The 139,601-nt window shown below is 38.8% G+C and overlaps 16 protein-coding genes and 1 long non-coding RNA gene across 32 annotated transcripts; 10 read left to right on the top strand and 7 right to left on the bottom strand.

Moving 5' to 3' along the window:
• Positions 1–18,431: 18,431 nt before the first annotated feature.
• LOC128875768 (microtubule-associated protein 4) lies at positions 18,432–30,489 on the top strand. Of its 2 annotated transcripts, XM_054121638.1 has the most exons (9): positions 18,432–19,038; positions 20,855–23,258; positions 23,525–23,571; positions 23,744–23,918; positions 24,084–24,292; positions 24,762–24,947; positions 26,195–26,239; positions 27,069–27,230; positions 28,879–30,489. In XM_054121638.1, exons 1-9 carry the CDS (start codon positions 18,976–18,978, stop codon positions 28,957–28,959), a joined length of 3,372 nt encoding a protein of 1,123 aa, XP_053977613.1. In that variant the 5' UTR covers positions 18,432–18,975; the 3' UTR covers positions 28,960–30,489. The 2 variants fall into 2 exon arrangements, with proteins under 2 accessions (XP_053977613.1, XP_053977614.1); XM_054121639.1 differs by lacking the exon at positions 26,195–26,239 and having other exon boundaries at positions 18,473–19,038.
• Positions 30,490–32,488: 1,999 nt separating this feature from the next.
• Positions 32,489–34,514, top strand: LOC128875771 (uncharacterized). Its single transcript, XM_054121643.1, has 2 exons — positions 32,489–33,235; positions 33,705–34,514. Exons 1-2 carry the CDS (start codon positions 33,152–33,154, stop codon positions 34,197–34,199), a joined length of 579 nt encoding a protein of 192 aa, XP_053977618.1. The 5' UTR covers positions 32,489–33,151; the 3' UTR covers positions 34,200–34,514.
• Positions 34,515–34,668: 154 nt separating this feature from the next.
• Positions 34,669–37,555, bottom strand: LOC128875770 (cyclin-dependent kinase 2-like). 2 transcript variants are annotated; one of them, XM_054121641.1, is made up of 5 exons: positions 37,207–37,555; positions 35,800–35,995; positions 35,452–35,724; positions 35,128–35,331; positions 34,669–35,053 (listed from the first exon to the last, which is right to left on the bottom strand). In XM_054121641.1, exons 1-5 carry the CDS (start codon positions 37,320–37,322, stop codon positions 34,943–34,945), a joined length of 900 nt encoding a protein of 299 aa, XP_053977616.1. In that variant the 5' UTR covers positions 37,323–37,555; the 3' UTR covers positions 34,669–34,942. The 2 variants fall into 2 exon arrangements, with proteins under 2 accessions (XP_053977616.1, XP_053977617.1); XM_054121642.1 differs by lacking the exon at positions 37,207–37,555 and adding an exon at positions 36,237–37,139.
• Positions 37,556–39,217: 1,662 nt separating this feature from the next.
• Positions 39,218–43,680, top strand: LOC128874995 (DNA-directed RNA polymerase II subunit RPB2). 2 transcript variants are annotated; one of them, XR_008456724.1, is made up of 6 exons: positions 39,218–39,385; positions 39,485–42,105; positions 42,185–42,527; positions 42,597–42,855; positions 42,923–43,292; positions 43,335–43,680. XR_008456724.1 is itself a non-coding variant. In XM_054120255.1 (5 exons), the coding sequence occupies exons 1-5, from the start codon at positions 39,367–39,369 to the stop codon at positions 43,206–43,208; spliced, it is 3,528 nt and encodes a 1,175-aa protein (XP_053976230.1). In that variant the 5' UTR covers positions 39,218–39,366; the 3' UTR covers positions 43,209–43,680. The 2 variants fall into 2 exon arrangements, 1 of the variants encoding a protein (XP_053976230.1); XM_054120255.1 differs by having other exon boundaries at positions 42,923–43,680.
• On the bottom strand, positions 43,220–45,737 carry LOC128874996 (E3 ubiquitin-protein ligase TM129). 3 transcript variants are annotated; one of them, XM_054120257.1, is made up of 7 exons: positions 45,383–45,737; positions 45,033–45,306; positions 44,766–44,955; positions 44,336–44,530; positions 44,110–44,258; positions 43,946–44,039; positions 43,220–43,802 (listed from the first exon to the last, which is right to left on the bottom strand). In XM_054120257.1, the coding sequence occupies exons 1-7, from the start codon at positions 45,582–45,584 to the stop codon at positions 43,785–43,787; spliced, it is 1,122 nt and encodes a 373-aa protein (XP_053976232.1). In that variant the 5' UTR covers positions 45,585–45,737; the 3' UTR covers positions 43,220–43,784. The 3 variants fall into 3 exon arrangements, with proteins under 3 accessions (XP_053976232.1, XP_053976231.1, XP_053976233.1); XM_054120256.1 differs by lacking the exon at positions 43,220–43,802 and having other exon boundaries at positions 43,874–44,039; XM_054120258.1 differs by lacking the exon at positions 43,220–43,802 and having other exon boundaries at positions 43,874–44,039; positions 44,766–44,871.
• A 1,285-nt stretch (positions 45,738–47,022) lies between these two features.
• LOC128874810 (adhesion G protein-coupled receptor A3) lies at positions 47,023–54,322 on the top strand. Of its 5 annotated transcripts, none has more exons than XM_054119888.1 (14): positions 47,023–47,206; positions 47,502–47,709; positions 47,817–47,960; positions 48,033–48,104; positions 48,178–48,249; positions 48,364–48,435; positions 48,511–48,594; positions 48,683–49,012; positions 49,096–49,232; positions 49,294–50,142; positions 50,221–50,467; positions 50,529–50,822; positions 50,908–52,297; positions 52,389–52,531. In XM_054119888.1, exons 2-14 carry the CDS (start codon positions 47,522–47,524, stop codon positions 52,392–52,394), a joined length of 3,885 nt encoding a protein of 1,294 aa, XP_053975863.1. In that variant the 5' UTR covers positions 47,023–47,206; positions 47,502–47,521; the 3' UTR covers positions 52,395–52,531. The 5 variants fall into 5 exon arrangements, with proteins under 5 accessions (XP_053975863.1, XP_053975864.1, XP_053975862.1 ...); XM_054119889.1 differs by lacking the exon at positions 52,389–52,531 and having other exon boundaries at positions 50,908–51,697; positions 51,777–51,905; XM_054119887.1 differs by having other exon boundaries at positions 47,027–47,206; positions 50,908–52,073; positions 52,182–54,322.
• On the bottom strand, positions 53,306–56,337 carry LOC128874814 (oxygen-dependent coproporphyrinogen-III oxidase). 3 transcript variants are annotated; one of them, XM_054119895.1, is made up of 3 exons: positions 56,198–56,337; positions 55,955–56,049; positions 53,306–55,745 (listed from the first exon to the last, which is right to left on the bottom strand). In XM_054119895.1, the coding sequence occupies exon 3, from the start codon at positions 55,737–55,739 to the stop codon at positions 54,579–54,581; it is 1,161 nt and encodes a 386-aa protein (XP_053975870.1). In that variant the 5' UTR covers positions 55,740–55,745; positions 55,955–56,049; positions 56,198–56,337; the 3' UTR covers positions 53,306–54,578. The 3 variants fall into 3 exon arrangements, with proteins under 3 accessions (XP_053975870.1, XP_053975868.1, XP_053975871.1); XM_054119893.1 differs by having other exon boundaries at positions 56,134–56,208; XM_054119896.1 differs by lacking the exon at positions 55,955–56,049 and having other exon boundaries at positions 56,198–56,332.
• Positions 56,338–56,349: 12 nt separating this feature from the next.
• On the top strand, positions 56,350–58,351 carry LOC128874813 (serine--tRNA ligase, mitochondrial). Of its 2 annotated transcripts, XM_054119892.1 has the most exons (5): positions 56,350–56,489; positions 56,593–57,323; positions 57,448–57,615; positions 57,703–58,025; positions 58,211–58,351. In XM_054119892.1, exons 1-4 carry the CDS (start codon positions 56,439–56,441, stop codon positions 58,022–58,024), a joined length of 1,272 nt encoding a protein of 423 aa, XP_053975867.1. In that variant the 5' UTR covers positions 56,350–56,438; the 3' UTR covers position 58,025; positions 58,211–58,351. The 2 variants fall into 2 exon arrangements, with proteins under 2 accessions (XP_053975867.1, XP_053975866.1); XM_054119891.1 differs by lacking the exon at positions 58,211–58,351 and having other exon boundaries at positions 57,703–58,192.
• Positions 58,238–61,194, bottom strand: LOC128874812 (protein krasavietz). Its single transcript, XM_054119890.1, has 8 exons — positions 61,037–61,194; positions 60,394–60,465; positions 60,030–60,310; positions 59,643–59,947; positions 59,303–59,546; positions 59,015–59,234; positions 58,746–58,923; positions 58,238–58,682 (listed from the first exon to the last, which is right to left on the bottom strand). The coding sequence occupies exons 2-8, from the start codon at positions 60,452–60,454 to the stop codon at positions 58,673–58,675; spliced, it is 1,299 nt and encodes a 432-aa protein (XP_053975865.1). The 5' UTR covers positions 60,455–60,465; positions 61,037–61,194; the 3' UTR covers positions 58,238–58,672.
• A 1,384-nt stretch (positions 61,195–62,578) lies between these two features.
• LOC128874622 (uncharacterized) lies at positions 62,579–67,641 on the top strand. Its single transcript, XM_054119525.1, has 8 exons — positions 62,579–62,688; positions 62,777–62,930; positions 63,184–63,238; positions 63,323–63,594; positions 63,738–63,923; positions 63,997–64,129; positions 64,208–64,374; positions 64,462–67,641. Exons 2-8 carry the CDS (start codon positions 62,893–62,895, stop codon positions 67,316–67,318), a joined length of 3,708 nt encoding a protein of 1,235 aa, XP_053975500.1. The 5' UTR covers positions 62,579–62,688; positions 62,777–62,892; the 3' UTR covers positions 67,319–67,641.
• LOC128874628 (uncharacterized) lies at positions 62,937–64,599 on the bottom strand. Its single transcript, XR_008456673.1, has 3 exons — positions 64,288–64,599; positions 63,820–64,082; positions 62,937–63,221 (listed from the first exon to the last, which is right to left on the bottom strand). It is a non-coding gene; the product is annotated as an uncharacterized LOC128874628 (long non-coding RNA).
• Positions 67,642–67,849: 208 nt separating the features above from the next.
• Positions 67,850–69,870, top strand: LOC128874627 (oxysterol-binding protein-related protein 11). The gene is made up of 2 exons (XM_054119533.1): positions 67,850–68,184; positions 68,478–69,870. The coding sequence occupies exons 1-2, from the start codon at positions 67,953–67,955 to the stop codon at positions 68,828–68,830; spliced, it is 585 nt and encodes a 194-aa protein (XP_053975508.1). The 5' UTR covers positions 67,850–67,952; the 3' UTR covers positions 68,831–69,870.
• Positions 69,871–69,974: 104 nt separating this feature from the next.
• On the top strand, positions 69,975–72,077 carry LOC128874624 (uncharacterized). Of its 2 annotated transcripts, XM_054119528.1 has the most exons (5): positions 69,975–70,241; positions 70,315–70,525; positions 70,646–71,500; positions 71,577–71,822; positions 71,908–72,077. In XM_054119528.1, the coding sequence occupies exons 1-4, from the start codon at positions 69,985–69,987 to the stop codon at positions 71,814–71,816; spliced, it is 1,563 nt and encodes a 520-aa protein (XP_053975503.1). In that variant the 5' UTR covers positions 69,975–69,984; the 3' UTR covers positions 71,817–71,822; positions 71,908–72,077. The 2 variants fall into 2 exon arrangements, with proteins under 2 accessions (XP_053975503.1, XP_053975502.1); XM_054119527.1 differs by having other exon boundaries at positions 71,577–72,077.
• On the bottom strand, positions 71,859–73,632 carry LOC128874625 (cellular tumor antigen p53). Of its 2 annotated transcripts, XM_054119531.1 has the most exons (4): positions 73,461–73,632; positions 73,006–73,249; positions 72,668–72,905; positions 72,402–72,558 (listed from the first exon to the last, which is right to left on the bottom strand). In XM_054119531.1, the coding sequence occupies exons 1-4, from the start codon at positions 73,541–73,543 to the stop codon at positions 72,542–72,544; spliced, it is 582 nt and encodes a 193-aa protein (XP_053975506.1). In that variant the 5' UTR covers positions 73,544–73,632; the 3' UTR covers positions 72,402–72,541. The 2 variants fall into 2 exon arrangements, with proteins under 2 accessions (XP_053975505.1, XP_053975506.1); XM_054119530.1 differs by having other exon boundaries at positions 71,859–72,905.
• Positions 73,633–73,992: 360 nt separating this feature from the next.
• LOC128874623 (negative elongation factor A) lies at positions 73,993–77,127 on the top strand. The gene is made up of 6 exons (XM_054119526.1): positions 73,993–74,222; positions 74,804–75,236; positions 75,322–75,735; positions 75,807–76,006; positions 76,099–76,198; positions 76,274–77,127. Exons 1-6 carry the CDS (start codon positions 74,013–74,015, stop codon positions 76,504–76,506), a joined length of 1,590 nt encoding a protein of 529 aa, XP_053975501.1. The 5' UTR covers positions 73,993–74,012; the 3' UTR covers positions 76,507–77,127.
• Positions 77,128–77,290: 163 nt separating this feature from the next.
• Positions 77,291–78,693, top strand: LOC128874626 (peroxiredoxin-like). Its single transcript, XM_054119532.1, has 3 exons — positions 77,291–77,629; positions 77,806–78,029; positions 78,103–78,693. The coding sequence occupies exons 1-3, from the start codon at positions 77,585–77,587 to the stop codon at positions 78,557–78,559; spliced, it is 726 nt and encodes a 241-aa protein (XP_053975507.1). The 5' UTR covers positions 77,291–77,584; the 3' UTR covers positions 78,560–78,693.
• A 22,261-nt stretch (positions 78,694–100,954) lies between these two features.
• LOC128875291 (homeobox protein Hmx-like) lies at positions 100,955–126,781 on the bottom strand. 2 transcript variants are annotated; one of them, XM_054120750.1, is made up of 4 exons: positions 125,018–126,781; positions 109,787–110,133; positions 103,043–104,003; positions 100,955–101,400 (listed from the first exon to the last, which is right to left on the bottom strand). In XM_054120750.1, exons 1-3 carry the CDS (start codon positions 125,599–125,601, stop codon positions 103,195–103,197), a joined length of 1,740 nt encoding a protein of 579 aa, XP_053976725.1. In that variant the 5' UTR covers positions 125,602–126,781; the 3' UTR covers positions 100,955–101,400; positions 103,043–103,194. The 2 variants fall into 2 exon arrangements, with proteins under 2 accessions (XP_053976725.1, XP_053976726.1); XM_054120751.1 differs by having other exon boundaries at positions 103,267–104,003.
• Between the last annotated feature and the right edge of the window lie 12,820 nt (positions 126,782–139,601).

Genomic DNA, 139,601 nt, shown 5'->3' with positions numbered 1-139,601 from the left:
ATTACTGACGTAAAGTTAAAGATTTGTTTGATTGCGAGCAGGATATAATTAACTTTTTATCCTATTCAGTGTTAGAGTCTCCCAGACGGCATTGAACCAACTTCATGTATGATAATCAGTGATGTCATCGCTTAGGAATGACCTCGAGTAATTAAGAACTACCCGACGATTGAACTTTTCATAGGGCAAGTTAATATAAGCATAAAGTTAGCATTTCGTATCAGCATTATTCATAAAAATACATGAATTTTGTTATAGTATCGTCGATGTCATTCCTCCTTTCAGACTCGAGTACACATTACTGAAATACAATCATGTCAACATACTTCATTATATAATTCTCAGATATAATAATGAGTAATTAGAAAAGAAAATAATTGCAACGTCACGATATCTCAAATTCTCCGCTTCATCGATTGTACCATCTTTATTTACGACCGTCATATTTATAGAGATTGCATAACTCTATTGCAACTGCAGCCGCTGCCTGATAATTAGGTGAACGGGTGTATGCGTAATTAGTGAAACTCACGACAGCGTACGTCGCGTGGGGATAATTACCATTTCCGGTGTAAACGGGAAATACACGCGAGACCGTTGTTTAATTCAGCGAATACGTTTGACGTGATGTAGTAGAACGTAATGGCGTTTAAGAATTAGGAAAGTCCTATAAGACCATCTTTCGAAAAGTGTTACAAGAGGTGGTGTAAAAGGGACTTGAGAACTGAATTTTTTAATAAAACGCAAATGATATGGATTGTATAAAACATTTTACACTAACAGAATCCTTAATACAAAAAAAAAACCGCCCCCTCTTCGGAAAAACAAAAGAAACGTTAGAGGAACCGGTTGTCGGATGTATTTTTTCACTCAGCAGAAACGTCACGTTGGTAGAAACGCACGCTTACGGTGTTTCGCGTAAACCAGGAAGGGCTGCACATATTCGCACAAAGGCCAAGCAAAGGGCGAGGGGATGAGGTGAAGAGGAGGGAGACATGCAGAAGAGAGGGTTTGCCACGAGCACCAGCCGAGAGAATCGATAATAAAACGACGCGTCGTCGCACAGCATCCATGCTCCACGAGGGTGTGAGCGGTTTTTTCTTAAACGCTTCCCGGAATTCCACGAAAGCAAACAGCCCATCAATTTATACGTCTCAACGTATACCTGTCCGGATCGTTGCAAATTCTCGTGTATGTTTACTAAAGTATCTAAAGAAAATTTAAATCAAGTGAAAATCTGAAACCCATCAAATTAAAATTAATTACACGTTAATTAAATATTTAATTATCTTCATTTTATTGTGCATTATTTTGACATTCACTGTTTTATAATATTGAAAAATGTTGAATGAAAAATTGATAAATATTTGTTTACGTTTTGGTATATCCTACGCCTTGCACTTTTACATTTGTAAAACCGCTGTGATATCATAAATCATATCTCAAGAAATTTTTCTTTTCAAACACCTACCCCTTAATTGATATTTTAGAAACACCAGTTGCGTATGATTAACCATGAGATATATAATAAATATTATTTAAGAACCTTGGGTATTGCGGAATATTAAATATTAATGTAATCTTATCAATCGAGATTAGTGTTTTCCAAGTTTTCATTCTTATCTCAGAAAAATTACGTTCCGTCACTAGCGATCATTGCTGATTATAAATATTATTGTCAACAATCTCCAACAGTAAATTCAATACTACTCCGATGATGTACGATTAAAATAAACGTATTACGAGTAAAGTGTAATGAACGAGCAGAACGTTGAGCTCCCGAAAGGAACAAAAACAGAGTAAAAGGCAATAATAAGCACCAGGTAACGAGTGGCGCAGCTGCTGATACGAACAATGGAGAGAATGCACCAATTTGCATATGGTTTCGAAGCCTAAAGGAGGCATAAACAAGCAATCGGTACAAAGCATAAGCGTCGAGAGTCTGAAAAATGGGAGTGCAAGAAATTACGTATAATGGGATTGAAAAAGAGTCAACGGAGCGTATTTAATTGCACATGAAATTGACGAATCGTTTCATGATTATTAATATCTACGCAAACATTTACATCGACAACCCACGGTAATGAATACTTTGACGAATTTCGATCGGACTAACTTTGATCAAACATTGTTTTCCATTCGAAGACTATAGGAGCTTGTTTTTCTAGCTATGTTTGTACTTCTTATAGGATTTTCTAGTTCATCCCATGCATGTTGAGTGGGATTTGGGTCGGCTAATTGTGCTGACTACGGTAAAACTCGTACATTTCTAGTACGTAACCAGTCTTTCGCCATTTCTGCGGTCTGTTTTGGGTCATTGTCATGTTGGAATATCCGATTAGACTCAATTATTCTTCTTGTTATGTGACAACATCGACTTTTTCGATATAGAGAAAAGTCTGCTTTCTTACTACAACTAATGACATTACAGTGTATCGTCAGAGTTAGAAAAATATATTATCTTAAAATGATACTTATCAACAATCTAAGATCAGTAATTGAAGAAGTACATACACTTCTATAACACACTGTACGATCAAGATTTTAGCACAATCTTTTCAAAAGGTTTCATAGCCAAGAAGTGAATTGAATTATTATACAAACCAATAACAAAACATTACGACATTCAGCATCTTGATATCGTAGCCCATCCTTTTCTCGTTGTCTCTTGCTGCACGGCACACCCTTGTCAACTGTCATTATTAGTTTGAATGTCGAGGCGTAACCGATTACCAGCGTAGGATCGTCAATGCGCCGTATCGTCTTGCTGGTAATTTTGTGGCACACGCCTAATGGATCAGATCTCCGTTTGAGACGTATAATTGTTTGTCGTTTGGCGACAAAAAGTGGTTACATCATTCGGAACGTCGAAAAAAGGAACGAATGACAGTCCTCGATCGACGAAATTAGATCTTTAATTGATTCCGCGTCGTTTTAGTTGAAGCTGTCAGCTTTTTCATCGTTTCGTCCAATTTAGTTTGCCAGTTGAAATTTATGAATGTTTGAGGCAATTTAGAAACGTAAATTTAAAACGTCACAACGATACAGTTTCTTTTACTTTTGTTTCCTTTTGCATTTGAAAGTACAAATTATGTATAATCAGTATTGGAATGCTAATGTGACGAATGTGTTAAGAGAACTAGGCAGTCGAGTTATTCCAGAATTAGATCGTTTTTGGAAATTAATTTCGAGGAAATGAATGCATATTCTGACTGTTACCCTTTACAGGATTCCTATATGTACCCTAAAGAGTAGAAAGTATTTTTTTTTTGTTACGTGTGTGTGTATGTTAAAGATGGCCCTGCAGGCAGTGCCATTTTTAAGAAGCCCTGTTAGACTCTAACGTGCCATTTTTACCTCGCATGCATACGTAACGAACAAAATATTTTCTTACCCTTAAGACACACATAAACATATTCTAAAAGGGTAAGTCAAAACATCCATTCGTTGTCTCTGAATTAATTTCCAAAGAAACCTACACGTATAAGATATCGAAGCAGTATGACTATCCAGTTCCTTTAACACAAAAATACTACTATGTGGAACAGTTAACGTTCGATCGTGTTGATATTCAGCTGGGAAACGGAATCCAGGAGACATCGAGTCTTTGGAATTTAGGTTACCTGCGTAATTAGCGAAGATAACTTTTAAGTGTCGCGTGAATCGACTAACGCGAGGCATCTAAATGTGGACAATCGGAGAGAGGAGGACGAAGCTTGACTAGAAGGAGGGAACGAGAAAGAAAACGCATAAGCGTCATGCGCATCCGCGTTTAGCGTGGGCGTATTTGCACGTAAGATCGTCAAATCCAACCACTTTGAACAAGTATCGGTCTACGGTCCACGCTCCAAAAATAGCGACGTGTCACCTTTACCTTTTCTTCCAATTCTCCTAGATACCACATACAATCCGCCACAAAATAGTAGGACATCCCTGACAATTTTTAAACTCGTGTGAAAGATTTTGTATATAGATGTGTAAACACTGACACGTGGTATAAGCTCCGAAAAGCAGTATGAACATTTCTTCATGTATTATTGAAAAAAGGATACAACACATAGGAAAATTTCAGGGGTATATCATCATCGTTATGAATCAATAATATTTTTCATAAAAAAAGTATATCAAATCTGGAAAGTAACGTAAACAGCGATCATTTCTTCGTCCATTGCTGAAGAAGAGATACTGTTTACTCGCATATGTACAAAATCATTCCATGCATCATTAAATACTAAAATTTCAGGGTTGTCCTATGATACTGTCGCGGAGTGTACATGCTGGTACCACGTTCTCTTTCACAGCCACGCTAATCGTCGTCGAAACAAGGTTGCCTTCGATTTACAGCGACAGGTTTGGACGTAAAATGGGAGCTCCGCACCGTTACGTGTGCGAATGTTGTCACGTAAATGAGATCGAATCTCTGTTAGCGTTCTATATTAGGAAAGCACGAAATCGGACGAATTGCGAATGGAGGGAATACATTGAACGAGTCCTCTTAAGTAGGCATGCGTGGACGAGGTCAGGGAGGAAAGTTGACGTAATCTTGATGCACCTAACGGCTTAAGGAGTAACGTTGAAGGCTTTCGCCTGTTTGCTATAGTCTCTGAGAATTTGCGAGAGGCCCAGGGCGTTTACTCTTTCACGGACTGCCGCTCAGCTCTGCCAGCTCCCAGAAAGAAATTCTCGTGACATGCCGTTTATTATGGCGATTCTTTATGCCAGTTTTTAATCATAATGACGAGCAGTACTGTTCTTGGTTGGACCCGAAGGAGAAAAAAACCAAGAGAAAATATTCCTAACACTACTGGAAATTTGGGGCTTCAAGTACTTGTCCTCGATGAATTGAACGACGATAAGAGAACTAAACATTACGATCATCGTGCATACATATCGGTCAAGTACTAAACTTACGAAAAAAGAAACGTATCCTTTTTATAAAAAATGGTCCTATACGAGTTTTGTAGCAAACCACTAATTTTCTGACATTGATTTCCATTCAGTTGACCCTCGTTCTGGCGTGCGTACTATTATTTAACGACATATTGTCTTCTTTGATGAGTCAATTGATCGCCTTTTTGGAAGGCGTTCGTCTGCGACGAATCGCGAATTCCTACGATTACATAAACTCTTTCGACACGTGCTCGTCAGCTCGTGCGCTCATTTGCGATACACGTGCAATTGTCTCACGCGTTGTCAAACGGATAGAACCAACGCCCATACTCGAATTGATGGAACAACGAGACGATTATAAAATTGCCGCGCGCTATAACGTTCAAAAATATCTCGGTCGACGAAATCGTCGCATCGAGATATTCTTGAACGCGTCTTTTCGTGTTTCATTGTGGTTTAAGGAAATATAGTACGACGAATAATGTATTTACGCATGATATTAACGCGTAACCTGTTCAGGATGCTTGGCACGTACGTGGACGTTTGCTTTTTAAGTCATATTCTATTTTTGAAGCGAAGAAACCACTAAAATGCCAGGGAAATATTCACGGTTAAAGTTTTTAGTGGTGTTACATAGTCGGAAGATTAATGGATGTCGTGGGTCAATATCTGTTTGAGTATTCGTTTGCTTTGTAAGTGCTAAGTTTCTTTTTTTGACCAGTTAACGAAACCTTGTAGTCTATAATTGTAACATTATCGATTGTTGCATGTATGGTGCCAGTGTCTTCGCAGTGGTAAAAGACTATAAATGAGTGAAAATATTATTAATCATAGAAACATGATTGAATATATCCCATTCGACGAAGATTAATAATTGTTTTACGGAAATAAGTTTCTAGGTAAGCGTTTCTTTTAAATTTTCTGAAATATCACAGACCTCACTGTGAGAAATTCTGAACTAGACTATCAATTCTCGGCGAATATCGATTCTAGAGCCTCCGGTTCACGGCTCGATTTCAAGGGGACTTTGCGAGGCTTCCATCATTGTGGATTAGTAATCTTCGACTAGACGCACGACTACCAGGGGCAGTATACTTTGTCAAAAGAAAAAAATTACTTTCCCTTTTTATTCGTCGCAGTCTAGCTCATTATTCCTCCCCTCCCGCTCATAGTTCTGGCATCATCCCAATAATTATTACTCTGAACATTTTTTTTAACATATTACGATGATCTCGAGAAACTCTCAGAACACTGAGCTTTCGAATAAGTGCAGAAGGATATTAACCTACGATCGGTACGTTGATAGTTTAACTCGGTCGGTATATCTCATCTCACTGAAGAGATACATTTGCCTGTATTTTTAAACAATCAAACAAATAACAGTAGCTTTTGCCAAAAAAGATGTTTTGCTGCAAAGCAGTTAGACACTTTATCACAAACGAGTTGAAGAGTGTCATAAACGTTTGTCTCACAAAAAGACTGGGAAAGTACTTACCTCGTGAAAAATCAATGGCTTTGTCGCGCACTCTACGTTTGCGAACGGTGACTTTAGGAATTGTATCCAGCTCAACAACCTAAGTCGGTAAAACCTAAAAGGTCGGTAACCTAAAAAAGTTCTTCCACAACTGCTTTATCGATTAAACAACCTAAAACCATCTAGCATGTAGATTCTTTTTAAATGCTGAATAAGAATTGAATATTGAATCATAAATTGTATCATTAACAATTCGTAAACCTGAAATTCTTAATCCTATTCAAATAATTATTTTTAAAGATAATTTGTAATTTCCTACCTAATAATGAATAATGAAATTTGAGAAGATCCACAAGTCTAAAAAAAAATCTTCAATCGATTGCTTCTGAAACAATGTGGTTTCTTAAGTTTAGTTTTAGTTTCTCACGCTGACAGTGTTGTAATCTTATTCCACTTTCAATCGATAAAGCATTCTACTGGAACATAACTTTCAGAGTAACAGCGTAGGAGTGAAATTTCGAAAATAAAGAATTAGTGTTATCGTCTCTGAAAACAGTGCCCACTGGTTGCGATTTGCGAACGCTAAAATTTTATTAGTTTAAGTAGATCGTGTTTGGCAAAAATTGTGTTCGTGGAAAATCCCAATGTGTCACTGGGTCAGCACATGTGTATATAGGGTGTCCTATGATTCTTTGGATAAACTGAGACGGTATACTGTCATAGAAATTTTTTTGTATTCATAAACGTATAAGTGGTTCATTAAAACTTTTACTTTATTTTTCTGTATCGGCAGCCTATTTTAAACATGTTTACAATTACAATTTTTTTTGCATTTCACACTTTCACGGTTTAGTTAGAAAATTCTGAGACACCCCGTACACCCTTTAACAACCGAATGACTAAGCTATTTCGTGGTATTTACGATGTTGCGCGAAATATACAATTTCTCGCCACATTTCGCCTTCCATCGATTTTTCTCACCAACATTAATATCAATTTAAATTTCATATAATACGTGACCACGAATTCAAAGTTTCCAGCACAGTTACAAGTTAAATTTTTCGCAAAATATTTTAGAGGAGTCAATCTAAACATTTATATACACGATAAAACAGTACATTTAATTTCTAAAAAAATTGGATTCGTTTTTTCCATAAAACTGAGCTCTTACTTGCGGCCTCTGTCTCTCGTTTAGTGCTCAATTTATAAAGAACAAACACGCATTTAATAATGACTATTTTTCTTTGATTTCAGGTATGGGGAGCAAACATTTCGTTGTCGAACCGAGGCAAACACCGTGCACAGTTGAAGCAAAATCTCCGACGGGCTAAACATTTCTGGTAAACAATGACTCGAACAAAGCTTCCGTGAGCAAACAATGTTAAAATTACATTTATTGATCCTCTTTTTGCCGTATGCTCCACGAGGAGATGCGGCGACTACGAGACGCGACTGAACACATTAATTTCTCTGTTGATAATATCGCCGTACCACAGGGGGGATGCCAACTAAAATGAATGGAACCACTGTTTTTGACGGACAAGAAATTCGGTAGAATCAGTATACCGCTAATGGCACGTGAACGACGATGATCCGCGAAAAAGTATAGTAACATGGGTGGCAATAGTGTTGGAAAAATAAGATTTAACGAAACATTATACTCTAGACATAATACACATGCACTTATCCTTCTATTTACGTAATACTTTACACGAGTTTGTCTTTATACAATTTTTAAAATAATAGATTTCCATTAATGGAAAATGTTAAAAATAAAAATTTATCTGGACTGTCATTAATGCTATGAATTTATCGACAGTGTTATTAAACCTAAAAATTTCGTGTAAATCGAGGGGTAGGTATATAGAGGGTGGCCTACATAAATTCTTGCAATTCGATGTTTTGGAGACTATTTCGTCGATTTTAATGATCGAGGTCTTGAATTTTATGGATCGGGGAGCCTTGAAACTGGAATGGAGGTTAGCCCTCCAAATTATGTTGCGCGGGTGGAACGAGGGTCAACTTAAGAATTTCGAATGGAAACCTTTGTGAAAAATGATATTTTTGAATTCTCTGGGAGAAAGGGTCTCATTTAAAAATAGGGCAATCATTTTCAAGATAAACCTACGAATCGATAGCGTCACACTTAGTTCGCACATATTCAAAACGAAGAAAATAAAAAACGACAATTGACTTTTCCAAACTGTTAGGCCAGACCGACCCCTTAATCAATAAACACATTACAGCAGTCGCGTTGGCAGTTATGTCCCGTAAAAATGTCCTGATGTTTATCAAGAAGCAGATAACTTTTTATTAAGTTACTACATAGTGTCACGTTAGAGATTCCAAGATAATATCCTACTACTTGATTCATTACGTTATTCAGAATTCGTTTCTTTGTGTCGCTTTCGCGAAACTATGAACTTTCTAACTTTTAATGAAAAGTGTAGGAATTACAAAACCGGTGTGTAACGTATTTCGAAGTTTAGTTAATTAAAATATCAACAAGACTGTTAAAAGAGAAGAATCAGTTTTATAAATACGTTTTAGTGAGACAACTAATTTTTAAAAAAATTTCCTCTTTCGTTTTTCTTCATTTACAACTTGTACGTCGGTCGATTTTCCAGTTGACAACGTAACCGAGGATCACAGGTTGTAAACAAGGAACATTTCCTCCGTGAAAACGCCCCTGTTCGTGCATTTAAAACGTTCATGTTGATACGCATTAAAGGCGAACGGGAAATTTTACACGCTGCCACGAATGAATTCCAAGTTTGTAGGGTATAGAGCTACGTGGAATGCCAGCCACATCACCTTAATAACAGAGGAATTGAAGTGGCTGGCCAGAAAAAGGTGCGCCACACTATCCGGTCTAGTAGGCATTCTATTGGAGCTTTTCGTGCTCGCAGTATGAATGTGTATTTGCTCGTAACGAGCGCGAAAAGGCACGGTAATTGGAATGAAGGGGACTGATACGTTTAACCACATTTTCTTCACCTCCTGGGGTCGTGAACTGATACTATTCACGACGAGAAAAAAAATACGTACAAGATCAAATTATCTTCACAATGAATATTAAGGATTTTTATTCTCTATTATTCAATTTTTCACCCGCCTTAAAGGGTTACGCCAGTACACATAAAAAGTACATGAAATTGAATTTTACTTTATTTTGCCTTCATTTTAATTTATTCATTTAACTCTTTGGTCTACAGCCACGAGTCTGACTCGTGGTACTTCGTTTGGACTTCCCACCTTTCTGTTTACTATGATCCGAGCAATCGGAAGATAACGTCCAGGTTGAGGGGTTAAATTAGGGAATTTAAGCAAAAACAAATCATTTCTATTAGAATCCTCCCCTCGCGGAAACATTTCTCCAACTCAAGCTTTCCACTTTCCTTCTCCCCCACATCTCATAATCGAACCACAACCGACACATTCCTGTCCTCCTTATGAAAGTGTTATATGATGCATTTCGTACACAGCAGCTCTTGAACGAGGCTGACGAACGATTCCCAGTGTGAACGACTCGTCGAATCCTGAGGCACGTTCAAAAGCATGCGCGCGACCCTTTCCACTGTCTCTCCATATGAAAACTGTATGAAAGAAAAGCTGTAGTCGCGTGCGAAAAAAAAGAGGGCTATCGGTACATTATTCATCGATAGATTGTTTCGTAAAGGGTGGAGAAAGTCGCATGTATGCGGCCTGGGTTATCGAATGAGTTGGGTTAGGTTGTCTCGTCGGGTGGTTGGGCGTGGAGGCGCAGGAGCAGAGCATGCCAGGACAAACGGACGGACGTACCTTACCGAGGAAGGACTTCTAGGTCTTTGTACAGGCTAGTTTCTCGCGGGACACTGATTGACGGACAACGTTCAGCTCGTGTACGAAAGTTGTCATCGAGGACTCGCAGGACTCGTTGTCAGGTAAGGGACACCGTCTTCCAAGCCAGCATCCGTGTTCGATCCTAGAATCCTGCAAGTCCACAGGACCATAGAAGTTCTCCTGGAACGTCGATACCGCGAGAAAAACGAAAACGCTCGCCGAAACGGTGCATCTCTGGGAATTGATTCGACGATCAATAAATAATCAACGGCGGAATAGAAGTTATTGTCGCTTGGTATTGCGCGACGTCAATTTCACCGGGGGGCTTCGTGTCGCGGAAGAGTCTAGATTCCCTGACCTGTATTTTCTGTCAGATAAGCGAGAAAGTTTCCATTTCTTTTCACGTTGTGTCTCGTTGCTCTTATACGCGAAATTTGACTTTTGAAGAGATCTTTCGAGAGCTTTCGCGTTTCGCTAAGTTTAATATATCCCATTTTTGGTTGGATGACGAGACGTTGTGTCATGCTGCGTAGAAAACTTTGGGAAAGTGTGAACGTCTTCGATGCAGAGATGATGTTAAATAGTAAAGGGTTCTTCAAAAGAAGCTTTAAAATTTTATTCTAAAATGTACCGCAAATGATCTGTCATACATCCAACGTTTATACCAATTTTAAGAAATGTAAAAGATAATGACGTTTAAGTCTCCACCAAGTTTGTTATTGAAAAATAAATTTCTAAAGCTTCTTTTGTAAAGAAAAACCTTTCTATTGTTACATTTAGACAGTAACGAGACCTTTTTGATCGGGAATTTTGGTAAATAGAAATTGAGAGAGGATTCGTGACAGAGAACATCGTGGTAACTATTGACCGAATAAACTATTGCATCGCCAAGTAGAACTGCTTATGCAAGTTGTAGTATAATCTCAAAATCAATTATTCGTTGTTAAATAGTTTCAATGTTCGATTTACCAGCACGGTCACTGGCCACAGTAATTAATATAGACTTTCCTGAATGTACAGTATAGTTGTGCAACGTAAGTTGCACACTTCAAAGTGCACTCTTCACCCTGCTTGTTTATCACGATAGTTGTTTTAACAATTGTTGTTTTAGTTTAATATATATATATTGAAAAAATGTATTGTTCTTCTAAAAAAGAACTTACCATTTATCAAAGTAAATCATTCACTTCAGACATCCAATTGTTACCTAATTTTCACCTTCTTTAGGTTCCAAATTATCATACAAGTAGAATAAAATATTTATGTACAGATGCACTCTTTATTGTCTTAAATAACGATTATCTTACATTTATCAGTGGAACGCGTAATAAGAAAATATAAAAGACAAAATATTGGTATAGTGTAATATTTTCGAAGCAACAGAGTCTACCATACAAAGTTGTGCATCCTTAAGGGTGGGAAAAAATCGTGCAAGCTTCTCTGATCCTCCACCGTTACGAATTCGTTCGATTGTGACACAATATCGCCAAATAATTTGTGAAGAGCCGTGTCTATGTTTAAGGGCAGAATTTGGAACGTCGATCAACATTGATTATTATCGACTGTGCCAACCATCCTAGTGGCACGGAAATCGCATTTAATTTAGCCCTCCTTACGTGACTTTCAAAATTCGCGTATAATTTCGTGGTGGACTCTCCAAATCATCCATCGATCAATAGTAACACACATTTTTCAAAGTCGAAATATTTGATCAAATAGTAAAAAAAGGATCATAAGTTTCATCCAGTATATACATTTAATTTCTACGTGTGCCAAATTTCGATTAAATTAATCCACTGGTGTCAGTTTTTCTTAAGGTTGTGGATCGTAGTTTGAAAGAAAAACGGCGTTGATGTGAAACACCGTGACACGCGACGGTTTTGTTCGTGCATGGAACTGTACACACTCTAGTAAAGATCGTCACTGTAATTGAGTGATTAGTTTAAACATGTCACACCCTTCGCTAAATGAGAACAGGAATAACAAAAAACAAACCGAGTCACCTTTCCGTGACAACTTTAAACAAGCCCCCTACAGCACATATCTATTTCTAGAACTTCCCTATTTTAAAGTTTAATCCAATAATTTAGAAACATTTCGAATGCGTTTTCTGACAAAGCTGCGATTCTCACACAAAATAATATTTTATATTACTCGTATCATTTTTTACAAGAAACGACATACATTTTTCCGAGTCTCGTGGCTTTTAAAACGTCGAATGAAACATTGAATTGCTTTCCAACCGAAATGATAGACATTGCTACCGGTATTACCGCTGCAAACGTATGAATTCTATCAAGAAGAAATCTCATTGGCGTAGCACTCACGATGGTGGTAAATAGGTTAATATCCAGGAAGCGTTGATGCGTTCCTGATATCTAAGCCCACGTGACAGTTGCACACCGTCACTGCAGGTGATTCGAAGATGCTGCTGGAAGATAAAGCGTTGCCTGTTCATACGCTGCCACCCCTGTCGTTATCAGCCGTTGCCCCCAATCTGTCTTTCCGTTTTGTCCGCAACAAAATCGTAAATATCCGAGTTGCACGTAAGGAAGTACTGGAAACTAGGCGATTCAAAATATCGTTGTCAGTGGTACCGCGATCACGAACCAGGGATAGATAGTAGGTTCGTATATCAGTTGCTTTATGGTCGATAACTAAAATCGTCTAAATAAAACGGAGGAATTTTATTGGGAATATTTAGATACGTTATTCGTAAGCTCTTACATGCCTGCAAGAAGATGAATCTTTTGTCACTCGCGTCACTCAGGATGACGCTACACGCTAAAAACGATTTTGGATAAGTTGTGTATTTTAAAAAACGGCAAATAAAAGAGTAGAACGAATGAAGCGACACGTTCTGTTGGTACATCAATAACGGCGCTGTCAGATATTCAAAGTGATATCAGGTAAAAAAATTGATGAACTCTCGCAAAAAAAGCTCGTACTCCTCGGTGAATTTCCATTCAAATCATTTCTATCTCACTATACGCTGATCTTAATGTGATTCTTGTCAATTAGAAAATTTTGTGTTAGTAAAATGTTACATTGAAAAATACACACAAAAAAATGTATATTACTCCATTTAAAGAAAATGAAGTATTCAGGATTCTATCAGAAAAGAAAATTGACAAACACAAATATAACACAAATATTAGAAGGATACATAATTTGTCTGAACAAGAGGTTCCTGCAGAGTGCATTGGCCCAGAGACCTCACTCTCTCTCGAACAACCAATACACGCGTATATCACTGTTATATTAATATTAATGGCAAACGTTCCTATTGTCATAGGTATCGATACTTTGTTGCTCCTCCAGTATGTTAGACGTACATTGCCAACTTAATTGAATATTTTATAGCATATTTGATGGATAGGTAGACTGATACAATAGACTGTATCTAGTATCCACTGAACAATAAAATAAGGAAAAAATTCTCTCGTCATCCTTAACACGTATAGATTGAGTATAGTATGTGAAAGAAGCAAGGTGACTTTCCGGAGACCCTCTCAGATTTTCCCTATTGTCCAGGTGTCTGTTGGTTGCCTTCATGCAAGGAAAAATCGTTTTTTAGAAGTTATTTGCCCTCGTAGGTAATATCGCTTTGTCTTTCTGGAATGTAATTTTTTTGCATAAGAAAGCTTCGTAGGTGTAGCTCTGAAATTATGATTTATGGCCGTATCGTCTTGACTCCCTACTGCGTTTACGAGCGTCAGTATGTTTGTTCCAGCGAGTATACGTCATCCGCAAATTGCCCTTCAACGACCGGAGGCGTCATTCGATTTCGTGTCACGAGCTTTCGCTCATTGTACTGAAATCGTATATTCCTTTCTTCCAATATAAGTCTCACTTATATTATTTTACGTTCGTCGATATTCGTGAGATTTACAGATTTGTTTAGGGAATTTAGGAATTGGTCCAGAATAAAGTCTCAAAAATATTAGGTGTACCAAAAAGTAATGTCATTTCCTTTACATTAAATTCAGACAAACACATTCTTAATAAATTTTTATTTTTAATCGATTATGTAATTATCTTTCCGGTTCACCTAACATATAAATACAAGCAAAAAAATTCTTAAATGCATATTCAATTTTATAGTGGTGACTTTGTATGCCTCCTTTAATATTATGCGCCGAACCATGACTAAACGCTTTATCGCGTTATTTTCATTCGTTGACCTGAATGCAATTCCTTAGAATTCTGTTTGTCACATGCAAACGTTCGCGTCGGTTGCATGCAGTTAAAAATGATCAAAAATACCGTGCACGCGCGTGAACCGTTGTAATCGTTACGTCGACTCGTTCTATCACCTGTGTCACGTGATCCAATTTTTTGTACGTTTCCTAGTCTTCGCGAAATGAATGACTCGTGTTTACAACAATAAAAGAAGGAGGGGTGAGCAACATAGAGGAATTATAACATAAATATAACCACTGAATTTGTAATCAAATTAGTTAAGAATCAATTTTTCGTGTCTGAAAATTTAGTCTGTTTCAAGCAAAATAATTCGTTCTTGAAAAGATTGAAGTTTGAAGTACTCTTCATAGAATTTCTACGACAGTTTCCCGCATTCTTAGAAGGAAAAAAGACTCTCCTTAGAAGCGTATTAGGTCAGACGTTATAGTCAGACGTCCACATTCTACTTACAAGTAGTGACATATACTTAATCCCAGACTACTCTTTCTTTTTTCCTGTAAGAGTCAGCTGCGCCAGAACGATGTACATAATTAGAGACACCGGGTGTACTCATTTAAACACTATAGTAATTAATTTAGAAAATTAAAATTTCGAGTTTAACTTCTTACATAATATGTGAAAATATGAAAAATGAAATAATATATGAAAGATCTTCAAGCGATTTGCATCTAACTGGGATTCAAATTTATGATTCAAGATTTACAGTTCTCATGAAACATGTATATACATGGAATATATCTAACAACTTTTATTACTACTCGGTCACGTTCAGCTGTGCTTCCGCTTACCTATTTGTGTGCATCAGTTGCGATCTCGTTTCCTCAAACCCAGATTAAATCTAAAATTCTGACTACGGTGTTCATTTCAGTTTAAAAGTGACTCATAACTAAAGTTATACGAAGTCCTACTGTATACAAAATATTCAACTCATATACAATACATTTACCTTTATTTGAAATATCGTAATAAACAAACTAACCATTGAAATCGTGAATAAATATTCACAATTGCATTTCCAGATTATATAAAACAGCAACAGTTTACGCTTTTCGAGGGTTACGATCCGTATCTAACTGTAATTAATTAAACGGTCTTCACGCAAAAGAATTCAAATCCACTAATGGTCCTCGTGACACTCGTCACGAAGGTGTCACAACCTTTTACGACACGTGTACTCATTGAAAAGTTAACTTAACCGTATTACACCATGTGAATCCACGTGCATATAAACGCCAGAGTCGAACACGCTCACCGGGTCGGATCAATAACTTCAGGAATGGGCACTTGCCGAGACGTACAGAACACGCTGTGTTCGCGACCTGTTTCTGACTCTCTCTGGAAAATGAGAACGGAAGTCTTTGACGTGCTTGTGGTTACCGCTTGAAAGTCTTCCCCGATCATCTTTCGGGAATAGAGCGACAATAATACAAAAGTACATATCTTTCTGCTCGATTTACACGATTGGATTCGTTGCAGTAATTTAAACTTTGTTGATTGGTTGGTTAGGAGCTTATCGTAAAGTTTTGGTCACGTAAACGACAGTTTCGATCACGATCCACAATTCTTTTTAGGTTACAAATAGAAACATACCGGTTAAATATAAAATATTTATTATAGAACTAAGAAAATAGGTTTGGTGGATCATTTCTGATGGATCGAACAAAAAGAATACAAACTAATTTATTTATCTCTAGCGTTCGAATAATTATGTTTATATTCTACATGTCTTTATTAATTATTGAACACATTACATAGAATAACGTAATATATTAACGCAATAAACCCAAAGAATACTCTCACCATAAGTGAATACATTGAACATTAAATTAATTACTGGCTGTTTTACTCTGCCTATCAACTGTATAACCTACCGTTCTTCTTACTTATCAGGTTTTTCTTGTTAATTATACCATCTGATAACTAGTTCGGATCTGTTAAAAGAGATAACACCACAGCGTAATAAATGCTTTCAAATATCACCGTAAGTAGAAACAGCGAGTAATGGACAGACACGCCAGACAAGTCGTACTGAATACCGCGCGTACCTTGAGTTTTCAAAAATACAAAAGTATGGTAGATGATTCTATAAAATCCTAAAGAATATTTATTCAAAATTGTAATGGTTGGATCTGTATTACACTACATAAGATTATTTAAAAACCAAATGTACATGTAAATATGTACCAGTGACTATTTCTAAAGGTGTTAACAATTCTTACATTTATAATTAAATCTCAAAACTCTATTACTCTAATAAAATAAAAATTGTCGAGGAAATACCCTGTTAGCTATTCAATCCTTTTTCTCATTTGTACACAAATGATAGGAAACTGCGATTGATAGGAATCTACTGCAAACGAGTGCACGAATGTTTCCTTGGTTGAAAGGGTGCAAAGGCAACAAAGTAATTGCAATCCGGTTAAACGAGTCGTTTTCGAAGCGAACAGTTATTTCTGACAATCAGATATCTTAATCACCGTGCATTGAACGCAGTTCACACGAAATTCTCGTATAACTATAGTTTCGCATCGTGATAGGTTCGTATTAGGCCAGAAGAGGGTTGGAAAGGGACTGCCGACAATACTTTGAATTAGTTTCATGAATGTGTTTAAGAAAGAATAACCGAGATACATGCTATAGATGGTAAAATGTCTGGAGGTCACCACAAGGTTATTTTGAATAATCGTGAATGATCTTATCGTTCGTTCAAGCCACAAGACATTGAGACGCGTGTCTTGCGTTTTTTTAGTTTTATTGCGTTAAATTTGTTTACAATCAGCCGATGTCGTGACTGGTCGATTAAAGATATCGCACAAACCCACTTATCAGTCGTGAAATTAACCGTACTTGTTGACAAAAATTATACCAAGTTTTTAATCACGGTTGATTCTGACGAAATACAAGCACGAAGAAGTATGGTCATTTATATAAATTCCACGTTTTTGTAAAAAAATTAATAACCCTAGAATTTGAAAAATATTGAAAAATTTGAAAAAGATGCTTCAGACTTTGAATGTACCTAGTTTCTAACGGGGTTGTTCGAATTTCAAAATTAAACTCTTGGTATTAAATACATACATATATACTTGCTTGTAAACGTATTACGTGCACTGAAGCAAAGTGTCCAAAGAAATTAAACGTTTCTGTGGGTGAAGTATCGCGGGAAAGCATTCGAATACCGTAATCGTTGTATCAAGGGTGCGTTACTTCTTTGCACCCTTATTAATCTCCTGCACGAAGCCGCCATGGTTTGCGTGATAACCACGCGAATATATTTACCAAGGTTAACCATCGCTACCGCTCTCCACAGAAATATGATCCCTTCAGAGTTCTACAATTTCGTTCGTTGCGTGCGTTCCTTCATGTAACTTCAACCCCTCCGACCGTACAACTTTTTTACTATCTTCGCCATTTTCTTTTCGCTGTTCCTGGGTAAACACTTTTCACACCTGAAACATTTAATTATGTTTTATGGTCAGACAGGGTACACTGGGTTATTTGTAACAATAAACGGAACTTGATCAGAGCTGGGTGGAATTTAAGGATAAAGTTTATTATTGTGAATAATGGATGCTATGCAGCTCGATTGAATATTTTGAGCAAAAAGTTTTGGCAAATAAATGATTTAAATATAAAATTTTAGGAAATAAAATATTTTTATTTTGATAACTGTTATTACTTGGAATCATAGGTGATCAGTCGGAAAAGTAGGTTCATTTGTATCGCGGCATGTTTGGATCAATCATAGTAGCTGAATCACGAGAGAATGTACACCGTAAATAAAGTGATGCTGATTCTAATGCTACAATCACGTTACCACATCCTGTATTCTCAAGTATAGAAGATTATTGTTGTTGCACGCACCGTAAGTACCTATCAGAACAGGTAGTAGAGTAAAAACCATCTACATATTATATTGTTCTAAGTAAATGACTTATCAACATTTTTATTTGAGAAAAAATAACATTTTATTCAGGTCACAACATTTTATTTGAGCTTCATTCAAATGAAACTTTATTTAAACACAGATAAAAGTTTGATGTTAATTTTGTTATTTATGACTCATGAGTAAAATCTAGATAAAAATTTATTTATTATTCACAAATGTATCCAACTCCGGCCACAATGATTACTGTTACAATTGTTACAAAAATAACATTTCATTGATTGTGGCGCTTATTTTTTAAACAAAGATAATAGAAACAACCGTGTAAAAGATAACTTTAACTAAAACAGTAGAAGAGGGAAATTATTAAAATAATTTACAAAATAGGTATAACCGTAATTATTGCCATCATTCAAGTAGTTTCACAATAATGACATCATTAAGTGTGCTTCTTCGAGCGTCTTTTGCATTCAAGTACGATGACTCACGCAATCAAGAGTAGTGTCTTTTCATTTGGTGCAGTTCATTGATCACAACGTAGACCCGTTGGTTATTCACTCGGCACTGGCGTAGAATTGTATGATCTCTCTCATAGAATGACCGTCGTTGATACATAACAGGTTTATGGAGAAATATTTAGTCAGGGGTGAGGAGATCCTCAAATCGACCTAAACGCTACTCGATCGCGAACAAACCCAAAATGGATTCGCAAAAAACTGCAAACGACGCGGCCGAATCTGGTTCGGACCGTGGAGGAAGTATGGTAAGCTGAAATTCCATTAAGTTGTTGCAAAATGAAACGACCGAATTCTAAATGAAACTCTCATTGATAATAACGAATGTTGTCTGACAGTATTTTTAGCCACCACGTTATAAAAAAACTTGATATATTTGTGAAATCGGCAACTTCATATGCAACAACCTTAATTGATATTAAATACCCTCAGATATCATGGAAGCTCTTTTCATGCTAACCAAAAAAAAAAAAACATATCCTACATTTATTTTTTCCTATTCCTTGTTATCCATTCTATTCACTTACATTTCTTAAACAATCTCATCTGACACTCTTCACCCTCTCATTTTTCACCCTCAAAAAATACATGACTCACGCCAGGAACTCATTCATCCCAACCCAGTCATGAACATTCAGAAAGAAAAATTACATCAATTTATCTACCTCGAAAACATCCTCAAAATACGTTGACACTAACTTACGAATACTAGTCTGATGACAAAGAAGAGTAAAGGTATATATTCTTGTTCAAGTACGTATACTTAGATCGAAAAACGTCGCGTCAGTGCTCTGGTAGGGTCAAGTAAGCCCCATTGTTTCTTCACTCCTCGATAGGTACGTTGCTCTAGCTCAGAGAACCCCGAAAGTGTATCGACAAGTACACAGTGAGTTACTTGTAAGGTATGCAAGAGCACGCGCGCTATTCTTTTACTAATTACAAAGCAATGTTCGTCGACTAGGGTCTGTCAGGCTATTCTACCCGCCAGACTACTCTAGGGTTAAATGTTTTTGCAGATAACTCTCACAAACGAAAAGTAATTATATTTTAACCTATTCACTGTCAGGCAAATTTAGAGCGTTTTGCCCTGATTGCCAAGATATACAATTAGTATGAAGGATTGTAGTTGATTTCATTCTAGAAATAAAAGGATTGAGAATATAAAACTTCGTAAACCTACCAAATTTGTGTAATGCAATGAATACATTTTGTTCTTGAGACTATCTCGAAACCCCAATTATTATGGTGTACCCGTGCAGACTATTTTAACAAACTCCTCGAACGTTTTCACTGATGGTTTCCGTGGAGGAACGAGCCGAAACAGTCGTGGGCCCTGAAGAGAAGCTACTGCTGCAGGTCACGCCAACCTAAAATGACGCGAAATCGCGTTGGATGTTGACGGTATGCTACAATATAATCATTCGTGGCATGATCCCATAACGAGTGAAAAGTCGATCGGTGGCAGGTACGGCAAATATGGATCCTCGACACATCGCCGTATTCTATTATCGAATGATCGATGGGCTCAGGGCCAATATCAATCACCCAAATTTCACATGCACAGTCAAACTTCGAAATCGTCTCGCCTTCGCTTTGTTCTGATCGATTCTTTAAACGCGGCACAACCAGTTACAAACCGATAAGCGACGTCGGGGAGGTCGTGGATGAAATTAACAAACTTTTGTGTTTATCTTTGTCCGAGGGAATTAGTCGAACAGGTGCGAAGCAAAGTCTTCGAGAATTAAGTCCATGAAGTTGAAAATTAGTCCTGACTTTTCTTTTTAGATAGTGGTTGTACGTGGCTGGAAGATTAAGAAATTATTTGTTTAGTTTTGTATGAATGGATATTAAAAATGGCCTAGGGCGTTTTTAAGAAGTCTCGTTGGTTTGGCGGTGATCTGATCTTTAAAAACGAAGATAGGTCTAATTTTGGCCTGAACTTGCGAAAAAAGAAATTCTTTTACAGAATGAGATATTAATATTTCCATATCAATTCCATTAATTCCAATATCGATTCATTCCGATTTGCGCGGAGGCGAGTTTTCACAAATTGTTATTCCATAGGTGAAATCGAGCGCAGCGTTACCATCTGGCTTTCGGGCGAGACCGCAAGGTCCACCTGGATCACCGAGACAGCCCCTAAATAATGGTCCTGTAGGGCAGTCGCAACCTGGTGGACAGACACAGCAAATTCGATTCGACGGTCGTCCTCCTTTCGGCCCACCTAATTCGGGACAATTCGCGCAGCACAGACCTTACGGGCCTCCGAGACCTCCGGTGAACTCCTTTCCCCAGAGACCGCCTCCACAAAATCAAAATCCCCCAATTATACTGAATCCACGTTTCGCTCCGTCGCCAACCAACAGGCCAGGCCCACAGCAACGTCTCAGACTGACGAATCCTGGAAGTTACCAAGCGCAACAGTCACAGAGAGGCTCGCAACCTCAACAAACCGCGCAACAACCTCAACAAACCCCGCAACAACCTCAACAAACCGCGCAACAACCTCAACAACCGGTATTCCATCCTCAGAACCCACAGCAGCAGGCAGGAAGGTCAGTTCTTGCTCAGCAGCAAGAAATCGCGCAACGACACCTACAACGACATGAATCGTTGTTGAACATACCTCAGCAAAGTCCGTCGGCTCAGAAGGAAGACAAAAAACCCACGCTTCCGCGCATAGTAATCGAAAGAATGGCAGATGTCGACGATGCCAAGAAGCTAAAACAATTGGAGAATTCAGCCGCCAAGGAGATGCGTGACAACACAGAAAACGACGACGACGACGACGTGGTGATGGACGGGAACCGATCACCCAGGGTCGACACTCCTAAACGAGACGAGTTGATCATGTCGAAATCCCCCAATATAGGTAACATGATCCAGTCCCCGAAGAGACCAGAATCCGCCACGATAAACGGAAAAATGGACCCTAAGTCGGATGAAATGGAGAAAGAAAAATTAAATGACAAGAACAACGCTGCAAATCACAAATTCGAAAAATCTGAAAGAGAGGTTCCAGAGTCTGTTAAAAATTCAGGCTCCGCGGGAGCAGACAGCAGGCTGTCCTCGGCGAAACAAGTGGAAAAGGCAGACGATAAATCAGAATCGGTGAAAACTGTTGACAAAGAGAAAAGCGTTTCACCAGTTCCTGCCAATATGCAAAACAAATTGAATAGATTGGACGCCTCCCACGAGTCTACTCTGCCCACGAAGACGTCCTCGAGTGAACAGACCCTGAAGACGCCGACGAAAACGCAGCCGGAAGAGGGTCAAAAGCTATCTCCGTTGTCTAGAAGTCCAGACAAGTCACGAGCGAGCACACCATCGGAAACGATTCAGAATCAAGTAGAACAGGAGCAGAAAACCCCATCGAAGTCTGTGGAGAGCTCGCGCGCGAGTACTCCAGCGAAGAAGAATGAAAATAACAGCGATCAGGAGCTGAAGACGCCATCGAAGACACCTGATAAATCTCGCGCGAGTACACCAGCGGATCCAAAGGATCGAGCAGACCCTAATCAAAGTAAAAGTGATCAGGAGTTAAAGGTGCCATCGAAATCTCCGGACAAATCGCGTTCGAGTACGCCTGTCGAGCCCAAGATCAGTCAAAGTGGAGAAGACCTGAAAGCGCAGGACTCATCTTCGGATAAGTCTCGCGTCAGCACACCGATGGAAATTAATCAGACCAAGGATGAACGGGAATCTAAAGAGGCTACCTTGGCGACTAGCCCGACTATGAATGTACCAGCAGAGGCAAGTGATAGTCGAAAGGAGCAAAAATCAGCGACGGATGTCAAGTCTAAAGTGGAACAGGAACCACAGACTAAAGAATCGCTTCAAGCTTCTGAAGAATTGTGCGAGAAAACGCCTACAAGAAAGGAGTCGAGCGATTCTTCCAAGTGTCCTTCTCCTGCAGTTGGCCGTCCTTCGACTGGAGAATCGACTAAACGGCTCGGGGATTCAGTCACAACAAAAGTACCTGAGAAAAATCTTTCAGAGAAGTTGCAGCAGGATACACTGGCTGAGGACTCTCCTGAAGCGAAGGTAGATAGACCTCCTACAAGTTCACCTAGGCCTGTAGAGACCGCGAATGATTCATCCAAGTCTTCAGTGCCTCAAGAGAAAGTATCGATGGCAGAGTCCATGTTGTCTCCTGCCCAATCCTCGGATGAAAGTGTGAAAGGGTTCGATAATGGCCAGAGGAGATCGTTATCGCCAAAATCACCAGCGCTGTCCAGCCCTCAAACGCCTGTTTCTCCGAAGTCACCTGCCAATAGCGAGAAACCAGTTAACAAGGAGGAGAAGAAGACCACTTTCGTCGAAGATCCGACTAATCAGACGAAAGACGATGGCAAAAAGACGCCTGATTTAAAAATTCCATCCAAACCGACTACGCCTAACGTTCACGGGCCACGTACACCTGCTGGGTTGGATAAGAAATCAGAGAAGAAGCTTACAGCAACTTCAGGTTCTTATTCATACTTATGAGAGATCTAGGGGGTGGTTGATGAATCAAAGAGTATTTAAAAGGAAAGGAAAGCACCAAAAGTTCGTATTTGAGTGTTTTGATATTGTTTGCTTCAACTTTGTGACTTGACGTTGTTGTATTTATGGAGGCAATATTTTGGGGAAGTTACAAAGATTTTGCTTGAAAAATGCACGGTGAAACGCCTCTTTGATATTTATTTTAATATGAAATTAATACTTGTACTACATTTAGTTTTATTTTCACAGGAATTCAAAATGGCAATGGAATGGACGAATCGGTGCAGTCCAATGTGGTAAATATCTTGTTTATCGTTATCTTTGAACCTTTATTCGAAACCTACTCGAAAATGTACAATGAGTACGGAACTCACCAAAGGTCTTGCAAGAAACATACCCTGAGTACAATTGGCACATTTTACGACATGGCTCTGACAACCTAATAACACAACGCAATAATTCTCACAGATATCAGCCACAAATGGAGTTGACGATTCGCCAACAAAAAAGTCATCCTCCAAATCAAAAGAACTAGATAAAAATTCAACAGCTGGATCACCAGTCAAGTCGCCGAGTAAATCAATCAAGTCTCTGCCACGAACACCGGAAACTCCTTCATCGACAGGTGTCCAAGATAAGAAAAGTAAGCGTCATGAAATTTACATTTAGCTTAATAATACTTCATAGGAAAGCATTTTGCTATTTTAACGAACAATTATACGCCTTATAATAATGTTAAGGAACAAATACTACAGAATGCCAGATTCTATTCAAGATATATACTTATAATTTTTATTAAACCATACAGAAGTACCAATGAACAAAGTTCAAGTGGGCGCAGCGCCCTCTCCAAATCTAAAAACGGTCCGATCGAAAATCGGCTCGCTGGATAATGCCAGTTACAAACCAGGCGGTGGAAAAGTGAAAATTGAAAATAGGAAGCTCGACTTCAGCAAGGCGCAGCCGAAGATCGCTGCGAAAAATGAGAAATACACGCCCAGCGGTGGCGATAAGAAGGTTAATTCTTTATTTTGTTCAATCGAATCGCTTTAAATTTTTTCATCTCTCAATTTCGGTTTCACTTTGTATGAGAAGAAAGAATCTGCAAACCAGTATCATTTTTTTAATACTCAAGTATTAGAATATAATTATTCTATAGTTTTACAACTGAAATGTGCAAACACATTAGTTCGTCTAACATAGAAATTTCGTATAGAAAGTTTGAAAAATAATTATGAACTCAAAGAACTTCGTTTATACTAAAATGATACGAATACCCAAATATGTACCTGACGTATTCAAAATAACAAGTAGTCTCAGCCCTACTGGTCAGCCGTGTGTCTGACTCTTTCTCCTCCATACTACTGACACTACTTCGCTTCGGAAATGCTGATTCTTTTTCTTCACAGCCATCAGTATTCTTAAACATAATAATTCTGGAATAATTGGAACACTAGCCTCACATTTTCCTGGAAATTTAACGCAGATCTCTCAAGTTAAGCTTCAATGGAACGCAAAACCAAAAGTTGGATCATTGGAGAACGCGACGTACAAGCCTGGTGGCGGTGACAAGAAAATAGAGACCATGAAGCTTGACTTTAAGGATAAAGCGAAACCAAAAGTCGGCTCCAAAGACAACGCCAAGCATACTCCTGGCGGCGGTAGCGTTAAAGTAAGGCTTTTATTTCTTATACCTCCGAAGATACGTTTTCTTAGAAGTACTAAATATTCTTAGAACTATAGGTAACCCAGAGTAACCCTTTATCTCCGTTTGGCATTTAGTTCGAAGATTTTACAAATTAAGTACCAATGCAGACAAAGCTTTCTTTTCGTAATTTACCATTTTCATAAAAATAGTTCAGTTTTTCTATTTAGAATTACTCCGTACATTTGTACACACAATTTATCAAACGACACGTCATCAACTCATTCGCACTATTTGGTTTCAATTACATTGAAAAGTTTCCTACGATCAACAAGTTAGATTAGAATAGACAAAAAATAATCAATTACAACTGCAGGATAAAAATGATCTCTTCGTTAAACATAGACTCGTTCCATAGACTCGTTTTAAAGAAGATATTTGAAATCAGATTTACTTGCGTTTGCGTTTCCGTCATCTTCATGGCTGGATATTGGAAAAAGCGATTACATCACAAAAATAAATAAAACAGCATACATAAGTGTACTTTACAGAATTTTGAATTATTCAATGTAAAGTAATCCACTATTTTTTTCGCTTGAAATTCCCTAAACTTGTCTGTTTGTCGTTTATGGTAACAAATCATTTTACTAATTAAATGCTTGTTTTTTTCGTTGTTAAACGTATATCATTGTAATAACATAGTGCTCGCTTCGTTCATACGCCACGAGAATGTTCGGAAGTTTGATAAAGTAGAAAGTGAATTATTCCAACATATATTGCGTTGTTGCATGTAGAATGTTAACATAGATTCTACGTCGTGAATTTTTATTAATTCAATGATCCGTATCGAAAAGTTTGCAGAAAATAAAAATTCCAGCATCAAGAGAAATGATTACTTCACTTTGCCGATTTTTTAAATCGAGACAAAATATTTCTTGTTGCGCATTCATTATTTAATTAATATTGTGATTCATGCTACTAATACATCTTAATAACGATATTATTTTATTTAATAAAACCCATTAAAGGTATACAAGCCAATTCTGCTTTCAAAGTTCACGATTTCATATCATTGCAGAGTGTTTGTTTCGCTTAAAACAATGACTCAATGTACTCAAAACGCTTCGTGTTTCTCGACGTTCATTTCTCTTAATGCGGGAGGACATTGTGTTTATAATTAAGCATCTCTTTCAAATGGATGAAAGGTTGACTTCCGTATGCATGTGTCGTGACCCATCATTATTAACAAGTCATTATTGTTTGTTGGTGTTCAGTCATCGGCAACGCCACCTAAGACGCCACAGGATACGAGCAATAACGTAAGTATGTCAAGCAATATCATGTAACATTGACGTAATTTTCCTCCTCCGAGATGTATTTGGTCACTCAACGTCACCTGGTACCGAATCTGACATAAATTATTCTATTACAAAGGGAGTAACTCGCAACTAAGGCTAAATGCTAATAATACTGTGCTAGTTTAAACTAACATCTGAACATTGAAAAAATTCGCCAAGTTTAAATGCTCCTCATTTCACGTTGATTTGCGCGAAAAATTTCTTTATTATCGTCACGAATACAAAATATAAAGGGTTTCGTGGTGGACACTGAAACATCATCTTTCACATTTAATTATAATCGTTAACGGTCACATTCAAAATAATAATTCGAATATATTTTACACTATTTGTGTTTTATTAAAACAAAATTCTAAAGCCCCTTTTCAGAAACCTTTTATATTTTCATTCTGACTGATTGCAAATAAACACCGCTTAAGTAAGTAAATTCAGTTAGGAGAAAGTACAGCATGCTTCTGCATGTTTCGAAATTAGTGTACATATTCTTTTCAAATAGTCAGTTCTTTATTTTGTATGCTAAAATCAAATTTAGTTTAGGAAGCACGTAAAAGTCGTTGGATGAGAATGGAAATTTTCGACAAAATTTGTACACATGCGTACGTTGACAGAAATACATTTATTATTGCGTTCAAGGTAAATTATTGATTTACTAAAATTGTTGTGTCGGTAAATTTTTTTTTTTATATATGTAGGCGATTGTAAATTTTAGTTACAAGTATTATTCTGTGCGCCCAATGAAGTTTACGCGATAAACGATAGAATTTAATGGATCTTTCGGTGATACTTTCAGATCCAGACGCAGAAGATCGATATCAAAGCTGAGAGCAAAATTGGATCCTTGGATAACGTGAAGCATAAGCCAGGCGGCGGTGATAAAAAGATTTTCAACGATAAGGATTACCTTCGACAGACTGGTTCAAATGTAGAAAGCCTCAGTGGCAGTGGATCACAGGTATGGTTTGCTGAAAATAATCTCGAGAATGAAATAAATATCTCACGTTAACGCAAAATATCGACATCTGTAAGTTCTTTAGTGTTTACATGGTATATCGAAAGGGCATCGAATTAATTAGTTAAATTGCACTCACTTTCTCGAGATTCTTTGTCATACTTAGATTTATATTTGTACTGTTTTCCACCGAATACGCTTAAAAACACGCATTGCATGCTTCTTTGCAATGTTGTAACCTTCTTCTTTAATGCAGAGAATAAACAATAAAATTGCGTCCACTCTTTTACTTGTCGAGTTTTATTTTACATTTTTAAGTGAGTATGAATCAAGAAAGTATGCAATAATAATAATAATTTCCACGTAACACTTGTGTTTCATAAAAGTTATTTCGAAGCAAAATTTCCAAACTACTTTTCAATGGAATCTCTACTCTACTTAAACCAGGTAGTACTTCGTTACGATCATTTTAAAAGAAAACAACAATAAAAGTGTATAATTAAACATGTAAGCTAACACGGTTTACAGATTTAGCTATTAAAACCAAATACCACAGTTGCTTAACCCTTTGAAGCACATTCTGAATTGCTTTTATACTTTCTTACACAATTTTTTTCGTAAGAATTAATTATGCTTGAAAGGCTTCCAATGTAAAAAGTATATTAAAAAAAGAGAATATAGCCGGACAAATTAATCTCTTTTAAGGAGGTCGGGATAATAGACGTTCGAGGGAATGTACATTATGTTTAATTTTGTACAAAAGAACGCTACTTATAATTCTAAGAAATTGAAGCACACACAGGTCGCTTATACGCTTTTACAGTTAGATGTAGTTTGAATAGTAAACTAAGTTAGTTGAACTCAACAGTGAAAATGTGGGAATTGTCAGAAAGAACATCTCCTGGATTTCAAAACATGTGAAATTCATAGTGTAGCTACGTCATGGAACCCTATAAAAATATATTTAGCAAGTGAAAATACTATCGTACGTTGTTCGTCAACGAAAATAGAGAGACAAAAATTTTACTTATAAATTTGTTTAATATATTCTCGTAACTCATTTCAGCATGAAAATGATTTAAAAAATTATGCAAGAAAAATGATCGATACTGTACAAGTACAGATGAAAACTGTTGTCTCATTCCCACTAGTTTGCGACCATTCCGTGAATATTCCTTTTCAGTACTATCGCCATTGCAGCGATATTGAGTACAGAGATGTGTAAATAAGTGTGTACGTAGCTCTGAACAAATACAGTGAATCGTGCTCAAGCGTCGCTCGGTCTGTACCAAGTTCCACGAAGTGGGGATGAGAACGCGACACTTAGGCCAAACGCACACGGATGCAACCGATTTGAAATTAGCGTTGAAAACCGTTTGCGCTCTTTGTTTTACCTACTCCACTATCTTTGTTTTACCTAGATCCACGGTCGCATGCATCTACATAGTTTCAGAGTGGTTTGAAACTGATAAGTTGCGGCCGTGTGCGATTGGCCTTACGCAGCAGACTCCCAGCAACGCTTACGCGCGACTTGCTGTACGTTGTGCTACACGAACGTCAAAAGCTTTCATGCTTCAAAGGGTTAACGTGACCCAGACTAGTAACGGCCTTGCGGGCCACCTTAATCCTGATACGTGTGTTATGCCCGCAGAGCCCTGTGCCCCCCGGCACGATGAACGCCGACAAGAACGATCTACCCACTTCGGACGAAAACCTCAATCAAGAATGCTAGATCACGAAAACTCGACCGCTAGACCCGCTTTTCGTGTCATTTGCGTCTAATTAATCACCCATATTTTTCTACCCCGATGGTTGGATCGAAGGGCACCGTTGACCCGTTTCAATCGGGTCGAAAACGATATGCGTACGAGGATGACCTAACGATTAAATGGAAATTCAACCGTAACGCTACCGGGAACGAACCTAAATCAATTGATTGCGCGCATATCGATCGGTTCAATTTGATATAGTTATATCGTTTTATAACAAAAACGCAACTGCAAGAATTTTTCCGTGCCATAAGAACGAGCCCTATCCGTGCAAAGTTGTGATTACCGATCGAAAAGGAAACACAGCGACAGGCAGAGGTGCCTTTCTTCCTCCTACGTGTGCGCCCTTCCGATCATTAACGTGCAACATCCACGTTACGCGTTTAGCGCGGTATGGCAACCATCCGCTATACGACGAAAGTTACTCTTTTCCGTTCGAATCTCACACGCATTTATCCGCAGAGTACTCGTTACGGCATCGTTGATACAAAAGTGTTTCGTTTCGAGCACGTGTCGTGCCGGTTGGTCGAAGAGGACGAACCAAACGTACGGAGGAAGACGTTGGAGCTGGCGGAACGTTTATTAAGAGAGTATTGTTGGAACGAAAGGGGACAGTTCGCGATACTTTTTCAGATTGAAGAAATGGTGACTTTACATACAAAGAAACGATATACTGATCATCCTCATTGTCTATCAATCGCGGAGAAACTATTACGCTCACGATAACAGTCCACCAACTATATACTACGATTTCGCAAGTTTTTATAAAGGTAACGTTTTGTGGATTACCCATTAGAGTAACGAGAGATGAATATTTATAGAAATACGACGAAACTTTCTTTAACTGGATTTTGAAATGGCCACTCAGACCGACGACAAACGCGATACTATCGGTATCCCACCGGCGCGCGTTTAACATTCGAATCTGTCCGATGGCATTTTTCCGATCTGAAAAGGAAACGCGATAACGTGATACGCTTAGGTTATAAAAAGTAAATTCTCGTTTCTCGTGATTACCCAGGAACAGAGTTGGGCGTTGTTCGACGTGAATTTGAAATATATCGAATACATTCTCTCTCGAGTAACGTTCGAGTACAAGTTACGAATAGAATGAAGTTATTCGAAAATAATGAATGAGCTTTCATTCGAATAAAGTGACGAATGGAAGTAGGGCGGATCGATACGCAACAGTCGGCTTTGCGAAAATACGTGATGTGCATTTATTCGAGGCCATTTCGAGTAACGAATAACGCTACAGATTCATTCGAGATCGACGAATAAAATCGTTATTTATCGAAATTTGCCCAGCTCTGCTTGATAACGGTGAAATCCCAGCAAGAAAGATATAAACACGTATGCAGCGTACAAATCGCATAGTAACGGATTCAATGTTCTAATCTGATTAGTGATGTGACTAATAGCCCGAGGGTAGGTGTATTTTTGTCAAACCTACGAGATGTAACGGAACTTTTAGGCTACTTCTGAAATACCAATAGATGCCAACAAAGCTTCGACGCGTTGTAATAAAAGAAAAAAAAAAAGAAGAACAATACGATGCCAATTAAAAAGTGTAATTTTAAAAGTAGCAGAAACTGATATACACCTACTTAACAAAATTGTCTCAAACTAAGCACGAGTCCGGCTTTTCTACTGTGCATTCATGAACGCGTTTGATGTACGCATAACATATAAATGTAACTACGATATTTATATTCCTGAACGAACGAAGGGCAAAAATAAACATAAAAAAAAAAATGCTGTAGCAGGACACGAGTTACGTATAGTATAATAATTATAACGATTCATTATCCGAATAAAGTATATGAGATACATGTAAAAAGTATATGATATAAATGACTGGTTAAAGCAAAATAAAAGACAATTTAAAAAAGTAATCGTAGATAAGTGGTGAATTATGGGGATCACGTTGTAACGGTAGAGAATCATGCAACATTTAAACACTGCGAATGGTATTCGATAGTCGATGGTAGAAGTTTACCTAAACTCGCCTACTTCCGGGTTAAAGCATTATATGTCATATTTATAGTAGTTAAAAAATAGACGTGACATGTAATATAGTGTTGCACAAATTTTTCAACTGTGCAGATTTCACTCTAATCAATTTAAACATTTTCTGACTTCTCGGTAACGCGAATGAGCGTGCAAATCACGGATGCAAATATGGATTAAGCATTTGAAACGAGGACGCCTTTATTCTAGCAGAAAATGATACATGAAGGAACAGAATTGTCAACGATAACGTAACGATAACAATTGTACATTCGAGATGATGTTTCTAATAAAATCATTTTTTTATCTCACAGCGCGTTTTTACAGTGAAAATGAAGTTTTTGTGTACACTCTGTACATGATACAATGTGCTTGAATAATTTTCACATTCCTCGTTGTTCATCGTGCCTGTTGTCGAGTCGCGTTCGAATCCATCAATGATATTTTCCCGGGTAAAATTGATACGTTGCATGTTAAAATGAGCTTAGAATCGACTAGACTGGTGTCACTCGAGTAAATAAACGAGAATGTTTTTAAAAATCAATCGTTATACGATGTCGAGCGTCGATTTATACCGAAAGCATCGAGTTGCGAGGGACTCGTCGTTGTCGAGTGAATTGATTTCGTCTACGTAGATCAGTAGAGATCCTATTTTAACTCGAAAGACAAGGGAGAAAGCTATTAGAATCGCAGCGTGCAATCATAAATCAACTCACCGAGCGAGGAAAGTAAATCGTGCGATTGCATTAAATACATTTCTGATTGTATTTAAATGATAGACTACGAGAAATTCGTAATCGTTATTGTAGATACGTCAACTATCTTCATTTGTTGCACACTTCGGAATGAACGGTGAGACATTATCAATGGTTTACGATAAGATGGGAAGTATGAGAAAGGAATGGATGGTGATAATTAAATAATTGAAATTATGTAAACGAATCGGTGAAATCACGGCTGTATCACTTCTAAAGAATTCATACACCTTAAACTAGGAAAGTATGTAACACGCGTTATAGTTTATTGCTTCCATATCGATTATTATACACTTCGATTCGATTAACTTTCTGGCATTCGATGAAAAATTAAATGATATCAAATCATCGCAATTGTCACGAGTAATCAGTTCGTACGAATGCTATTGTGTAACAAAAATCCTATGCACCTGTCGAGAACGACAGAGGAGCTATTATAATGTTCTTTCTTTCTCAATTTGCGCTTTGGTTATTTTTATTGAACTTAACCGTTCCCCCATTTGCGGTGCCCCCGTTGAGTTTTAGTTACTAAAGAATTTGGAAAAAATTAAATATACACAATGTTTACAAAAATGTGGAACATTTTTTCGTGAACAATCCCTCGCGTCGTTTAAACAAATTCAACGACCTACCATATTCATTGTAATATAAAGCCTCTCGGTAGATTCAATGCAACCCATCAGTCGATCTGCAATTACGGTTGCCACTTATCAGGGGCATCTTCATCATGCCCCATCAGACATTTGAACACTACACGTTAAAAGAAACACCCTGTATGTTTCATCCAGAATAATATTGTATTTGTTTAAAGAAATTCATGAATTTATCATATGAAGACATGTTTTAGAAGTATTACATTAGAATTTTTATTATCGGTAGATTCAATGCAACCTGCCAGTCGATCTGCAGCTACGGTTGCTACTCATCAGGGGCAACTTTGCCTGCCCCTGATAAATGGCAACCGGGCTTACAGTCTGACTGGCGGGTTGCATTAAATATATTGACGACATTAAATTCAAATTTAAAGCTATCTATTATAATAAATGGTCTCGTATGGCAGTTTTACAGAATGACAAGCAAAAACCTTTCAAAATCTTTGTACGACGATACAGAGTACATTACACGAGATGTATAAATATTGTTTAAAAACTGCTATTTCGATTATCACTACTCTATCGCACAATTTTGTTACAGTAATTTTCGTTTAATCAATAGTAAGTAGTATTTATGGCACACAAGGCGTAATTTGTGAGCACAAAACATTAACATTAGATTTAGTGCCAAAGCTATCGCTAAAATTTTGAAGAGAAACTCGATCGTTCTTAACTTTTTCTCTCCTGAAACATTAAACGTAAATTAATAAATTTAGCTCAGTTGCGTCGATTAATACATGCACAGAGTGTACGTCACCTTCGCATATCACGCGCGGTGGACACAGAAGCATCGCTATTACTCACCGCATCTGCAAATCAAGGTCAGTTTGCACAAACTTCGCAATCTTCGAAAAAAATTTGGCAACATCTAACTTAGAACCAGACATTATCAAGTTTATGTGATGAATACTAATATCTTACTTGTATTTGTAACAAAACACAAATCGTCTGTTTTTTGAAACACATATGAGACGTTTATTTTGAAAGTGAAATAAGTATACAAAATTACGTTAGTGGTAACTAAAATTCCTAAATATCTCGGTTTAAAAACAAAGTAACTATGCCACGATTCAAAATAAACGACTGATATATAAGGATCAACATTAAAAAAGTACAAAAAATATTCTATTATTTAAGAACTTATATCCCTCGATTAATTCGGATAATCGAGGTTCTACCGTACTTAATAAGTTTGAAACGATCGAGGTAAATAAACATAATATACGTGAACGTAACTAAGTGAAAGAAGTATTTGAAATGTTTCGCTCTAACCGAGTCGATATTTTTCAGGTCAATGACAGCGAAGAGGTGAAGCGTTTGTCTCCAGAGCAGACGAAAGAAGATCTGCCACAACCACCCCCAACCACGCCAACGAAAACGCAAAAGCTACCATCACCGTCCTCCGTGGTGACTCCTAAAGCGGTCAGAAATAGTTTCGCCAGATCTTCCGAAACTGTAAGATCCAGAAAGAACTCGTCGACCCACGAAACCGCGGAGGTAGAAAGCGAAATGAAAAAGAGTCCAAATTTGGAGCACAGTAAAAACATAACAAACAATAAGACCGGAAGACCACCTTCTGGCGCGCATCCTCCGAACAATTTGCGATTAAAGAGCCCAGATTCTCCTCGCATGTCTGGAAAGGCATCTCCGACAAAATTACGGCTTCCAAAACTAGCACCCTCCCCCACGCCGCAGGAAACTATCCCAAATCCCGACACCTCTCCAAAAGTCAGTTTGCCGAAATTGATAGAACCTTCTATGCAATCGACCCGCGTCGCGCATTAAAGGAATTTTTCGTGTTATCAAAAGCTACGTTCCTATCCAAATATAATTACAGTATAATTCCAATGATTTAAAGTTCGTCAATTTCCCCACTTAACAGTTCCGTGGAATTTATAAAATACTCTGTAAAAAGTCGGTTTCAAATAGAACACATTTAATTATTTTTTAAGTTATGCCTTATAACGCATAAAACAACAAACTATGTTTTCGTGTATCGATAGTACTTTTTGCACATAAATTCACAAAATAGAGAAGTTTCTAAAGTAATATACTTATAATAGAAATATATATAAATCACCTTTGATGTACATAGCAAAATATATCTTCATTTCATTATACATTTAAAATGTGTCAGAGTTAAAAATAGTTTTAATCCCTTGCCAGGAAACGACAGAAGCGGTGCTTACGCCGAGTAAAAGATTGTTCTGTAAAACCCATAAATTTTATTTTATTACAATAAAACTTCGTACACTTATAAAAGACAATATTTTTTATTTCTTATAATATTATGCTTTATAATCTTTGATATCGTGGTATTCAACGATTGTTCGTCGTGCAGAGTGAACAAAAAACTGACGTGCGAACAGGGTACAGCCCGACTAATAAACAGAACGGTAAAAAGTACTTTGCCAGGCATAAATAAAATACTAGGAAAATACTAAATTTAAAATTATATTATTGGCAGTTTTGTGCTGTTATGAAAGAGAATTATGAAATATAGTAAATTAGGAGACAGTATATCTAGATTAATTTTTCTTTGGCAGTGGTGGTGGAACTAATGTAACTCCATTGAAATAAGGATGACTTAATCCTTTCTTTGCTGTTATTCTCTGGTTGGGATCATAAGTCAACAGTTTCTATTGAAACAAACAAAAATTAAGATTATTATAAGTGATAATGAATTGAGTACATATTAAAACACGATCCTCACCAGAAGCAAATCTTTGGCATCAGAATTGAAGGAAGGCACAACTTCATCTAAGGATCGTGGTTCCCACCTGGGAAACATTGATGTATAATCTGTTAGCTGTGACACTCCTGGCCACGTGCTTTCATCAGGTGTACCCAATGTACGAAATATCCTGAAAAGCTGATCTATTTCCGAATCACCCGGAAATAACGCTCTCCTAGTTGCCTATGAAAATAATGTTTCTATATTTTAAAGTTAAAATTATACCAGGTAAACGAGTTTTCAATATTAACAATTCATGTTTTATACAAAAGAAATATTTCATTGATATTAGGGTTATGGTACCATCTCGGCAAATATACAACCAAGGCTCCAAACATCCACAGCATTGGAGTATAATTTGGTTCCTAATAGTATTTCAGGTGCTCTGTACCAAAGGGTTACTATTTCATGTGTGTACATCCGAACAGGAACACCAAATGTTCTAGCTAATCCAAAATCTGCCAATTTTATATGACCCTCCTGATCTATCAACAGATTCTGTGGTTTTAGATCTCTATGTAAAATACAATTAAGGTGGCAGAAGGAAATTGCTTTCAACAATTGATATAGGTAACTCTGTAAAAATAAGAGACTTGTCTTTGAACAATGTGTGTATCTACTTAAAATTTTGACTACTTTTAACAGCAATACCTTCACAAGAGCCTGATCTAATCCTCCTCTAACAGTATCTAATAATTTTTTCAAGTCTTGTTGTAAAAATTCAAAGACAAGATAGAGATGTTTGTCACCATCTACCACATCGAAAAGCTGAACAATATTTGGATGTGCAAGTTCCCTTAATAATGATATTTCCCGAATAGCAGTAGATGGAACTCCTTCGCTTTCCCTGATGCAAATTAATGTTATTTTATTACATACATGTATTGGTATGTGATGACAGAAGTATTTATAAAATAAATACATTATAATATATATATGTGATAATATAAACCGTATGATTCCATGCTTTATAAAGGTAAAAACAAAGATAATCAAATTAATATTTGGATCCAAATGATAGGAACATCTGACTGACTCTGTAATTAGTGTAGGATTTCACATTACATTTAATAAAAAAAAGTACATACTCCTGCAGAACAAATCTATAGAAGAAAATCCCCAATGATAGCATTTGTAGATGTGATGAATTAATTAAAAGATATAAAATTAAAAACCAGGCGAGCATGACACAATGGGACAAGCTGAATAATGTGGTGCTACGAAAATTTAGTGTAACGTGGCCCCTGCAGATTCAGCTGACCCCACTGTGCAAATTAGCAGATGTGTTAGCAATGCATATAAGCAAAAGTTCAGCCAATATGGTAATTTAATTGATAAATTATCCTTGACAGTTATTTATATGGTGAAAGAAGAAAATAATTACAGAAAGGCACTAATAATCCTTTCAAGGTGAATAGATTATTGAGTTAGAATAATGTAATACCTTGGATACCTAAGAAACATATAACATATACCCTAACTATAATTTTTGTAATTCTCTATTATTCAATTCGTTAACCATTTTTAAATATATGTATGTATATGAAATTTGAATTATCTGTGATACTAAGAAAGGAAAAAATATTTTTTTTGTTAGTAGAATGAAAAAGTTCCAAAAGCAAAAATTAATAGAAAGTAATTACACCTAGAAAATAGATATATGTGCAGTACCATGCACTCTTCAATCACTAAAATTGACTATAAAAATTAATTAAGAATTACATTAGTACACATATAACAGTTGAAAATGTCTGCCAATCTTATATTATTTTTTTATATTTATATGCACAAATGTACAAGGGACACAACATTAATACAGATATTACGATTTGCTTTGTTAAAGATATTAAAAACACAGATCTCGTATGGTTAATATACTTCTAAAAGCATTGAAGCCTCGTTAATTAAATTCTAATAACCAGAGATTCTTATTAAAAATATCGTACGCTTATTATGTAGTTAATATAATAGAATATGCTCACGAACAATTCACTACCCGGCATGGGTATGCATCACGGGTAAATAGATTTTATAAATAAATATTTACAAACGACGTACGTCTCGAGACGAATTTTCTTAAGTGCCACCAGCTTTCCAGTCAGCTTATCTTTCGCCTTGTAAACCACCCCATAGGTCCCTTCCCCTATTTTTTCGATTTTAACGAAGTTGTCCATAACCTCAACGCCACCTTCGACGTTGTCGCTGTTATTTTGACACTCCGTCTTAGCTGCCAGTTTTTTATCACCGTTCCGATATTATTTGATATAGTATGTTTTTGTAACATTTACAAACAGTATCGACGTATACTAAACAATATTTTACGTGTCGTTTGGCCGAAAATCTTTGTTTATCAACACCGAAAAACTACTTGACATGCGTGCTCTCCGTAGCAGCCATTTTTGTTAACACTTCGGCAAGGGCCCGAAAACCGGGACTTTCGCTAAGAACAGATGACATTTTTGTAATTTGAATTCGATATAATTGGGTCATTTTCATTTAATAAATTCAATAATTAATATATGTGCTAAAGAAACGTAATTTTAGCATTCTTTTGAGAGAGGTTTATCGACCTTTTTCGGCACACGGCCCTCGAAGTACCCGGCTGAGGATTCTTTATTTTCATTTTAAAGAAATAATACGGCTTTCAACCCTATAAAAATTAAAATATACAATATGATAACGCAATGACAAATTTTACTTTGAAAATACTGCAAAAAGTTCATTAATTCCGTAATATAAGAATACAATTAATTTGATGTCATTATTTATTCTTCAACTTCTATTTTTTCTGTTTGTAAACATGACCAGATCGTGACCAGTTTTTCTATAAGCTTTAATATTCTATTTCATTTGATCTTGATTTGATTTAAACAATTCCTATTAATATAATTTAAGATATAACAAATTCTTTATTCAATAAATAATTTTACATAATATAAATGCGAAAATTTTAAACGCGAATAAAGGGAATACGTAATATTCGTGTAAATAAATTTCATGTGAATCAGTCCAGTCCAGAATCTAATAATCGTTCGAGTCGTGGATAAAATTATTATTTGCTAACTATTACGACAAATTAACGCAATTCCTATTTTTTAATTTCGCGTTTTAACTCCTATTTAAACGAGTATGTTTTCTTGCAGGCTAATGAACAAGCCAGACTACATTTTCTCGTATATGGTTTTCATCATTACTCCTGTACAATATTTTCTGTATGTTTCTAACATACTGCGATAATTAGAGTAATCAATATTCTCCAAAAAATTGCCTCAAGGATCACAATATATTAGAAGTATATACCGAGAATATTGCACAAGAGGGTATGCAACCTGTTCTGCACAACAGACTTGACCAGACCGAACTAATGGGTGCATCAAGAAAGGCAATCGCTCACTAAGCCGCTCTGTGAGCGGGTAAGATTAAACATTTTTTCGCAAACATAGCGACCGCTCCCTAATAGCAGTCAATCACTGAACTATACTCATACTGGTTTTAATACCAGTGGCGTCATCGGTGGGAAAACTCCCAAGTTTGTAGTGAAAATAGTTTCCACCGGTTCTGTAAGATGGCGCCAAGTATACACATTATGTTTCGGGATAATGGCTACGAACTTGGAATGAGATCTTTAGATTTTTATTAACAGGAACAACACCAACCGATATCATCCGACAGCAGAAGTAACAATAACAATTGAATTATACAAAAAGAACATCTAGGTTGTAGGTAACGCCGATCAGTCGCAATCAGCCATTACTGTCGGTAAAGTGGAGCGGGAATTGTAGCATGGCGCTACAATTGATCAATTATTCGTTATTTTTCATAAATGCATAATTAATGCAATTCATTACTTTATCATACTGCAATATATTATTTTAATATATTTTTAAACATTTATCCACTTTTACATATGTAAATGCAGCAATAATTATCGACACCTTTAGTTAGTGGCGCCATATAGCATCATGGTTGAAAACTATTTCGTTACTTTGCCGTTTTGGCATCAAAGGCAATGACCTAAAAAACGCTGTACTTTCGCCTCTTTAGAAGTATTTTATATTCTATGGTTCCATGATCAAGCCTCCAAACAGTCCAAACAGTTTCGTTGAATTTGGTCGGCTTTTATTTGTATAAACTAATAGACTTGTAAGAAAGATTATTACGTATTATTTTTGCAGTGGAACGTTATACACTTGCTCACAAATCTTGTATTAATAAAACATGTATGCTCTTGAAGATGGTAAGAAATTTGCAAAATTATTGTAATATAACCTCATAGTATTGTTATTTCAATGTATTTTTAAAATATTAATTCATGAATGACCACATTTTTATATAGATCAATACGATGACGAAGATGCAGAGGAAATTTCATCAAAGCTTTGGCAAGAGGCATGCTGGATTGTCATTAATGCTTATTTTGATGAGAAAGGCCTTGTACGACAACAACTTGACAGTTTTGATGAATTCATTGAAATGTCTGTTCAACGAATCGTCGAAGATTCACCACAGATTGATCTACAAGCAGAGGCACAACACACATCAGGAGAAATAGAAAATCCTGTTAGACATTTATTGAAGTTTGAACAGATTTATTTGTCGAAACCCACTCATTGGGAAAAGGATGGAGCTCCGTCACCTATGATGCCAAATGAGGCCAGACTTAGAAATTTGACGTATTCTGCACCATTATATGTGGATATAACTAAAACAATTGTAAAAGATGGAGAGGACCCTATTGAAACACAACATCAAAAAACATTTATTGGAAAGATTCCAATTATGTTAAGATCAAAATATTGTTTACTTGCTGGTTTATCAGATCGTGACTTAACAGAGTTAAATGAATGTCCACTAGATCCTGGTGGTTACTTTATTATTAATGGATCAGAAAAAGTACTAATAGCACAAGAAAAAATGGCAACAAATACAGTTTACGTGTTCAGTATGAAAGATGGCAAATATGCATATAAATCAGAAATTAGATCTTGTTTGGAACATAGTTCACGTCCCACGTCTACATTATGGATTAATATGATGGCAAAGAGTGGAGCTAGTATTAAAAAATCTGCCATAGGCCAACGAATTATTGCAATCATTCCATACATTAAACAAGAAATTCCTATTATGATTGTTTTTCGAGCACTTGGATTTGTAGCTGATCGTGACATATTAGAACACATCATATATGACTTTGATGATCCTGAAATGATGGAAATGGTGAAACCTTCTTTGGATGAAGCATTCGTTATACAAGAACAAAATGTTGCATTAAATTTTATTGGTACTAGAGGTGCAAGACCTGGAGTAACCAAAGAAAAACGTATTAAGTATGCTAGAGAAATTTTACAAAAAGAAATGCTTCCACACGTAGGCATAAGTGATTTTTGTGAAACTAAGAAAGCTTACTTTCTGGGTTATATGGTACATAGATTATTATCAGCATCTCTTGGTAGGAGAGAATTGGATGATCGTGATCATTACGGTAATAAAAGATTAGATTTAGCTGGTCCATTATTGGCATTCTTATTCAGAGGATTGTTTAAAAACCTCATGAAAGAAGTGAGGTTATATGCACAGAAATTCATAGACAGAGGAAAAGACTTTAACCTTGAACTTGCTATCAAAACCAAAATTATTACTGATGGCTTGAGGTATTCACTTGCTACAGGTAACTGGGGAGATCAAAAGAAGGCTCATCAAGCTAGAGCTGGTGTGTCACAAGTATTGAATAGATTAACATTCGCATCAACACTTTCACATTTAAGAAGAGTAAACTCTCCAATTGGTAGAGATGGTAAACTAGCCAAACCACGTCAGTTACATAACACGTTATGGGGTATGTTGTGCCCTGCAGAAACCCCTGAAGGTGCTGCTGTAGGTTTAGTAAAAAATTTAGCATTAATGGCTTACATCAGTGTTGGATCTCAACCATCTCCAATTCTTGAATTCTTGGAGGAGTGGTCTATGGAAAACTTAGAAGAAATTGCACCAAGTGCAATAGCTGATGCAACAAAAATATTTGTAAATGGCTGCTGGGTTGGTATCCACAGAGATCCAGATCAATTAATGGCTACATTACGTAAATTACGACGTCAGATGGATATTATCGTATCAGAAGTATCTATGATCAGAGATATCAGAGATCGTGAAATTAGAATATATACAGATGCAGGCAGAATTAGTAGGCCTTTATTAATTGTTGAAGGACAGAATTTGTTGCTGAAAAAAAGGCATATTGATATGTTGAAAGAAAGAGATTACAATAATGATGGCTGGCAGGAATTAGTTGGAAGTGGAGTAGTTGAATACATTGATACTTTAGAAGAAGAGACTGTAATGATTGCTATGTCACCTGAAGATTTAAGACAAGAAAAAGAATATGCTTATTGTACAACATATACACATTGTGAAATTCATCCAGCAATGATCTTAGGAGTCTGTGCCTCAATTATTCCATTTCCTGATCACAATCAGAGTCCAAGAAATACGTATCAAAGTGCTATGGGTAAACAAGCTATGGGAGTATACATAACAAATTTCCATGTAAGAATGGATACCTTAGCACATGTATTATATTATCCTCACAAACCTTTAGTTACAACAAGATCTATGGAATATCTTAGATTCCGTGAATTACCAGCTGGAATCAATAGTATAGTTGCTATATTATGTTACACTGGTTACAATCAAGAAGACAGTGTTATTTTAAATGCAAGTGCTGTTGAAAGAGGTTTCTTTAGATCTGTATTTTATAGATCTTATAAAGATTCAGAATCCAAAAGAATTGGTGATCAAGAAGAACAGTTTGAGAAACCCACCAGACAAAGTTGTCAAGGAATGCGTAATGCTATCTATGATAAATTGGATGATGATGGAATTATTGCTCCCGGAATTCGTGTATCTGGAGATGATGTAGTTATAGGTAAAACTATTACCCTGCCAGAGACAGACGATGAGGTATGTGTCATACAATTGTTATATTAAATGAACTTTGTTTATCAGCTAACATGTTCCACTCTTTTAACAATGTTTACAGTTGGATAGTACAATAAAACGTTTTACAAAGCGAGATGCATCCACATTTTTACGTAATAGTGAAACTGGTATAGTGGATCAAGTAATGCTGACTTTAAATAGTGAAGGATATAAATTTTGCAAAATAAGAGTGCGTAGCGTTCGCATTCCACAAATTGGCGATAAATTTGCTTCACGACATGGACAAAAGGGTACTTGTGGAATTCAGTACAGGCAAGAGGATATGCCATTTTCATGTGAAGGTCTTACACCAGATATAATAATTAACCCTCACGCTATTCCATCGCGTATGACTATTGGCCATTTAATCGAATGTATACAGGGAAAAGTATCAGCTAATAAAGGTAATGTAACAATTACTTAGAAAATCATTAAACCACGCAATAAGTAAATTTCAATGTGTTTCTTAATAGGCGAAATTGGTGATGCTACTCCATTCAATGACGCTGTAAATGTACAGAAGATCTCTACGCTCCTACAAGAATATGGATACCAACTGAGAGGAAACGAGGTCATGTATAATGGACACACTGGCCGTAAAATCAATGCCCAAGTCTTTTTAGGTCCAACTTATTATCAACGTTTGAAACATATGGTGGATGACAAAATTCACAGTAGGGCTCGCGGACCTGTACAGATTTTAGTTCGGCAGCCTATGGAAGGAAGAGCAAGGTAAATTACATTATTTGTATTAGTCACTGTAACATGTACATTCACGTATAAATATTTGAATTCTTAGAGATGGAGGTTTACGATTTGGTGAAATGGAGCGTGACTGTCAGATTTCTCATGGAGCAGCACAATTTCTAAGGGAACGTTTATTCGAAGTTTCAGACCCATATCGAATACACATATGTAATTTCTGTGGTTTAATTGCAATAGCAACTTTAAGAAATAATACATTCGAATGTAAAGGGTGTAAAAACAAAACACAAATCTCTCAAGTCAGATTACCATATGCTGCAAAATTACTTTTCCAAGAACTTATGGCTATGAATATCGCACCTCGATTAATGGTAGCTTAAATATTGGTATGTTTACAATTTTTTTTTAGTGTTTTTATTAATTCTTTGCAAAATAAAGTCGAAAGTATAAACAAAAATTGCACCGTACGAGGCATTATTTTTGAGAAAAGTGAATTTAGAGTTGAGTTTTGATTATTTTTCGGATTCACATTATCATCATGTACATATTACATTTTTGTAGTATATCCCAATTATTAATTAACATTACGTGAGCAAAAGAAATTGGTGACTATGATGTCAAAATCTTATGCTATTTGACGTGACAGATAACATTAATTGCGTCTGAAACGCGTGTTTAAATTTTAAGCTATTTTTAATAAGTATTACATATTTTATATCGATAGCTGTTAATTCATATCTTGTATACTTCATCTTAAAATTGTATAATAATTTATCTCTCTATTGTTTATTGTAACATGATACTTAAAATAAAAATATAAATAAAAGAGATTTATATCTTGAACAAGAAAAATGTTTCTTTATAAATTACGAGAATATTTATTACATGATAATAAATTGCATAAAAAATTATGGTAGTCCAAAACTAATGAGATTTCATAGCAGATGCAAAGTTTATCAAAGTGTACAACATACCTAAATAATGGATAAAAAAACATTACTTTTCTTAATTACACCATACTGGGATAAGTATATTATTTAGAAAGAACATTTCAAAACTTTAATTTTATATTAATCTATAACTATTGTATTTCACTAGATTGTTTTATAAGACATACGTCTAAAATACAAAACCGTGCTCTGCATACAGGGCAAGTACATTTAGAAGACAACCATGTTTCTGGTGCATTTTCATCTTGTCTTGATGCAAACCTGTAACAATATGTATCTTATTAAAATATTAATATAACACATAACGAATTATTAAGTATTAAATATTAACCATTTTGCCATGCAATCTATGCACCACATTGGACGACAATAACACGTCATACAATCTTCAGGACCACTATTTCCTATACCACTACTGCACAGTTTATACAATTTTACATTTGATGGTGCTTGCATACATCCAATACATTGATTTAATTCCTTAAAATATTTATATATGATTAGTAGTTTAAGAAATAAAATAGAATATTAGATTAATATAATATATAATAACTTACTTCTGCAGTCTCATATAATGGATTTTTTTCAACTTGTTCCTTAAAATTATCAATGAACCTATCAAGTAAGGTTTTATGAAAAGTAATGTCTTGTAATATAGTGATAGGACGTGAAACTTTATCTTGTAAATTTTTGAAATCTAAGGCATTTAGTCTTATGTCAAAAGATTGTGCTCCAATTCGTGTAGGCTTTACCTAAATGAATAATATATTTGCAATTAATAAAAAGTAATAATTCATGAAATAAAATAGTCCTGTCCACGGTTGGCATTTAGAATAATATAATCAATGCAACTACTACTTATTTTGAATAATACAACATTCAAAAATCATGAGATTAAAATTTTAGGTGTTAAACTATTTTAAAAAAATAATTTGTTTTCTAATATTGTTCTTGAACAAGGACTAGTTTAAAATGTATAAAGTATACCTCAATATTAATAAACTGAACTTCTCCCCTTGTCACAGGTGACATATCATGAGTGTCACTTTTGTTAACTACCAAAGCTGTGTCACTCTGGTGTGCAACAAATATTCTATAAGGCATAACTTTAATTATCCAATTGTCTGTTGCTATTATAAATGTTATGCTATTTGTGGTAATTATAATTTTGTCTATTCTAAAACAAAATTTCAAATCTTTATTCTCCTTTAAAACATAAATATCTTATGTACTATCATAAAATTGATACGTAACCTTCGATATTCTACATTGATATCAGAAGCTATTGCAGTCCATGATACAGTATTATTATTATTATTATTATTATTATTATTATTACAATAAAGTGCAAGATTTTGGACTATAGGATGTTTACTCCAATTATTCATAGACCATATGAGGATTTTGTATAAGGTATAGAGTGGCAAGAGTATAGTACAAGTAAGAATCATTAACCATAAATTGTTATGGCCTAATAATAATCTTATAGCATCTACATGTCCAAATACAATTAAACCAAGAGCATAACCTGAATAAAAAGAAAACTTAATTTAGTACTCCAAAGTTAGGATGTTTGACATATGAAGAATATTTACTATATTTACCAAGGGGAAGTATAGAATGTACATATAATGTAATTATACTTCTTTTTATATGATATTGTATAAAAAATTCGTTTTCACTGCCTAACCAACTTGAAAATATGTCTTTTATGGTTAGTCCAGCTGAAACGAATTCCGTAGGTGGATATATAATACATCCTGACATTAAAATATAAGACAAAGAATAAAAGAAAAATGCGGACATGTTCTAAAGAATATACTTCCAATTGCGTATTTTCACTTTTTACCTCACCGTTTAAAAATCTTTTACATAACTATATTTGACAATTGTTGTTTAAATTCTTTGTTTTGTCAACGCCATTTAAGGTGGTTCTTTCCCAACTGTACTAGACAAAACAAAACTCAAATACAGAGAGTATTAATTATTAGATTATTAATTTTCTATAATAAAATTCTTAAATTATTATTTTCTTATGTTTTTTTTTTAAAAAAAACGTAGTAATCGATATGATTACAGTTGCAATTAGTTTTTCAAGTATTATTTTATCCAACGTAGTAGTTGTGAAATCGAGCACGCGGCAACTTCGAGATGACAACCACAGACAACCCGGTTAGTATTGGTAGTCACATAATGGGGGCATCCCTGCGCCTACGAGATGGCAACCGAACCGACAAACAGGCTAGTATAGGTTACCGCGTAACAGGGGCACATCTGCGCCTACAATGCAGCAACCGGGCCTACAAACTAGCTAGGATCGGTTGCCATCTAACAGGGGCATACTCCGACCCTACTTGGTGACGATTAACTTTTCGTTCACTTTTCGCTCCAAAGAACAAGGTTTTGTATAGCTATTTATTATTTTAAGAAAAATAACTGGTCACCTGTGATCACTTACTTCTTGTTTAGAATCTTGAAACACCCGCTCTTTTTCAAAATACCGCGCACCAGCCATATTTATATGCAACGTTGCCACGTTCTCGAGACAGAAGTCTGCATTAAAAGATATCGTAATTGACTTTTTTTTCTAACGCATATTGCTCTGGTACTAAACGGGCAAGTTTGCCGAAATTAAAATATGTTACTCTACACTTATTAATTTACTTTGCATTCATTTTTGGTTTGTGATCTGTATTGTACAAATTGTTTTACAGTCAAAAGTATCATAGAAAATTTCCTTTTTTCCGTTGGCTGCCATAAACCTCTTGTCAAATGCGACGAAAAATCACAAAATTCAAGTGATCATATCTAGCAAATTAAACGGTAAATTGAACTCAAATTTCACACAGGTGTGTATTAAGATGTAAATTTAAGTTTTCAAAGTTATGAGACGATTTGAACTCTTATCATTTTTGACCGAATCACCTTACATGAAGCAATGGTTAGATCTGAAATTATGACGAATATCCATGAAAGTTGTTGTCAAAGTAAACTTCAACATTTGTAGAAAATCCTCGATATTTTAATTATGATACAATTTTTAATTGTTTATCATATATGTCGATCTTAAAAATGTTCGCATCGCAATAATTTTTTCCGGAATACAACAAACCACAATCCTGGAATACTATACAATACGTGAAAATCAGCCTATAATTGCATCTATATTTTGGATACTGATATATATGTGTGTATGCGCGTGTGTATATACATGGATATTTATGTGTGCATATGTGCATGTATATAGTTGATAGCAGCGATAGTTTATGACAGTTCGTAGAGCTCGCTATACTTGTTCTTTCAATATTTTTATATCTTTGTAATTATTTCCAATGATTATTTACAAACAGTAACATGAAGAACTAACATATACAATTTTACATTGAATTAATATGATAAGTACAATTATTTTCGTGGTCGAGAATATTGTAAGTATTTCTCAATTATAATTTGTTCGTTTGTGACTATTAAGATTGTTTTCTGACATATTTTTCTTCTTACTATGTAAATTTATTTGTTATGAATGAGAGTTGTACATTTGATAATGCCAAAATTTTCATGAATTGTTTCCTCTGTATAAACAATAGAAAGAAACTATAGTAATTACATTCATATTTTGTTTCCTTTACTTTCATCAAAAGAACTTGGTTATATAAACGATTAAGTATAATTAATAAAATATGTATAATATTTTCTGTACTAATTGATGATTATATTATCTAGGTAAGCGTCTTCCTTTGCTAATGATGAAGGCTGCCCTCATATTCTTAGTTTTAACTCAAGCTAGAGGAAAAACAATTCAAACATGTCCACAATATTGCACATGTAAACTCGGTGCACAAGCAGAGTGGTTACGAGTTAAATGTGGCAATGAATTGCAAGATATTAGAAGTATCAATATTGATATTGTCAGTGTAGAATTAGTACAATTGTGAGTGTTCTATAACTTTTTTAATTAAAAAACATTTATTTCTACATTGTATTGTATTATATAAAATATAATATAATTTCTATATCGTCCTTAATAATGTGTTGCAGGGATTTAAGTAGAAATAAGATTTATACCATTGAAGCCAATATATTTAAAAATTTGACAAATCTCAAACGTTTGGATTTATCACAGAATAATATAACATCTATTGGCGAAGGTTGCTTTAATGGTCTTGGAAATTTAGAAAGACTGTGAGAATACTAATTTATTCTAGTTAACATTATATTATAGAGAACACTAATCTTATATGTATATAATTTTAGGGATTTAAGTAAAAATCAAATTTCAAACATAGATGCTTATGCATTTCGAAAATTGTCAAATTTAAAAAGACTGTAAGTTTTTGAATCATGTATTACTACATATTATTCATGCTTACTTTTATCTTATAATTGTTTGTTTGATTAGCGATTTATCAGGAAACAACATAAGTATTGTGATACCATCATTATTTCATGATTTACTGGCATTAGAGCGCTTGTAAGTGAGTTTTTAATTTCTTTGCTTTGCATTTAACAATTGCAAAAGTTTTCATACAAATAAAATTAGATATACAAATTTTCAGCTTATCATTAATTTATAAATATATTTTAGGAAATTAAATGAAAATAGACTAACAACTTTAAGGGAAGGTACCTTCTCTGGCCTCAAATCTATAAAACAATTGTAAGTATGGTGAACAATATATAATATAAACTTATGTAAAGAAACAAATTTATCAAATTTGAAATTGTATTTTAGAGATCTGTCTACTAATCCATGGAAATGTGATTGTGAATTATATTGGTTCAGCGATTGGATTCATAAGAGCTCTATTAAATTAATGTAATATATCAGTTATTTAAATTTCAAATTTTTTATTTATATATTTAGACATTGTTAAGTGTACAATTTGTTTGTTTCAATGTTTCAGCCCAGCACCAAAATGTGCATCACCTGTAAATATGAAAGGTGAATTTATGAAAAAATTAAAATATTCGGAAAACATTCAATGCCAATGGTTACCTCCTACAATTGAACTTCGACCTGTTCATAATCAAGTAGTTTTTGCTGGAGATTCGTTAACTTTAAAATGCAGAGCGCCTAGTATTACAGAAGATAGAAATGCAAAATTGAGTTGGTTGTGGTATCCTAATACTACTACTGAAGTTATGGATTTAAATATATTTACAGATCCACAAAAAAGTTTATCCAATATTAAAATTGATAATAGATACCTTGCAGACAGTGGGATTGTAGATAGGTATGTTTATATTTAATTCAACTTAGAGTAATTAAATATTTTCTAGAGTCATTAATGAATAGCAATATCATAATTTTTTGCAGCTCACTTAGTATTGTTCCAGTCAAGGAGGAGCATAATGGACAATGGAATTGTTTATTGCTTTCTATAAATGGCAATAGATCTAAAGCAATCAGTGTAATTGTTATCTCTGATCAAACTCGTTATTGTCCATTAGCAGGTAAGATATATTGTAAGTTTTGAATTTCTATGTAATTTTATAATTAATAAATGTGTTACAGTAACTAAAAACAATAAAGGCATTTATACATGGCCAAGAACTGTGGTAGGATGGAGAGCAGAATTACCTTGTGAAGGCAACCATTTATCTGGTTTAATGCAAATGCCTTCAAAAGCCTCCTACCAGTGTAATATCACAGGCTATTGGGAAAATTTAAACACAGAGTTATGCCCTTACATATCACACACAACCAAAAGCTTAGAACAATTTTCTAAGGTTAATCTTTCACTTGCAAAGATTACTTTATTAGAAACTGCGAAAAAATTAAAAAATTACACAGTACATGGCATAAAAGTAACTGATCCTGTTGAAGTAAATTTTATAACAAAAACTATAGAAAATTATTTAAACTTTTTAGTCGAAGAAAAGGAACTTGGTGCTATATTAATTGATGTTATCAGTTCAGTCATTAATTTACCAAAAAACATCTTAAAAAGGGCTGAAATTTCTTTTAAATCTTGTACGCGACTAATAAAAGCCGTGGAAAAAATTGTAGAATTTACTCCATCAATACAATCTTACAAAAAAAATATGGCTCTAGAAGAGTTCAGAGTTAAACGGAATAGTTTCACTGGTTTAATATGTACATGGTATTCGAATGCTGCTTTTATTGGCGATTCAGAATCAAAATTTCTACAATGTACGACAAATAACAGAACTACTCCCGTTAATATAAAAGACAAAATAATTGAAGCCTCGATACATTTACCTACATCTTTATTAGAATACTCACAAGAAGCCATTGTTCATCAACTAATGATTTCCGTGTACAGCAATAATAAATTGTTTCCTAAAATTCTTAACACTGATACTATGGATATTACATCGTGTGTTATTGGAAGCAAATTATGTATGTATTAATAAATAATGTAAAGAACATTTATTAAAAATGAAAGGAAGCAATATATAATTCGAAGTTTATTTTCAGTTGGAGTATCAGTGCAAAATTTAACTGAACCAGTATACGTCATGTTACGAGCACCTTTATATTACTATGCCGGAAAGAAACTATTGCCAGTGGTTTGGGATGAAACATTGAATAAATCCGGTGGATGGACGAGTAATGGATGTTATTTAAGAAATGTATTGAACAATTTAATAGTATTTCATTGTAATCGTTTAGGATATTATGGGCTTTTACAAGATACTTCTTACCTTGATCAAGATGGTAATAGGTATGTATTTAACAAATTTTTGATATATTCTCTTCAAATTTTATCATTCTTTTTCTTTTAGTATGACCGGAGCAAAATTTAAATACTCAAATCCAGCAATATATATTGGAAGTATCGTAACAATAACGTGTCTAATTATTACATGTGTAACATATATTATTTGTTACGCATCAATTACTATGCCTAAGAAAGCAAAACATTGTGTTATTAATACCTGGTTTGCCATGGCATTATTGTCATTTTCTTATAGCATTGGTATTCACCAGACAGAAAATATTCAAATTTGTCAAGGTGTTGGTCTAACACTTCATTACTTGTCTTTATGTTCCTTATTATGGATGGCAGTATCTGCTAGGTAATAATCTTTTACATTTTTCAAAAACAATTTTATCCAAATTATATAATGCAATATAACTATTACAAATTTAATTTATTTACAGTAATATGTATAAAAAGTTTTCAAAGTCAGACCTTGAAGATATTCCAGATAATGAACTACAAGATCAACCAATACCAAAACCATTATTAGGTCTTTATTTGGTTGGCTGGGGTATAGCTATGATAATCTGTGGTATATCTGGAGCGATAAATCTACGAGAGTATGCAGGATATTCATATTGCTTCCTCACGTCTGGTCCTGCTCTTGCTGCTCTGTTTCTTCCAGCTGGAATCCTAATCGTATATCTGATTATTTTTCATTTGCTCATTAAGTGTGCAATTCAGAATGTTGATGTAAATACTCAGTTATCTGAAGGCACGCAAGCTACAGAAAATATGGATTTAGAATTATTGGAACCAAGTACGAATCTATCTGCGAACAGAAATAGTATACACAGCGCACAACTTTCTTCCGATATTGTGGATTCAGAACATTCTCAAATAACACAGTTAAAAGGTCAGATTATTATGTTAATTCTATATCTAATATCGTGGATTGCTGCAGCGGCAGCGATTACAAAACCATTAAGCGCATATATTTCTTTTGATGAGATTGTATTTGCTACTTTATATTCTCTTTTTTCAAGTTCTCTTGGTGTTTTTGTACTTTTCTTTTATGGAATAGTACGAAATGATGTTAGGTCACAGTGGTTGAAAATGCGTTGCTGGCTTCAAAAGCGAAAGAATCGATGTTGTAGAACGAGGAGCATTTCTGACGCAAATCCTGTAATTCCAACACATCCTTTAGTACAACATTTGGTACCTCCATTGTCTAATTCCCAAGCTACACAAGTAACATCCGATTCGAATTCCGTTGGGTCATCAAGATGTACTAATAGATCGCAAACTTGTAATGCTTTAAAATTTACAGATATTATGAGCAACCAAGAGGCTTTACCTGTTGGTAGAAAAATGGCAAACGTAAATTTAGTTGTTTTACATCGACAACAATATAGATCTAACAATTCTGTTACAACATATACTGAACCAACTTGTGTCGAAATGTTTTACAATCCTCATCAAAGTGGAGTTGCTAGAAAATTTTTTAGAAAACAACGTCGCCATACGAAAAATAATAATCTCGGTCCTAGAAAACAAGGCGACGGTGGTGCAACCAGCGATGCTGGAAGTTGCATTTCAGTACCGCGACCTGCTGCAAAATTAGAAAGTAATATAGACCAAACTATCTTAAGTACTAGTGCGAAAGTAAATAATACAAATATTCACGTCGAACTGAATCCCATAAACGATGTTAAAAATGTTAACATTCTCTCAGATAGCGGTGGTAGTGTATCGGAAGAAAGAAGTGTTCCAATGCGTTTTGTTATTGGCCATGAAAGTCTTCTTCGAAATGTGAGAAAAATTAACAACAATTGCAGGTTGCAAGACCCTGTAAGTGTTAGTACAGTATTACATTCTCCAAGAAACAGTTCTTGTCAAAAACTAGAAGTAATAAATACAACTTCCCACGATTCGGATATAGATATAAAAACTGACGAAGAAAAACACTTGCGAAATGTTTCACAGCAATGTAGTTTAGAATATAGTTCTGAAGTAGAATCTACTACCCAGATGACTAGTGAGAAAAGTGATCATAATTTACCGGAAATTTATGAAACTGCAGAAACAGTTGTGGAAGAAAAATTTGTAAGAAAAAGATGTCAAAGTATCAATGAGTCCCATGAAGCAGCAGAACGACTCTGTAAAACAAATTTAAAATGGTTGTCTCATTCGAATAGTATGTACTGTCTTCCAATAGACACTGTGAAATCGTTAAAAAATAATTATCATAGTTCACTCAATGACATTTCGTCTCTTATTAGTTCAAAGAATTGCAAATATTTAAAACCATCATTTACAAATTTACAAAGTATTACAAGCTCAAATTTGTACGATCAAATTTCTCTTTCTCAAAAATCACTTAGCCAGTCTGAATTATCATTTTCTGAAGTAAATAGTTTTACTAGTGATAATACGCATAATTTAGAAGAATCAACGAGGGAACATGTTAATTCTTCAATGAATATTGAATGTATGTCTAATGTGTGTACTAATGAGTATAATTTTTGTTTTACTGCAGAAGTGACTTTACCTAGTTTAAATTGTACAAATGTTTCGCAAGATTCTAAAGAAAAGACTACCAACTCTTTGACTGATATTAGATCGCTTATGTCAAGTCCTTGCAATATTGTAAAAAGTTTTGACTCGGCCAATGAAGTAGAAAGTGTAAACAAAAATACAAACTTAGATAATTTACAACATATTGAAGTCGGTAAAATATACTTGAAAAATCCAAATATTTATCTACAAGTAGCTAAAAAAGAAACAAGTGTTTAATTTGATTGATTTACTTGCATTAAATGACGTATTTATTTTAATAAAGACATTTCATTCGGAAAAAGAAACATAATTTCTGCATATGTTTACATTTGTATCTAGGAAACTATCATCTACATTATTCTATCAAATTACTGTTTTTACAGAGTATAGTTCCTACAATGATAAAAATAATTCTTTTTTTACAAAAACCTATTTTCCCCTAACCTTTCTATTTTTTGCTGAATGCCAAATATTTGTTTAGCTAGAAATGTAAGACATTTGTGTCACAAACTTATCAAAGTATTTATTTATTCAAGAAAGAATGTACATAGTTAATACAAACGAATTTTATACTTTTGCAATTACACTTTGTACATCAAACTAGTTTCTCATTTCATCCTAATGTTTATACAGAGGATAAGACATTTAGCATTTATGTAATCGTAATTTATGTTGGCACATTCATTAATATTTGTTATTTTCATATATCTATTTCTTGAATTGAAGTTATCATATATATCTAATACAATTTCATTATTATTTTATATCGATCTTTTTGTACTAATAGTATATACAATTTATATTAAAATATAATATTTTTACATAACTTTAGCCAGCTTTTTGCAACTTTTAAAATGTGTTCTTCTAAGACTGAATGTTTTGCTAAGTAAACTGAGATTATATCAAATTTTTAATACAATGACATTGTGTGTTATATATCCTTACATACATAAAAATCGTCTCATTTAATCGTGTACTTCGTAAATATTATACATTGTAAATAGTTTTCGATTTTATTTTTAATATAAATAAATTTATGTATATTAAACAGTATTTGTAAAGATCAGTAACTGATATAGTAAAGTTATTTTATATAATACTTAAAATAACATTAAGAAATTGTATACGCGTATGCACCTGCTCATACACATTCGTAAAATATGAATATTACTTTTATAGAAAGTATATCAATATGAAACGTAGTTTTCATTTATAAAATAGTTTATAGTTTATGGTAGTATTTAATTCTTTAAATACTTAGTGTACAAATGTATTCATTTTATGTATTCAAAAATATATTTAAATGTATTAAAAGTACAGCTGTATTTTATACAATTTTAGATTACTATTACATTTTTACCGTTTATTTCATTTCTTTATTTGTACCCGTGCTTGTATACAGCATAAGAATGGAAATTGATTCACTGATCAAACAGAAGATATAATAAATCATAAACATTTAAGTTTATATTATTCATTGAAATGGTAATTCTAATAATAAAACCGGTAATATTCTTTATATACAAGATATTTTAACATGATTTCTACTGTATGTAGAATATTAATGTTTTCATCAATTATCCAACCAATTCTTAGGATTTTTTAATATAGCAATAAGTTTTGCTTCTTTTGATCCCGGTTCTGGTTCATGCATGTATTGCCAATTTGCAGTTAATGGTAGAGACATTAATATACTTTCATATCGTGCACCAGGAGTATATAAACCAAATTTTGTACCACGATCATATATTAAATTAAATTCCACATATCTTCCTCTACGTAATAACTGCCATTGTCTTTCAGCATATCCATATGCATCATTCATATGCTTTTCAACTAATGGAATGTAAGAAGGAATAACAGCTTCTGCACAAGATTTTATAAATTCAAATCCTTCATTCTGGTTTGGCATATCAAGATCATCAAAGAAAATACCACCAACACCTCTACGTTCTCCTCTATGTGTAATTAAAAAATAATCATCACACCATTTTTTATATTTTGGATAGTAAGATGGATCATGTTTATCACATGCAGCTTTTAGAGTACTGTGAAAATGTTTTACATCATCTTCATTTAAATAATAAGGTGTCAGATCAGTACCACCTCCAAACCACCACTGAATTGAACCATCATGATTTTCAATTTCAAAGTAGCGATAATTAAAATGTATTGTTGGAACCATGGGATTACGTGGGTGAATTACAGCACTTACACCAGCTGCAAAGAATGGTGTAGGTTTTTTGTCATCCATTACTTTTCCACGTGCTCTCATTTGCTGCACTGCACTTGGTGGTAATGTACCAGTAACAACAGATACATTTACACCAGCTTTTTCAAAAACATTTCCATCTTGTAAAACACAAGTAATTCCTCCACCACCTTCCTTTCTGGTCCATCGATCAATCTTGAAATGATAATTTGGATCTTCTAATGACTCTAAAGCTCTACAAAAATCTGCTTGAGTTTTCATTACTAACAATTCTACTTTTTTCCTCATATTATCGTTTTTCTGTAATTCCTTAACATTTGTAATAGGTTCTGCCATGAATTTTTTTATGTCTATTTCATTTTGTGCTGCAAAAACTGTAATTCCAGAAACACTATAAGCCATAACTGCTGTGAAAACGCCAGCACCAATATATTTAAAATTTCTAATCCTATTTTGGACTTTATAATGATTACAAAGAAAACGCAGAGAAGTCCAATTTCTAAATAATGTTTGGGCAACCATGATTACCTGCAATTCATATTACTTATAAATATAAATCTCAGTACATTACTTATGATAACGAAACATCGAATTTTATTTATTTCTACTTTTAGTTTTATGATAATGACTAGCAAATATTTATAAGGTTAATTTCGAATTTCAATTTAAAATTTGTAATAACCAATCTTTTAAAATTAATTACTAATACTATGATTTAAAAAATGAATGATACATGCCGTTTTCTTATTTCAAATAAATCTATGTATAAATATTACAACTATATATTATAATACTTTTTGGTTATACAAATCGTAAACAACTTCATTCATATCTGAAATAGGAAAGTTCATGGAAATTATATTATACAACACGTGACATTTCTAAATGTATAAAATTTCGATATTTAGTTAATTACCAAGAAAGTACATTTATTATTCCTATGAATTGCTGAGACAGCTGTACAAAAGTATTATACTTACCACATATACATAACCAATTGTATATACCTTCCTCAAACCAATCGCACAATAACGAAAAATAATATAATTATACACGTCGTAAATGTCATCCTTTTTCTCATCTTAAAAGGAATTAAATGTTTACAATAGGCAAACAATATATCAAAAACGAAATATATGTATTAGGTTAATTGAACGTCAATCGGTATTTTATATATATATAAATACATGTATTTATAATTAATATTTTTCCTTCTCTAAAATGTGGTTTAATAAAGTATCCAATCAGTTTCTCAGATGTCAACGAATTTTGGTATGTTATAAATTTTCTTTTACAAAATTCATCTTGGTTTTTCATTGAATGTAATTTCTTTGTTAGATTTAATTAATATTCTACTATGCATACTTTATTGCAGTTCAGAAAACGATCTACACAAAGTTATGTAGATCCACTACAGGAAATTCCAGAACCTGAATATAATATAAACTTTGTATGTAACCCATCAAATCGTGATACCATTTTTAATAATATATTGGCAAGGAAAGGTGTTGGAGATATTGATAAAGTTCTTGAGTTGTCAGGAAAACCGGAACTAAAGGAATCTTTTTTACAAGAATTAAGCAAAATTCCAAATCAAACAGATCCAGCAATATTATCTTATGGGGATAAACCACATTTAATAAAGGAATGTGGACAAAAACCCGAATTTGATTTTGAACCAGAAGAATTTAAGAAATTAGTTACAAAATTAAAATTATTTAGATCACAAAATTTAGGTCCCATAATAGGACAAAGAGGATATATATTTGTAGGAGACTTGGCAGAATTAGAAGAAGCATTAGTTTGTTACACACTTAATAAATTAATAAAATATGGCTTCAAACTTGTTTCAGTACCTGATATTATTCCTACTAAAATTATAGAGAGGTGTGGATTAATATCAGATAATAAACGAACTCTAATATATAATTTAGATTCTTCTTATGGAGATAATTATAGTTTGTCTGGAACAGCAGAAATGTCATTAGCATATAAAGTAATGAATAATACATTTTGCATTGAAGATTTGCCATTAAAACTAGCTGCTGTAAGCAGATGTTTTAGAGCAGAAACATCTCGTATCATGGAAGAAAGAGGAATATATAGGTACTATTTCATTATATATATTTAATATTGATATTAATGTTGTATATTTGACAACCATTATAATTTAAGAATTGCTCACATTAAGATTTGAGCATTTTATTTTAATTGTTTTATTCATTATAAGGGTTCATCAATTTACAAAAGTTGAAATGTTTGTGTGTTCTGAGCAAGAAAAATCCAAAGAACAATTTCAAGAGCTTCTGACAATTCAAGAAGATTTATTTTCTTCTTTAAATTTACATTTTCAAGTGATTGACATGCCATCACATGATTTAGGATCTCCAGCATATAGGTATGTAATAGATAGTTAATTATATATATATATATATTTGACGAAATTTTAATCTGTTAAAAACTATTACAAATTTCATGTATTTAGGAAAGTTGATATGGAAGGTTGGATGCCTGGAAAGAAATTCTATGGAGAATTATCTAGTTGTAGTAACTGTACAGATTATCAGTCACGACGACTTAACATAAAATATAAAGCGAAGAACGGAGAATTCTTACATGTTCATACTTTAAATGGAACCGGATGCGCGGTTCCCCGAATGTTAATAGCTCTTTGCGAAACATATCAAACAAAACGTGGTCATATTAGAGTTCCTGAAATTTTAGTACCTTACATGAGAGGGAAAACGTTAATTAAAATACAACCAGTTGCCGACATGAGAACGAACAAATACAAGTTTAAACATTAATGTATTGTATATATCTTGTTCTAAAATATATATAAAACTTCTACAAATATCTAGAGTATTTAAAGTATAATTGATTTTTTTTAAGTACGAGAGTATCTAATATATAATGTTAGAAAATTTTAACTTATTTTTCAAATTACAAAGTTAACATATTTTTTATTATAAAAATTGTCAACTTCATTGCAGGAAATTAGGATTTACCAAAACTTCAAATATAAAACACCACCTGACAATATATTTTCTATAAACTAGTACAATATTGTTATACAAAGAAAGAGGGTCTGAAAATTATACATACACAGGGATAAAAATCTATTCTTCGATAACTTTTTTTTGTTATTCTGTATATATTTTGTAGCGGTGTTATAAAAATGTAACACAAAATATTTCTTCTTAAAGTAATACAATTTAAAGACATTGCAAATTTACAATTTATCTCCCACACTAATCAGATGTTAGTATAATGTCGTTTCCTGTCTATGAACAATTAAAAAGTTTTATGTACTTGTTTCGTTATACTATGCCTCGCAATAATACAAATTTTAGTTTTCAAAATTCCTATTTGTCAGTATAATCCAATTGCAATTTACGTCAGATTCATTTTCGAAATTTCGAATAAAGTTCAAATAGGTTACTTTCTGATGATGGTTATATTATTCTGGAATGAAAGAAAAAATTTTACAGTTAAAAGAAAAAAATCTAACACGTTAAAATAACATACTTTTGTTGTTTCTCCTCTTCATCTTCTCCATCTTCCTCTTCTCCAGATTCAGATTCTTCTTCGGCTATTTGCAACCATTCTACGAACTTTTTCATTTGATGCAAAAAAAGCAGTTTTCCTTTAACCGAATGGCCCTCCTTATACCACTTTAAAATCACTTCTTCTGATATTACATCGGCTGAAATAAATAAAATATATTGTTAAAAATGAGGAATAAAAAAGAAATATTACGAAATCTTATGCATGTTGTGTAATCCAATAAAACATACTTTTATAAAATAGTAAAACAATTTTTTGGAAGACTTTCATAAAGTTCATATTTTCATAACAGAATTCCTGGACCTTGAGAATTAGTGCAAGCTCAGATCTGGCAGTGACTGTAAAAGCATCAAATAGTGGAGTATACACTTTTAAATGTTTCAGTGCTTGATCAGCTACCAATTCTTCCTTTTTATTCCATTCAGCTTGACCCATTACGACTCCCCAAATCTGCAAAAATTGTTGATGTTTTTCTTTAGAGTAAGCCAAAATAATAATACTAATAAAACTATAATTACCAGGCCAATAACTTCATGTTCTGGAATGCCACATCTCTGTGCCATTTCTTTGAGATCAAATATAATATCTTTCATAGGGCGATTTTCAGCTAAATCATCCAAGAGCAATTGCTGTAAGTCTCGCTTTGCTTCTTGGCTTGCTTGAGCTTTGTGCAACTTCACAATATCCGCAAGACCGACAGCTTCAAATACAGATTGAAAATACTCCTCTGTTCGTCTATTAGGTGGAACAAATTCCATCAACCTGTTAATTATCAGACAAGAAAATAATAAATATAAGACAAAATTTAACTGTGTATGTAATAATTAATTGTTGATAACTTGTAAAATGTTTCTGTACCTTCTTTCAATATTGCCTTTTTTCAATGCAGTCATTAAACTAGATAAACCTTTTTCCTCTCTCCAGGTAACAAAAACCTCTAGTAAAAAGTCTAGTGCTAAGTTATCCTTGACAAGATGTTCATTAAATAAAACTGAAAGGACAGAGGGTGGTACAGAACCATTTGAAATCCATAGAGCTGTCATTCTAGCCAATTTTATTCTTTCTTTAGGAGTAAACCCCTTCATAAAAACCAGTACTTTTTTCATTTCATCCTCAAACATTTTTTCCAAATATTTATAACGTCGCATAAGTTTGATGAAAACCTAAAAATAAATTTACATGTGGGATAGTATGATGAAAAATTAATAAATTTTCTCTAAATGTATATTAAATATGATCTATCACTTGTTCAAAGTTGCGCATTGATTCCATATCCTCTGGTTGTTCAAAGACACAAGCGGTAGTTTTAACTGGTTTATCACCATCTTGAGCAATAGAACCACCTGGGACTAAAAGACCCCCAGCTATTAAGATGTCAAATAGGTCTTCTCCATATCGGCGGTAATCTAATTTAGAACCAGCTGCATCTAAGTATTTTGAAATTGCATCTAGGTCGTTATCAGCCTTTTCCAAACCATGTATGATTGCATCTCGAAATCCCGTTGGATCATACTTTTCTCTTTCATCTAATTTTTAATTTAATTTTATTAAATTAGAAAATACAATTTTCCATAAAAATTACTTTAAAAACATCTTTCTCAAAACGTACCTCTTTTTCTGGTCTTTATGCGTTGACCCGATAATATTGGTTTTTCTATTTTTTGACTCATACAATACCCTTCTGAAATTGTAGGAAGCTTAATAAATATACTGAAGATGTGTTTTTAATTGTTATGGCTTAAAGAAACTTCAATTTCAGACTGTGAATTTATAAGGTACTTATAAATTATAATACTCTCATGTAAATAATTGCATAAATTATTGATAATTCCTTCTGTCATGTATATAAAATTAATTAAATATAGCTTTACTTCAAAGTATTTTTATTCGAAAGTAAGAATTGAAAAGCGTTAGAAAGTCGAACGAGACTACCAACGCGACCACAATGCGCGTAACATTTAACTTCAAAGCTGTCGTTGGCAGATCCCTGACAAATGGCGACTTTTGTTAAATACATCGTCGTATATTACAATTTATGGTCGTTAAATATTTTGTTAGAAGGATCATTATTATAAATCTATGTGAAAAACTCGAATTTTAACTAATTTATTATTTCTAAGGTTAAGGTCACGCAATGAGACCACGATGGCTGAAATCTATAAAAATGTTAAGACTTCTCGAAACGAATGGATTATCCCAGAAGCGTGAAAATATTATTCAAGAATTAAAGCAGTATGTATTTCTTAACTTACATAAATGCACGTAGAACTGTAGAACTACCCTTTTCAGGTGTACAAGGGTAATACGAAATATCTCAAAAAAGATTTTGAGTACTCGAGATCAGAGAATCCAAAGAGAATCAATCTAAGGAGAAGTCACGATTGGTCACAATTGACAGGGAATAGATAGGATACTCGAACTTGTGTTTCATAACGTGTTTTTAACGCCACCTAAATGATTGAAGGTGAAAGAGGGCGCTAAAAGCAGCGTATGTGGCGGTGACAACCCTCTTCGTGAACTACAATCACCAGAGGGCTAAAAACACATAGTAACTATGACAACACATCCGCGTGAATTTCTATTTAGTTCGAAGTTGTTATTTAATTATGTTTAGACGGAACGCGCTCAAAGTACAGATTTATTTAATTTAACTTGAAACTAATAGTAATATAAAGATTTACTTTGGAGATGACATAGAAGTGTGATGGCTATAGTCTCTTCAACCTGTACAACATCGTGATTGTGAATCCAATCTATGGTCTGTTCTATGGGCGATAGATGGATCTCATGGAGACTACCATTTTTGGAATGGCACGGCCTGCGTAAAATGGTGCAAAATACAAAAGTACTAGCTAGAGTTAGCAACTACATCACTGACGAACAATGAGTTAGTTAGTTGTTTATTTTCTGTAGACACATAACTTACAAGTTTTGGTGTATGTCTGAAGATGGCGTTTGAGGTACTACTTTCCCCCCTCTTGCCCGACGAAAATGTAGTCATTTTACGGGTGCACACCTCTCCCCTCATCTTTTAATATGTATGTATAATACAAAAATAATAATACAGGGTGTCCCAAAAATGTTGTAACACCTTGAAAGAGGTGGTTCAGGAGGTGATTTGAAACAACTTTTTCCTTAGCGAAAATGTTGTCCGAGGCTTCGTTAAGGAGATATTAACAGAAAACCCCGGCCAATCAGAGTGCGCGGATACCGTTGAAGCGACCGTGGTAGCGAAGGCTATGTGCTAAGCGGCCGCGCTTGTACGCGAACAAGCGACTCGACGTGCATCGAAGGACATTGAACGCGGCCGCTTAGCTCGTAGTCTTCGCTACCACGGTCGCTTCAACGGTATCCGCGCACTCTGATTGGCCGGGGTTTTCTGTTAATATCTCCTTAACGAAGCCTCGGACAACATTTTCGCTAAGGAAAAAGTTGTTTCAAGTCACCTTCCGAACCACCCCTTTCAATGTGTTACAACCTTTTTGAGACATCCTGTATTTCCTTAGTTATAACGCAGGTACATGTTTTGTTTCGGTTTTACTTTCCTAGGTACTATATCCTTATAATCTATTTTTGCTGATGAACAATGACTTCGTTACACATTTGGAAAATTCGAGTACATCTATAGTTATATAGTTCTGAACATTAATTATATATTATTAATATGTTACGAATTTGTATAAAAGTAGTTAGTTTGTTGCAAGAAAACGGGTGTTCGATCCTGCGAATCTGTTTTTACCTTCTATCCCTAATATGTAAAAGTAGGATATCGATATAGGATGACGCCATCTAGCATCAAGAGTGGTAACTGGGACAAACTCTTCTCAGGTCTTCTAGTCATTTCTAATTTTCCAGACACAACCAGACACATTCAAATAATTCAAATGCCGGTAGTGTCCTAATGGTAACTGGGTTGAAGATTTTTATTACTGCATTTTTAAACTTTCTTAAATACAATATATATTTCTAATTATTTTTCATTCAATTGATAGACGTTTTGCGTTCGAGGAAGAAATAAATATATCTATATACAAACTTTCATAGGTAATTCTTTGTTCTGACTAGTACTGATGGTCACAAGAGTAGAGCTTGGGGGCCCTGGTAAACGATGGCACATAATAAATCTAATGGTTTATTAACAAACAGGTGAGAGTTAGACATTCATAGTGATTATTATTTTAAAACTGGTCGCACGATCTTAGATTTCAATTGTTTGTCGTTTCAGTACGCCTCGTATTATTAATTAGCGGTTACAGTACGTGACGTGTATATTTTTTTTTTGAGGCAATTTGCACGTGTTGTTAACGATTTCTTTCCTCTTTATCTTTTGTATAAAGTAAAGCGTATATATTTTTCTTGCCATTTTTTTATTCATGTATACATTTTTTATTTATTGTAGTTCTAGCAAAGAATTCGCACTGTATGTGAATAATTTACCTGTTGAATTAAGTGAGGTATGTATATCAAAAAATGATTAATTGTGGTATTAAATATAAAAATGTAGTAGTATTTCATAAATGAATAAATTAATGTTTAAGACTGGATTTAAACAAATCTTTAATCACTATGGAAAAATCATTGGACATCTTTACCGCCCAAATACTACTTGGGCTTATGTTACGTATGGAAAGTATAATGAAGCTGAAGCTGCAATTAAAGATTTGAACAATGTACCGCCATTGCATTTGAAAATATCATTTGCCCATGAGAAAGGATCAAATAAGATGGAATTTGTAAAACCACCTGTTTCTCAGGATGTAGTGCAACAAGAGAGTTATACTGTTCAAGATAAATATTTAAATAAATCTTCGTAAGTAGATATTTACATACCATTTTTTAATAGCATTATCGAGTTAAATAAATGTAAAATGAAATTTCTAGTTAATTTAAAATGTAAATGATAATTATATTTTTCTATGTATGAATTGACAAACTATGTGCAATTACATATAGCATTCAAACAAAAGAACAAGGCAGACCCTCAGATATGTTTAAAAAACTAGAATCAAAAACAGGATTTCCAACATGCACTTACACACCAGATGATGATTTATTATATTCATATCCTTCTGATTCATACACATACAATCCATATGAAAAAGCAGATCCATTTGATAGTACACACACGTTATGGACAAGGTACTGTTTGATAATTTATACCAAATGTGTGCATATTTCATGTACAAGCATTTTTTTCTCTTAAATATGTTAGAGGACAATTAATGATTACACCAGATTGCAAACGACATGTCTCGCTCGGGCGAGGGTACACAATGTATGAAATCCCAGACCCAAATCCTGAAATTCAAAACCAAATCTGTAAGGTGCATGAACTGCGTACAACTGTATGTACAAATATTGTTAAATACTTTTAATACAATTTTGAAGTATTTGTGGCTATGTACTGTAATTTGATTTAATAGGGCTTGTACGAATATGATAAAGACATGTTAGAAAATTCTATTGGAAAATGTGAAATATGTGGAAATATAACGAAATTTACCTGCGAAAAATGTCATACTTTCTATTGCAGTAGAAAGTGTCAAAAAGATAATTGGCCACAACATAAATACGTATGTCAACCCATTCCGTAAGTATTTTTCATATATTATGCTATTGTTACAAATATTGAGTCCTGCATGTCTTAAAGTTCTTTGCTTTTGTTTTTTATTTTCAGAGCACTAGTATCGACCATCAATTCTACACATCTATCACAACCAAATACTGAAGGATATATACCTATTAGAAGTAAGGGTATTATTCAAACACCTCTCCGCAGACCAAGAAAATCTGTAAATTCTGCAACATCACTAAATAAAAGTTTAAATACAGTCTCGAAAGACCAAGATACAACTGATGTACAAGTAACAATTTGTAATGATAGCTCGCAAAATAGTGAGTCAAAATGCTTTAAAACTACTGATCAATTTGACACATATCAGAAAAACAAAGCAAAAGAAAAAGTGCCGTTTCCTATGTACAATGAAACTAATTTTCAATCTAAGGGAACTGGTATGACAAATATGTCAGACTTCAAACATAAACATACTATTCATGGAAAAAATTCTTCATTTGAAAAGTCACAAGAATCTCTTACATGCTCCGATAAAGTGGCAGATGATAAAAAATCGGACAGTATTAAAAATTCTACGAAAAAACAACAATATGTAAGTGCTGAAGATGTAATGAAGATAGAGGAAGATATAGCTTTCTCAAAACATGCATTTTTATCAAAATCAGGATTTACAGAAGTACGAATAATTGTGAATATGGGTCGTGAATGTTGGATTCAAAATGTAGAAAATGACGAAAAGCTTAGGGAACTAATGAGTACTTTACAATCTGAAGTAGATAAAGCGGAGAAAGTAGTACCAGTACTCGGAAATATGTATGCTGTTAAATATGAAGATTTATGGCACAGAGGTTTAATTAAACAAGTAAAACCTTTATTAATTCATTACGTGGATTACGGTAATGATGACTTCGATAAAACAAATGATGTACGTAAACTTGGACAGTTCCAAAATATTCCACGATTTGCTGCTACAGCTCGTTTATCTGAAAAAGCAAGTCAAAAATACAAACACCTCACATATGGGGATATAATATTTGTAAAAACGATATCCGTTGATTCGAATAACGTAATTAATGTTGAAGTTCAGGGTGAGAATGATGCGCCGATACTAGAAGTAGATCGAGCGCCGATGCCACAAGTAGATCAAGCGCCGATGCCACAAGTAGATCAAGCGCCGATACCACAAGTAGATCAAGCGCCGATACCACAAGTAGATCGAGCGCCAATATCACAAGTAGATCGAACACCTACAACACCAGTATCAGACTTAAAATATTCAGTAAACATAATGCCTATAGGAGAAAGAGGAGTTTTAGAAATTCATGCAGAATTAAGTAACAATACTTATAGTGTTACGTTACTATCGAATAATACAATGTCCGAATTTGAGGAACTTTTGAATGAATTGCCTGTAATGTGTGAACAAAGAGCAACAAATTCCGGTTACAAACCTGAAATAGGAAAGCTAATATGCGGCCAAAGGCTCGATGGTGATTGGCTCAGAGGATATGTTTTATCACTCGAATCTCCTTTAAAAATGGTTGTAATAGATGAAGCAAGAATGATGGAAATTAATAAGGTTGTGCCATGTCCTGATAACTTTTTGAAAATTTGTACTTTTGGTGCTAAGTGTAAAATAATTAATGCTGACAATAAGTTTGATGCTTCTGGACAGTTCGAGTTTAAAGTGGTAACACGAAATGGAGAAAATGAAATTGAAATAGAAATTTATAGAAATAACGAGGAAAAATTGAAAGCTATTGTAACGCCTTGGACACCAATGCCTGAACAAAAAGGAATACAGTATGCTCAATTGAAAAACGACTCCGAGGTTTGCCTGACTGCTTACTGTAATCATGCTTTTCTGTTTGCTCGGTCATTAGTTACTGAAGAAGTGGAACGTTATAATCGTATTATGCAGAACGTAGCAAAATGTGCCCAAACAGCTCCATCATTGAAAGAACCACCAGTTGTTGGACAAATGGTAATAGCTCAGTATATAGATGATAATTATTACCGAGCTATTGTGACTGCAGTGGCAGATGATAAAGTTACGATTTCATATATTGATTTTGGAAACAGAGAAGTTACTAATATGAAGAAACTTAAAATTCTAAACGACAATTTAAAACAGCTTCAATCTTGTACAAGTAAAATAATTTTGAAAGATGTTCCTCAGGATAAACCTATGACGAATGAAATAAGTGATTATCTCAGTAATTTAGTAGGAAGAGAAGTTCCTTTGATATGCACTTTTACTGGTATACCGTCCAAAGATGGTGTTTATCTTAAATCACACGATGGAGACAATATTAATAAGACCATATCTGAACTGCTTATACCAACTTGGAAAAGATCTGATGAGAAAGATCTAACATGCTATACGTTGAACGATATAGCTGTTGCTAGCTTGGGAAAAGTTGGCGATGTCGTTAATGTTGCTGTTGCACACGTCCTTGAAGCTGGTTACAAATATACAATGTATCCATTAGATTATGACTTAATTACTCATATCTCGGATATAATGCCTAAATCGATGGCTAAATATTGTGAATCAAACGATCACTATATTCCCCGTGAGAACGAATTGTGCCTCGCACTTTTCAACGGTGAATGGTGTCGTGCTACTTGCTATCGTCGTAGTGAAACTGCTTCGACGAGCACTGTTTTCTTTATTGATCATGGATGTATTGAGAGCATTAGTCATAAAGACATACGACTAATGCCGAAAGATTTTATGACCCCTAGTGCCCTTATCAGTGTTTGCGACATTGTTAATTTAGCGCCCCTCGATAACCAAGGAAAATATTCTTCTAAAATTGAAAAAAGGATTTCAGAATTAATCGATCTTAATATTCCTATCGAAATAAAGATTGTTAAGTGTGATGAAAATGCTGGACTATACGACATAGAGTTGCCATCGATTCGAAAGAAACTTGTTGAAGAGGGTCTATTGTAGTTATAATGAAGTATTAATGTCATGAAACTAGGAACTAGGTTTTGTTTAAAAAGAAAAGAAAAATCGATATTTTAAAAAACGTGTTTTTTATACTTTGAAAAATATGATATTGTAAGTCTGAAATTATTTTCTGGAAGCAACTGAGACTAGTTCATTTTCTTTTTTAAATATCGTTTTAATATGTATTTCTATTCAATTATGTTTCGTTTTATGTCTATGGACGCTAGTTGCTTATAACACAATTGAGATACTAAAGAAATGTTAATATAATGTTTAAATCTTATATCTACATACTACAGATAATAAATAAGATATACAAATCGTAAAACACCTTAGTGTTATTAATAGTCTATTAAATCATATAATTATTGATAACTCCGACACTTCATGAATTTTATAACCGTACATATACATGTATGTTTTACATAACTTTCATTTAAATTTAGTGAACGGATCATTCAGCCAACCGTATCACTTGAAGTTTGATTATTTACCTTAATTTCTAACCTAACTTACGACGCTGTGACTAACCTGTCTTGATGTGTCAATTCAGTTGACAGATTGCTATAAGTAACCCATAAGCAACTGTTCGATTTAAATACTGTGAGGCTTACATACAATAGGGATAGAAAGTATGAACGTTCAAATAAGGCACCCTTACGAGGGTTTATTGCATAAGTATACTAATGCCATGAAAGGCTGGCAATATCGTTGGTTTATCCTTAGCCCTGAAACTGGTGAACTGCATTATTTTCTTAGCGAATCTGAGAAAAATCAACGACCAAGATGTTCGATATATTTAGCGGGTGCAGTAATCGCGCCAAGTGATGAAGATTCTAATACATTCACTGTCAACTCTGCCACAGGTACTTAAATGTATTAAGTTGTACAGTATACTATTGTTTACAAACGCATATAATACAGAAAGTCCTCAACTTACGCGGTTAATTTGTTTCGAAGCTTTTGATGTAAATTAAATTTTATATACATAAAAAGAAAAATTGAAGACAATCAAATTTTATCTAACATATGAATGCATACATAAGTACAAATATGTACAAGAAGATAGATGGGTATGCAAGAATCCATGTAACTTGAGGATTCACTGCATAGTAACCATTAACACAATATCTTTAATACTGTTCATTCGCTATTGTAGGTGATATGATTAAATTGAGAGCTACACATGCCCGTGCTCGCCAAGAATGGGTGGATAAACTACGAGCAGTTACAGAAATGTATACCAGAGCAATTGCCAGCAGCCACCCTCCTCTACCTCCAAGGGAACATTCTTCTAACTCCAACAGAACTCCTGTCGACAAGTTGGAAGTTTTAGATGCTTTTGCTAATTGTCAGGAACAATTGAGGAAAGTAGAAAAGCAGAATCTTGCATTAGCCCAAACTATTGAAAACTCGAGCTTAAACTTGGACCCAGATTTGTTAGTTCTTAAAGCTACAGCTCATACCACACTGCACACATTAAATCAATGCCTTAATATATTATATCAATAATTTTCATTAGAAGTATCATTGTCATTGATAAAAGATTTGCAGAAATGCTTTTATCAATCATTACCTAAACGTATCAAATGCATTTCAATTATTTCCTATGGAATATATTTTAAACTTCTTACTGACAATCCAACTGTATGTTCTTCCAAGTCAGTGATACAGGAAAGTTTGCCTTCTTACTAAATATTAGATAGAAATAAATAATGTGATGTTCGTAGGATTCTTGAATGTAATACTCCCATTCATTCTTTTAAATGTAAAGATTTTTCTAAATCATTACATTTAAAGTATGTAATGCAGTGCTTTCCAAATTAGGGAATACAGATGAAAATTTTGAATAGAAAGAAATGTGGATACCATCTTTTTCCTATTAGGATATTGATTATTGCAGCTTATTAATTGTAGGACTATAATTTTCATGTATTATTTTAAATATACCACTTATCTTATCTAAAAAATGTTTCAATTTCTAAATTTTAGTTTATTTCTTCTTCAAGAAATTTGTTTACAATCCATGAGAATGGCTTTAAAAAAGTTTGGAAACCACTGATGCAAATTGTGAATTTATGACTATACATAAATTTAATATCTTTGAATTAAAGTAGGATTGAACAAACACTTGCTATTATTATATGTAGACCTGTTAATAAAAAAAATAAGACACTTGGTCATTTTTGCTGAAGCAAAAATCAATTATTGCAACATGAGCCTTACAGTAACAAATATGTTTATATTGTTAAGTGAAAAAACCAGTCTTTCCGATTGAATTGTCGTTTTTAAGGAAAAAAAACCAAAGCGGCGGTTTCATCTCTGAATAAGTGTCAAGGACACGCCATTAGGTGAAGGTGAACAAGCAGGAAACTTTTACTTTGCTTAAACAGTAGATTCGATCAGTATGATCATCGCGTGGTCCACGTAACGATCACAGTTACGCACTCATGTAATAGAAAAATTTAAGTTAACGTTTTTATGATCAAAATCATGGTTATTAATAAAAAAAGCGAAATGGCTTAAAAATTATTCTATTTTACTTTTAAAGACGTTACTCTCTGCTTTAAGTTAACGTTAAATGTATCTCTTATGATTATTCGAAATATTGGTTGAAATAGATAAAACGAAATCTAAAAATTAAGAAAAATCTCGGAAAGAAAACAATGTCTATTACACCTAGTCCAGAACTGTTAACTGAAGCTGCTGGCGTCAAGATCTTCATGACGCCTTTGGCAGAAGAAGAATGTTCATCATGTGAGAGTTTAATCTCTGGAAAAATTTGTGTAATGTTGGAAAATGTAAATGACATTAAATCGCACGGTAAATCTTTTGGGTTTCATCTTACAAAATCTAAATGGGATCCTTATCCTTGGGTAAGCTATGTTGACATTGGAAGTCTTGCCGATACAGCTGGCCTCAGGTAACATTAAATCAAATCTTAAACTATGTGTTATGTAAACTGATAATAAATACAACGAATCATTACATTCCAGAGCTGGTGATTGTTTAATGACCATCAATGGGAAGGATTTGATAGGATTGAAAATACAAGAAATTGCAACATTGATACACTACCATCAGGAATATAATATTAAATTATTTATTTGGAGATGTAGTAATGAAGAATCAAAAGAAGAAGGGATAGCTGTTAAAGGGCCACTGCCAGATGTAGCTATTAAGCTTGCTAATGCAGTGTCTGGAGTTGTGTGTAGTTTAATCTCTTTAAACGGATTTTTTTGTAAAAATTATTTAGTAGATCATTTTCATATTTTACAGATACATTACCACGATACTCTATAGAATTTATTCATTATGTTTATTTAGGTTCGAACTTTAGAATGTCCAGTTTGTTTGGAAAGTTCGACGCCCCCAGTCTCTCAATGTGTTCACGGTCACATCATTTGCGTTGGATGCAGACCAAGGACACCTCGTTGTCCAGTCTGCAGAGTCAGGCTGGGTCAGGGACGGTGCTTGCTCGCAGACAAACTGCATAAAATATTCCGGGAAGTTTTTGATATCAAAGAGAATTCCTCTAAAAGTACAGAATGTCAAACGTGGAATCTTCGAGATCGACTTTTCGGCAAAAGCAAAAAGAAACACGTACCATCGGTAACGCCAAAAAGTAACGGTCCAATTCTGAGAGCACGTCAGTTATTATTGAATAAATTGTTTTTCGGTGGGGTGGAGAAAGCTGCCTCAGCAGATAATCTAACAGTGATTTCCAATGGAACGTCAAGCGTAAATGAAACGTCGTTAAATGGTACAAATATTAATAACTTAAGTTTTGACGAGCGTTTAAGTTTGCATGATCGAGCAAAATCTGCAAGTACTGGAGAATTATCGAAGGAAAGGATGAAAAATGTTATCGATGATCGTTTGCAAATTGGCACAAGTAAAATAATGTCAAGCACTACTAGTCTGTCTAGTATACCTCCTACACCTGTTTGGGGAGGTTCGATGGATTCTGTATCTTGTATACAAATAACGTGTCCACTTTCGAAGCAAAGTGATTGTAAAGACATTATTACATCCGATACATTAATGGAACATTTGAGTGGGTTTCACGAAGTACCACAAGTTCATTTTTATTCTGTTCATGTGCAAATTCCGTTACCGCTTCCTTTTGGCTCCGAAGCTGCTTATATATTACATTCCAGTGGAGACCTTTTCTTCTTTCAGGTATATTTCATGAACTTAATACAAAATTCTTCAATTTGTTATTATAAATATTGTATTACAAATTATGAATGTACAGTGTGATGAAGAAACTGTTTGGATCGCTTGTGCCACAGGAGGAAAAAATTCATGGGAATGGAGTTTACATGGTCAAGGCGAAAACGGCACTGAAATAAAGATACGAAAAAGCGTTGCGAGTCTTGAAAATCCAATGATTTTATCATCGCAACACATTGCACCCTTGCCGAATTCTCTGTTATTGCACACTCTGAATATTCAATTATTAGAATGCCGTTCGCATGAACAGTTAGGGTTGTAATAAAGAGTAGATACATTTGAATGATTTAGTAATTTTAGCAACTGTAGAAAAAATAACAAAATTGTTTATTTATTACTTATTATAATTACAGGATAACAAGTACATCGTATTTTATTACAAATATCGATATAGAAGTATCACAAAGTTAAGACCTGACACCTAAGTATATAATATACCATGCATTATAAAATGCATACAATATGTATGAATGTATATGTTCTGATGTTAAAATTAACATCAAATAAAATTTAATTGTTGATACATGCATTATTAAATTTGTAAGATATACAAATAGATAACAGTAGAACATTTGCTGTTTATACCCAAGGCACATAAGATGTATGAATGGCAACATTTGTAAAATTAAGGAGTTTTACGTAATATGTCATCCATGTATGGTTTAAAAAATTCATATTGCCCAGTTCGCGAAGCTTGACCAGCCATTATATCGTATGCATATTTTAATACCGATAAATAATTTTCTTTTCCAACTATATTTAACTGAACATTAAATACGTGGGTATCACAGGAAGGCATCATCTTTTTTCCAACTGGTATACACAGTTTTCTTTTCTTTGTTTCCGGTTGTGGCTCGCCCACTTCTGCCTCTTCCTTTTTCTTATCTCGTTTTGGGCAGCTACAAATCCTAACTAGAAGTCTACGACGACCCAAGACTCTTCTATTGCTATCTTCCATGGTGAAAATTAATTCCGTAGGTCTACGATTCATACCAGATGGACAACTGTTTTTACATAAAAACTTAAAATTCATTAGCACATACTGCGTTCCAGCCTGAGGAGTGCGGAGGGGAGTCAATATAGATAAGTGCTCGTTTCTTTCTTCATACATACTCGAATTATCTAAGCAACGAACGACGTGTTTAATTTTTATCGGATCTATATCTCGATTGCTTGAACTATTCAATGCCATATGGTTATGGCACCTTCGAACTGGGTCACTTGCGTATTGGTCCAAGCTGAATACCATGGTAGTACGCAAGAAAAAACCATCATCAGGTGGGTCCCATTTAAATCTTAGTGGTAGTGTTTCCTCCATATTAATAAATACCTTTCTCAGTAACTGGGAATACTGTACGAAACAACAAAGACCAAATTACATTAAGCAATTATAAATTTGTTTACAAATTATTATCCAATATAATGAACCATTCATCTAATGAAACACTTACAACCCAATGTTTACTAGAATCCTGATTAGCTAAACTGTACTGAAAATTATAACACCCTGGAAATTCCTCTCTTACAGGAGTGGATGTTTCAGGTTCTTGGTAATCAAGATATTCTTCTTGGTGTTCATTTTTCAATTCGTTTCCTTCTAAGTATTTTTGCGATAATTTAATATTAAATTTCTCCTCTATTTCAATGTCCTCATCCATTACGCTTTCTGCCAACAACGGCAACGTATTCCTCCCTCTGTATTAAACGATAAAAAAAACACATTGCAAGTACATTTACGTTTCTAACTTATTAAAAAATTCAATTTACTTTATATTGAACTGTTATTTCGATTCCATTGCGCTTATTCAGACGAGTATTTCAAGTCTTTTGTGATGTCATTTTACGCATTCAATAGAAAAAAATTAAAATGCCGATGGGAATAAAAATGTAGTAAATTAGCTCTTACATTTCTTTCTCCAATTCGTGGAACGCTTCTTCGTCAAGAAGCGCAGACTCTTGCGAGTCTGAAAATCCGTTTGTATTCGTCATGCCTTATTTATTTGTCAGTTTATTTTATAATAAACCGACAATAAACTCAAACCACGTTGCGGTAAAAAGACGCCATTCGATTCGCGGGAAAATCCTTTGTTCGAATTATGGTTGATTCTCATTTTATGCTACATAAGTTTAAAATTGATTTCAAATTACTTTCTTTCCGAAATAACGTATTTTCTCCAATAGGAATATACATAATGTATTTAGTATTATGTAATTAAAACGAATAAATTGTTTTTGTAGTTTTTTAAGAATAATGTACAACAGTAGTGAGAACCCTTAGTGTAAACGTTGATTTACATTTCGAATTTTGTTGAAGATTCCTATTTTTCGTCATTTTGCGATAGTTGCATCTCTGCAATTTACGTATTTCGTGGACGTGTGTCACGTTATTTTATGGCGGGAATAACATGTGGCGCGCCACGGCAATGTACGTCAAACGTAAGAAACAAACGATTCCAATATGGCGAATGTGAGGGACAGTGATACGTCGTTGTGGCTTCATAACAAGCTCGGAACGTCAAACGATAGCTGGACTGGAAGCTCGATTTGTTCACAACTGAACGCAGAAGTATTACGGAACATCAAAGATTGTTTTCCAGACCTCCAAACGCAAGTTAAACTCAAATTACTTCTCTCATTTTTCCACATACCGAGGCGGAATGTCGAAGAGGTAAGCACAGTATGTCCTTTACGGACATCTAAACAAACGTCTTTTTAAATATAGAAACATTGAAACATTTAACGGCGAATGTAATATGCTAGATATTTCATCATATATCGTATATCCAGACACGAATCGTAGATCTACCGCTTACTTAACTTTATTTAGGTGTTAAATGTTTTTGGAACGTTTAGTAAATAATCGTGCTCTATATATGACCAATATTTTTCACAGAATTAACCCATTGACTGTGGAGTCAGTGTATGAATTTCACACCCCATGGCGAAATTTTGTAAATTTATTAATTTTAACCTACTTCACTTCCTAGATACTGTGTTTATACTTTAGACCAATTTTAATGTTACATTTTGATCGAATGTTTTAAAGACTACTTAGACATGTGAGTAGTTAGTTTTGATGTATAAGAAGAGTAGGCAAACTTGAAAATAAAATAATTTTACAAATGAGTCATACACAGGCAATGGTTACTTGTTTCAATTTATTAGTTTCAATCATCGATGTTTTTACAAAGATTTAATTCAATTATTTGGGGATATATAAATACTATAACTTGTATTGCAAATGTATAGTGGCGTGTTGAGTTGGAAGAAATCATTGAGGTGGCATCATTGGATAGTGAACTGTGGGTATCAATGTTATCCGAAGCGATGAAGACATTTCCTTCTACGGGTTCTTTGAATACAGACATCACAGATTTAGACGAGCATCGACCTATTTTTGGAGAGTTAGTGAATGATCTTCGAAAACTTTTAAAAAAACAAAATGATCCGGCTATGCTTCCATTAGAATGTCATTACCTTAATAAGACTGCGCTTATTTCGGTGGTCGGTCAACAACCCACACCGGTTAAGCATTTTACCTTAAAGAGAAAACCAAAAAGTGCTGCACTAAGATCAGAGCTGCTTCAAAAGAGTACAGATGCGGCGAGTAATTTGAAAAAAAGTACTGCTCCCACAGTGCCTGTGAGAAGTAGAGGAATGCCAAGAAAAATGACTGACACGAGTAAGTTTCCATACATAATTGTGATTAATACCACATTAAAGAGATGTCAGAAAAATCAGAAGATAACACTTTTTATGATTTCCAGCACCTCTAAAAGGAATTCCTAGTAGGGTTCCAACAAGTGGTTTTCGATCTCCATCGCTTACGAGTTCTTCGATGTCTAATAGAACGCCCCTTAGTAGTAGAATCCGTAAAGATGGCGGAATTAAATTATTAGATATTAACGAGCAACCGCTCGGATATGCTCAAGCAAAGAAACGAAAGAGAATGATGGAACTGGAAGAACAGCAAAAGAAAGTTGCGGAAGCTCAAGCAGCTGCTGCAGCTGCAGCATCAACGGCGACAACTACCACGGAAACATCAACAACGCCAGAATATGCTCAGGGACTGGCTTCGATTAATCCACCAGCTACTCCAATTACCCCTGTGGCAGCTGTACAATCTTATGCAACACCTACGACTCCGAGCGGAGTATCAGCCGTGACTACACCACAAACCCGTGCGTTTTTATACATGGTACTACTGGAGTGTGTTCAGTGCAGAAAGAAGAATGTATTTTTAATCTTACAGCCGCAACACCAAGTACACCTACAACTCCAACTGCTGCAGTACTACCGGTTGCAACACCTACGGTCATTACACCGGTGGAAACTACACCTGTCGGAGTGCAAACAGTCAGACCAGCTCAAACCATCACACAGATTCGTATACAAACTACCGCACAACCTGCTAACGCAGCTGCGAATACAAGAAAGGGATTATCTCTCACGGTACGCACGAGGACAATCTTCATTAGAAAAAATAAACAATTCTTTCTCATAAACGGAATCGTAAAATGATTAATGGTGTTTTGTGCTTTCAGCGAGAACAAATGTTAGAAGCACAAGAAATGTTTAGAACAGCTAATAAAGTAACTCGGCCAGAAAAAGCTCTCATTTTAGGTTTCATGGCTGGCTCTAGGGGTATGTATCAAATTCCGATATTATCTAATGCAAACATATTTTTCTTCTTCATGTTTTATTTTTTTGCGTATTCAGATAATCCTTGCCCGAAGTTGGGTAATATAGTCACGGTGATGCTCTCGGAAAATATCGAAGAAGTAACCCAGCCAGATGGAACAACTGTGCCGATGTTGGTTGAGACCCATTTCCAAATGAATTACACAAATGGCGAATGGAAACGGATGAAAAAGAACAGACGAATCGTTACAGAGGAATCTACGTCTGCTACGACACCTGCTCCCAGTGCGACTGCTACAGCTTCCAATTAAGAGAAAACGCTAAATTGTCGTCGAATCGGGAATTTATTGGTCAAATATTCTGTTCTTGGTTGGATGACTCTTTCAAATTTTGTCTTTATAGACAACAAGAGAGTCGAGTGCACGATACACAATATGCCCTGTTTGTCCTATATGGTACGAGCAAAATTGTGTATCACTTTTCAGTAGTAATGCTTTAAAGTATGTACACGTTCAAAGTTACAACATGAAAAACGTTTGTGTTAACCGATAATACGTATAAGAATCAAGGAAAAGTTAGAAGCGGTTGTGACGGACTCGATATTTCTTTTTGTTTGAAGTAATTGTCTAACATCACATATAACAGGTTTCAACTACTATGGAAGCATCAATCCTTGTCTCTAATGGTGTGTCTGGTTTCACCAACGATAAAGATATTTTCAAATCGGTTGTCACTCGATTAGAAAGACAAATGCTATTTATGAATAGATAGTGTGATACCTTCCATTACATGGATAACCAGACACTTAATTTAAATGCAATGATTATCGTTCGTAATTTGAATTTATATATGAATATATAAATATATGTTCTCCACTCTAATAAGAACGAACATAAAACTTATAATACTGTTATTTGAATAAAATATGAATATATTGATTAATTTTTGATTTAATTGAATAACCAAATTTAGGGATACGCGTGGTTTATCGATCGATCTTGATTCGATGTGTACGTAATTTCGATATCAAGGTTGTTTGAATGTTCTGACCTGTGTTGCCCTCTATGTAGCATTTTATACAAGTACATATAAAGCACTTTCACAAGAGAATAGCTGCAATATTTAAAAACAAATTTCTATCATTAAATAATTATAAACAGAGTTGTAACCAGTTTAAAGAATTCAATGATAGCCTTCGATGTCCTTCATTAAAATGCATCGTTTGTACGAAAAGTGAGTTATATAACCTCTTCAAAATCCGGCTATAAGACATTTCCATCTGGCATTTACTGTTGAGTGAAGTGTTTTTTTACTTTATCGAAATTTAAAGTCTGGTTTCTTTATACACATATTTCTGCGCTGGTCTAGTCAGTAATTCGTACGTCGACAATGTTTCGAGTGTTAATGTCTTTGCGTTCTCAGGCTTGCAAAGCGGTAAGTTACTTAACCTAACGAAAATAATAATAATTTACTTGAAATATTTAGGCATGTGAAACGAGAAGGCACAAGATTTTCTGAGAATTATGATATTTACGTAACGTGTACAGATTGATGAACGTTACATAAAAATAAAACATGTACAAATAATTGTACGTATGTTTAATTTTCAGGCCTTTGTAACAATACCAAGTTTGGTGAAAACTAAGAATCCAACATTGGTAGAAAATGCACGTAGCATTTATATTAATTCAAAGCTTTTCTGCTGTCGACCTGTGGTTCAGAAACCTGCTCCTGATTTCTCTGGAACCGCAGTAGTCGATGGGGACTTCAAAGAAATAAAACTAAGCGACTACAAAGGGAAATATGTTGTTCTTTTTTTTTATCCTCTAGATTTGTAAGTTTTCAATTGTTGATAGTCACAGATGTACTAAGTTTTCATGAAACTAACTTTAGATTGTTATTTGTAGCACATTTGTATGTCCCACTGAATTGATAGCATTCAGTGAAAAGATTTCAGAGTTTAAAGCTTTGAATACACAAGTGATTGGAGTTTCAACAGATTCCCATTTCAGTCACTTGGCATGGGTCAACACGCCAAGGAAACAGGGTGGCTTGGGTGGCAATTTGGGCTATCCTCTCCTTAGTGACTTTAAGAAAGAAATATCAAATAAATATAATGTCCTTCTTGAAGATGGAATTGCTTTGCGAGGACTTTTTATCATAGACAAAGAAGGAATTCTCAGACAACTTAGTATTAACGATTTGCCAGTGGGTAGAAGCGTGGATGAAACTTTGAGGCTTATCAAGGCTTTCCAGTTCGTTGAAAAACACGGAGAAGTCTGTCCTGCCAATTGGCAGCCAGAGTCCAAGACCATCAAACCGACTCCAAAGGATAGCAAGCAGTACTTCGAAACAGTGAATTAAGCATCGAATGTAAAATTTTATACAAAGTACAGTGTATTATAATATAAGTAAAATGCTAATATAAATCCCTCGATAATAATTGTAGAAAATACTTGATTATTTGCGAATAAATAATTTCTGGTAATCCCAAGTAATATATTCACATATAAACATGTGGTACGAATTTCTTTTCTTCCTGAATAATTAAATAATAGAAAATACAAGATCATGGATCCCTGTGAATCTATATATATAAAATTTAATTTTCACAGCGAAATTTTCCTCATCTAATTTCATTTTCATTTCTTCAGCAGTATTTACGATATTGCAATATCCCACAAGTAGCCGTTCATTTTAATTATGGCATTGAATGAAGTTCCCTCTTTTCCAGTAATATGTAGACGCAAATAAACGTATGCACATGTCTATAATTGTGTTCCTGGCAAGGCAGAATTTCTCCTAACAAGGTTGATGGCGTAGTCGCTCGCTTCAATCAGGCGGAAAAGGGTACAAGGGCTCGCGATGCTCGAATAGAAAGTAAGAGGGGAAGAAGAAGGTGCGTGAACGCTCGTATATACGCGTGTGATGTAGAGGATTCAAGGGTGGAATCCGTGGAACCACGATACAAAAGGAGGAGCCAGCAATCTTATGCTGGTTAATTTGATTCTTTGTGGTGATGGAAGTAATAGCGACGGGTCAAATCCTTGCAAGTCCGTTTAGGATTATCCTCTCTTTTCCACGTTTCCGTTACGAAAGTACTTCCACTCGAATTCGCGTACGAAGAAGGAGGGTGTCGTTGAATCTATCGTTAACCGAGCGTTAATAAAGTAAAAATTGTTTATAGATTGAGTCTTAGTTTTGTGTGAGTCTTAGTACGCGAGTTGTACGATAAAGATTTAAAACAAGAATTTTGCAATGTATTTTAAAATTAGTGGAAGAAGGTAGCATTAGTTTCTCGAGAATATATTAAAAATAATTCATGATTTTATGGCCACTATATAAGATATGTTTATACAAATTATTCTCAACTATTGCCTATTTTCAGACCGAAGAAAACAATTAGTTTTTCAAGTATTATTTTATTCAACATAGTCGTGCGTGCAATCGAGTACGCGGCAACTCTGAGATAACAACCGAACTAATAAATAGGTCAGTACGGGTTGCCGCATACTGGTGGCATCCCCGCGACTACGAGATGGCAATGGGAACCGATAAACCGGCTAGTGTAAGTTGCCACATAGCAGGAGAATTTATGCGCCTACGTGATGGCAACCCAACTGACAAGCCAATTAGCGATGGTTGTTATATAGCAGGGGCACCTCTGCGCCAACGAGTAGGCAACCGGACCGACAAGCCAGTTGGTGTAGGTTGTCGCATAGCAGGGGCACCTCTGCGCCTACGAAATGGCAACAGAGTAGCCATAGAGTAGAACAAGCAGGCTAGTAGTGGTTGCTGCATACCAGGGGTACCTCTGCGACAACGATCTAGCAAAATGGCTAACTTGGGTTGATATCTAACAGGGGCATACTCGCGCCTACTTAATGAATAAACTTGCGGTAGTAATCGAGTATGAAGAATTACTGAAAATGTTCGAAAATAGTGACGAAGAAAATGTGTTCTCATTTGTAAGATGTAAGATATAAACTTCAAGTTGTCAATGTTATGAGACGATCTGGGCTGTTATCGTTTTTGACCAAATCTCATTAAAATCGAAAGCCACAAATTGGGATGTAGTTTCGGGGAAAAAGGACTGGGCGTCGACGAGAAGGCTGATATCCGAATTCGTGATAAATTTATAGGAGCTTATTATTTCGCGAAGAAGATGCCGGTGACGCCCCAAAATGGAAGGGATATAAAGTAACCCGAGAAAAGAGGGTCGGAGTTTGTCGGGCGGCGCAAGGTAGACTGGAAGCGGGGAAAAACTGAAAAGCGACGCCTGAGATAAACGGCTCATCCTCTCTCACCCTATAAAATCCAATCCTGTCCTTTGCGACCCGAAATCTCAAGATTAAACATATTCGAGCCAGCAGGCGCTGTCCCATGTCTCTGAGGCTTTGCGAATTCAACTCCAGACGTGGACGGTGAATATCGTTTGCATCAGTGACTCTTCGCCTAGCGTCTGGATAATTAACAGATCCCTAAGCAGATTCACTGAAAACTTTCTTTTGTAGCCTTCATTTTAGTGACTTTAGTTCTTTTTCGTTAAATGTAAAAAAAGAAACGCCAGTTAGTTTGTAGGTTCGGTTGCCAACTATTAGATACAGGGACGGTGTCCCTGATATGCGGCAACCGGAGCTACAAATCTGTTAGCGGATTGCGTTAGATCTACTGAGAATAAAAATTCCAATTTAAGGTTCTATATCTCGTATGATAGATACGATGAATTTTCTAAATAAATGCTATCTCCTTATGTATGAATATATATAGGGTGTTTTGTTCACACAAGGAAGATGCCTCTGATAGGTGACAACCGGATCTACCTTAATTTTATTCAAGTTTTATACTTTCGATTCGACTCTTTGTTTATTATTATATTAGGAGAGAGTCTAGATGGGAACTCCTTGTTCCACCGAAATTGTATTAGGTTGTCCCGAAAGTTTCTTTCGCGAGTTTGCACTCAATTATTTTATGTGGTCGTGTTTATATAAATAGACAATCTAATTTCATAGTTATTCATGTTGTAACAGTAATGGAGCAAAATGAATCGTGCACAATTAAGTAATATAACATAAAACATAAACTATTGTGCATGTATTTCTTATTAATAAAAACGAAAGAAACTTTTGGGACAACCTAATATTTTGTATTTTTCCCTTTGGCATTTTCATTCTGCGAGTTGGATTTTAATAATCTGCTCTAGCAGCGGAGTCGATTGTTAAGGTCGGTTGAGCGTTAGTTAGGTACAACAAGAGGAGCAATTAGATCGAGAAGCCATACACAGAGCCCCAGCGATCGCGGAGGCGGAACAAACCTGCGGCGATAGACTAGGAAGTCGATTAGAACAGGAAAATCCCTCCTCCCAGCGACGACATAATCCACGCTCACTCTTAATCGGACGAACGTTGCGACGAATTGGCGAGCGTCGAAAGGAGAATCGATAACCATCAAGGGGGAGAAAAAGAGAAAAAGGAGCGCAACTCGATTCGCAAACTTTCCAAGAAGGGATGAAACGCGAATCAATGGAAAAATCTATCTCGCCATTGTGGCCGCGGTTTAATCCGTAAGCTCCTTTCCGGCGTGCCCGCGATTTCAGCCGTTTATTCAACAGTTGCCAGATCCCGTTTTCATACTTCCTTCCCGAGGTAGCAAAACGTGGCGATCAGAGAGTCGGGAACGTGTCGCAACGATGATGCGCGCGAATGCGAAGTTCTTGACGGTAGAGCGTGAAAGAAGTAGAGAATTAGTGAGAGAAGCAGAGGAATAGTTTAACAAGTTTAATGAGAGATAAAAGATAAGAGCTGCAGGGATGTGAAGCATGTTGGGATTGGAAGCTTGACGAATATTACAACTATTAGGCGAGAAGATCACCTCCGAGGGGGGCATTCAGTTAAATAATTTTACTCGTGGCATATGTACAGAAGTAGTTTGGATAGAGTTATCTCAATATAGTGCACTTCATAGGGCTGCATTTCATCTTTTTACATTTCATCATTTTATATGATTCTACTGGTTTTATCACAGAGCATCTGATGCTGGATGCACAGAAGTAGGTTGAATAGATTCATTGAAAGTGTAATTCCTATGGGTACATTCGGTGTAAACGATTCTACTCGTCGCTACATACCTCCATAGTTGCAGTCGCTCTCGCCACCGTTATCTTCAATACTCGAGGTTTCGCCGTCTTCCACGTCGCCGATAGTACCGATCGGGGATCGCTTAACGTCATTAGCCTCTCTCCATCTTCTCCCCCCTGCCCCCGAAGGAGAAGAAGGAAAAGGCAGAGCTCGAGCTCGTCGGTTATTGTCAGACCGGCGATCGAAGCGAGCGAGCGCGTCAAAGAGGATCCTTCTATCGTTTCTCGTGAAATAGAACTCGCGTCGTTTGAGCCTCTTTGGCCCCTCGATCCCCCTTACCTCTCCTCCTCCTCCTCCTCCTTCTCCTCCTCCGCCCCTCGGAGCCATCCGCCGTCTTTTTTCCCTCGCGGAGCCGTCTAATAACCTCTCCAGCTGGCGACTGCTCGCGAAAAGGAACATTTTCTTAAAGGAGCATTCAGAGCGCGGCTTGATAGGTGGATATTACGGTCGCTGAATGAGGGGCGAAGGGAGGTGGGGGTGGGTTACCCTTGGCGGTTCGACGCTGACGGGGAGGGGTTGGAAAGAGAAACGAGGAGGCGAAACGCGGTACGGCCACGAAAACGAGGAGACACAGTCGGCGGGGTTCGGCTGGGTGGGGTGGCGACCGAAACGGGGGCCTGGAGGGGAATCCATCCATCCATATCCATCCCGGGGTGGCTACCAGGGCTTTGATTACTTGTTTTAATCTTCCGACTGCCGACTGGGCGAGCATCTGTCACTCAAAATCCGTAATTGCGCGCGGTACCCGCTTCCCCCTCCTCCCCGACCCTGCGCCCAAGTTCCTCGTCATCGCTCCGGTTGTCGCCGGCTAGAGGTACCCCCGGGATTCTTGCTTTGAGCGTCGCCATTACTTTCTTATTGCTCGTTTAGCACTTTCACGCTGGGGGCTTTCCGGTTACCGGATACGAGAGCGCCATTCGTGGCCAATCAGGTAATCGGATTACCCTGGCGAAATTCCTGTCCGACTCCTGGACCGATGAACACGCTTCCGGTGAACGCGTCGCTGCTGGACTCTAGGAATCGCGATGCACGCGAGGGAGGTTCATCTGGACGAGTGGTTCTTGAGTGAGACTCAATCAGTGAGTAAGAGTGGAATCGAAGTGTAGCAACGTTTAACCGTGATTCTTCTGAGAATCAATTACCCGTTGTAGTAATAGATGCTTGAGTGATACTTGAAGGGAGATCCTTTAGAGTGCAGGCCAGGGTGCTTCGAAACGCTCGTTTAGGGGGCTGCTCAGAACCATGACTCTTGGTATACGTGGGCCCAGACAGCGTTTAGACTTCGTTCCTGGGCTCTTGATTATCCGATACTTGAGTGTATTGGCGTTTCTCTTTATGCTTGTCTATGTTTACTATTATAGTAGGTTGAAACCTAACTGGTAGGTTGATGGTCTACCAAAGCTGTACACTGTATGTACTTTTTGAGAAAGGGAACAAGAAATGGATAGGTGAACAAATTGTACAGTGGTGTAGCCTTTTGATGCCACGAGGGGGTGGTTACGGACCGAAGACGTCTTTTCTATACGAAAGCTGTAAGTGAAAGGATTATAGACTGCCTAATGATCTAAAATCAATATGCATGTTTTAAATTACACTAGATACAGGGAGGCTATGTATCTACATCTTTCGACTCTCAACCCTTTGCACTCGAGACTTCTTAGCATTCTATTGCCACGAATGCTAAGCTTAGATTAACTTTGTAGATGTAGCCCGATCTGTGATCGCAAATTAATTTTAAATTTGAGAATCAGGTCACTTTTACGTCACCGATAATAATTTTATTTATGATACTTCGAGTTTTAAAGAAATGAAACTTAAACAAACATTATTCCTGGTTGGTGCGCCATTATTACTGCACCAAGCCTGACGGTAACCGAGAGTCACCTCTCGAGTTATTGCATTCCGTATAAGATGCGACTGACAGTCACCTCTCGAGTGCAAAGGATTAATAGAGCTTCCAAGTGAATCTCTCGAATCCCAAATGAATCTCGGAACAACCATATTTACAAGAATTCACGGACGGTCGTAAAGTGGCCCAGAGACCACGCTCTCTACTTTGGAGGACACCGTTATAGGTACCGTTAGTGACGACAAAGTTAAGTTAAAATCGATGTCCATGTCCCTGAAAAAAAAGCGTTGATCACGGAAGGGAAGACAACAGCGACGGAGGACTTCGATCGGGAACACGATTCGAGATGAGTCCGCGCGTGTTTAGCGGTCAGCAAAGGGAGAGAAAAAAGCCCAGCCGGTATTAAATGAACGAACCCCCGGTCTCCCCAGCGTTCCTGGTGTAGCTGGCTCTTCGACAAGGCACCGACCACCCAGCCCTATCCACTTACCGCACGAATGGACGAGGTGGTCATCAGATCGATGAAAAGAGATTCGCGACACGCCACCGCGCGCGCTGCACCGACGCTAAAACTGCACCCCCAACCACCCCCCTCCTCCGGCATCTAGACGTTGTTTGTGCGTCTACAACGAAGCCAATCGACCCCCCTCTGGTTCCCCTGGACGTTGGAGCACGAAACTCGTAGCGTGATCTAATTGTGCCCACTCAAACCGTATCAAAACAATGCGACGCACGAGCTCGCGCGTTGCATTTAGCTAAATGTGTCTTTTGTGACGGCCATTGCCCCTCCGCGCCGCGAATTAGACGACAAAGCACGACGTTGTTTACGTTCCACCGTGCATTGTGCCGCTGGTTAACGGTCCTCGTCAAAGCCCACTTAATGGCACCTCTAATTACAAATGTCTCCGGAACAATGAGGTCTCCCGCGGAATCCGACGAACGGAATTGTATGGAAACGCATGCTCCGCGGGCGAGGGTCCCTCGTGCTTCCGAAATGCCATGCTGATAACTTGGCGGAGGACTTTTCCAATTTGTTATTCGTAGAATTGTAGGGATAGGATGGGTGACTAAGGAACGGACACCTCTTATTAGGTCTTGCGGCACTCAATTCAACAAGGCTGGAGGGGAATTTGGAAACAAAGCTAGAGGTTGATACATCTAGATGGGAGAAGCAAATAAGGCTTATATAATTTCTTTGCAAAGTGGATGTTTATGATTGCATCTTGGGGGACCTTTACGTGTTCGTTACGCAAGCTGTCGAACCAAGTAATGCTATATTGATGACATGAGATTGATTTTAGTTTGTTTAATATCGCCACGTCGCCCATACATGGGTGACAGAGCTTTTCACTAAGAAACTTCGACAATTCATTTTGACACGTTGACTGCCAAACGAATATTCTTGAAAATTTCTGCTGAGATTAAATATTATTTATAACGTGTAGTCAACGTGTTAAATGTTTCACGAAACGTACTGAAAGTACGTCAAAGTCCAAAGTCGTCGAGCGTTAGTCGTAGAAGCTTCGTCGCTAGATTAACATTCAAATTCTAATCTTACACTCCTGCAGTCCCGCACCCCTGCAACTAACCCCCTAAAATTAACCAAAACGTTCAGGGACGAGCTGTATGGGACTCGAGGACGAGGAGAAACCACTCTCCAGCGCTAAATTTCGTATCTTTGTCGAAACGCGACGTAATCGTTCCTTCGTCGAATTTAATCCGACCGATTCAGCTCCCTGCAGCCAGGGGGTGCAATCTCCGCGGGCCATGAATGCCCCGAGCTAGAAAAGAAGAAGCACCGCGTGCAGGCAAGCGTTTCGTTGGGATTTCTGCTCCTCTCTCTAATTGTCGGAGTCATTCGGTTCCTTTCAAAACGGAACAGATGCACCGACCTGTGTTCGAGAGACTGCCAAGGGAGGGAGGGGCCGATGGTGGCTGTCTCTTGGGGTTATTTTCAGTCGATTATCCGTCAGAGCGTGGGGTCAGCTTCGCCCCGCAGGACCAACAGAGTAGACGAGACGAGTCTATTAGTGAGGCCTAGAAACGGAGGGCACGACTTAATTTTCGTCTTTGGGTCGCCTCGACGCGCGCGCGGGGCACCACGACCCCCTCCAACCCCTCTTAGAAGCTCTTGTTCGCTGCGAGGGCGCAGTCAGATTGTTTCGACGACGCTTTTCGTCATCGGTCGCGCGAACCTGACAAATTAACGCTGGGGCATGCGGTCCTTTGTGCCCCGCAAAAGCGCATCGAATGCTTTTTGTTTTCTTCGAGGTGGCAACCCTCGCGTGAATTTTGATTCAATTTTCGAGAAAGAATTTTATGGTTATTTGTTCCCGTGGAGTATTATTGCGGATGAATCAGAATATGCCTAAGCGTAGCTAGAATGCTAGGAACATGATAAGCGAACTGTCTGGCCGATTAAGGGAATATTGTCCGGAGCAAAGCGAGTAGTCTCGGCTTCGTACGGATCGTGCAAAGGTGGAGCAGTTGTATCTTATCTCGCGTTTAATCAACATCGTTGACCCCAACTGCGACGCTCCTAAGCTTCAGTAATTACTTAGATGGACGTGTCCAAACCTTTGACACGACCACCCCTCGTCAGCGGGAAATAAAATGCGCCCATGCGTGTTGTTCGATGCCTGCGATAGAAAGAAGTTTAAGACCCGTTTGATTCTATGAGTAATTAATACCGGAGATGGTGATTAATCGTCGAATCTTCCTCCGCTTGAATGTATTTGTCGATACAAACAAGTATCAGATATTCGTAGCATTCGAGTAACCTGAACATTTCATTTTTACTCGTAGCATTCGAGTAACCCGAACATTTCACTTTTACTCGTAGCATTTCAGTATTCAAGTATTAGAAATTTATTCGTTGCATTTGGAATCCATTCGTAGCATTCGAATACCAACAAAGCATTCAAACATCAACCGTATCCTACTGAAATAAAAAATGGACCAATACTATTCATATACTCGAATAATTAAGGTTTATTCGTAGCTCTCGAATACTTGCAAATTATTCGAACGTTGAATAGATCCCCGTGTCTCTCCTAAAAATGACTTGAACATCATATCGAAGGTTGAAAAATCAACTAATACTATTCGTATACTCAAATTATCAAGGTTTATTCGTAGCTCATGAATACTTGCAAATTACTCAAACGTTAAATAGTTCTCCGCGTCTCTCGTAACAATTACTTGATCATTATGTCGAAGGTTGGATTCAATGGTCGCTGATTTCGTTGCTCGATTCTCCCGTGAAGTCGTCGTCGCTGATACAGAGGACGAATGGTAATTGCGATTGCCGCGAGTCGAGCAATTAGCCCGCGATTGGCGCATCGGGACGCGACTGTGAAAGGGAATAATACGGAACGGGAACGTGTATGATTAATATTGTACGAGCTATCGAAGTTTCCGTTACACTCTGGTACACAGGCAAATTAAAATATGTATCTCTTAACACGCTCCCGTTATCCGGGATAGCAACTGTTCTCGAGATCACTGGTAAATTCCACCGAAATGAGTGGAAGTATGAATTTTCCAATTCGAAAACGAATTCGAATTTTTGTTATTAATGTTCATTCTACTATCATTCGTGAAATAAAATTTGTCCAGAGTAAAAGAAGAGTAAATTGTTTCTTCTTTTAATTGTCCTCGAGTGTTCTTCTCAGCTATAGGAAAGGCCATTCAAGAAGATGACCACTCTGTGTATGTTGGTCATTATTTATGCACCTCTGCATTCTCTCCTCGACGTACAACTTTACGATTACAGTAAATACACAAAGGCTCGCAAAGTGACTCGATACGTGACCTAAAATATAAATTAATCAACCATAAAATACATAAAGTATTTCATGAAGTCCTAAAGATTCTCTTTAGTATTATTCGCTGTTTCAAAACCAGGACGTTCCGATAATGGGGACGTTAATATTTCCAAACCGATGGTTAATTGCTATCATTATCTTATCGACGTATTCACGCCTCGGAGTGTAGCGATTGTGAGTCGTGGCGATTAATTGACAATTTCCCGAGCAGTGGCTGCTGATCGAGGAGCAGACTTGACGGCTAAGTACTTAGATGGGGGCACCTGTCTATTAGCCCTCGCTATCCTCGGTATCGGAGTTGTTGATCCTTTTCTGGACCCCGGGCGAGTGCTTCGTTAATTAATCTGGCAGCAACGAGACTCGTCGGCTCAAAGGCACCCTTTTTCGCCCCGGTTCATCCATCCATTTACTTGCTGCGTGCGATCTCTGTCCGCCGCGTTTCAGGATGAACGCGGGAGACAACGACGGACCAGATAATTATAGTTATACAGGCTATTCCTCTGCTAACAGCCCACCCCTTAATTTCTTCCCCATTTTAACACTTCTTCGACTGCGCGTTACTCGATGATTTAAGGGAATATCTTGTGCCAGGCGCGAAAAAGCTAAGGGCTTTGTATAATTTTATAAATGTTACTTAACGAATCGAGATTAAGCAATTCGAGCCCAAGTGGAAGGGACACGTGGTCCCTCAGCTTGGTCACGTTTGTTCGCAAAATTATAGCGAGTGGTGAAAATCGCGGAACGACGGGAGGGGAAGAAAGCTCGGCGACAAGCGAGGCTCGAAATAATTGAAATCCAGGTCATATCTAAGCGCAGAATCGCGAGTACACCAGAAACATATTGCACGATCTGAGAATAAAAATCCGCGCGATTCGCCGCGCGATCCTCCGCGGTTTAATTACCGCCGCCGCGAGTGCTTTCATCGTGGAATAAAAATGAAAAGAGACGCCACGGCGGACACGAATATATACGAGTACGCGTTTCCAACGCGTAAAAACAGAATGATGGGAGAGTCTGGTACGATCCAGGAACGAAAAGAGAAAAAATAAACAAATATATCCGCGTTCTTCGTGATGTAATTAGCGTCGGTTGATCACCGGCGTCGCGAACGCTGCCTCGTTAAAATTGTTGCTTGTACGTTCTTCCATGTACAGGAATTGATCTTCGATATCTTTTAGCGATACGCGTAAGGGTATTTGGACAGATATTTGGACAGAGGACTATACTCTAATAAAAGAGGCCCGATATGTTTTAGATTCAGATTTTAGATCTTCAGAACTTCAGACTTCCAGGTTTTCAAACTTCCAGGCATTCAGAATTCCAGACTTTCAGACTTCCAGCCTTTCGGACTTGCATAGTTTCAGACTTTCGGACTCGTAAATACCTAGATTTGCAATTCGTGACGAAACTACCCGTTCGCGTTCACCTGGATTTAATTAACGTCGCGATGCGGATGGGTGATCAGCATCCCGAGTATCGGTGCAGCGATATTCAACGGAATCGAGCGAAGCCGCAAAAATGCCGATTGAAATTTCGTCCAAAGGGTTAATTAGCGCCGCTTTCCCCGCATTAGACCCACCCCGGACGGGCGTATTGTGAATTGTAATACGATCACGACGCATTGTGCGCGCTCGACATATGCGACCTACCCGTCTGACGCATCGCGGCGCGCTGCGGAGCGTGTACGCGAAGCGAAAACCGGTGAACGAGGAGCGATGTACTTTTGGGAGGAAGGAATAGAAGAGCGTGCCGCTTGTTATTTCGAACAATGCCTCCACTTCACGGCAAAGCGCGGGGGAAATTGCGGAGCCGAGAGAGAGGAAATCGCGGAATTGCGAAAAAATTTTTTTAAAAACGCAATTCCCGGACTGTCGGCAAGGCGTAGGACAAAGAGTATTGCTGTCGAGACGAAAGGGGCGGGGGAGGGGATAATACGCAATGCCACGGAACAAATAAAAATACATATCTCATCGTGTGGATAGTCATTCCTTTGTTCTCGATTATTTCGTAAAAATTTTAATTTTTTCGAGAATTCTTCGGCATTTGTTTGTTTCGACTAGACAGTGCTGCATTCATAACGATTTCTCTGATGTAAAAATTTCGACAGAATTTACGAACTGAATGGTTTTGTTTGTATGAACGATAATCGTTCATTTAATTATTTCATTTAATAATTTCGTTTGACTCTTAGAAAATGATTAAAGCTACATTTCCACACATGTACATGCGTTATTAGATTCATTTGGTTACGTTGAGAAGAAAAAACAAAAAAACATATTTTTTTTTATCTGCTTTATGTCGCATGGACTACAGTGTCATCAACGTCAAATATTGACTGTTTTGGTAGAGATTGGTTTTGTATTACATGTTTGTGCATACATCAATGACTTTGAGGAAGTTTGTTGTATTTCTGCTGCCATTTCGATTACGATTTTCTGAAGAAACGCGTTGTTTTACCGACTGTAACTTCCACAATTCGAACGAAGATAAACAGTAGCACTTTTCAAATCCCGTGGGATGGTTTATACAGTATTCGATACAAAAGTTCACGTTCGCGTCTTCTCCTACGTTACTTCCAAAGAACTGTCAGACGATATACCGTGTTTCTCAAAATTTGTCTCGATTTGCAAACGCATTAACAGCGCCGTCTCTGGAATCGAGCGATTTGCATATATCCGGGGCACGGATGGTCGGGTCGAAAGTCGAATCCCGCAAGAAGATTGACGCGCCCGCGAGGCTGGAGATAAAAGGAAGAAAGGAAAAAAGGCGGCGAAGGGGGGCTTATACCGCGCTGCCAGATCAAATTGCTTTTTACAGCGGACGGTCGCGAGATATCGAACGTGTGCTCGCGCACAAGAAAATTCTGCTGTGTACACGTCGTTCGATGTACATGGGTGCGTACAGTGCCTGGCATAAGTATTGGCACTGAGCAATTTTCGGAGCAAACCTAATCTTACGCGTGCAAACATTTCTTACAAACATTCGAATTTCATCACAATTTAATTTTATCGCCTGTACTCCGAGTTGGAATGATGTCTTGTCGTAGCAAACAAATTTATTGAAATATATGAAGGTTCGGATGGTTGAACAATCTACTAGGAATGTTGAAAAAATGTATTTTGATATTGATATTAGAATCTCTAAAAGGAAATGCGTGAAGGGGCGAATGGAGTTCTTTAGTTGAAAAGGTATTTTCTTTATCATAGATTATTAATTATTAATATAGTCTATTGTCTCTCATTCATTTCTACGTGGAATACAATTTTCCCAAAAGTAAAAGGAGAGTGAAGTATTTCTTGGCTGGGTTCGATTAGAACAAGTCGTGCAAGAAGATGGCCACTTCGAATATCTGTGACGTCGACATTGCAACCCCCAAAACCGACTTATAGAGACACCTACAAGATTTATCATATGTACATATTATCGAAGCCCTGTCCCTGAGAACAAGTAATTTTCTCGCTACTCACAACCACTATTAAACATTGTAATTCACCTACCCACTCGAATATGTGACGATAAAGTCCCATGGAAAAAATCGAGCGCTACCAAATGAAATTTCCCCATGTCTACTAGTCTCATTCGAAGAATCGCTCTGTGGCAATACTTATGCTGGGCACTGTATGCACACGCTCGAACGTGGAACGTCGGAGGCGCATGATGCGTGTGGGGCGCGGCGCACAGGCATAAAAGAGCAAGCGAAAAAGGGAGCCTCTTTTTAATCTAGCGACGATTCGCAACCCCCGGCTCCTTTTATAGTTACGCGCTTAGTGCTTATACCCATTGACTCTCTCCTCTCCTGCTCCCGCTCTCTCTGTGCGCCCCGGGTTCTCTTTGTCGTCGTGTCGGAGCCGGTCGCTTCTGTGACCGAGGGACCCCGGACCAGTCCTCCGCCCTCTCTCGGACCTTTCTCAGTGTTCTGATCCGTCGGGACGAACGACGATCGTACTACTTCGCCCGTTGGACTACACCGCCTCCACTTGCTTCGCGTTTTTCAACGAGAGTTCTCTTCTTTTTCTTTTTTTTTTTTCGTGACAGAGAGGGGTCGCGACATTTTCGCGAACCGTTGTGCTCGGTGCACGCACGATTTGCCGGATCTTCGAGGGTTAAACGAGACATTGAAGTGCTTCTTCGTTGCTGAGATTGTTGCTCGTTTATTTGTACACGATAATATTTAAAAGAAGGAACACCGGAGAATGTGAGATTCGTGAGATGGTTGGTAGAGAGGAGTTCAAGTTTGCCACTTCCCGAATTTTATGCAAGATTTCTTATTAAGATCTGACTCTCAGATTGTCTGATTTTTGGATATTCAAACAGTCCAGACACCTAGATGTCCAAGATATCAGATTTTTAGACTTCAAATACTGACTTAATACTTTCAGGCCTCACATTTATCTTCCAATGGTCTCTCAAATCATCGAATTAATTAATATACGACTTAACTTTTCCTAGGATACTACCAGATAGGTGTCCATCTATGTTTAAACTTTTTTCAATTACTTTAACAAGGAAGTGACCAGTAACATTACGAACAAGTCTTCCCAGTTAACATCCTCATAAAATGAGATACCACAAATTTCCCGTTCTAGAAAATACTCGACTTATCAGCTCACCTTTCGGACGCCTCCGACCATACACCTTTCCCCTTTTCCAAATTCCATTACGATAAACCTTCCTATTTTCTCGCCCCTTCGGAGCCCTCAACCCCACACTCGTCAGCTAAGATTTACCTTACAATCACCCTCTAACACAACATGGCTCGACGATCAACCCCTCGAGTCCAACTTCCTATCGCACCTCTCCCCAGAAATATCTTCTACGACTAACTAAAGCTTCTCATCGCGAGGATCGCGGTCAGGGTGTGGCCGCGAGCACTTCCCCCTCCCCGTGGATCGTCGCGATAGATTTTCCAAAAAATTATTCCATTACAGTAATTGTCCAGCTCCTGTGGACGCAGGTAATAACAGGTCACGAAAGGATCGCGTTCGCGATAATGGCGGCTATAAATTGGCCCGTGTTCGCGGAGAGGCGTCATCTGGGCTCCGCAGCCCCGGTTTTTTCTCTTTTCCACCTTTCCGTTGTCCAGCTGTCGCGAGAAGTCGTCGCGCTTTATCAGCTTGGTAATTAACTCGATTAGGACGATGAAGCTTCAAACAAATGAGCTGCACGGAACGGCAATTAACTCGGCGAGCAGTGAGTTCTGGGTAAAGATGGAAATTATCGTAGAACCGTGGATATTCGAGCACTTGGATAATCAGACATTCAGACTTGTACGCTTTCAGACATTCAGATTATCAAACCTTCAGATCTTCAGATTCCAGGCTTTTTAGATTTTGAGAACTCTAGATTACCAGGCGATCAGACTTTCGGAATTTCAGATTACTAGACTTTCAGACATTGAGACATTCAGATATTCCGGGATTTCAGATTTTGAGAACTCTAGATTACCAGGCGATCAGACTTTCGGAATTTCAGATAACTAGGCTTTCAGGCTTTCAGATATTCAGATTTTCAAACGTTCAGATCTTCAGATTCCAGGCTTTCAGATTTTGAGAAATCTAGATTACCAGGCGATCAGACTTTCAAGAATTTCGAATCACCAGGTTGTCAGACATTCAGAATTTCAGATTTACAGACTTTAAATTTAAGCAGCACTTCGTTCTCAGACATCAAAACATCCAGACCTCAAACATAAGATAATCTTCAGACTGCATACATGACACGTCAGAATAATAGTTAATCCATTCTCGATTATTCTACAGCAATTTCCATTATCTCAGGATTCTTCAGTATCTACATTTTTAGACTTTATCGAAACAAAGTGACCTCGGACACTACATGCATCAGTTTGAATTCATCACGTGGATATCAATCAATGTTACGAGAATTCTCCAGCGTCCACGTGCTTCGAGACAACAAAGTATCGAAAAGCGAGGGATGTACGCGCGAATACCAAGTACCGCACGATTCATTCCTTCGTCCTCGTTTATTGCGTTCTGCGTTGGCCTGTTGTATCTGCCCTGCGTTTCCGTCGCGCAGCTGTCGCGAAGTCGTCGCGCTTTATCAGCCTGGTAATTAACTCGATTAGACGGACGATGAAGCTTTAAAACAAATGAGCTGGCCGCCGCGGTACAGCAATTAAGGCAACGGTATCGATTCTGTTTCATCGCGAATCACACGAATTACGCGCCACTTGCGTGAACCCCGTCGCTGCCACGAGTGTGTGTTTAAGGGTCACGCGATTTCCGCGGCGAGATCGAGGATCTCGTTTAATTTACTAACGACCACAAGGACCCCCTTTTGTGTCCACGTCGCGCGCCGAACCATTAGGAATTACTGATTTTTTTTCAATTCGAGCTGGAAACGTTCCCTTCAGATGACTATCTTCGTTTGTTCAAACATGTGCAGTCGAGTAATTAGAAATTGTGATACATGCGAATTACTGGCGTAACTACCTTATCCTTAAGAAAACATAGAGTGACGTAATTACCATTACTCATCGAAAAGGAGGCTATTTTGGGTCATTTTTAACATGAAAGTTATGCAACGTAGAAAGTTAAGCTTTAGATGTACCTTGAAATTTGTGAAATTCAGACGCGATTCTCCAATATTTTGCGATACAAATTTGACAAGTGATACGTTAGAGTAATCATTTTCGTGTAATGAAATTTGAACTTGTTTCGTTACACGGTTCTCCGGTTAAAAAATCCTGTTTCTCGAAGAGTGGAAGTACACGTTTTAAAACTAATTAAACGTTTCGAGATCTTCTGGTACTGGATTAGATTCGATTCACGCGATTAACACGATTAGGGATCCCGTTTAATCTACCGACGAGTGAAAGGATCCCCTTTGTGTGCTTAGCGTGAGTCGAGCCATTAGGAAGTACTGATTTTTTAGCTCGGGAGCCGAGGTCGTCGTGCGTCGTCTTTTCGGGGCACGCTGGGGGGTCCTGGACCCCCGCGGATTTGGAAATTCGTGTATTCTTCGGGAGGAATTGGGTTCGACTGTGTTTTGATGGCACGGTTGAATCGATCATGAGATTTGTTGGGAGACAACGACATCGCCAGTATGGCTTGTCGAAGGGGAGAGTAAATAAGGGTGGCCCTGATGTCGAGCACTGAATGGCTATCTATGGTCTACGGCTGCTGGCGTTTTGGAATTTATATGAGGTCACTTAGCCCCCCTGTTAAAACTCCCATATTGTGTTTTATTCGCGCGTTTTTGCATAGTACCCTTTTAATATCATCGTCATATGTCGCGATACGCGTCATAAGCAAAACCACGTACTCTGTTAGCCAGAAATTATACGCTATACAATATACAATTTATACCACCCGAGGGAAATATAAATTTTTATTGTTAAAATTGAAAATTTAACTCTCGACTCGCACTACTTCCAAAATGCCAGGAAGCTTTAATAGATAAATAATATCGAAGCTCTTGTATTTTCGGTACTATCATAAGCTCGTACACACGTAAACTTTCGTGAACGAAGAAATAAATACGTATTGTACAGAGAGCAAGGAATAAATACTACTTTCTTTTCAAATAGACATTCAGTGTTCTTGGAGCCAAGTTGTATCTAGTCAACAGTTTACTCGACCGTTGCTATACATTTCTCGTTAGTGGAAGTTGGGGCAAGTACTAAAATTGTTATTTAAGTGCCTTCGGGGCTTACACGCCTGTTCCTAAAGAGCTCCGCAATTAATTGGAGTTTGCGTTACCGTGAACACCGATCCTCGCTGACCTAGTTCTAATTTTCTTAAGAGATACTTCAAACGTACTGCAAAGAAGCTTCATGTATATTCCACGGTCTAACTGCTCGCGATCGAGTATAAAACATTTTAAGATAACGGGAGGGGGGAATCTAAATTTAATAAAAAGGAGCAGTACTTTGATAATAAATTAGAAATTACCATCGTAATTCTGTGATTACGCATCCCAATGCATTTTCCTATTTTTTCAGAAGAATGAAAATAACACGTAGAATTCGATAAATTATCCGTCAACTTTAATCTCTCCTGTTCCAAAGAATCGAGAGGTCCCTCCCCCATGGTATAACTCGTGTATTTAAAAGAAAAGAGCGAAAGAATAATTCTACCACTAATTTTAAAGGGAACTCACCATCACCAAGGTTCATTACTAAAATAAGTTGTTCAGCGCTACTCCATTAAATCGCAAGTCGAGCATGCCAACTGGAGCAAAGGGGTGGGGTACTTAAGAGATCATCCGTGACTCCCAAACGCTTACCCCTGAAAAGAGCCCGCACCTCGATAATTTACAACTGCCGCCCCGAAACAACCTCCCCATCTCCCTTTTTTTTCCATTTATCCATCTCGCTTCGAACCCCTGCTCTTTTAGAAAAATTCGAAAGAAGATTAACCAGAGGCAGGGGTAATGAGACCAATCGCCGTAGGGTGCGCCGAAGAATAGATTCTAGCGAAGATTTTCGTGAATTCACCGGTGTAACACGATCGTCACTTACGGGACCTCGAAGGACACGGGCTTCGAGACCGTTGTCATCCCCTTCCCGTGTTAAATTACCCCCGTGACAGGGCATGCAGGAAAGGGGAGGGGGAGGGTGTCGACGGGGGAGGAGTTGCAATTCGACTCTAGATTGCAGCCGACAATGACACGAGTGAACTTTCGATTCCCAGCAAACAGGATCCTAACACGGTTTTTCGAATCCGAGAAATCCTCTGTCCGGGGGAGCATTGTATCGGAGGCTAATTGACGGCTGTCCAGGGCGGTGGGGGATTTGTAAAGGTGCGAGGATCGACGTAACACGCCCGATCGATTCGATTGGAGCGCGGAGGACGTGTAGGTGTGCGTTGCTACGTACAGGGCCGGCGATTTGTTCGACGAGCATCACGAATGTGTAACAAACACATTCTTAATAGTCGAGAGTGGCTCGTTGTTGCCAACGAATGCTTGTTCTTGATAAACGTAAGATCGAAATGAGAAAAATCACTTTTAATTTGGGTAACAGTAAAACAGTAAACGAAAATATTATTTTACTCAATATACATAAGGAAAGTATGTAAGCTACAGTTTTGAAGAGAACCTCACCGCGAAAAGAAACGAGATTTTATGCTTACTTCACTTTCGAACAAATACTGTCGCTGATAATCTCAGAAATTCTTATCTCGTTGTTAACGTAGATAATTTTTTTGCCATTTAACGATGCGATGTTCCCAGCATCCCAGCCTTTTTATCCGCGGCAGATGGAATGGAAAGAAGTAGTTCCCTTTTTTTTTTATTATATCTTTTTTTTTCGTAGAAACGATATCGACGAACGGCTGAATTTTCCGATCGGCTTGTTAGCGATAGGAAAACGTTGTTCCGCAACGAAGGTAACGGCGGAAGAAAAAGAAACCATATTGAAAACGATCGATCGGGCGGCTCCTACGCGGATAACATCCCCTTTCATCGCAATCACCGAGTTAATGAGTCGCTTTAAATATCCAATGCCATCGTTTATTAACGCCGATATAAATCGCGTTTAATCAGCCGTGCCGCGTTTAATCCACTCGTCGTGCACGACCACGCGGAGCTAATATCTTCGACATCGTTGCACTCCGTTGTGATTCGGTACGATTGTTCCACTTTGCTCGCCAGACGGTCTACGAAGTTATTAAAAACACCCTGGAGGAGGAGTCTGAATAAACGTCGACGTGAAACGAATTTATACGATATTTAAACTTTTGTTCGTGCTTTGGGGACGTAGGAATAGGTGTCGAAACTTGTTTATAGGCGTATATATCGTTAAATTTGTGTTAAATAATCATTAGAACTTTACAGGCAGTTTTCATATAAATGTTTTCGTCATTTATATTTATGGGTACTCTCAACTGTAACAATTTCTGTACGATGTTAGGGGAGTGTGGGACATTTGAAAAAATTCCTATAGCTAGACTAAACATCACTGAATACATGTAATTGATATGTCGAGAAGTCTCCCTAAGAAAAATTCTCCAATACCACGAAGTCTTCAGTGCATCAAACTACCCCCCTTACTTCCAAGTAACCAAGGAACAATTTGTTTCTCCAAATATACAATGAAATTCCTGCAATAAAGCGTGAATATTTAGTATTCCAACACAATCCTAATTCGTCCTAGCCTCGATAACCCCTCCATCTCATCGATTCAGCTTAGCCACTCCAAAGGAGCACTTGCCAAGGAGCACCTACGCTCAAACGAGACCGCAGCAGACAAGCCAGCGGATTCGTATCCGTAGACAGTAGCCTCGATATGATCGAGTCCCTAAAGGCGGCGAAAGGGCACCGCGCGCGTTTCGCTCGCTGCTCACCAACGTGCATAGTTCCCTTGGACGAATGGCGAGGGGTGTGTGTGTGTGTGTGTGTGTGTTACGGGAGAGGGTTCGAGGGGTAGAAAGGAAGACAGTAAACGGTGCAAAGAGGGCGGAGAAGAAAGGACAGCGGAGGCGGAATAAAACTAAAACGGGGGGAGGGGGAGGGCCCGACGCGGAGGATGGAATCGCTCCACGGATGAAAGGCTCGTGGAGAGATCAGAGGCGAAAAAGAGGCGAAAGGTGCGATGGCGCGCGACGGGGTGTGAGAACGATGATTGAAGTGCACGTACTTACGTGCGCGTACTTACTCGGATGCGTCGTGTGTATGCGGGATGCTGAAAACGCGGCGGTGCAGGCTCGCATTGTCGTCCGTGCTCCCTCGTGGTCGCGCGCCGCCAATGGCGCCTCCTCGCTAACTCCTTGAATTGCGACGTAGACTCGACTCCTCGAAACTTGCGCGCGACACGCGCCGCGAACCTCGATAGTTGCGCGCCGGGCCCGTTTGTCGCACCTTCTCCTCGGTACTCGCGCGCAGGCCTCGTTCTCTGCATCGAGTGAAGGGATTGGTCGCTAACCGGATACGTTCGCCAAGTGGTTGACACCGATCGCGACGGAACGATATAGGAAACTATTTCCTCGAGTTTGATAGTTTCTGGCACTTTTCGAATAATTACGTGGAGCTGGAGAGATCGCCTCTGGATACGTAATTCAGATCCAGTGATCGCATTTCGCGTAAAGGGCTTCATTGTTTGTCGGGAAGCTAGTAATTACTGTTTTTACTATTGACACTAAACCCACCACTCGAATGACCGTTTTCAAACTTTTGTAAATAGTTCTTATGTGCAATATATGAATTATGTACAATTGTTTCACGCGTTATTTAGTTTAGTTTCACGGAAAATATTTTTGCATTTAATTGGAAAAAGTGTCTCCAAGACTAATCATTTGGTCCATAACAGTGGAAATACAGACGAATAATGCTTTGATTTTGTGTGTATCTGATTATAGCAAAAAATCCATTTAACATTCGCCCCACGAAAGATTAAACAATAGATAGTCGATCTAAAGTTAGTAAGTTGAACGAACTTTTTAGCAAACCTAATAGTTACAAATGAACGTCGATAGGTTTAGCGTTAACATTCTATTCCTTATATCAATTCCAAAACTATTTTCCCACTTTTATTGTTGACGTGAATTCACGTCACTTCAAATTCTATTCCTGGTTATGAAGAAATTCGGAAAATCTTTCTATTTTATACACCAGATATTTCCAACATTGATATTTCGAAACATATTTCGGGATTTTTATCTTCGCCCTAACGACGCAAATTTGCGACGTCCAACTTCAGAATTTTATTATTTTCGTCAGTACTCGGTATTAGAAACGTAAAAATATCTATCGATCGCGAATGCGTTAATACGTAGAGGCTCGTCTCAATAAAACACTGTTATAATTACCATCGCTCAAGGACAATCTGTACAGCTCCGTGTAGTACATATTTTCAAAATGGAGTCCACTAAATCTACCGTTTCGATTTCCTCCCTTTTAGCGAGCGCGCGATATTCTCGGTTTCCATTTTAGACACTCGGCGCGGATACACTTTGGAATACTCCCCGAATATATGTTCTGGTCCCGTGGCGACACGCGAACCGTTTTAACGCGAATATGTAGGACATAATGCGCGGAGTGTCGAGCACCGCACAGCAAGCCGCGACAATCGATGATCACTTTCCACTCCGCGACGACTCGATTACATCGGCGTTCTACCGGGAAATCATCGGTTAACTTTGTAGAGAAGCGACAAGACTCCCGGTTGTTCGTCGTGCCGAGGCTCCTCGTCAACTGAAGTGGGGGTATTCGAGGATTTAATCCGCAACCAAAGTCACGTTCGTCCCAGACTTTTCCAGGAATTGTTGATAAATTTAATGAAGGGAAATTCCGTTGGAATTTTGGGTGTCTCGTGATTTCCGTCGTTCGTTGACCCGAGACCGTGTCGCCATTAATATTTGCAAGTTTCTTCGACCGTGATTCAGGTAGTCGAAGGATTACCTAAATTAGGCCACTGTGTTGAATTCAATGAAATGTTTTGAACGTAGTTAACACTGTGCATAGGAATATAAACGTGATTGGATGTAAGTCCTTGAATATAATAGTATACCACAGTAATCAAATTAACGTTAAAATGCCTTACTTAAATTTTTCTCTGAGGTTGTGAAATACGTATAAACTTATTGAATTTTAAAAAGGGAAGATCACGATATTTAAAAATTTCAATAAGTGGTCCATTTCAAGCAACCTTTCTGTATTCTGATCGCTGAAATATTCATTAGGGCATACATTTATATAATAAAGAACTAAATAAATAAATGAAATTTATCCCATACCAAAACTGTGGTATATTATAGTTGAAGTGACGGCAACACGGTACGTGAATATACTTCCTCGCATATTTGTATCATAGGGTTTCCCTATAATAAACGATTAAATAAATAAAGTTCCACGTGTAAACCATGATGTATTAGAGTTGAAACAACGACGACACGGTCCGGCCAGGATGAGTAGCCTCGGACTGCTGAAAGGGACGGAAAGAAACGTGAGAGCAGAAGGGATGTTGAGCGACGTCCACTGGTGTATGGTTCAACGATCATTATTAGCGATTACGAAACGATCGGCTGTACAATAATTCGAGATCTCGGATCACAAACTGTCCGTACAAAACACGGCGCGACAGGCGTGTGTCTTTAATTGACGTCTATAGATAAGGTGAAGATATACAATGCAATGGAGCCGGTATTTCGTGACTTCTACCGTCCGTTTAATAAAATTAATCGTTTAGATACTTATCACAACAGGTAGAACATGTCGTAGGAACCCTGCCTGTGTCTTACACGCTGTACCTAACAATTATAATTTACAATCTCATAGCTGTTCACGGTTATCGTTACAATTTCACAATGGTTGGAAAACTTTTTGTGTTTCGTTCTCTTTCTCGTTTTCGTTTTCGTTTTTCGCTTTTGCAACGTCCCCGATTTACAAGTGACACGTCCACTTCGATCGTAGAAATAATCTTCACGCACGAATCTAAAAAAACAAAAAACACAGAAAATAGAAAATAAATAGAGGAGGTGTTTTTTTTTTTTTAGAGAGAGAATTTAGGACAGTGCCGTGCTTGTCCCGCGGCTCTTCGACAAAATATTCTTCGGAATCGTTCCACGAGCGGTTTCTTATCGACGAGTGATAGACTAGATACAATACTTATATTACAACGTTTCCTTCGACTTGCCGGAAGTCGACGGTCGCGTGGGATCGCGGCAAGGCCCAAACCTCGCTGGAGAACGCACGTCTCTCTGCCACGTTCCGCGAACGTGGCCAAATTAATGCGATATTATAGAAAAATTAGGACTTTTTTCATTGACTGTTCGATTATTTCATCAATGTACATTGTAACAATCGTATTAATATATTGGATGGCGTTGAATAAAATGCTCGCTAATAAACAAAAATTACTCGCGTTGAGCAGCTTTTGAGCATGAATCGTTTTGCAGTGTTTTCCTAGTAAAAACAGTTGTAAAATTCACGAGTTGATTTCTTGTTCTTGATTCTAGAAACAATTGTAAATAAAATTAGTAGTCTCTTTGTTTCAAGAATCAAGAACAGAAAAACAGTTTCTGAATGTTGGTAATTCACTATAGGCTATTCAAGATGAGTTCCTGCAATTGGGGTCAAAGTTTCTTTAAATTTGATTGTCGATCGTATTAATTTGGCCACGTCGGTGAAACCACGATGTGAAAAACACGGAATTTTCAAACGTGAAATTGAAAGATTTGACGCGACGAACCTGGAGAATCGGATCGGCAGATGGGCCTGGGGTTGGACGAATTTTTGATACCTTTACTCGTAGAGTTCTTTCGAATCAAAATTGATTTTAATTCGTTTTCCTCAACGAGTTTCCTCATTTTATATAAATAGTAATCGAAGAAGAAATTGTTTACTTCTGATCTTTCTTAATTTTGTAAATTCTGTATAAAATCTTTGAGATTCTTGAAAATTCTGTAGGATTGCTATTTTTTAAAAGCCTTGAGAATTTGAAGAACTCTAGTTTTAATTACTTCTTTCATCTACTTACGGTTGTAATCTATTGAAGTATGATACACTCTACTCGAAGTTAAAAAAGCTGGTCGCTGAAGGCCATTTCCACAAGTACGAATGACGTCACACGGTATCACTTTTTGTGCAACATAGCTACCCTTAGATTTCCATAGATACAATGAACCTTCGACTTTCATTTATTTTAATTACAATATAATTCTTGATGAACTTGTTTGACTCACGTTTGAAACGATAAATTTTATATACAAAATCAACGCACTGTTCTGTTTCAATCACATTCGAATTTAAAAGTGAAACGTTAACATCTCCTGCTTGTCTCTAAATGACCTTCAACGAGCACATTATATGGCGGCAAGTATCATTTTTTTAAATTCTCTTTACGAAAATAAAATCATGCAACCATTATTATTAGCTTCGGTGAAACTCTAAAGCGTTATCTACCAAATTGTTCGCAACCAAAGATGAACAAAGGTCAAGATGGAGGATACACATCGAACTTAACAAAAATCCCTAGAAAACTGCTACTAAACATCCCCGCGATTCTCCATCGAGTAAGGTTTCGAAAAATGTCTACCCCAAAGCAACCGAAAAAAGGCAACCCGATCGAACCAACCCAATCGTCCAGTGAGCATCCCCGACGGTCCAAGAACGTCAAACGCCAGTGTTTCAACCTGACAACGCGATCGTGGCGATTCGCGAGAGAGACATCGTGCTGTCAGCGACGGTTGGTTGCGGCGGGCCGACGGTCTCGTGAGCCGGACGGTGTTATTGCGAGGAGGATTGGGGTGGTTGTCCGTTAGGCGGCGGTGGCGGGGGTGGCGGCGGTTGTGGGTGTACCTGGTGGGGCAGGAGTGTGTGCGCCTGCACGTGACCCGGATGATGATGGTGGTGCTGATGGTGATGGGAGTAGAAGATCGGCTGCGCGGTGGTAGGGGGGCAGGAGGTGCCGACGCCGACGCCGACGCCGACCGAGTGGGAGAGCGCCGACGTCGCGACCGACGCTGGCGCAGCGGCCGTCGGCGGTGCGGCCACCGACACCGAGACACCGCCTGACGCCCCGGTGCCGGCTGACGCCTCGTGATACAATATCGGCACCCTGACCAGTCTCTGCGCGGCGTGCGCCATGTTTGCCGCCTCCAGCTCGGCGGCCAGCTGCCTCTTCCACTTGTTACGACGATTCTGGAACCAGATCTTCACTTGGGTTTCCGTCAACCGCAACGACGCCGCCAGACCGGCGCGCTCCGACGACGACAGGTAGCGTTTCATGTCGAACGTGCTCTCCAGCTGGAACACCTGCGACCTGGAGAACACCGTGCGCGTCTTCTTCTTGCGTTTCATGCTGCTCGAGTCGCGTCCGTCCACCCCGACCTGGACGCTGTTCGGATTCCCGCCACCGTTGCCGCCGTTCCCCGTGCCACCGCCGCCGTGCAGGCCCGTCGAGTTCGTTGATTCACCCTCCCCGTCGGCGTCCTGGCAGTCGTCCTGCTCCCCGAGGTCGTCGTGGCCCTCGTCGCCGGATGACGGACTCCGTGTCCGGTGCAGACGGTCCTCCCCGTTCTCGTCGTCCAGGTCGTCTGCGCAGAACAATAATCGAGTCGTTGAGAATTTTAGCGAGACTGATTCGTAGCGATCGGTCGTTTTTGGGGGGATGAGAGGGATAATGAAAATTTATGCTCTTACTATCACAGCGACTTTGAAGACAAATACGACGAGTTATAGTTCAAGGTTACCTAATGGCTGAGAACACTTCAAGATCAATCAATCTTTTTCTTTTAATTCAATTACATATCTTCGTTTATCTTCCACCAGAGACTTCTAAGACATGCGCAGACAAGTACAGTTCGAGGTTACCCAGGGTCACCGAAAATAATTTTGTTTCCAAAAGACAGGTGTAATATTTCAGAAGGTATCGTCTTCCCACTTCTAATTTAAGTGTTCGCCAATGGGCACCAGTGTGACCTTGAATAACGATCTTGATGTGGAAACAGTGACGCGAATGAACCAATTTTCGCGTAAAGCAAGCGCAGCTTAATGGCCGGGACCGTAGAAATTTATATCACGCCCGGCAGCAATACTATCCATTTGGCTCTCTGCATTTGCCACAATGACAATAAACTACCGATCATCGGCTGGATTCGAAGCGTATGTTTCCATTATCGCGTACGCGCGCGCGTGCCGACAAATTGAAGCGTTAATCGATATCGATGAGCAGTCTTCCGCCACCGCAGCTACTAAAAACGAACGCATTATCGTCCTCTCGAGCGACTTCGTATCGGTTCTCGTGTATTTCGAACGATAAAAGCTTAAGTGCTTTCTACGTTTCACGTGAACGGCGCACAGGCGAGTTGTTTCGATATTTTACTCGCGGAAAACACGCCCAATCGCACGGAGAACAATAAGGTCGTTTATATTTGCCCTACCGAACTTGGATTTTAACTAATAATCTGTTTCGATGTAGTTTGGCAATTATTGGTAACGAAAGTTGTTCAACCTAGAGGGGTTAATAATATGTTGGCAATAGTTTCTTGGTGAGTGGTGGCGTAGAGGAGGTTTGGGGGTTAATTTTGTTGTTTTAAGTGGGATGACTAATTCTTTATGGAAGAATTCGATGAAGGAATTCTGAGAGGAATTCTGAGAGTAAAAGTATTGAAGCATGTTTATCGTAGAAGTAATAGTTTCTGAGATATAGAGAGTTGTTCGATAAGTGTCGCAAGCCTGTGTTCGGTAACTATCGCGTGGTTACCCCTGCTACTTACAAAACTGGTGCTTTGGGAACCTCTTCACTGACCATATCGAGCTATTAATGAATCATGATACTGTCTTGCCCTGCGACACTTATCGAAGATTCACCGCATTTGGTGCACTAAGATATTTCTAAACTGCTAAGATTGAATAACGATTCTGTAAATATCTCAGGACGTAGAGACTGTAATGGTTTCTTGAGCATGAAGGTTGAGCATAATCCTCGAGTTTACAGGCTACCCTAACAGATGTATTGCTACACTAATAATCTGCAACCTAAGCAAATATTGACCTTCAGGAAATGGAAACTACTTAATCGTATTTGCGTTGCGTCAGGCACCGATGAAATAAGGCCAACGTAACTTCTTCTAGACGCATAATGCTCGAACTTCAGAATAAAGTGCATCTTCCAGAATTTATTGAAAAGAAACTATTCAATGAATCGTTTTAAAACTCTTACAAAATATTAATCGAAGAACATTTATCGCGGGGACGGCTATGGTATCGATAGTTTTTTCATGAAATATGCAGTAACAATTGCTAATACAACAATTGCATCGACCGAACGAATTTAAACGATATTACAGCAGAGGCAAGTGGTGAGCCAACAGAGCCATGATTTCGCAAATCGCGCTATTTATTTGGTGTTCGTGATTGTTGCAGATCGTTTGCCGCGCCAAATGCGTTAATTAACCGGTCCTTTAAAGCGTTCCTCGTGGTCGCGGATAGGATCGACGACGAGATCCCTCTCTCGATATTGTCGATGAATAAACTCGCTCCAGCGGCGCGGATTCGATTAATCACAGGGCTATTCATCTCCGGCGGCGTTGCATTTAACATGTAGTCGATTGATAGTCTCCTAATTAATATTCTATTTATCCACTTTGACGTAATTGCTTCGCTATATAAACGACATTGCAAGTTACAATTTTATGGTTTATAATTACAGTTTTCGGTATTTAAGTAATTTGAGGGTTAGAAGCATCTATTCTTATTCATTTTAATATGAATAATTCGAATGACTTGGTAAAATGAGGATTTGGCGTTTCAACTGATCCTTTTCTGGATAAGTTCGTATAAAATAAAAATCGACCGATTGGACTCAGGTGCAAACTCCCAGCGTGCGACTACTACATATTCTATATAATCTGACAAACACAGTTTCAGATTGCTTTGAAAGATGACAACTTTTCCCAGATCCATCGAGTTCGATTTACCCTGTCTACAAAATAAACAAAAAATTGATCGTTCGCAACATTTATCCACCAATTATTCCATTATACCAAAAATTCTGACCAACGGTGAGCCAACCTCATTAAAAATAGGTTACTTAATTTTCTTAAAATTTAGCTCACTAAATCAGAATTCCTCCCAGGGTGAGGTCTAGCTCCGTCTATCTAATATTCGGCCATCGTCTTCTCGTGTAGCAGTCAACTAGCAGTCAGCCAAGTATTTTGGTGAAGTGGCAAGAGTAAAACGATCGGTGGGTAAGGCGATCGACGTTCGTTTGTCGTGGTGGAAGCCGTGGAAGCCATACTGCTCGCCGTCCACGCTCGCGTTTATACACTTACGTATAACGTGTACAGACCCTCGCCTTGCCTTTTTCTCTCCGTTCCGTTCTCTGCTCTTTTACGATCCTCGTCTTGCGACGTTCCATCATCGCCACCTCCCTCAATCTCATCCGAAAACATCCCCCGTTTGGTTTGCCCCGACACGCCGCAAAATCAAACAGGCCGGATCGCTTTCACGACTTCCACCTAAGTCGTTGTTTTGTCTCTTTCAATCGGTAGTTTACCTTTGGAAGCTTTTTCGTTTACGAGGAAATATTTTCGGAGGGGTAGAAGACCGCGTTTGCCCTCTTTGATTAGGGATGAAGAACACCTTGATGGCTGATGAAAATATTTGGGAATATTTCCTGATGATAGGGAAGGCGTGATTTAAATGTTGTATATTTATATTACAAGTACATGTTTTGAGAAATATTTCTGCAAATTGAAAAAGAAAAATGGTAGTCTGTAAGAGAATATAATTCCTGTAGCATGTATACTAAATAAAAGAATGTACATACATGTATCTAAATAAAAGAATCGATGTTTGTAACTGTAAATTGAAGATAAATATATCTTTTGAGTGACAGAATGTCTGCAAGGTTGATCACAGAGTGGGAGATAGTCAAGTGTTAGAGTGGGGGAAGCTTTGTGTGCGACCTTGAGTGGCCAATTCAGTCTGTCTCGACTCAAGCTTGCATCTTCGAATTGCTCTGAATAGAAGGCCTTATATTAAAGGAATTTTGTAGCAATTTGAAACAACAACAGCCTAATTTCAATATCTTATTTCTTCTTCTTTTTATTATTATTAGTACTTTCTTATGTATATCTTAACTCATACAGTCCATAACATTACTATATTCATTATTATTTTTAACATTTTAATTTCTTTAAGTAGCTGCTACCGTAATTCGAAGAAGAAATGATATTCGATCCGGTATTTGTTTGCGCATAGTTAATCAAAGTAATTATAACAACGAACCAATCACGTTAATCGTTTGGTGTTTGGATTCATTGCTCGTCGATAGGTACACCAGCACCCAGCCTCGTCTATCTAGTATGTATATAGAATATTGTATTCAACCGCGCGATTTTCGGTAACCCGCCGCTCTCCACGGGAATGTTTATGGATCTATTATGCTCGACTAGCTTAAATATGTGATCCTACAATGAGACGTGATTACACGCATAATCATGGCACTGGAATACGCGGAATGTTCGCGTGCATTCGTACGAACCGAGGACAACGTAGAATCCAATCGAGGCATTGGCACAAAAAGAGAGCGAAGATGAATTCTTCTTTAACCCGTTCACTGCCAACCACGAGATGTCTCGTAGTTCAAATTGATTGCAATTACTCGAGGGATAAGTTTATAGCCTTTTGAGCCACGATATTGCAAGAGAAGATCGTAAATTTTCTTTTCAAAACAACGAATTTAATAGTTTGTATTAAATCTTGACGCCCAAGGGAAAACGCTTTAAATTTGCCTGGCAGTGAATTGGCTAATTTGAGCTTGAAATGAAATGAAACTTGTGAATTACTTAATTTTAATTACGATTTGAGGCCTATTTTTCGTCTGCGTCAAGATTGTAGAGAATTGTACTCGAGTTGTGAACAGAAATCGTTAAGTTGGACACAAAATAAACAGAAAATGGATATTTTGAATGATAAATTATAATGCCGATGTTTCAGACAATTTAACTTCAAGTTCTCTTCGAGTAATATATCAGAAGTCTATTCTCAAACGCTAAAACGTCCGATAGATCGAATATGTTGTTATCTTCGTCGATCCAGAGATCTCGACAATTCCATATACCATGAAACACGGTGTAAACTGTGTATCGGCACCCCGGAGGGTTGATAAAAACCCAATCCAATGTAAATAAACCATCGAGTAACCCGGGAATGCCACAACAATAGAATCGCGATTGAAAACAAAATTCGAAAACCAGGAGCCTGGATCAGTGGTGGGATTCAGAGACGTTTTGATGGATCATTCGTGATCGCAGTAAACCTTTCAAATTTAAGGGGAAGGAGAATATTCTACAATTTAAAGCGAAGTAACAAATTGAGGTTGATCACTCGGTGAGAAACAAAGCTATGAGGTAAAACGAACGAGGAAGTATGTATTTATTGCATAAGGTCCCTTTTTCTTTTGTCGTGAGTAGGCAGGTTTAATCTTTTTTGTCCTTGCAAATAAATACACTCTAATGCTAGGAATTGGTGTTAATAAACACTAGTGTTGAGAATAATTGGTCTCGATTAGAGTCCCTTCTCATAGATAAATAGAGTTGGTAGAGGACTTGAGCACGAGTCCCTAACTACCGCTCTTCTGTTAATTCACAATTAAAATGATTGTTCACCACCACAGGAATTGTCACTGTTGACTTCTCTCGAGGTAGTTGGTCTGGTATCAGAAATCCTGAAGTACATATTAGAGGGATCGAAAAGTAATCAAAATGTCTTCGACTTGGACAAATTTTTCAATGAAAAATCGAAAGACTTTATTAAAAGGGAAATCGAGCAACTGCCTTTACGCAGGCAAAAAGTGTCAGAAAATGATGGAAATTAGTTTATTGATTAGTGTTTAAGATTTCTTTAATAAATAAATGTTGATAAAATTTTGAATACCTTTCGGTCTCCCTAATAGATACTCGTATACATTTTCTCAGCTGTTTAACCATGCATGCGAAAAACAACTAGAGATTTACTCCAAATCTCAGCTGAGAAAAGAATTGACAGTGATTAGAGGTAGTACCAGACCTAACCCTCAACTATAATCCCACAGCCAATCCTACTGTAATTTTAAATGTGTATTAACACTTAGATCCTCAACTGATTCCTATACCTTGTTAGAGCCAAATTAAAAGTTCTTGCCAGAGCTAAACTGTTTCAGCTTCCATTTCCCAAAATTTCGTAATTTTTCAATAAATTAGCCTCTAAAATCGTCAGAAAATTCCTAGCCATTGCATACATATAACCCTCCCAAACAATAACTCGATGGTTTCGAACCGCGGCTCTACCTTAACGGGAATTCAATTCGATTGGTTCCATCCCTGCGACTCACCCCTTTGCGGGAAGGAAGCGGAAGCAGGACTGACGCGGCTCAGCGAGCCCACCACGTCGCTCGGCGACGGATGCTCGAGCGTCTGCAGGCCATGTGTCGGCCTCCATGGAAACGGCCAACCGGCGCCGCTGGGGAGGACGCCGCGGATGCCGTCGGCGTCGACGATGTCCGATTGGCCGGTGACCTGCACGGCGTTGCTCAGCGCCGACGACGCGGCCGCCAGCCGCGAGTGATGCTGATGCTGTTGTTGCTGGTGAAGGTGCTGCAGCGTCGACGGGAAAAACACCCCACCCACGCCTATTCCCACTGGGTAGCGTCCTGCTATCAGTGACGACATCAGGCCCAATCTGAAAGAATACGTGCTCTGTCAGTTTCGTGTGTTTATTGACGCAGGTCGATGCAACTTTAAGAATTAAACACAGGCTTTTCGAATTTGGCACTTTCTGAGGAAAGAAGGGAAATGGTGAAATTCTTGGAGCATAGACACTGTATAATATTGTAGTAATGGGAAAATATGGAGCAGAGGGTTGAAGACATGATCGACAGGTGATGTATTGGTTCTTTGTATTGCCAAGTTTGAAAATGGTACGAGAGTTATTTGAATAATGAAGCCGGAAGTGTTATTTCCTTTTAAGCTCTAATTTCTGTTATTTATGTGATTATTATACTGACATCTGCCTGTAGTGTCTACCCGGAAACATCCACCGATTGATATGGATTTAGTGTAGTTTGTAATATTTACGCGAAACGTCCACTATTTGATAGATTTATTTAAAACAAAAAAAAAATGAATTTACAATTCCAATAAATTAATCAAGAAACAACGTCGCCGAAAGTGCAGGAGGAAACAGCTGATTCGAGCAGAGCTAAAGCTCCAAGTTCGATCGCCTCGCATGGTTTTACAGATCTACGAAACGGCGCTCCGGTCGTATTTTTCGCGAGGTTTCTGGGCCGTTCGTAGCGCGGGAGTCGTAAAAGTGAAACCGTTAGCGAAAATGTTTGGCTGGGAGCCGTTTAAAGCCTCGCTCTAAATAAAACACCGTTAAAAAACTTGGATTAAAACAGTGGCCACGTTTTTTTTACCAGCGGCGGAACGTTTTCAATGCGAGGCAAGCCCATCGAGTTTACAACTCGAACGGTGGCCATGTCCGAGGCGTCGGGCTCGATTCACCCGAACCTGTCTTCTATCCCTCGAAAAACCAGGCGAATGTTTCCCCAAACCCATTTTATCCAGTCCACAGCCGCGCAGAAGTGAATTCGCCCATTCTCCGTCTCTTTCTCCAGAGATCGTTTCGCGAACGTTACACAGGCGTGCCTGCACTCTTCGGCCCCCCTCCTGCCCTTCGTCGCTCTCCACCAGGAAGCCATTAATATACCCCCGGGCTACTTGGCCCTCGAGCTCAAAAGGAATTTCGAGAGTTATGCCTATTAAGAGCGACGCTTGCGTCGCAACAATGACACCCGAGCCCCGCTCGTTTAGCCTCATTATTAAGAGCGAAAATCCGCTTATGGCTGCAGACTCTGCTCCTCGAATCGTACCTGCACCGCGTGAAACTCTCCTCGAGTCGTACCTGCGAGCGTGCGACACGCGCATTGGGTGAACGGAAACGCTCAGCGAGACGCTCTCTTGTAAACGGTGTGGAGAATTCCTAGCGAAGCCTCTGGTTAGGGGGTTGTTAGAGTTGTAATCGATGGCTTGGTGTTTGGAGGGTTTGGAGTGCTTCGACAAGTGTATTCAGAAATGGATTCGTGAGTTCGAGTGGCTGCGAATTGGAGTGTGCAGATAGAGTTGTTTGACGTGGGCGTGGAGACCTTATAAGAGACGTACAATTAGCAAATTTCTGTAATAATTCTCAGATAAGAGAAGTTTGATGATACGCTGGTGTGGATAGTAAGTGTGAGAATGCATGTTTGTGATTGTAGCCCTTGGATGCAGCTCTAGCAGATGGAGGTTGTGATAGCGTGTAATGCAAGGTATCTTTGTAGTTAAAATTCTCAAGCAAATGTATCTCGATATTTTTCTGTCAATATTAAATTCATACAGTTGGATATCCTTGTTATAACAGTTAGAGCTTGTGTTAGTGTTTAGAGCAAGGAATCTTTGTAGTCGAAATTCTCAAGCAAATATATTTCGATATTTTTCTGTCAACATTAGATTCATACAGTTGAAGATCTGATGTTATAGCAGTTAGAGCTCGTGAGAGTGTTTAGAGCAAGGTACCTCGAATCAGAATTTTCAGACAAGTGTGCCCTAGTGTCACTTTCCTACAAATAGAGTCGATCAAACTATCAAAATCAACATCTATGACTAGAATCTTTCGCAATAATCATCTAGAGTTTGCGACTGTGTTTAGAGCTAACGATTTAGAATGCCTAAACAAGTGTACATCCCACTCTACTCCACCCAACTAAAATAAAATCAGAAATCAAGCCCTCCACAAAACACAGACTTCCATCTAGATTCCCCAATCGCATCACACAACCCCTAAAACTCACCCCTCCACAGCTCGTGCCACTCCTCTCCATCACAGTTCGCCAAACAGAGCCTCCCGGCGTGTACACGCTCTCAGACTTCCCGATTACAGGCGCAACCATAAACACTCCTCCGTTCGCCCCAGCCCTAAATGACTCTCGATCACACCACGGACGCAAACGGTCCTCTTCGCCCTCGCTGCCAGACCTCGCGCAGTATCCGCAGTGGTCTCGTCGTCCCGTATCCGCCCCCTGGAGACCCCAGCGTCGCGTCCTCGCGCCAGAACTCTCAATTATAGCGGCCATTTTAACGGGTCGCCCGTTACAGCTGCTCAACGGCCGTGTAACGATCGTTACTCCTGATCAGCGCGGTAAGTGCAGCTGCGACCGCTTGACGCCGCGTCGCGACGGAGCAACTTAACGCGAGCGCCGATTTGCGGCGACGATTTAGTCCGGGTGAAATGTAGGTAGGTAGGTAGCCGAGTTTCCGCACAGGGCGATACCGAAAGGTGGTAGTCAGAAGCTGAGGCTTCGGAAGCCATACTAACTCCCCCGTGTTCCTGGCTACGCTTCCCTTCGCAGTCATGCTCCGCGTCGAGCGATCCGATCGCCTGCTCAACGCACTTTCCTATTGCACATGCTCGGCAACGATCGTCGACGATTCCTCGCGGGGGCTTGTCGGTCGAGCCGACCGAGCTGGCACATCGATTACCGCTGGGATGCCTTAATCGCTGCGAGCTGTGTTCGGAGACACCAATCTGGTATCGATTGGCCAACCTCGGACGTTGTTGGAATTTTTAATTGACCGGCGCGGCCGTTAGGCGTTGGAAGGTGTAGGATTTGGGTGGAGATCTAGGGAGGTAGAGGAGGCAGTGGGAGGGAGCTTGTACTTTGGGGACTTTGGTTTGGGTTTTGATTGGTGAGCTTCGATTTTGATTGGACATGTTGTGACTGTCGGGAATTTTAACTCTGCATATTTTTTTCTGGTATCTATCAGAAACTCGAGATACTTTCTTAGCATTCTATCGCCACGAATGCTAAGCTTAGATCGACTTCGAAAATGAGATCTCTAATTTGAGATTTGAGAATCACCTTTGCCACACTGACAATCATTTTATTGACACTTCGAGTCACAAAGAAATGAAATCTAAACAAACATTATTGCTGGTTGATTTGCTCTCGTCCTCGCTCGTCTTCTACCTCTCCAGTGGAAAGGGTTAAGAATGACTGTGGTCTTCTGGTAATTTCCCTAAATCACAGGCTTCCCAAATTTCTCGTGACACGGATTCGGACCACTTTGACTCAAGAAACTCCCCCTAAGTCCATTGATTATCGATGCTCGACAAGGTTCGTTTAATCGATGACAGGAGGGGACGTGATTGAACTGAGAGACACCCTATCGGAAAAGACAAGCCTGGTTCAATGTCCTGATTGGAATAAGAAAACAGAAAATTATTAAACATCATCGTTCGCGTGTTTCCCGAGATGTATCGCACAAAGCTTCATCAAAATTAAGGGGATGAAGGAGTTAGATGCTCGGCGTAACTGAACGGTAGCCACAGAAAATAGAGAACCACTGCACCGGGACATCGAAGACCTGAAAATCCGTAATCAGTCTACAAACGAAAGAAGATCGGAAAACAAACCCGAGCTGTCCGCGCAGAAAGGGATATCGCTAAGAAGATCTTCATCCCTTACAAACAACCTTCCCAACAGAACGTCTAAAAGCTCCTCTCGATCCTCTGAAAACTATCAATCGTTCTCCTAATGCGTGTCGCTGTTACTTTAAATTACTCCTCGCATTATTTTATATTCCAACCAGCTGAATTAAACCGTAAGAAAGGATTTTTCTTTCCTTCCTGTAATTTCGCTTAAAATTGAAAAAGAAATTGCGAGTGTAATCCTTTGCCTGCCAGAGAGCGATATATCGCTGCTCGAAGCAGTAAGTGTTAGAACTCGTTAAAAAATCAATTTTGCTTTACGAAAATAACCTCGTTATCTAATGCACGTAGATTTATCTGTGCACTTCAATTTTACTTCAAATACCGTAATGGGTGTGAACGCATATAACGACTGAGAAGTCGGTGTCTTCTTTAGTCTGCCTATTTATACCGAGATATACCATTTCTGTTCACAATCATGCATCTTTGCTTAAAATTCTCTGGCGTTTCTCGGATATGTATGAAAGTTTCCTCTGGCGCTTAAAGGGTCAATTTGGAAACTGGCTGGCACAACGTTTCGAGAACTAGAAGCATAACAGAAAAGGAATTTATATAAGATACCATTAATGCGTAGATAAGAACGTTTCCCATCTCCAGCATCGATAATCGCGCGCTGTCGGAGGGTGGTCGCGCAAGAAGAGGCCTCGTCGCCAGAACAAGAAAGAGGAAACGCAAAAGAGGAGTAGCGCCCCGAAGGCATCAGCCACACAGATGCCCCAGGAAAGATAAAAGAAATCTGACAACCGCCTGTTTGTAAGCATTCAGCTGTAGGGGGGAGGGAGAGGTCTTTTCTAAGGAGCAGGTATAAACACCCAAACACTACGGTCGTTCGAGGAGCGTGCTCCACCTTTTTCTGCCTAATTCTTGCGCGGCTTACGTCTTCTTAGGTAGCCAGCGGACTGAATGGCCGCGGGGAGAGAGGCCATTGCTTTCTTCTCCCCTTTTCCGCGGGCGCAATCTTCTCGCTCTGGCCTCTTCCTCGCTCGATCGATTCCACCTCGAGAGGACCTACTCTCGACTTCCATCGATCTCGGCTGCCACCGATACTTTCGCTTTTTTTCACTCGCTCGCTCAGGAAAAGAAGTTTAGATGGCACTATTCGGCGAATGTTTGGCTCGTGACGCAGAAAAATGTGCTTCGAGAGATTTCAGTGACTTGTGAGCCATGGTAGTTAGGTTGTTGACGCTGTTTGCAGAGGGGTTTAAGAAGGATATCTTCAACAATGGAGTTAGAGGTTCTCCCGATGAAGAATACGGTGTTTTAGGAAGTTTGAGTGAGTTGAGGATAGTCGAACATCGAAATATGCAGGGTTTAACTCGGTTTGAACTTGTCTGAAGGAACAGATCATTGAAACTATTCTATGAAATGTATAATAATCCAATTTCTCTTGGAACAAGGTGATATTCTTCGTTATAGTTGCTCTGAATACCGGTGCTCTTAAGCTCTGACAAGTTTGAGACAGTTTGAAACAACAGGTCGTTGATACAGTTCCACGAAATCGCTAACAATCCTCATCTATTAAAATTGAAGTCCCATTCCTCGCTGTAGCCAGCTTGGTGGCCTCAAGTATTGAAGTCCCTCGAGTTTGAGGCAGTTGATTGCAGTGTGCCCGCATTTCTTTCAACATCCGTAGTATTTAAGATATTTTTAAAAGTGGAGTCGATCAATTTGCGCAGTGAACGACTCACATGCAAGAAAAATTAAAGAGTTCGAGATGCATAAGGTACATTTCGTATTTAACCGACAATGTAGCGTCGACTACGACTAAGCAGTGTGACTTCTCGAATGAAAGGGGGCGAAAGCGGACAGTGCAATTTCCTTGCCTCTGTCCACTTCAATTCGTAGGTGTCTCGCCAACATCTGAGCAATGTACAATACCCAATTCACGATTTTCTCAGCTTGTTAGTCTCGATAGTGTCTACGAGAGAGGAAACTCGCTGATTACCGAGTGCGGAGGGACTCCCCTGCATAATCGGATACGGACGGCTTTGGCGGAACGCGACGGTCGACTACAGTCGAATCGAACATCTAACCGACGACAACGTCGACGACGACGTGGCCGTGTATCGATTCACTCTCGCTGGTCAAGCACGGAGTCGGATTCCTTCGACGCTTGCCACGGCATCCTCGGGCAATTTGTCCGTTAAACTTTCTCTCTGCCTCCTCCCCCTAACCTCCTAATACCACTGTACCCCGTTCAATGGGGGGATATTATCCCTTTTCCCGTATTGATTATTATTCCACCTTTCGCTTGGGTTGCTTGCGCGCGGTGAGTAAGTGCCATTCTCGAATATGAACTCTTTATGCCGTGGTTAACGATCGTGCTCGTAACACGATACGTTTTGTCGTGTACCGTTACACCGGGGGGCTCGGTCCCGAGCGCAGACTAGAAGGAGAAGTCGATTACGCACGATGGCGGGCAATCGGCCCTGGGTTAGGTTCGCGCGCTCCAAATTCGATTAGAACTCTCCATCGGAGAGTGATCCCCAATTTTCCGAGGGAGGAGAGTCCAAAGGTAGTATACAATGGAGGTTCGTACCAGAGTCGGGCAAATTTTGTTTCGAATAAGATTCGATTCGTTATTCGAAGGTCCTCGATAACAAACGAATTTGTCACACCCGTCGGTTTATTCGTCGATCTATCCAAACGAAAATTTATTCAACTAAAATTCGTACTCGAATGCGTTCCCGTTCGAACGATCATTCCAACGATGCCAATTAAAAATTAAAATTTCCCAGACAGTTGATCATCGATAAAAATAGCGTATGACCGGTATTGTTTCGTCGAACAAAGCAAAATAGCGAGTATCGTTTTGGCTTTAACACGCACACGGGCAGATCGTATTTTTATCGATTCGGCTAACAACGTTCACGGTTACGTACTGACTCGCGAGGTGTCATTACGATGACCCAACAATGAGTTATTGGCTTTCAAAGTACTCGGCTAAATCCGCTACTTGGCTTCGTTCCGCTCGCTGCCTGTTACAGGCCAAGTGGAGGATTTATGCTTGCGCCTACACAGAAGACAACTTCATTTCGCTGGATTTCAAGGAAACAACTTAATTGCTTTAGCGCGACGCTTGCGGGCTTTATAAACTCGACCAGGATACACTCGCGGATTAAACTCCGCCGAGCGACGGGGAATTAATTACGGAAACGTCGCGAGGATTTCTTCGCTTATTAAAAAGTCGTCGAGTTCGTTGTACGCTTTCAACCCTTACAAAACGCTCCTGTCGCTGGCGATTTTCGAACCTACTTAATTGCAAATTGAATTAAGACACCCCCTCGAACATTGGCCATTATAAGCGGAGTACTTCGCGAAAAACTTCATCGAAAGTGTACGATCAAATTGTTTATACAAGGCATTGTTTTTGAGAAAATCGGTGTTCAACATGCGCGAGGGGCACACATGCTGCAGCACCAACCCCACGTATACCATCCACTTCAAGCTTGATTTCTTCGCGAACGAAGCTTCGCATCGAAAAGTCGTATTCCGCACTCCTTCTTCAGTTTTTAACGCAAAATTACCCTATATAAATCGTTTTTCGATCACTCGATGCAGCGTTACGTAAAACTCGATAAAAGTAATATAAAAGAAAAATATCACTGTAGCTAACTTATTATAATCTTAACGAACACGTTGATTTTAAAGACGGTAAAATGGTCCACATTAAAAATCGTCGAAAAGTTCTTTTCAAGGTGGTTTCGCCAGCCGTGAAGTTTTTGATTTGGGAGAAAGAATGGAGGCGTCACCAGCGTAAACGAGAGCAGTGGAGAAAACGACGAATCGAGGAGATATACGGAACGAGCAAGAGGATCGGGGGAATCAAAGGGATCGAGAGAGAGAGAGGGAAACTGTGTTTCGACGCGATTATTATTCGTGGTCTATTCCCAGCTACCGTTCATTCCACATTTGTTTCCGACGTTGAACATCCATATCGCCCTCGAACGGGCGATCATACACAGTGGGCTTTATCGTACCTTCCTTTGAAACTTGGAGCGCGATCCCACGCTAATTAACGAATCATTCATCAGCGCTGTAATTAACGAGGCCGACTCTGTCGCGGATTATCCCGACCAGATCTTTTGCGCATAGACGTCATGCGCCTGCGGTAACGTTGCCTGAATATTGTTGCCCCGCTGCAAAGGGGCCCGCGCGACTTTTACTCGGCGCGAACAGAGAAAGAGCGACAGAGAGCCAAAAAGAAGCAAAAAGTGAAAAGAAAAATATTCTTACGATCCTGTATCTCGCGTTTCAATGCCGCCCGCGAGACTAGTTCTTTTTTTTTTTTTCTTTTTAATGGAACGCCGTTACATTTGTTGCACCCCGTTTCCCGAGGATAAACACGCGGTAATTAGATTGGAACGCGGGAAAATATTGAAGATAAACGGGAGACGCGTTCTTGTTAGCGACGCGTTTACGCTAAGCAAAGGACTAAATTTATTTCGACGTAATTTGCTCGGCGTGTACATAATAAATGCGTAAGATGACTTACAAGTTTCTTAAGAAATGGGATAAATTGCTTGGTGTAATGAGAATAAATGTACTCGAGGTAGGTTGAATGTAACTATAAACGTGGTTTTAATTGCAAGAAAGGGATTCTTTGTGAAAACGAGCAACAAAAATTTGTTGGGTTGTCCAGAAAGTTCGTGACAATTTTTAAGAAAAATTCAAAGGCACGTTTGAATTTTGATATATATTTATCGAATTACATAGTCAGTCCCATAAGTATACGTACACTATATTTATTGAAGAAATTTGTCTAATTTAAATGATAGCCTTCATAATTCTAAATCAATTCTCTTTTATAAATATGTATATGAATAAACATCCAACATATATATATATATATATATATTTACAATTACAATTTGAACATGTAGAGGGTTCTAATACTTATGGGACTGACTGTAGGTACCATTTTGTTCCATAATCTTTCCACTTTTTAAGAAATGTATATATGTTATTCGTTTTCAACCATTTCGATATATTCAAACTTGTACCATCTACCAAAAATCGACGTGAACTTTCCAGACAACACGATATAATAAAGTTTCTTTGCAGGATCTTTCAATATTGAGAAAATCTATTTTAAAACATGCGTGGGGCACTGTCTACTTTCTTCCTGTCTAATCTCGGTTTCTTTGAAGACGATGAGTCACGGAGGAAAATTTTATCTCACGCTTTCGGTTCAATTCTTAACTCAAATTCGTTTAATTAAATATGACTTAATTTAAACGATCTTAGATTATCGTATCTCGTGTTTCAGTATCACCATCGATACTTTCACCATCGACTTTCGTAATAAAATGACATTACATTCGGCGCTCTTAGTTCCCGGAATAAACACGTGATAATTAAATTGGATCGTGGGAAAATGTTGAAGATAAACGGGATACGCGTTCCTGTTAGCTAGGTGGCATTCTGATTAATTCATGGAGTCCCGCGCGCACGTCTCTCTTCCGGAATATTATCAATATTAATACGGGCTTTGTCGTGTTCCCTTTTAAACCTGATAGCGTCCAGTCTGGCGAGACGACGGACAATTATTCAACTCCGACCAGTTGAATTATTTGGCCCTATAAAGTTTCTTCGAGACCGCAAGCTTCGCCGGTTGTGCCGATAATCGAAGATTGAAATTTATTGGATCGCTCCTGGTAAGTTCTACTCGTTAACTTTTCGTTAAGCATCTTTTTCTTTACGAGAGAACCTATTTGGGAGAGTATAAAAGCAGCCCGATGATACTTTTGGCGTTTGAAGTGTCAGAAAATCGAAGAATTCGAAAATGTCTCTCGGACTTATAGAAAAATGTTATGTTTTAGTTGACTGGCGTTAAGGTGAACATGCGAGTGTGATAAAAAGAATAAATAATCGTGAATTTCGTAAAAATGAAAGTAGCTTTAATAAGACACTAGAGTTAGAAGCAATGTTCTATGATATTAAAACACTCGTTACCGGCAGATATTTTACATTTCTGATACCTATATATTTACATTTCTAAACATATAGTGTATAAAATAAAAAGATTTTAATAATTTTGTCATAACCAGTAGAATTTGAAGTAACGTGAATTCACGTCGGTGATCGGGAATGTGTTAAACCGAGGATTCTTGGCAGCACTGTTTGAGAGCCGACCTAAATGGACTCGTGGGCCCCAAAAGTGGTATACGTAGACATCGCGAGCACGATCTACTAAACAGTCGCTATCCAAGTGATCCGTCTAAACTAGGCTACTTGATCCTCTCCAATTTCCTCTCGCCCCAAGCACCACCGAATTTAGCCATCGTTAAATCCACGTGGCAGCAAATTACCGAACATTAACGTTAACGGTTTCCACTCCGCGCAGCGCATTTCAACCGTACTCCTCTCTCCGCTCAAAGCAGTTTACAGCCACGGTATCGCGACTTGAACTTAACGCGCTTCCGCGAGCGAAGCGTGGCCGTCGTCCCGCCGTAGAACGAACGGATTCGAGGTAAATTCGTAGAGCGTCTAATTCGGATAATATTCTACACGGGAATCCTTTCCGCTGAAATCTCTTCTCCCTGGGAAATGCTATTACCGTATCAGTTTAGGGGCGGAACGGAAGGGGTGAGAGTGGGGAGGGGTTGGCGTTAAGCGTCGAGACGGCGGAGAAGATTTCGCGGTGCAAGCTTTTCGTGTACTTAGCCGACCTTGGCAAGACCAAGACTCCTGGCTGGATGCCGTATGCACCAATTTAATAATAAATCGAACCTAGAAGTTGCTCGCTTCCTCCTCGCGGAAGACGTAAGGGGGCGCGCCGAAATGGGCGGGATAGGTGCCCGTTTCTCTCGGGAGCCTTAGGCTCCTTAACTTTGACTACGTTGGTGTTTCATCCGCTGATGTATTATGCACCCGCTGCCTAATTGATTCTTTTCTACTTTCCGCGGTTCCCCCTTGATACTCGATCTTCCCCGAAACAGGTCCCGAACCTCGCAACCTTCTTAGATTCGGAGATTCTCGCTTCCTCTGCATAGATTTTCAAGTATTCTTCGAACGCAAGAAGAAGAAATCGGTACATCGCTTGCCAATGTGTAAATGTTATTTATACGAATTCTTAAGGTACGTCTCTTACATGATTGGTAGACCTATGGATATATCATGTCACAACTATGACAACATTCTGTGTTTTAAAAATTATTAACGGAAAAATTGAACGTCCTAAGATACTAGATTGATTGACATTTAGTATTCCAAGAAAGCCACTTAGAAACAATAATATTTTCTATACTGATCCATGCCGTACCTCAGAATGTGCGACGGCTAACAACCTTAACATGTCTGTTAATATTTTTCATGAATCAACTTCGGCATTAAAACATTCATTTGCAGCAATTTTGCGTGTGCGTAATCTAGTCAAATATGGTACATAATGATACGCCGTGCTTGCCTTCATTTCTTTGATTTTTATTCTTTTTTTTCGTACTGTATTCGATATCAAGGGCGTATTGCCCGTAAATAAAGCAATATTATTATTATTATTGATATTTGCAGCCGTTACAGTAAAGCTACCTCGAACGTTTCTATTGTCGTTTCCATCAACGCACACGTATCACCCACCGTCCCTCGGTGTCTCCATGCGCACATACAATTTTTCAAAATGCAAACGCTCGCAATTTGGATTGTCCCGTCCCCCCGGTGCCACCTACGTTTCCAATACCTCACGTCGTTTAATCTCCGAGCGCAATGGCCGACAAAAACCGCGAATTCCCCCTAAAATGCCTATTTTCCAGCCCCTTCTGGCATCCTACCAAATCCGTGGAACGGAGTGTCCCGTGTTCCCCGCGCTCGGACAACGCGCGATCGCGTCTCGACGTTGAACGACAGAATCGTCATCGCGAATCCGAAGCGACAGCAATCGTGATCGCTCGACGAGAGCCACCCCCGCGTGACGGGGCCACTGCGGTACCCCAACGAAAACCTTTTCCCTGTTCGTCGAGCGCGACGGAGTAATGGTGCATGCGAGTGGAACTTAATCAAATGGTAAACGGGTGGAAAACAAGCAATCGGAGGCATCGAGCCGGCAGCAGCGAGCAGCCGGTTGCAGCGGTGATAGCCGTCAATCGGAAGAGGGGTGTAAATCTGATAAAATCATCTCGAACCCCTCCCCGTCGCGGCCCCTCGTGGCACGGCGCTCGTGTTCCTCGCGGATACACTCGATACAGAGCCGAGCCCTAAGTAACGTAAGTAATGTAAGAGGGTGGTTGTTGCTACGGTTGTTATTAAATGAGACAGCCTAATAGGCCCATTACGGACCCCTCCGGTCCATTCCCACATAATATAATCCTCACCGCACGCGCGCGCTGCTCCCTGCTACTATATCAACCCCCGACAAACCCCCCAAACCCCCTTGGTCTCTGCTTCGTCGTGTATCTTGATCCGAGAGCACTCACGCCCACGAAAATTTCATCTGCGGTCCACGCGCGACGCGCGGCTCCGCTTGGCAGCCTGTGTTCTTCTAATTTTGGACCGCCAATCCGACGGAAGGTGACTTTCTCATGGGGAGGCAGAGGTGTGTTGCTTGAAAAGGATATTTTGCGTCGAGAGACGGAGACTTGGGGGTGAGCTCTTGGGAGTTCGAGCTTGTCGAGCAAAGGTTTGGATCTCGTTTGACGACGTTGGTCGTAGAAAGATGGACGTCGTTCAGACAGCGAGATTCTCTGGGATAAACAGAACGAATCGCGACCTATAGATATTTTACGTTTCTAATTCTAATATCGGGTACTGATGAAAACGATACAATTCTGAAGCTGGATATCGCAAATTTGTATCGTTAGGGCGAAGATAAAAATGACAAATGATGTTTTGAAATATCGATGTTGTAAATATGTAGTGCACAAAGTGAACAGATTTTCATAATTTTTTTATAAGTAGAAACAAAATTTGTAGCGAGCTGAATTCACGTCAGTGGTCGCGAATCTGTAAAGAGGTATTACTTGGGGAAGGTGCGAGCTGTAAGAAGGCTGAGTCTCGAGGAGTTTGAGTTGGTTGAGAACGGGTGTTGACGTTATGAACGGATTTAAAGGGTGAAGGGGTTCAAGAATAACATTTCCAACGGGGAAGACGGTCCTCTAGGGTAAAGAAAAGGACTTTAGGTATTGTTTGATGAAGTTTAATGTATGATGTCAAAATATTGCTACTAGAGAAGTTTGAGTCGGTTAATCGTGATCCGTAGGCTGTGGTTGTTAATGTTATTCGTGAAAAGGTATGATCTTCAATAATGAAGAGAAGAATGGTCTCTAAGCTAACTACGAGGAATTTATGTGGCATCGTTTGATGGATGGTTGATTTATAAGATTGAAGTTAAAGGGTTTCAGTTAGTTGATAGTTCAGGTGTTTGGTGATATTAACCCAAGTGTCTAAGAATCACCACTTCAAGGACAGAAAACAAAGTCTTTTTAACGAAGAAAGATGAATCTGTATTGATCTGTAGTTCTTTGAGTCAGTCAAGTCCCATTCACGAGCATTGGATATTTGAACCGTTCGCTGCGCAAATCGATTTACGATCGACCTAACTCCACTTTTTAAAAAATCTTAAATTTAAGTGTCAGAGCCCTTGGTGTAGTCATAACTTTCTATATTCATGATAACTTTCCTGAATATTAAAGATTAACACCATTAATCGACAAAATTTTTGTAGCCATCGAATAATAAATAATTTATTTCAGAAGCCATTTCATCGCATTTCTCGACTGTTCTTTTTTTATGGAGTTAATCGATTTGTGCAATGAACGGCTCATTTGTCCACAATCTTCTTTCTACCGTTCGTAATAAAGTTAGAGACGGTTGAACATAGTTTGATCTCGTACCATTCGAGCAAACACGTTCGCCCGCGTGAAATGTCTGGAAGTTCAAGTGCAGGTCCACGCTTCAGGATCGTCATCGATGACCGTCGATTGCTCATGATGGAGTGCGATAACAGACGGGATAGTTATTATTAATTGCGCGTCCGGCACCCATTGCGGTGCAGATTTAACATTGATGGCGCCCGCTAATTCCTTATTAGTAAACATTGATAGCTCCGTTCAGTGGTATTGACGCGTTAATGCGACATGTTAGTTGCACCAAGCTAAACTATGCCATGAATTATTGCAAGCAATAAATACTCCGTTCCAACTGCATTAAATTGGATCATCGTGCGAACCTTTAATTATTCTTCCTAATCCAAGCGGAGGCATGCAGGAAAAACAATTTTTCATAAAAGAAACCATAACTGAAACAAGGCACTGTGGCGCTGCGAAGGATCGTACGATGTTTACATTAACATTAAACCTACCACGACCGATCAAATGAACGTTTTCAAATTTTTGTGTAGAGTTCTTCTACGCAATACATGAATTATATACAATTGTTTCATGCATCATTCAGTTTATTACCACGTGAAATATTAGTGTTGACAGAGTAAATTATGTGATGGGTACACGTCTGTGAATTTCGGGACCGTCGGAAGGCTAACGCGTGACTCCGAAGTTGCGTATGTCTGTTTATTTTACGGATGATTTCAGTTTTAAACTGGTGGCATTTAGAAGCTATACGTGCCTAGTTTGGTAATCTGGGTACCAGAAAATCTGTTTATACAGGTATTTGTTATAGTTTCTTTCACCGAGGCATTTGAAGAATTTATCTCTTCGTGTCCTATTTCCAAATGTTTATGGATGTCTCCTTGTATGCTCCTGAAGGGTTAAATCGAAGGGTTCTACTCGTGCGACGCCTAGTTTGGAGCAACAGTTCCTAAACGAGATTGAATGAACAAATCGACGCAGTATTTAGTTCAAACGTAGCATCCTGCTCTTTAAATCTCAGCCTACGATATGAAACATTGCCCGCCTCGAGCACTATCAAGAATCCGGTTGAGATAACCGAACTACCCAAAAAACCTGTCAACTAACAGCCCCCTAGACCAAATTATCGTCCTCTGACCAGACACCTAATCTATCTTCCCGACCAGCGAAAAACAGTGCAACGAACACGATTCACCACTTAGCATAACAAGAAGCAGACGAACATAAAGCAAACGTACCTCGACAGCATAGCCAAGTCCGCCGACGCTTGGTGTCCCAGGAGCGGATTCGCAGCGGCGTCGTTCGGGGGCGAGAATGTCGTTGCTGGGCTGGTAGCACTGGTAGTACACCCGATACCGATACTGGCCGTATTGTTCCTAGTCTCTAACCCGTGGCCCACCGTAGAGGTGCCCCTTTGGCTCGAGTACCTCAGAGGCGTCGGCGAGGACAGTCCTCTTCCAGGGCTGTCGCAGGTCGAACCGATCCGCTGGGAGTTTTGCGTCTGCGGCAGCGGTGAGGCTCTGTCCACGTCCGAGGACTGCCTCTCGCCGGACACGGTGGACGTCGAGTCGACTGGCGGCGATTCAGGCCTGCCGAGGATGCTGGAGATGCTGAAGGACGTGTACTGAGGATTGCACGGGGGCCTGAGTGCCGGCTTGCCGACGTCGAAGCTGAACGAATGATGATTGTTCAACCCGCATCCGGGCTTGCCGTTCTTCTCTTGAAGGAGCAGCTCCGCTGGCGTCGAGCTACTTCTCGATCCCTCCAGCTCCAGGTCCTCCTCGGACACCACAGACACCTCGATCTCCGTTTCGCCCGACATCGTCGACGCGCGTCCAGCGAGCCAAGGTCCGGGAATCCCCGTGCACGGCACGATCGTCTCCAGTCCCTCGACCGTCCCGTCACCGGTCACACGCGACTCGTCACCTCTTCCACTTAGCACGATCGTCCCGTCGCCCGTGTCACCCTCCCGTCAGAAGCTCGCCGCCGGCTCCGTCGACGTTCCGACGGCCCAGCAGAGTCTGTCCGACACGCGGAGCGGTTCCAGTCCTTCGCGTCGCATATCAGTCCAACCGTGTCGGCGCTGGTTCTCCGTTCTATCTAATGTGCACCTCGCGTCGCCTCCGTCGGCCGGAAGTCCCTCGTCGTCGTGGATCGGAGACGGATCGCTCGATCGCGCGACATTCGTAAGCGATACCCTGGACGACAGGATGATAGGAGACAAGACACTTTGGAGGGCCCACCCTTCTCAGAACTCATCCGCTCTGACCACCCCTCTCGTCCTTCAATCTATCCACCCCTTCCCACCTACGTGCATGTGTGCGTGCGTGTCAGCACCTCCTATCGCCGCCCACCGGTCCGACACCGTAGCTTCGCTCCTCTCCTCGGCTCTCCTTCCCCTCTCGGTGCTCTGTTCGCGAAAACGTTGCTGTGGCGTGTAAAACCGCGAAGAGTAACAACCGAGTCACTTCCTCGAGTCACTTTCTCTGGCCGTTGATCGTTAATCACTCGTCCACTCGCTTCCACCGGGGATCTCGCCGTTTCTGTCCGCGATTCGGATCCACCGAGTCTCCGGGAATGTCGTCGTGCGTCTTCCGCTTTGCGGCTGGACGCGGGTACGCGCGGTACGGCGGGCACACTCGCTGGCGGTTAGCTCGCGACGTTGTAGCGGAGCAACGCGAGAAAACGATTCACCCACGAGCGCGCACCGAACACTCTGCGATCGCGTTTCGTGGCGAGTGATGGACTGCGGATGGGTCGCTGTGCTCGCACTAAGGGTAGGAAAACGCCGTAGAAACCACAGGTCACACGAACGAGGGCCTTGCTTGAACATTCGCGCACGCAGCCGGAGAGCACGGAGACAGGGGGCAGGCGGCGGTAACTCCGAGTGGTGTGGGCAAGGGGGTACGTCGCGGATGGGAAAGAGACGGCGTAAAGATCGAGACTGCGCGGAGGAGAAGGACGGAACGACGGAGTCACGCTTCGAGAGTCACGGGGTGGTAGTTGCGCGTCGGATAGATAGACTACCGAAGGACGGACGAAACGGGCCGAAGGGTAGCGGCGGAAGGGAGAGGCACGAAACGGGACGGAGACGGAAGGGTGGCCCCGCGCGCGCTGGAGGGGTAGGCGAGGGACGGCTATAAGCTGGAAGTTGCCAGAAGGGGTGTCGTTGTTGGAGGGGCGACGGGCGGGGCGGAGCAAATGGCTCTCCGAGGGGGATGGATCTCGCGATTTCTCATAGGGTGGTGGCGCGATCGATGACTCGTGGCAGAGTGTATCCGGCACGGGGGTAGCCGTAGGTGCGGGCCAATCGCGTGAGCCGCGGAGTCCTTAACTCGAAAGATACTCGCCCTCGACGATCCTGCGGATCGCGGAATGGGGGTGGTTGCGGTGGTTTAGCGAGGCTACCTACCGTACCCCGAGTCCGGGGGCGCGGAGAGGGGGTGTGCGGAGAGTGGAAGGGGCGGGGGGGGGGGAGGGGATAACACACAACTCCGCTGGTGGTGCCCGTGCCTGGCCGTGTTACTTATCCATTATAACACTCCAAGATCTTGATTTAAGCCTGCAGCCAGCGGTGAGCTTTTAACCAATTAGCCTTTATAGCCTACCCCCCTCGACGCGCCCCCCCCCTCCTGCGTCCTCGCCCCTCGTTTCCAGTCGTCGTTTCCCCTTTACCCCTCGCGTTTCAGCTTCGCGGCAGTCTATTTCTCTCTCCCTCGAGCTCGTTCCCTCTGGCTTGCTACACCGTGGCACGATGGTAGTTGCCGTACCACCTATATCCGTATTCTATACTAACGTCCTCGCCGCAGTCGCGCGATGTACCCACCTAATCTACTGGTTCTCTCCCTTCCACCTCGTTCCCCCGTACCTCTCTATCTGGTTACCCGCTATCCCGGTAGCTCCCTCTTTTTCCACCCATCCGGCCCACCTTTCTCGCTCTCTATAACCACATGCATTATGCGCGTCGGTGTATCAGAGCCGCGCATTCGCGCGTACAAATACCCCGAGCACGTAGCCGGCCGCGAGGGGGGAGAATGGGGGGCAGAGTTTCTCGTACCGAGTCGGGAACCCCCGAGTCGTACAATCTCCCCGTCCGTCACTCGCCTACCCGTGGAATCCTTGAGCGAGCTTAAATACGGCGTCGGGTGACGGAAATTAAGAGTGGAGCCCGCGACTGGCTTTTCCTTTTTCTTTCGGGGGCCGCTCTTTGTTCGGCGATGGCTCGTCGATCTTTTCGAGGCTCGGTTGGAGGAGGTGGTCCGCGGAACACTTTGGGTGTCGGATTCTTAAATGATTTTATCGAGCAATTCGGGTAGAGGCGAGTACTGTGCCGGAGGTGCAGGATGAGGGGTAGTTTTAGACGGAGTTCTGATTTCCGATCGGAGTTGATGCTGATGTTTTTTCTGAAAATAAAGAATACATTGGTTACTGAGGCTTCTTGAGCTAGGTTTTTTGGTTGTAGAAATGATTTCATGATGAGAAGTTTAGGTTTTATGCGATGGTTTTGAAGCTTCTTGAGGGGTAACTTTGAGGGTGATGAAACCACGTGTTGGAGTTAGACGAATTGCGCCAGGGAGAAGGATATGGAAATTGATGGAAGCAAAGGAACAACGAGAAAAGAATTATAATGTAATAACGTAACAGAAGACCTGTTCGGAACCAACAAAAATATACAAGGTGTTTGTTCCAGATTTTTTTTCAGCCAAACTTTGTCAGCGAGTTCTACACACAAATCTAAGAAAAAGATGTTATATGAACATATGCTCTTAAATGTCTTATTAAGGACTTATAACTAATAATACAAAATGATATTTTTTTTCTTACTTTTTTTTTACTTTTGCCTGTAGAACACGCTGGCAAAGTTTGACTTAGAAAACCACCCTGTATGTCATAATATCAAGTTGCGTATAATAACATCGTCCATCACCGAAGAGGATCACAAATGATCGAACCGTCTCCAATAAAATACTTGAAAGAAGCCACCTAATTCTCATGCAATGAGCAGCCATCGAATCTATCGACACTACTAATTCCACGCTTATAAAATAACGTTGTCGTTAGCCAGCGATAAAGATTCGCCATTCAGAGCGGTGTTCTGCGCGTCTCACCCGGGCGTCTCTTCAATGGGGCGATCACTGGATCCTTGATTCACCAGACGCGGCTAACGAGTCCGAGAGGGGCTCCTTTAACGATCCTTTCAGAGTCAAGTTGACAAAACGCGGGAGGTGCGTGGCATAATGGGCCGGGTCTGGCTGGTCCGCTCGCGGATCCAAACCGGAAGGCCACAAAAGCGCCTCAAAGCGACTGGATTTCGCGTCGAGCAGGGACTGAAAGAGGGGCCGAGGGGGTCGGTGGAGGAAGTAACGCGAAAGTAGGAAAATGATTACACGGCCAGCGGCGTAGGCGAGCGGTAAAAGGGTCAAACGCGCGCGTTCTGCTCACGGAGAACGCCAGCCCAGGAGGATGAAACGCGACAAAAGCGTACCACCCGTGTCCCTGTCCCTCTGTCAGCCCTTCCAGGTAACGAGAAACCGTTGACCAGCCCCAAGAAACGCGAAACGAATCCGCAGAGCGGCGGGATAGGCAATCGTTCGAAAATTTTTATCGAGAAACTACGAGGGACAGTGCTCGTCCACTGTACAGAACTCAAGTTTATAGTGGATTATTTAATTAGTAACTGTTATATTATACTCATCGCTTGTTTTATCATTATGCTATATCATTTTCTGTTTCGAAAATGTCTAGTCGTCCGTCATATCTACATATGTACATAGTAAATAGTTATTTCTTGACGTGTTCTTCACATATGTTTTTAAGTATATCTTTATCTGTTTGATGTTTCAAATTCTCTGTGTATTTGAATTTGTTTGTATCGTTCGCGCAACTGTGAAGACTGAATTCGGTAAGATTGAAGTCACCCAAAGGTTATAAATAAAAATTAATTTGGTTTTAGAGAAGTTTTTTTAGTGAGTAACACCCCTATTCGATAAATGCGTTTTTAAGTGAAAAATGGCCCAAAAATATGGCAAGGTCGGATCCGACCCAACCCCAGTAAATGTGTGATCAGAAACCACCGCAGGAGAGGAGGGTTAATTTACACGAGAGAGAGAGGGCTCGCAAACGAATAATCGCAACACACTACGAACAAACCTTTCACGCTACAAATTTTTGCAAACTTCTCTTTAAACGTTATCTCGGCTCAGTAAAAATTTAAGCAACACCCATCCACCGGTTTCTGTTGATAAAAATTCCCAAAGCAGCGCAAGTTTTCCAAACATACATTTATTTACAACGAAAATAAAATTCCCTTTCGATTAGAATTCTAAAAGCAACGCGTTTTCGACAGCGAGACCGCGGAATGCGAAATCGGTAGCCGCTTAAGAGATTTCGCGGGAGGGTGCACGACGGCTGCGTCGATTCCTAGGACGTCTCCCTGCCCCCCGTACGTCTCCGGAACACTTTTTCGTGCCTACGCGCAATACTAGGGACGTGGCCACGGTCGAGCCTTGTGTTGTCCGTATTTTACTTTGTGCTCGGTGCGTAAGAGGATTATATCCTCCGCGTGGACGAAGAACAGTCCACGGGAGGGGGGTTGCGACAGAGACGGTCTCGCAGGAACGATCTCGGTAAGGATCGACGGAGAAAGAGAGAGAGAACAACTTGAGGGGGGGGGGGGTAAGAAGATACTGGAAGAAGACAGAAACGGCGGCAGGGTGAAAAGGGAGGTAAGTGGTGGGTATGCTTCACTTTTCACGGGGGCGCCATTGTTCCCTATTATCCGGCGTGATTAGTCGATGATGCAGGTAAGCTACCGCGGGGGGTCCCCATTATACTGCTGAGAGAACTACTCGCTCATCCGCGAACTGCGTGAGTTCCGTCGGAATATTGCGACCATCCTGCGAGCAGCTCTCCGTCTCCCTTCGCCTACCCTCGTTCCCCGTCGTTTCATCCCTGTTCGACGCAAGGAATCCCTGTCGGAGAGATCGGTATTCCTGAGTGGTCCGGTGCGGTCCTATCTCCCTTCCTCCTTCGTCGTCCTGCTCCTTCCTTCCACGTGGAGGCGCGCCCTGCATCTAACCGGCTGTCGACGAATCGGTTGCCGCCGACCTGCTGTGAAATTTATACTCTTACACAGGGCCGCAACAATGATCGTCGGCCGTTTTTGCACGGCCGATTTGTATTATCGTTTACCGAGGGCCGCCCTTTATCCACCGTGAACGCGAATCTGCTTTGCCGAGTAATTAGACCGTGGCCCGTCTCTCTTTCACCGTTCGACGCACCTGGACGATCGATTTCAAGTCGATTTCGCCAGCTCGAACCGTTTGGAGAACATACACAGTTTTTTTTAGGACACCTCGAGATGGGAATGCGTACGTTAACGAGTATAGAGGGACAGTTTTGGTCTTGGGAGCTGCGACTCCATGCGCGTGTGTGTTTATAGGTGTGTTTGGAAGAGAGGGAGCTGAACATGAAAATTCTTCATGGGAAGGGAAATCGAAAAGTTCCTTACCATTATGGAATCTGTGGTTTCGTTTAGGAGATGCGACGAGTCCGTTGTTAAGGGTTGCGAAAGATAGTATACTTAAATAGTCAAATAACCATGAGTTTAACATTAAACCTACCACGACCGGTACAAACGACTGTTTTAAGATTGTTGTATACAGTTTTTATATGCTTCTTATGAATTGTATGCAATGGTTTCATTCATTATTCAATCTAGTTTCACTTAAAATATTTTTGCATTTCATTAGACAAAGTGTCTCTAACAAATTTGTTCCATCGCAATAGTTATAAACGAACCTGGGTAAATTTAGTGTTAATATGTAATCCACAATGACGACACCTCCATTTGTAATAAATCGTCATGTTTGCATAGGAAGATCCTCGACTCCTCAAGCACCCAAGTACTATCCCAATATTCAACTACTTTAATACTAAATCGAGCCACAAATTCGTCAAACATTTGAATCGCAAAAATCTCGAAGATCATCACTAGAAAAAAAGTCTCTGATATTTAATCTTCGATTGCCAGTCCGCGAATCGTAGATCGAATCGATCTAGCCAACGTCCGTTTAATTTCCTTCGACCACGAATGGTCGGATGTCCGCAGAAAAATTTCGCGGCTTTCACGGGAAATTGAATAGCCATGGCGAGTTCCTCTTTCCGGTGGATTCTGGCTTCGGCTTCGATCGGTCTTCGCATGAAAATTAGTCTCGGCGCAAGTGGCACGGGACGAAGGCACGGGTGTTAGGGGTGGATCGGGAGGGGGAGTGATGACGAAGACAGGGGAGACAAAGCGTCCACGAAAATGAGCCCCGGGTTCTTTTAATTCGCGTTTACTGTGAACGGCGTCAAGTAATTAGTCGCTTACTCCGGCGAGTTTAATGTAAGGTATTAAAGCCGCCAGCCAACCAGCTCACCCGAGGCTTTTCTTCTCGCTGCCTTGTTCCAGCGACCTTCGGGGGCTCCTCGTTTACCTTCGTCGCCATTATGTCCCTCCCTTTCCTCTAGTTTTAAGCTGTGACCGCCCGTTAATCGCTTGTTATCTAACTGCTCCTCCGATTCTTCTTTCTCCACCGTTTTCTCCACCTCTTTTCTTCCCTACTCTCTCCGATTTTTCTTTTTTCTTCTCTCTCCTTTTTTTTTTACCTGTCAGCTGTATCCCTCGTTAAATAGGTATTATGTCACGGTTGTTGAGCTGATCGATCTTTCTCTCGGGCTCGGCCTGCCTTTCCTCCGACGCGCGTTTGTTGTCCGCATTGTGCCGCGGCGCGGGGGTGTCGTGTTATGAGTGTTCGATCACGCGATTAAGGCTCCCGGTTCGAACACCGTAATGGATTTTGTTTGGATGAGACGGAACGGTGCGTAAATTGCCTTCGAAGGGAATCGCTGAGATCGCCGGCTATGGAAACGAAAATGCGAGGACCGGGGAAGGACTGAAATTTTAGGCAAATGTTCATCAGTTTTCTCCTTTCAATATCAGGGGTATATATTTTATATTGTATCTGGTGTGTTAAATGGAGATCTGATAAATGAAGTCTGAATACTTGAAGTTTCGATAAAAGAAGCTTCTTTTACGAACATTTTTTCATGTTAACCGTTTGCCCTGCGATTTACTGTGGGACCATAATCAGGTATAAAATTCCTTGTGCCCTTTCATGCGACGTGTCTGACTCGTGTTTTTCATGTTCGACTCAAATTCGGTACCACGAGTCTCACACGGTGTCATAGGTTGAAGGGTTAAACTATAGAGCTCTAGAAACAGTACAACTTTCATTTGAAACATTTTTCAATACCGCCTAAAGTTTAGGAGTTAAGTAAATGTTGTCTAAGTGTCGCGTGGATATCCTTACCTACTCTTGGAACTGTTGGCACAGTTTTATTATTTCTATACCACGAGAAGATAGTATCACTCTATCTTTTCAATTCTTTTTGAAAGGGACAATAAAAATCTAATTTGTTGCAAACAAAGCTTCTTCAGAAGCATTAGTCTCGACACAATTCTCGACAATAATAGGGAGACAGAAAAGTAATGAAAATGTCTTCGACTTGGAAATGTTTTTCAATGAATAGTCGAAGGACTTTTTTTAAAAAGAGAATCGAACAACTGCTTTTACGCTGGCAAAAAGCGTTAGAAAATGATGGAAATTATTTTGTTGATTAGTATTTAAGTTTTCTTTGATACGTAAATGTTGATGACAATTTTGATTACTATTCGGCCCCCCTAACAGTATTCCTCGTATCGACAATAAATAAGTTTCAGCAACAGACCAGCAGCATAAGACTGAAACTTATCGCTGTTTATCGATAAAATTATGTCAATCAGACGAACTATCACGAATAGAGGTGATTGAGAGATGCTTCTCGGTGGGGGTGCGCGTTACGGGGTGGCAGTCAAAGCAGGATAAATTAAAACTCGTGACGATGATACAACGAGAGGGGTGGACGCTATGTTGCGGTCAATAATGGCGCTTTCACGTTTTGACTGGCGACGCGGGAATGCGATCTAAATTTCAGGGACGCGCGTCGGGGGCAGTGTTAATGGACGAGGGCGAGTGTATCCCCTAAGGACAATCGTGCCGGTCAAATTAGGTAACTTTCGTAAATAGCCTCGGTATAGTTCTCCGGCCAGGGAGGATGGCGGAGAATTAAGGGTTGCCCGAGCTTGCGTTTTTCTCTTCCAGGTAGGTGTCTCTTCGGGATTCGGGGAATTGGAATAGCTGCGCTGTTTCCCATCGGAGGGAAGCTAAGATTTTGTGGAAGTGGTCTTTAATAGCAAAACTACCACGGTCAACGCATACGTACATACAGTCAGTCCCATAAATATGCGTGCCCTCTGTGTTTATTGAAAGAAATTGTCTAAATTAAATGATAAGTTTGATGTTTTCAAATAAATTTTTCATTATTATTATTAATATGTATATACAATGAAAATTATTTTACACGACTGAATTCACACGAAATTATAATTTAATATTATTTACAGAGACTCAACACTCACGAAGGGATTAAACTGCATATATATGTATAAATGTAAAATTCACCTATAATGAAACATTGTATTCAAAACCGTGGAACTTATTATTTAATTTAGACAAACTTCTTTAATAAACATAGAGGGTATGAATGCTTATGAGACTGACTGTACATACCTTTGTAATTAAAGGAATGAAGCGCAAGCTAGATGATCGATCAAATTAATTCTCTATTAAAATAATTATTGTCCAAAATTACAGTAGAAGCATTATTAATAATCGATAGTAATATTCTGTTAAACAATCACGCCACTTCCAAACGTTAGTTTCATACCTTCCTGAATTTTCAGCCTCTGTAAATAATATTAAATTATAATTTTGTGCAAATTCAGTCGTGTAAAATAATTTTCACGATAAACTAACACATAGGTGTGTTAACCCTTTGCACTTCGCATTTCCTGATTTCAGTACATTTTTGTCCCGAGTCACTCGACATCGGATCGCAAAGGGTCAATTAATAGCGAGGAAAGATCACGTCTCTATGCTTGGACATTATTTTCAGGTCTTGATAAACTGGTCAGACGATGAACTCATCTCGTGCAACGTATTACGTTATAAACAGGAACAGAAATCTTTGTTTCGGAATAACCGCGCGCCCATAAACCATTGCATTTTCATCCCTTTCAGCGTCAAGTTCTCATGCGTTCTAACAAATGCGATCGCTACACGGACAAATGTACTCCTTCAAAGGACCGAAAGCATAAATGAAAAGTGATTTTTACTCTATCACGACCCCTTCTTCGGGCCACGTCGCGAAACGGATGACCAAACAAACGCGAACAAACGGAGAAAAAAAGAGCTCGTTGTTATTATACCCGGGCAAATAACGCGGCCCTGGGTATTGTCGGTCCGGGACGGGTTGCATTATGATTATTTTAATAAACATCCAGTTGGTCCTGGGTTCGATGGAGCAAGTATTTAACTAAAAATACGCGGACGGTTCGTTTATGAGCGTGCAATTAAGTAAACAATACATTGCGCGGTATAGGCTCGCAGGCTCGTTACGTGGGCGGCGATGCGAATATAATGTTGATACAGAATAAGCAAAAATCGTGGAAAACGCTGCGAAACGGAAAATGATATCGCGATCGTTTCGCGTAAAAAGCGCCACTCCGCCCTCCCTCTTCCCTCGCCCCTCCCCTCGCCCCACCCCTCGATCGCCCACGCTCTCTTCCCATTAAAATGCTCGACGTTCGATTCATTTTAACAACAACAAACATCCCCTAGGCTCTTTCCTTGTTCGACGGTATAAAACGGGACGCGAAACCATTCGCGATCTGGCGTACGGGATGTATGTATCTCACAATTAATTAAAAAGCCCTTCGAGCGAAAAAACCCTCAGCGGTAAAAAGGCAAACGAACGCGTCGGTGTTTCGAAAAAGCTCAATCTTCGATATTCGTTTCGATACAGGAAGCGGAATGGGGTTGCTTGCTCTAAACATAACGGCCGGTATCCATAATGGGAACGCGAGAGCATTCCCTAAAACCAATAAAAAACGCGAAGCTGAAAGCAACACAAGTTTTCCGGCGCCAGTGTTTCCCGGGATTGATCCGCTTCGTTCAAGATGATTTTCTGTTTCAAAGCGCGCAAAAACCAACCCCGCCCCACCCCCGCGCCCCTCGCGGCTGTTTGATGTACGCGCATTATCCCGGGCGTCTGTTTACCATAATTTATACGGAAAACAATCGACGTAGCGCGACGGAATTGTATTGCTCGATATCGATTCAGCGGTAATCGAACGTTTAAGCGAACGTTTAAGCGAGCGTTTAGCTAAATTGTGTTCGATGGCTGATGAAGAAACACGTTTTTATTCGAGTGTTAACTTTGTAGTATTGTCGGCGGGCCATTGCTTGAGAGTTTACGTACCGTTGAGGAAACTGGTAATTCGAGACAATTGAAAAGTATGGAACGCGAAACGAAGATACTATCATTACGTCACTTCAAATTGCATTCCTGGTTACGAAAAACTTATGAAAATCTTTTTATCTTGTGCGCTACATATTTATAACATTGATATTTCGAGACATATTTTGTAATTTTTATCATCCGCCAGTCGCGAATGTGTTAAAATATTATGAACTGGATCAATTTTTATTTATCTCTAGAGAATTTATGGACGCTGAACAGGACGATGAAAAATAACAGAAGCTGATCAGTGCAGTTCTCCTATAAAAATAGGGGAAATTATTTAATAACTCTGAGCTTCTCGTGGACTCATTCAATTTTGTTTCATACGATCGAAAATGGTTGGGTATACCTTGCAATCTAACAACAGCTTTTTAAGAATTTGAATTTTTCTTACCACCGGAAAATTAAGAGCCGCCCCTTACAACCCTACCAGTTGGTTACACATTTGTTCCTTTTTTTCTTTTCAATTTTCCATCACGAATACAAAATTCCCATCAACTTCCTCCCTCGACGTGTTTGTACAAACTCACGGATCCTAAAATTAAAGACAATGGACACTCGATGAAATAAAAATCAATGGGCGGTGTTTGAACGAGGATTATTTTACTGCCAGGCGAACGGCGGGACGCAATGCCGAGGCAGGAATCGAGACAAAGGGTTAAATCACCTCAAAAATCGTCTCCAGCGAATTAACTCCAGCCACGGTTGCCGCGACTCTGGAGTTGCCTACACGCTCCCTCGCATTCCCAGTCGCCCATTGTCTTTTTTTGCACACATTTTCCAGGTGTATTTTCGATGGTTCTTGAGCCGGACCCGGCTGAAGCCGGAAAAATTCCTCGGACTGCGCCGTTTGGGATACGGGAGCCCACGAAAAGTCGTAGTTTCGACCCGCGAGACTTGAGGCTTCGACGCACACCCCTGCTCGGATGCGTTTCCCTCTCGTTGTTTCTGTTTGTACTCGCACATACACGATCGCACTGTCTGTCTCTGCTGCATGAATTTTATTTCATCTTCAAAAAATATAGGAGATATATGTGCAAATACACGGAGAGTTTTAATAATAACATTTTCATTTCGTGTTGCATATATTTTAACCCATTCACTGCCAACTACGAATCTCGTAGTTCGAATTAATTGCAATTACTCAAGGGATTAGTTTATAGCCTTGAGTCACGAATTATTGCAAAAGAAGATCGTAAATTTTCTTTTTAAAACTACAAAATCGATATCACTTTTTATTATCAAAATAATAATAACTTAGATTACACATCTGTATTAAATTTCTACCCTTAAATTTGCCTGGCAGTAAACGGGTTAAAGTAAATTTGTATTATGAATAGAATTGGAATCTCTGTCTCAGAAGGAATTAAATAATATAAACCCTTTTTGTTTTTATTGTGTTGTTGCGGAGTTCTTATGTAACGCAAGTAAAATATACTGCCCTAACCTTTCGACCAATTATCAACCCACCTCAGAGATACAATCAGAAATTATAGAACGGTACAAAAGTATAACAACGCACAAACTTGTTCCCAAGCAAGAATTTCAATTCATCTTCCGACTCCATTTTTCCAAACATTGAAAAGGCTTCATCAATCTATTACACGCGGTGATTCATAGCCTCAAACTGGTAGTCAATTTTCCTAAATGGTTGGAACATCGAAAAACCTTCGAGTTTTAATTAGTCCCGCGATTCGAATGTTGGAACAAACTCCACACGCAAGTCTAAACCCTCCCTTTTCTCCATCCCTTGCGGCTTGTGAAACGGTCAACCGTTACCAGCACCATTTCGCATTAATCCACGCGAACCGCGGTGGTACAACGTGGCCTTTCGAACAACGGCGTAGACGACGAGCAAAGGGTGGTCCCCCGACGGATTTTGCGTTTCGGGCCGTTTCTGGCAAACCGAGCAAGAAACAGGGAGGGACCGAGGGGGTGGGTGGTGACGACTTTCTTTGGGAATGGCTGAAATGGAGTCTTGCGCTCGCGATGATTACGCGCCGCGAAAGAAAGAAAGAGTGGAACAAAGAGGAGGCATGAAAGGAAGGAGGAGACAGGTAGTGCCAGGGACGCGGGGGTGGAACGAGGAGAGAGATTCTCATACTCCGTCGCGACTGGGTCTCCGTGATATTGCCGCCCGACTAAATGAAACCGCACGTGAAAAAAACGCCAGGCAAGAGAAAGGTGCAAGAGCGCTTCGTCGACGCTCCAGCGAATCGTCGTCCCGACGCCTACTCGTTCGATTTTCTCCGCGAGCCCGACGACCACCCCTTCCGCCGCCGCCACTGGCGCCCCTAGCATTCGCGATTCGGAAAATTCCAACCGGAGGTTTTGGGACGCGTTCCTATAACACGTGAATTCGCGGGGATCGACGTTTGCGTTTATCGCTGATTGGATTCGGAGGCCAGTCTGATTACTTCGACTCTTACACAAGGGCTTCTTCAACTTTTTTGTTTGTTTGCCATCACCTATTTTGTAGGTGAAAAATTATTAATATACTTCTGCATCAGTTCTTATAGAATTTATGGATGTCGCGAATTAATATTTTTCTGTTATGAATCGATCGAGTCCTGTGAACGATCATTTGGGAACAGATCATTCGTAATGGCATAATTAGTCAGGTTTATATATATAATAATTATTATTATTCATGTACAAATATAAAATAATAAAAAAATTGGAGTCTGTTTCTGAAGTATATTTGGAAATACTAGAATATTTTATGTGTACACATGAATAACACGCGTGTTTGTTAGTATTATTTTGAAATCTCAGAATATTGTGCGTGTACACATGAGTACATGTTTGTGATTGTTTTGAAATATCAGAATATAATGTGTTTGGAATAAATTAATGTTTACCATAAAAATTACAACAAACAATACTCGTTAATTACGCGAATTTGTGAAATTCTAGATTTCGTATAACATTTTGTGAGTGTTATTTCGGAGATCGTCATTGTTTTGGAAGATACAGAGTGATCTTTCAACGCTGGAATTATTCCGCAAGAACGCCCTATTGTAAAAGAGCAACGTAAAAATGTCTTTCCGAATAACTCCCTTCTGGATCGAGTTTCAGATCCCTCGATCGTATCTCCTGAAGGGGTGGTTTGCGACTACATTACTCGGCTATGGTTGAATACGCATGAATGTAATCTGTGTGCCTTGTTACGGAAAGAAACTCGACATCCGTTCAGAAAGCTAATCGCAAACCTGAAATCTTACAAAGAGCGCGGTTGCGAGGGCAGTTTTGAAGATACCAGAGTTATTAGTCATTACGATTCATAAAACGATTCTCTCACTATTCGTACTTCTATTAATCGTCCAACATTTATTTGTTTGGAATTATATTCTCTATGCTTTTTACTGCACAAATATT

This window comes from Hylaeus volcanicus, chromosome 4, assembly GCF_026283585.1.
Source record: "Hylaeus volcanicus isolate JK05 chromosome 4, UHH_iyHylVolc1.0_haploid, whole genome shotgun sequence".
Lineage (NCBI taxonomy): Eukaryota > Metazoa > Arthropoda > Insecta > Hymenoptera > Colletidae > Hylaeus > Hylaeus volcanicus.
Note: the sequence above shows the minus strand (reverse complement) of the source record. Positions and strands in the feature narration are given on the sequence as shown.

Excerpts from the sequence above, each read along its gene's own strand:
- LOC128875768 (XM_054121638.1), top strand. The coding sequence starts at position 18,976 with ATGGATTCGCAAAAAACTGCAAACGACGCGGCCGAATCTGGTTCGGAC. Across the intron at positions 23,259-23,524 it reads GAAGCTTACAGCAACTTCAG|GAATTCAAAATGGCAATGGA; the intron begins GTTCTTATTCAT and ends TTATTTTCACAG. Across the intron at positions 26,240-27,068 it reads CACAGGATACGAGCAATAAC|ATCCAGACGCAGAAGATCGA; the intron begins GTAAGTATGTCA and ends TGATACTTTCAG.
- LOC128875771 (XM_054121643.1), top strand. The coding sequence starts at position 33,152 with ATGCACAGAGTGTACGTCACCTTCGCATATCACGCGCGGTGGACACAG. Across the intron at positions 33,236-33,704 it reads CACCGCATCTGCAAATCAAG|GTCAATGACAGCGAAGAGGT; the intron begins GTCAGTTTGCAC and ends GATATTTTTCAG.
- LOC128875770 (XM_054121641.1), bottom strand. The coding sequence starts at position 37,322 with ATGGACAACTTCGTTAAAATCGAAAAAATAGGGGAAGGGACCTATGGG. Across the intron at positions 35,996-37,206 it reads AAGAAAATTCGTCTCGAGAC|GGAAAGCGAAGGAGTTCCAT; the intron begins GTACGTCGTTTG and ends AATTTGCATCAG. Across the intron at positions 35,054-35,127 it reads ATGCCAAAGATTTGCTTCTG|AAACTGTTGACTTATGATCC; the intron begins GTGAGGATCGTG and ends TTGTTTCAATAG.
- LOC128874995 (XM_054120255.1), top strand. Across the intron at positions 42,106-42,184 it reads TGCCAGAGACAGACGATGAG|TTGGATAGTACAATAAAACG; the intron begins GTATGTGTCATA and ends CAATGTTTACAG. Across the intron at positions 42,856-42,922 it reads CCTATGGAAGGAAGAGCAAG|AGATGGAGGTTTACGATTTG; the intron begins GTAAATTACATT and ends TTGAATTCTTAG.
- LOC128874996 (XM_054120256.1), bottom strand. The coding sequence starts at position 45,584 with ATGTCCGCATTTTTCTTTTATTCTTTGTCTTATATTTTAATGTCAGGA. Across the intron at positions 44,259-44,335 it reads CATTATATGAGACTGCAGAA|GAATTAAATCAATGTATTGG; the intron begins GTAAGTTATTAT and ends AAATATTTTAAG. Across the intron at positions 44,040-44,109 it reads ATAGATTGCATGGCAAAATG|GTTTGCATCAAGACAAGATG; the intron begins GTTAATATTTAA and ends ATATTGTTACAG.
- LOC128874810 (XM_054119885.1), top strand. The coding sequence starts at position 47,522 with ATGATGAAGGCTGCCCTCATATTCTTAGTTTTAACTCAAGCTAGAGGA. Across the intron at positions 48,436-48,510 it reads CTCAAATCTATAAAACAATT|AGATCTGTCTACTAATCCAT; the intron begins GTAAGTATGGTG and ends ATTGTATTTTAG. Across the intron at positions 50,823-50,907 it reads TGGATGGCAGTATCTGCTAG|TAATATGTATAAAAAGTTTT; the intron begins GTAATAATCTTT and ends ATTTATTTACAG.
- LOC128874814 (XM_054119895.1), bottom strand. The coding sequence starts at position 55,739 with ATGGTTGCCCAAACATTATTTAGAAATTGGACTTCTCTGCGTTTTCTT.
- LOC128874813 (XM_054119892.1), top strand. The coding sequence starts at position 56,439 with ATGTGGTTTAATAAAGTATCCAATCAGTTTCTCAGATGTCAACGAATT. Across the intron at positions 56,490-56,592 it reads TCAGATGTCAACGAATTTTG|TTCAGAAAACGATCTACACA; the intron begins GTATGTTATAAA and ends ACTTTATTGCAG. Across the intron at positions 57,616-57,702 it reads TTAGGATCTCCAGCATATAG|GAAAGTTGATATGGAAGGTT; the intron begins GTATGTAATAGA and ends TCATGTATTTAG.
- LOC128874812 (XM_054119890.1), bottom strand. The coding sequence starts at position 60,454 with ATGAGTCAAAAAATAGAAAAACCAATATTATCGGGTCAACGCATAAAG. Across the intron at positions 59,547-59,642 it reads AAAGGCAATATTGAAAGAAG|GTTGATGGAATTTGTTCCAC; the intron begins GTACAGAAACAT and ends GATAATTAACAG. Across the intron at positions 59,235-59,302 it reads AACATGAAGTTATTGGCCTG|ATTTGGGGAGTCGTAATGGG; the intron begins GTAATTATAGTT and ends CAATTTTTGCAG.
- LOC128874622 (XM_054119525.1), top strand. The coding sequence starts at position 62,893 with ATGGCACATAATAAATCTAATGGTTTATTAACAAACAG. Across the intron at positions 62,931-63,183 it reads AATGGTTTATTAACAAACAG|TTCTAGCAAAGAATTCGCAC; the intron begins GTGAGAGTTAGA and ends TATTTATTGTAG. Across the intron at positions 63,595-63,737 it reads AAATATTTAAATAAATCTTC|CATTCAAACAAAAGAACAAG; the intron begins GTAAGTAGATAT and ends AATTACATATAG.
- LOC128874627 (XM_054119533.1), top strand. The coding sequence starts at position 67,953 with ATGAACGTTCAAATAAGGCACCCTTACGAGGGTTTATTGCATAAGTAT. Across the intron at positions 68,185-68,477 it reads CACTGTCAACTCTGCCACAG|GTGATATGATTAAATTGAGA; the intron begins GTACTTAAATGT and ends TCGCTATTGTAG.
- LOC128874624 (XM_054119528.1), top strand. The coding sequence starts at position 69,985 with ATGTCTATTACACCTAGTCCAGAACTGTTAACTGAAGCTGCTGGCGTC. Across the intron at positions 70,526-70,645 it reads CTAATGCAGTGTCTGGAGTT|GTTCGAACTTTAGAATGTCC; the intron begins GTGTGTAGTTTA and ends ATGTTTATTTAG. Across the intron at positions 71,501-71,576 it reads GAGACCTTTTCTTCTTTCAG|TGTGATGAAGAAACTGTTTG; the intron begins GTATATTTCATG and ends ATGAATGTACAG.
- LOC128874625 (XM_054119530.1), bottom strand. The coding sequence starts at position 73,543 with ATGACGAATACAAACGGATTTTCAGACTCGCAAGAGTCTGCGCTTCTT. Across the intron at positions 73,250-73,460 it reads CACGAATTGGAGAAAGAAAT|AGGGAGGAATACGTTGCCGT; the intron begins GTAAGAGCTAAT and ends CGTTTAATACAG. Across the intron at positions 72,906-73,005 it reads ATTCTAGTAAACATTGGGTT|TATTCCCAGTTACTGAGAAA; the intron begins GTAAGTGTTTCA and ends TGTTTCGTACAG.
- LOC128874623 (XM_054119526.1), top strand. The coding sequence starts at position 74,013 with ATGGCGAATGTGAGGGACAGTGATACGTCGTTGTGGCTTCATAACAAG. Across the intron at positions 75,237-75,321 it reads AAGAAAAATGACTGACACGA|CACCTCTAAAAGGAATTCCT; the intron begins GTAAGTTTCCAT and ends TATGATTTCCAG. Across the intron at positions 76,199-76,273 it reads TTTCATGGCTGGCTCTAGGG|ATAATCCTTGCCCGAAGTTG; the intron begins GTATGTATCAAA and ends TTGCGTATTCAG.
- LOC128874626 (XM_054119532.1), top strand. The coding sequence starts at position 77,585 with ATGTTTCGAGTGTTAATGTCTTTGCGTTCTCAGGCTTGCAAAGCG. Across the intron at positions 77,630-77,805 it reads GTTCTCAGGCTTGCAAAGCG|GCCTTTGTAACAATACCAAG; the intron begins GTAAGTTACTTA and ends TTTAATTTTCAG. Across the intron at positions 78,030-78,102 it reads TTTTTTTATCCTCTAGATTT|CACATTTGTATGTCCCACTG; the intron begins GTAAGTTTTCAA and ends TGTTATTTGTAG.
- LOC128875291 (XM_054120750.1), bottom strand. The coding sequence starts at position 125,601 with ATGTCGGGCGAAACGGAGATCGAGGTGTCTGTGGTGTCCGAGGAGGAC. Across the intron at positions 110,134-125,017 it reads GACTTGGCTATGCTGTCGAG|ATTGGGCCTGATGTCGTCAC; the intron begins GTACGTTTGCTT and ends GTATTCTTTCAG. Across the intron at positions 104,004-109,786 it reads CGCTTCCTTCCCGCAAAGGG|ACGACCTGGACGACGAGAAC; the intron begins GTGAGTCGCAGG and ends TGTTCTGCGCAG.